Source organism: Camelina sativa, chromosome 10 (assembly GCF_030686135.1).
Source record: "Camelina sativa cultivar CO46 ecotype springtype chromosome 10, ASM3068613v1".
Lineage (NCBI taxonomy): Eukaryota > Viridiplantae > Streptophyta > Magnoliopsida > Brassicales > Brassicaceae > Camelina > Camelina sativa.
In genome coordinates, this window is record NC_141889.1 from 12,469,205 (window position 1) to 12,608,364 (window position 139,160).

General features: G+C 33.7%; 19 protein-coding genes, 2 long non-coding RNA genes, 2 other non-coding genes and 4 pseudogenes across 32 annotated transcripts; 14 read left to right on the forward strand and 13 right to left on the reverse strand.

Annotated features, from left to right (window-relative positions):
- Window positions 1–7,469: 7,469 nt before the first annotated feature.
- On the reverse strand, window positions 7,470–10,474 carry LOC104718806 (DEAD-box ATP-dependent RNA helicase 1). Its single transcript, XM_010436610.2, has 9 exons — window positions 10,220–10,474; window positions 9,829–10,063; window positions 9,463–9,717; window positions 9,231–9,379; window positions 8,924–9,101; window positions 8,629–8,816; window positions 8,334–8,538; window positions 8,011–8,116; window positions 7,470–7,760 (listed from the first exon to the last, which is right to left on the reverse strand). Exons 1-9 carry the CDS (start codon window positions 10,345–10,347, stop codon window positions 7,636–7,638), a joined length of 1,569 nt encoding a protein of 522 aa, XP_010434912.1. The 5' UTR covers window positions 10,348–10,474; the 3' UTR covers window positions 7,470–7,635.
- A 320-nt stretch (window positions 10,475–10,794) lies between these two features.
- LOC104718807 (uncharacterized) lies at window positions 10,795–15,037 on the reverse strand. The gene is made up of 12 exons (XR_015568362.1): window positions 14,593–15,037; window positions 14,288–14,471; window positions 14,132–14,200; window positions 13,944–14,042; window positions 13,580–13,659; window positions 12,750–13,479; window positions 11,941–12,578; window positions 11,732–11,816; window positions 11,582–11,633; window positions 11,436–11,485; window positions 11,293–11,340; window positions 10,795–11,150 (listed from the first exon to the last, which is right to left on the reverse strand). It is a non-coding gene; the product is annotated as an uncharacterized LOC104718807 (transcript).
- Window positions 15,038–15,149: 112 nt separating this feature from the next.
- On the forward strand, window positions 15,150–16,753 carry LOC147936049 (uncharacterized). Its single transcript, XM_087468438.1, has 5 exons — window positions 15,150–15,586; window positions 15,699–15,805; window positions 15,903–16,050; window positions 16,150–16,344; window positions 16,442–16,753. Exons 1-5 carry the CDS (start codon window positions 15,395–15,397, stop codon window positions 16,688–16,690), a joined length of 891 nt encoding a protein of 296 aa, XP_087324564.1. The 5' UTR covers window positions 15,150–15,394; the 3' UTR covers window positions 16,691–16,753.
- On the reverse strand, window positions 16,625–19,342 carry LOC104718808 (uncharacterized). The gene is made up of 4 exons (XM_087468437.1): window positions 18,073–19,342; window positions 17,607–17,842; window positions 17,229–17,438; window positions 16,625–17,071 (listed from the first exon to the last, which is right to left on the reverse strand). The coding sequence occupies exons 1-4, from the start codon at window positions 19,031–19,033 to the stop codon at window positions 16,937–16,939; spliced, it is 1,542 nt and encodes a 513-aa protein (XP_087324563.1). The 5' UTR covers window positions 19,034–19,342; the 3' UTR covers window positions 16,625–16,936.
- Window positions 19,215–22,970, forward strand: LOC147936050 (uncharacterized). Its single transcript, XM_087468436.1, has one exon. It carries the CDS (start codon window positions 19,401–19,403, stop codon window positions 22,848–22,850), a length of 3,450 nt encoding a protein of 1,149 aa, XP_087324562.1. The 5' UTR covers window positions 19,215–19,400; the 3' UTR covers window positions 22,851–22,970.
- Window positions 22,971–26,257: 3,287 nt separating this feature from the next.
- On the forward strand, window positions 26,258–28,439 carry LOC104718810 (heat shock factor-binding protein). Its single transcript, XM_010436614.2, has 5 exons — window positions 26,258–26,459; window positions 27,336–27,389; window positions 27,503–27,526; window positions 27,624–27,666; window positions 28,083–28,439. Exons 1-5 carry the CDS (start codon window positions 26,457–26,459, stop codon window positions 28,211–28,213), a joined length of 255 nt encoding a protein of 84 aa, XP_010434916.1. The 5' UTR covers window positions 26,258–26,456; the 3' UTR covers window positions 28,214–28,439.
- Window positions 28,440–31,370: 2,931 nt separating this feature from the next.
- Window positions 31,371–31,948, reverse strand: LOC104718811 (protein RALF-like 33). Its single transcript, XM_010436615.3, is given in 1 exon segment — window positions 31,371–31,948. A coding segment is annotated over 1 exon segment (360 nt). The 5' UTR covers window positions 31,866–31,948; the 3' UTR covers window positions 31,371–31,505.
- A 594-nt stretch (window positions 31,949–32,542) lies between these two features.
- LOC104718812 (uncharacterized) lies at window positions 32,543–34,854 on the reverse strand. The gene is made up of 8 exons (XM_010436616.3): window positions 34,526–34,854; window positions 34,354–34,428; window positions 33,657–33,695; window positions 33,531–33,584; window positions 33,351–33,404; window positions 33,128–33,181; window positions 32,943–33,014; window positions 32,543–32,815 (listed from the first exon to the last, which is right to left on the reverse strand). The coding sequence occupies exons 2-8, from the start codon at window positions 34,423–34,425 to the stop codon at window positions 32,702–32,704; spliced, it is 459 nt and encodes a 152-aa protein (XP_010434918.1). The 5' UTR covers window positions 34,426–34,428; window positions 34,526–34,854; the 3' UTR covers window positions 32,543–32,701.
- LOC104720338 (uncharacterized) lies at window positions 34,742–36,041 on the reverse strand (annotated as a pseudogene).
- A 3,421-nt stretch (window positions 36,042–39,462) lies between these two features.
- LOC104718813 (vesicle-associated membrane protein 724) lies at window positions 39,463–41,919 on the forward strand. The gene is made up of 5 exons (XM_010436617.3): window positions 39,463–39,833; window positions 40,768–40,909; window positions 41,018–41,138; window positions 41,360–41,422; window positions 41,507–41,919. The coding sequence occupies exons 1-5, from the start codon at window positions 39,641–39,643 to the stop codon at window positions 41,654–41,656; spliced, it is 669 nt and encodes a 222-aa protein (XP_010434919.1). The 5' UTR covers window positions 39,463–39,640; the 3' UTR covers window positions 41,657–41,919.
- Window positions 41,920–41,998: 79 nt separating this feature from the next.
- On the reverse strand, window positions 41,999–42,071 carry TRNAK-CUU (transfer RNA lysine (anticodon CUU)). Its single transcript has one exon. It is a non-coding gene; the product is annotated as a tRNA-Lys (tRNA).
- A 742-nt stretch (window positions 42,072–42,813) lies between these two features.
- Window positions 42,814–43,665, reverse strand: LOC104718814 (uncharacterized; annotated as a pseudogene). Its single transcript, XR_015568671.1, has one exon. The product of XR_015568671.1 is annotated as an uncharacterized LOC104718814 (transcript).
- A 1,413-nt stretch (window positions 43,666–45,078) lies between these two features.
- Window positions 45,079–46,307, reverse strand: LOC147936051 (uncharacterized). Its single transcript, XR_015568883.1, has 2 exons — window positions 45,660–46,307; window positions 45,079–45,376 (listed from the first exon to the last, which is right to left on the reverse strand). It is a non-coding gene; the product is annotated as an uncharacterized LOC147936051 (long non-coding RNA).
- A 412-nt stretch (window positions 46,308–46,719) lies between these two features.
- LOC104750575 (DEAD-box ATP-dependent RNA helicase 20) lies at window positions 46,720–48,779 on the reverse strand. Of its 5 annotated transcripts, none has more exons than XR_015568880.1 (6): window positions 48,322–48,779; window positions 47,843–48,107; window positions 47,518–47,700; window positions 47,345–47,428; window positions 47,188–47,231; window positions 46,720–47,099 (listed from the first exon to the last, which is right to left on the reverse strand). It is a non-coding gene; the product is annotated as a DEAD-box ATP-dependent RNA helicase 20 (long non-coding RNA). The 5 variants fall into 5 exon arrangements; XR_015568879.1 differs by having other exon boundaries at window positions 46,720–47,067; window positions 48,322–48,708; XR_015568882.1 differs by having other exon boundaries at window positions 46,720–47,067; window positions 47,843–48,099; window positions 48,322–48,638.
- Window positions 48,780–49,844: 1,065 nt separating this feature from the next.
- On the forward strand, window positions 49,845–52,125 carry LOC104718815 (monooxygenase 1). Of its 2 annotated transcripts, XM_010436619.3 has the most exons (5): window positions 49,845–50,067; window positions 50,188–50,334; window positions 50,425–50,653; window positions 50,936–51,164; window positions 51,432–52,125. In XM_010436619.3, exons 1-5 carry the CDS (start codon window positions 49,997–49,999, stop codon window positions 51,962–51,964), a joined length of 1,209 nt encoding a protein of 402 aa, XP_010434921.1. In that variant the 5' UTR covers window positions 49,845–49,996; the 3' UTR covers window positions 51,965–52,125. The 2 variants fall into 2 exon arrangements, with proteins under 2 accessions (XP_010434921.1, XP_087326007.1); XM_087469881.1 differs by lacking the exons at window positions 49,845–50,067; window positions 50,188–50,334 and having other exon boundaries at window positions 50,513–50,653; window positions 50,970–51,164.
- Window positions 52,126–52,804: 679 nt separating this feature from the next.
- LOC104718816 (monooxygenase 1) lies at window positions 52,805–54,920 on the forward strand. The gene is made up of 5 exons (XM_010436621.2): window positions 52,805–53,050; window positions 53,155–53,301; window positions 53,398–53,454; window positions 53,553–53,718; window positions 54,078–54,920. Exons 1-5 carry the CDS (start codon window positions 52,980–52,982, stop codon window positions 54,828–54,830), a joined length of 1,194 nt encoding a protein of 397 aa, XP_010434923.1. The 5' UTR covers window positions 52,805–52,979; the 3' UTR covers window positions 54,831–54,920.
- Window positions 54,921–57,207: 2,287 nt separating this feature from the next.
- Window positions 57,208–58,215, forward strand: LOC104720342 (uncharacterized). Its single transcript, XM_010438260.2, has one exon. The coding sequence runs from the start codon at window positions 57,324–57,326 to the stop codon at window positions 58,167–58,169; it is 846 nt and encodes a 281-aa protein (XP_010436562.1). The 5' UTR covers window positions 57,208–57,323; the 3' UTR covers window positions 58,170–58,215.
- A 1,507-nt stretch (window positions 58,216–59,722) lies between these two features.
- Window positions 59,723–60,511, forward strand: LOC147936052 (protein SRC2-like). The gene has a single exon (XM_087468265.1). It carries the CDS (start codon window positions 59,799–59,801, stop codon window positions 60,429–60,431), a length of 633 nt encoding a protein of 210 aa, XP_087324391.1. The 5' UTR covers window positions 59,723–59,798; the 3' UTR covers window positions 60,432–60,511.
- A 3,776-nt stretch (window positions 60,512–64,287) lies between these two features.
- Window positions 64,288–65,894, forward strand: LOC104718817 (uncharacterized). Its single transcript, XM_087470634.1, has one exon. It carries the CDS (start codon window positions 64,323–64,325, stop codon window positions 65,658–65,660), a length of 1,338 nt encoding a protein of 445 aa, XP_087326760.1. The 5' UTR covers window positions 64,288–64,322; the 3' UTR covers window positions 65,661–65,894.
- Window positions 65,895–70,099: 4,205 nt separating this feature from the next.
- Window positions 70,100–70,732, reverse strand: LOC109126848 (S-protein homolog 14 pseudogene; annotated as a pseudogene).
- A 6,906-nt stretch (window positions 70,733–77,638) lies between these two features.
- On the reverse strand, window positions 77,639–78,051 carry LOC109127003 (putative defensin-like protein 244). The gene is made up of 2 exons (XM_019231050.2): window positions 77,982–78,051; window positions 77,639–77,879 (listed from the first exon to the last, which is right to left on the reverse strand). The coding sequence occupies exons 1-2, from the start codon at window positions 78,049–78,051 to the stop codon at window positions 77,692–77,694; spliced, it is 258 nt and encodes an 85-aa protein (XP_019086595.2). The 3' UTR covers window positions 77,639–77,691.
- A 3,899-nt stretch (window positions 78,052–81,950) lies between these two features.
- On the forward strand, window positions 81,951–88,598 carry LOC104718819 (cysteine-tryptophan domain-containing zinc finger protein 3-like). Of its 3 annotated transcripts, XM_087467942.1 has the most exons (12): window positions 81,987–82,525; window positions 82,929–82,998; window positions 83,078–83,205; window positions 83,381–83,722; window positions 83,812–84,548; window positions 84,882–84,949; window positions 85,052–85,273; window positions 85,358–86,367; window positions 86,539–86,696; window positions 86,843–87,003; window positions 87,271–87,428; window positions 87,888–88,598. In XM_087467942.1, exons 1-12 carry the CDS (start codon window positions 82,436–82,438, stop codon window positions 88,104–88,106), a joined length of 3,363 nt encoding a protein of 1,120 aa, XP_087324068.1. In that variant the 5' UTR covers window positions 81,987–82,435; the 3' UTR covers window positions 88,107–88,598. The 3 variants fall into 3 exon arrangements, with proteins under 3 accessions (XP_010434925.2, XP_087324068.1, XP_019086122.2); XM_010436623.3 differs by having other exon boundaries at window positions 81,951–82,525; window positions 84,882–85,273; XM_019230577.2 differs by having other exon boundaries at window positions 82,032–82,525; window positions 82,929–83,002; window positions 84,882–85,273.
- Window positions 88,599–90,361: 1,763 nt separating this feature from the next.
- LOC104718820 (uncharacterized) lies at window positions 90,362–91,384 on the forward strand. Its single transcript, XM_010436625.3, has 3 exons — window positions 90,362–90,619; window positions 90,716–90,862; window positions 90,935–91,384. Exons 1-3 carry the CDS (start codon window positions 90,419–90,421, stop codon window positions 91,136–91,138), a joined length of 552 nt encoding a protein of 183 aa, XP_010434927.1. The 5' UTR covers window positions 90,362–90,418; the 3' UTR covers window positions 91,139–91,384.
- Window positions 91,385–94,022: 2,638 nt separating this feature from the next.
- On the reverse strand, window positions 94,023–95,954 carry LOC104718821 (pentatricopeptide repeat-containing protein At4g15720 pseudogene; annotated as a pseudogene). Its single transcript, XR_015568225.1, has one exon. The product of XR_015568225.1 is annotated as a pentatricopeptide repeat-containing protein At4g15720 pseudogene (transcript).
- A 3,194-nt stretch (window positions 95,955–99,148) lies between these two features.
- LOC147936053 (uncharacterized) lies at window positions 99,149–100,249 on the forward strand. The gene is made up of 3 exons (XM_087468569.1): window positions 99,149–99,557; window positions 99,611–99,712; window positions 99,801–100,249. The coding sequence occupies exons 1-3, from the start codon at window positions 99,149–99,151 to the stop codon at window positions 100,247–100,249; spliced, it is 960 nt and encodes a 319-aa protein (XP_087324695.1).
- Window positions 100,250–121,820: 21,571 nt separating this feature from the next.
- LOC104720344 (uncharacterized) lies at window positions 121,821–122,756 on the forward strand. The gene is made up of 3 exons (XM_087468570.1): window positions 121,821–122,015; window positions 122,058–122,153; window positions 122,340–122,756. The coding sequence occupies exons 1-3, from the start codon at window positions 121,821–121,823 to the stop codon at window positions 122,754–122,756; spliced, it is 708 nt and encodes a 235-aa protein (XP_087324696.1).
- A 7,556-nt stretch (window positions 122,757–130,312) lies between these two features.
- On the forward strand, window positions 130,313–133,253 carry LOC104720345 (uncharacterized). Its single transcript, XM_087468182.1, has 6 exons — window positions 130,313–130,605; window positions 130,703–130,765; window positions 130,866–130,956; window positions 131,530–132,362; window positions 132,482–132,775; window positions 132,858–133,253. The coding sequence occupies exons 4-5, from the start codon at window positions 131,532–131,534 to the stop codon at window positions 132,515–132,517; spliced, it is 867 nt and encodes a 288-aa protein (XP_087324308.1). The 5' UTR covers window positions 130,313–130,605; window positions 130,703–130,765; window positions 130,866–130,956; window positions 131,530–131,531; the 3' UTR covers window positions 132,518–132,775; window positions 132,858–133,253.
- Window positions 133,254–139,160: the final 5,907 nt, after the last annotated feature.

Below are 139,160 nucleotides of genomic sequence, written 5' to 3' on the forward strand. Positions count from 1 at the left end.
TCAAATTAATAAGAAAGTAAATAATACTTTATCTTGGTGATAATGAGCGATCATCGGTTATAGATTGGCGTACATCTCTCCTTGCATTCATCGCATTTTCCAACGAACATTTCTCCCCTTAATATATGACAATTAATCCAACAAATCGATTAATTAAAACATTATTCCATAAACACAATAAAGCACATAGAAATCAAAGTCCATACATCGGTTGTATTACCAAAGCGGTTGTATAAACATGGTGGTTTTAGACATATGGCTTAATTGACTAAACAATAAAATAATGCTTTCACTTCGTGAGAATAAAGTAAACCAAACCAAACCAAAGCATGATAACTAATATCTCTTCTATTCGAACTATTGGCAGCCACGTCGTCAAAGCTATATATACGTATCTCATTGATCATGTTTCTGTTGTAGATGTTAGTTTTATTTTTAAAAGTTGAAGCTAAGCTCATTTAGATTAAAAGTTGAGGCTAAACTCATTTAGGAGTAAGGCATGCTTAAGAGAACAACATATAATAACGTACGCCTTATATCCACGATAAATTCCAAAGTTTTGTTATTTACGCGAACAATCTCCGATGAGTTCATCATATAAGACATATAGCCTCTGGTATGTTAAGTATCTTTCATTTTATTCATTGCTTTTAGATGATTATATTATTATTTTTTTCTGTCTTATATGTATGTTTAATACTGTATACTTTTGTGTTTTAGACCACACAGCTAAAAAAAAACAAACTTGATGAGTAGAAGAGGAGACGCAAACAAAGATGAAGACTTGCGAGCATCACCCGTGGCAAAGTGTTAAGAGGCTGAAGACAAAGTAGAGCATCAGAGATTTGTGGCTATGACCTTAAATTTTAATCTAATAATTTTAAGTTTGTATTGATCGTCTTTGAATATTAAACGTAATTTTGTCTTTTATAGATTTACTAAGTTTGAACCCGCGGTATAACGGAGGATTATGTTTTTCTTTTTTCAAATGATAAATTCTGATTTATTACATATTTTTATAACTTCAATAATACATTTCCATTTTTAAAATTTTCTTGTTTATTAACATATTTGTAAATTGTAAATATCTTAAGTTGGTTGTTGCGTTTATAATAAAACTATCAAAGTAGCGGTGTTGCATGTCCACAATTTTAATGCGTCATGTGATGGGTCGAGAATATTTTGACTTCCTCTAATAGGGGCTTCGATCGATCCGAGAGTAGCATATATGAAACACAAAAGAGTCCCATCAATGTAAGCCACCAGATTTTTAAATACTTTTAATTTCAAAGAGAATATAATCTTTTTATATATCATTATCTTATAAATATTATAATTTTAATTTATTAAAAATCTTGAAATTACCACATATTTAATTATTCAACCCGCCCCATTATAACTCATAACTTTTTTTACGTATTTTCTCTTTTGAATTGATTTAATGTATTAATCTAGTCTTAAGTTAAAGTTTTTAAAATTGTAAAAAATGGGTGTACTGTAGAATGTACATACACGTTTTCTTTATTTTATAACGCATGAACACGTTTTTAATTTGCAGTGGATATTTTATCAAATGTATACAAACTACCGTATGGAAATACTGTATTAGTACTACAGAAAATTAAAATAAACTTATTTATTAAAACCGGTTTACGAAACCAAGCTCAATTATTTAAAAATATAATAAGAAAATTACATGTGTGTTAGTAGGATCGAAGGCCCAATATGAAGTCTCAAATACTTTTTTCACGGGTCGGATTCTTTAAAAACACGCGGATCCTCTTGTTATCGCATGTTAATTTTTAATTAAGTTTTCTAATTCAGATTTTAACCTTTTCAATTTCAATTAAACATCTCCTTTGTAAATAATTCAGTGGCAATGACTATAAATAAAACCATAATTTTGGACATTCTTAATTTTGTACTCCTCTTTTAATAGTATTAAAATGTATAGATACTATTAATTGGGGAGTACATTTAGAATTTAAAAAAAAAACAAAAAAATCAATATGCCATGTAATGCCCCCACGCCCAAGAAATAGAAGAAGAAAAAAAAGACAAATTAACGGCAAATTGGTAATCTAAATGTGTAAAAACTCGCAGATCTTACATGACCTGGGCTAAACATATTCGAATCGTGGATGAATTAAGAGAGTTTCTAAACAATGACTTCTTAGAAATCAGTAAGCAAAAATAACAATAATAATAATAACAATATATATATATATATATCAACATTTTAAGGAAATAAATACAAAGATCATTACCCGTAATCACTACCATAGCTACTATTACAGAGCATTACTAACAAATCCTATCTAACATACGAGTCAATATAAAAAACTATACATATTTAAATTCATCCTTTCCTCCTCTTGTTTGGTTCTTATCTATTCCTCCCTTTTAATTAACTCTACAACAGAGTCAAAGGATGTCTCTCGGGGAAGTAAGGTTATTGGAATTGGTTCTAGTATCTCATGGTTAGAGGCAACTAAACCAGAACCTTTCTTGTAGCCCATTTGGGACATCAACTTGGACCATATTCCTCTCGTATGATCCTCCCACCTAATTGCTTTGTTAAATAACTTTTTTTTTATTAAAGCAAAAAATATTAATTCAAACATAGAAATTAAATAAATATAATTAAAAATAAAATTAAAATATATTTTCATCTTATTAATTCAGTTCATCTCCTATTTTGAGATTGAACAATTTTCAGCCAAAAAGTGTTACTTTCCAGCTCTATGGTGGGACCCAATAAATTTGGGTTTAAAGCATATTCACCCAAAAGTGTTATTTTTCAGTTGTACGATACTTACTCCGATTTCAAATTAGTTATCTTTTAAGGTTATTTCATACAAATTCGAAAAAAATTATTTTTTTCTATTTTACCCTTCATTAGTATATTTTCTAATTATTTTAATTGGTAAAGACATTAAAATAGTTGACAAAATTGAAATATCTATAAAACATCTACACTGAAAATTCAAAACGACAACTATTATAAAACAAAATTTTCACTTTAGAAAGACAACTAAAACAAAACAAAAAAGAGTAAATTACTAGAATTGCTTTTAATCATATGTGATTAAGTATTTCACCCATTTGGCCTTGTTTTGTGTTAGTTTGCAAAAGAAAATGATTTTGTAGAATAAATCATATGTTTTTAGTCGTTTTTAATTATTTCTCAAATTAAATTTTGTTTATTAATGAGTTTTCCTAGATTTTTGTCTTGAAGAAACATCTATAGCATGAAAGAAAAAGAAGTCTAAATATAATATAAATTTGAAGTGAATTATACTACAATTCTATTGATTTATCACAACTACTAAAAAAATGAAGGAAGAAAAAAAAACATGAGCCAAATATAAGCAAAACCTAAGCAGGAGATCACCATTCTTCCTTTCTAACTGTAATGATAAGATCCAAAATTAAGCGAGAAGGAAAACAAATGTTGAGTGATATCTTAGATTATTTTGTCAACTTAAAGGTGACTTTTATACAATACTAGGTTTTGAACTCACGCAACGCGTTGATTTATTTGATATATTTTGATATATTTTGATAAAAATTGTATATGATTGATTACGATAATAAAATATTATCTCATAAAAAAATTAAAATTAGAACTAAGGAAAAAAAATTAAATTTCAAATACTCAATTTTTTAAAATATAAAAATCAGTTGTGTTATAAAATCAAATCTGATAAAAAAAATCATAAATTTAACTTGACGTCGAGGCGAGACAAATCAAACTGATGCCCTCACATATCCTAAACCATTTTCTTTGACCACGAGAAAAACGAAACAATTTTATAATCATGAATTTAACTCGTTTTCATATTTAATTGATCGCTACCACCTATGTTTTCGTATTTTTTATTCAATGTTTTCTTATTCTTCATATTCTTTCCTGTCATTTTCATTGTCAAATTTTGTATTAATTTTCATCGTAACTTTTACCGTTTGATTCTTCGTTATACTCTTTTTCTTCTTCTTCCTCGTCAACTTCTTCACATTCTTCCACTGAAAAACCTTTTTTTAGACTACCACACAACTTGTTAACCCATCAAACTCCAAGAACAAAATCATTTCTTTTCTCATAAAATTTGTGAAATTCATAATTCATGATTACAAGCATAGTCAACACATGCACCCAATTATTGACAATTTTATCCATATACTTATTTGGTTTTAGATCCACGCGTTTAGAAACTTCTCAAACCAAAATCCTTACTTGGTTTATAATATTTAAAAACATAATAAAATATACTAATAATTATTTATTTAATATGAATCATATGATATATAGAAATATGAGTACACTATAAGAACATATTAATTATAAATAAATAATATCTATTATATTATATCATCAAATAATATCAACCGTATATATTATCAAATAACTGTAACCGTATATAACAGTAACCGCTTGAACCGTAACCGTATTTAAACGTAACCGTTTAACCGTTTGTTTAACGGTTCTCGTTAAGGTTACAAAAATTTCTAACCATAACCGATTGTTAATAAACCTTAACCGTGACAACCGTAACCCTGGCCATGCCTATGTATATCTAATAAAACATGTGTGTTTATCGTCTATCTTTCTACTTTAAACCTCAAAATTTGACTCAAACATCAAATTAAGGTCTTGCGATGTCAATCCTTCTTCCTTAGACCCAAAAATAAAAAATTAATGAAAGAATATCAACTCATCTATAAAAACATACACAAAAGTATGTTATACAGCTCATAAGAAATAAAAAGCACAAATGTAGATAAATAAGATAATTTCTGTTTTGCATCAATATTTATAATATGTTAAACTTTTAAAAGGTTTCGAAATATAAAATTCGAACCTTTTAATTTTTTTTTTAATATTTGTAATATTTTAAACTTTTAAAATTTAAAACTTATAATATTTAAAAACTTTTTGAAAGTTAAGAACTTTTAAAAGTTTCAATATTTATAATATTTAAACTTGTAAATCTTTTAAATATTATAACATTTTTTTGAAACTGTTTAAAGTTTTAATTTGATCAAATAAAAAACCATATCAAACCAAATAAAACTTTAAAACTTGGACGAATGATAAATCAAGCTTTCCTGCTCATTCGTTGTTGGAAGCAAATTAATCTTATTTATACTGGTTCTGAACATTGTCTAAAAAATTTCTAGCCGATGTGGGATATTGTGCTTAGTTCTTTGATTTCCATAAATTTAAAATTTTCCTTTCTCTAAAAAATTCTGTAAATTTAAAATATGTTAATGAATGACATGTCAAATAATGATAGGTTGTTTAAAATAATTATTAATATAGAAAATTCTGGAAATTGTATAAAATGTTAATAAGTGATATGTCAAATTTCTATTGGTTGTTTAAAATCCTAGGTTTTGAACCCACGCGCAGCATGGGTATATTTGATATATTTTGATGAAAACTATATATGATTGATGATGGTAGTAAAATATTATCTTATAAAAAATTTAAATTAGTGTTAAAGAAAAAGTTAAATTTCAAATACACAATTTTTTGAAATATAAAAATCAGTTGTGTTATAAAATCAAATCTGATAAAAAAATCATGAATTTAACTCGACATCCAGGCGAGGCGAATTAAACTGATGACCTCACATATCCTAAACCATTTTTTTGACCATCAGAAAAACAAAACAATTTTATCATCATGAATTTAACTCGTTTTCATATTTAATTAATCGCTACCACCTAAGTTTTCGTGTTTTTTATTCAATGTTTTCTTATTCTTCATATTCTTTCTTGCCATTTCTATGTCAAATTTTGTGGTAATCGTCATCATTACTTTTACCGTCTGGTTCTTCGCTATACTCTTTTTCTTCTTCATCCTCGTCAACTTCTTCACTTTCTTCCACTAAAAAACCTTTTTTTGAGACTACCACACAACTTGTTAACCCATCAAACTCCAAGAAAAAATCATTTCTTTTCTCACAAAAATAAAAAATAAGATAAAAAATTAATGAAAGAATATCAACTCATCTATAAAATCATACACAACAATATGTTTTACAGCTCATAAGAATAAAAAGCACAAACGCAGATAAATAAAATAATTTCTGTTTTACATCAATATTTAGAATATTTTAAACTTTTAAGAGGTTTCGAAATATAAAATTTGAACCTTTTAAAAAGTTTCAATATTTATAATAGTTTAAACTTTTAAAATTTAAAAATTATAAGATTTGAAAACTTTTTAAAAGCTAAGAACTTTTAAAAGTTTCAATATTTATAATATTTAAACTTTTAAAAATTTTAAAAATTATAATATATTTTTTGAAACTTTTTAAAGTTTTAATTTGATCAAATAAAAAACTGGATCAAACCAAATATAAAACTTTTAAACTTAGACGCCTGATAAATCAAGCTTTCCTGCTCATTCGTGATTGGTAGCCTATTAATCTTATTTATACTGGTTCTGAATCATTGTCTAAAAAATTTCTAGCCGATGTGGGATATTGTACATAGTTCTTTTATTTCCATAAATTTAAAATTTCATTTCCTAAAAAATTCTGGAAATTTTAAAAATGTTAATGAATAACATGTCAAATCCTGATTGGTTGTTTAAAATAATTCTTAATATATAAAATTCTGAAGATTTTAAAAAATGTTAATTAGTGACATGTCTAATCACAATTGGATGTTTAAAATCCTAGGTGAACGCCTTAAGGAGCTTATAGCTCCTACTTTTTATTAGTATAGATTTAAAGATCATGCATGATATAAACAATGAGTTATTAAGTAAAACAGCAATCGATTTTCATTATTTCAATGCAGTTTTGCATGGTTTAAGATGTTACAAATTCAATTGTTCAGTTGTATGATACTTCCTCCGATTCAGATTGGTTGTCTTTTAAGGTTTTTTCATACAAATTAAGAAAATAATTAAAGTTTATATTTTACCCTTCATTAATATATTTTCTAATTTTTTTAATTGGTGAAAACATTAAAGTAGTTGACAAAATTGAAATATCTATAAATCTTCTACACTGAAAATTCAAAAAGACAACTATTATAAAAATTAAAAATCAAAATTTTCACTCTAGAACAACAATTAAAACAAAACAGAAAGAGTATATTACTAGTGAATTGCTTTTAATTATATGTGATTAAGTATTTCACTCTTTTGGCCTTGTTTTGTGTTAGTTTGCGAGATAAACTGATTTTGTAGAATATATCATATGTTTTTAGCCGTTTTTAATTATTTCTCAAATTAAATTTTGTTATTTAACGAGTTTTCTAAGATTTTTGTCGTCAAGAAAAATCTATATGACATGTATCTTGCTTTACATTCAAAGCTAATAAACTTGACTTACTCTTCCTGACCAATGGTAAAAAGTTCTTATAACGACTGTTATGTAGCTAATGGACCAGTGAGAATTTTATATACAAGTGATCATAATTTCGGTTAGCTTATTAAATAATCGGGCATCTGAGAAATAATAGTATATGAAGCACAATAAATTGAGGTTTCATTAATACAATGGATGATAGTTCGCTTATGAAAACTTAACTTTTATGCCAAGAAATATCTCAAACTAATAATAATATGACCGGATCGGACCCGATTGAGTACTGGATCCGACAGACCCAAAAGAACTATGTGTCTGATGTCGTTTTGTTGAATTTGGTTTGGGAGTTTACGATTCTTGAATTTTGCCTAAAAGCTTGTCTTCCTTTCTTGGGTGCTTCAGACTCAACCAACTCCTTGAGCTTCTCTAGAGCTGAAACGAGAAATGACTTCATCATTTGCCAAAATACAACAATTTCAATGGCCTTATATGTTTCCTAGGAAACTCTAACTCTACATCAATAATGTTAGGAAGTAATGCTCTATATCAAAATTCACATTGTCATCAGGAGGTTTAACAATTATGCCACAGTGCAAAATTCTCAATTACACATAAGTCCCTTTCTTTCATGTCTATTTGTAGAGTGTTTCCTAGAAATATGTACACAAGGCTAAGAAATTACCGGGTGTGTAAGTGGCACGAATGGAATCTAATGACGTGGGCGAGATCGGATAGATAGGACATGAATCACTCCCAACTTTCTTCAGGAGCTTTGAGAAACGCCTTACCTGAAATTTTTTAAAATTTCCAAATGAACAAGTGGAGCTAGAGTCAAGAGCTTAAGCATGGTAAAAGTAACAAAGATTCAGATAAGAGGGTTCCAAACAATTGTCCTATACAATTACCTTAAGTGATAAGTGAATGATTAAGTGAGATGAGTACAAGATACAAGATTCTGATATTGTATTTTCTTCCCCTGTTTGAGACACACAAGTTTCAGTTTACCTCATGATTACTCAGCAATGTGAAGCACCGCCCAGCCTGGCCTGCTCTAGCTGTCCGCCCAGCACGATGGATGAAGGTCTTTGCAAAAGGAGGCATATCATAGTTTATGACATTTGTTACCCCTTTAACATCCATTCCACGTGTTAGAGCATCCGACGCAACAAGAACTTGGATATCGCCTTTTCTAAAGGCTTTTAATTCTTTGCTGCAGCCAAAAATTTTCAATAAATGACCAGATTTCTTTATGTATGAGTGCCACAGGGTGCTACTAAGTGATGCAAGATTCAAATATTACCTTCGAACGGATTGGTTCAGACCACCTGAATACTCTTTTGCTTTTATTTTTGCGTCACCGAAAAAGTTGAGTAACTTGCATAGACGACGAGTAGTCTCTACGGAGGATGTAAAAATGATACACTTTTCACCTTCCCATGATTTTAGGAGAGCAACTAAATATACAGGCTTCATCCCGGTTTCACAAATCTGTTAAAAGACATGTGAAGTAACAAATTCAGGAAATAAGATCTTTGCAGATAAATGTTGCGCCAAAACATTTGAAGAAAAACAACACATTAAACACATATACATACCAGTCTAAGGCATTCCAACTTCTCGGGTAGTCTGTATCGGCTTCCACCAGTTGTCATGAATAACGGATGATGCAGGTCAAGCTGAATAAGCTTGCTTGGATCCTGCGTCAATGTAGCTGATACTACCATCTTCACCAACCTTGGATATGGTTTACCCTTGAATCCTCTTTCCACACTTCTGTGGATTTGAAGTAAGCATCACATTGGTTACTTTTAATCAGCTTTGACTACAGCCTTTAACCAGCTGAGGTTATTATGTGACTAATGTAGTATAAGAAAGGAAAATTGCTTGAGAGATGGAACTCACTGTCTACGAACAGTCTGCAGAGCACCAAAAGCGGAAGGAACAAACGCAGTAGGAAATAGGCCATCGTCAGATGCCTGAGTAAGTTGCAGAACAGTTGGTAGCCAGGATTGATAAGCCTCCCTTAGCAATCTGTCGGTTTCGTCAACAACCTGAAACAATTCGATTTATCAAACATACTGGAAACTAAGACAGAGGTGAACTAAGAAGCGAAATCTGGATTTTTTTTTCATACAAGGTAACGCAAATGCTCAAGAGTAAAGCCCTTGGTGTTGTTGATATGATCCATCAGCCTTCCTGGTGTTGCTATCAATATGTCCACAGCACTCTCAACGTTTTGGGAAAGATCGTCAGGATCAAAGCATATCCCCGCATCGAGTTTAGGTGTCTTGATGAGCTGTGAGATTTCACCGGCTATAGAAGATTGACCCACAGCTGAACCAACAGTTAATCCCACAGCTGGAGCTATAGCATCAAACACATCCTTAACCTAAACTTAGAAATGACAAAACGGAAGACTTCAGTAAACCATAGAAGTTGTTGTTGCATTTCACACACAAAAAAAAAAAAAACAAACAGAGAGCCAGAAGTGGGAACCTACCTGCAAGGCTAAATCACGAGTGGGCAAAACGACTAAAGCACGGAGGCATCTCACAGGACGAGAAGCAAGGATTTGCAAAATTGGTAAAGCATAAGAGAGAGTCTTGCCACTTCCTGTTGGAGAGTTAACACAGATGTCTCTTTCGAAACCACCTGGCCCTATTGTCTCATGCCAAACTGAAACTTGCACTGGAAAAAGTGAAGAGATACCCATCTCCTCCAATGCCTTCTTCAACCTTATCACATATTAACGATTCAACATCATCATAAGGAAAAGAGACATAGTTTCAGAAGCTTAAAAAGTCATCATACAACTAAGAAAATTTCAGCTGGAATCAAAAGCTGTAACAGAGATACTTCAATCAAAGGTTATATACATAAATCGATGTTACCTGGGATTAAGGCAAGGGAGGGTTTCGAGAGCACAGGTTTCGACATTGCTGACGTCAATCGGAGCTCTCATCCATGGAACAACAGAATCAATCTCTCTCTCCGCCGCATCCTCTTTATCTCTTCCCATACTCAGCTTAATCGTTTTCTGTGGCGATGATTTTCCGAGGACGAGAAGGAAGAAGCCGTGACGGTGGGTGGTGAGACAAAAGCTTCTCTCCGGCAACCAAAACCCTCCTTCGATTTCGATGATTATTAAAAGTAAAACCAAGGGTTTTACACATTTTACCTGTTAACCCATGAACCGATCGGTCGAACCGGAAGGTCCGGTATGTATATTTTTTAGTCAACCGGTTCATGATGTACAGTACCGCAAAAACAGGGGGTGGATTTCAACTTAAAGAAAACTAAACTATATAACCGACAAATACAAGTCCACCACACTTGACAAAGCCAAAATATACCAAACAAAAATCTCAAAAACAAGAAATACAATTTAAATCTTTAAAATTATAGAAAAGGTAGACTAGTTCATTGATTTAACTCAAACCAATAAACTATACAGAAGAAATCGATATCGTGAAAACTTTATATTTCCCTTTAACAAATTCTGACTCATTTATACAAACATACCCACAGTCTAAGGAGGTAGAATATACTGTGTAGTATTTATTAAGAGGGTTACCGAATGTGGACTTTCTCTCGAGTTTTTAGTTTTTTACATACAATTGTCGAGTTTAAAGAGACCTTATAACTCTAAACGAGCTGAACCACGGCAGCGACTCTCAGAGCACCGTTCTGGAGAAGTTCAGAGAGCTCATCGAAGAGCAGTGCGGTACGCCAACCCCACCCTTTGGGAGCTTTAGGCAGAAGAGTTCCTCTCTGTTTAAAGCTCCCAAACAACATCACTTCTCTTTTTGACGGGCATATCAGCTACAAGAACATTTTAAAATAATATTAGCTTATTATGACTAAGATGCATCAAAACAAGACCAAAGATTTTTTCATTCCGCTAAGACAATGGAATCGTACATGAATATCAACAAGAACTTGAGCATATATATTTGTAAGATACCTGGTAACGTGCAGTCACTTTGTCACGAGGATCTATGTAAACATGAACCTGAAACGAGGTAGAAGAGATTGTTATTTCACGAGAAATGACAGCTGAAGTAGCTTTTATAGCTCTATTACAACAATGTACCGTAGAAAACTAACCTTCCTTACTGAATCCAGTATCTCTGCTTTGCGACGGTGAAGAAACAATCCTGTAGAAATTCATTATCAAGTTATGTATTATGACACACCAAACTAACTAATGTGAGGAAAACATGTGATCTTTTCATTGTGTTGACTCGTGTTACCAATAGTTCGACGTCCTTGAGGGTCTTCATCATTGAACGCCTGAATGCTAATCTGGATATGGTATCAAAACGCAACCCAAATTTCATAGTTAGAAACGCCAGACCAGCTTCAATAGAAAGTTTGATGATCAAGTTGTGAGTTTGTGATACCTTCCACAGAGAACCAGCATAGAAGAATTCCGGAGAATGCTCAACATGACCATTAGCGAGTCTATGGACATCTTCAAATTCAACCCTGCAGACAATGAAAATATGCATATGAGAGGAATCATTTACCAAACAGGACAAAGTAAGGAGTCACAGCAAATTTGATTAAATCAAGAGAGTTAGTTACAAGTAAACAAAACTGGAAACATTACCCAAAACGAAAAGGAGGAAAGTGACACAAAGGTGTCCTTCTATCAAGTGATATGGTACAACTTGCGTTCTCCCACTCAGTCCCTACTGAAGGTTCCTTTGGTTCTGACATTCCAACAGTACTTCCACTGCCACACCCTCCCTCCGTTTGACCACCACGATGATTATTACCAATACCGCTTGTCCCTTGGCTCAGCCCAACAAGAGCTGTCAAACCATCTTTAGAAATTTCCCCACTCTGATCAATCCTACCTTCAGAACCATCACTAGCAATAGGTTGCTGACCATTTCTGCTAATGGGGACACGAGAATACACAAAAGGTGTAGGAGGCCATGCAGGTGGTGGCACAAATGTAGCTTCGCAGCCAATGCCTGCAAGTCCATCGATGTGTTGTCCTCTGACACTGATCCTGACAGGCTTGAAGATACCTATTCCTTCGCCTTGAGAAGATTCCGTCACATACACGTTTTCCATGTCTCCCATCATATTGTTCTGCACATTGTCTTGGCAAAAATAATTGTTAAAGGCTGCACCATGTGAAACCCCAAATCCCTGTTTACACGCGCATGCAACACTGATAAGGCAACACCTTTTGCATGTGTTGGCAGCAACTTCCTGCACCCTTTGACTGAGAAGCATCTGGATAGTAGTCAAACATAAAAACATTAATGCATTTATGTACGCAAACATTTACAACCAGAGTAGAGTTGCTACTATTAAGACAAATGTATCAATGCTAAGCGGATCAACCACCCCTAAATTTCTAAGACTGGCTGAGTGAGAAAGGAAGCAAGTTTAAGGACAACGAACCTGCAACCAGAGGCCATCATTCACGGCTTTACAAGGGAAACCCAGCTCTTCAAGTTCTTTTCTTGCGTTCAGTAGTATTTCAAAAGACATATTGCAATACAAAAGCGAACCACCTTCAAAAGTGTTAACAAAGGCACCGTATTCTTCCTCAGTAAATCCACATTTTCCTTTAACAGAACCTGTACCTTGCCTAGTCCCCACAACCCGTCCACCCCATGTTAGAGCAGAAACACCACAGTTTCCCCAGTCATTGACCACAAAACCATCAGAAGAAGAACCTAAAGTAGGAGAATTTCTAGAGTCTGCTCCTGATAACCAACTATCATTACCCAAATGGTATGCTTCTTCAGAAGGTCCTTCAATTGCCACCCCACTGCCTTCTGTCTTATCAACAACACTGGTGCTAGTACGACCAAAGCTTGTTTGTGAGCTAGCAGATTGCTGAAAGACGAGGTTTGAACCAGAAACACCTCTTTGGAAATCAACAACACCTTCTGCGACTGGAACAATTACGTCATCACTAGCATCTCTTAGACCGTCTTCTATATCTAAATGACCAATCTTACTTTCCAAACTCCCGAAGGAGAAATCATCCATCAATTTTTTCCCCTTCGATATAGCAGAATCAATAGGGAAGCTTGTCCCTCTCTCAAATCTGGAATCTTGATTGGAATGTTCTGTGTTGGAAAGAGCACCATTTGCAATGAAGGCATACAGTGCCAGTTCAAACCTTTTTGACATGGAAAGAAACACGGTTTAAGGAGCTTAATAAATGTAACATACAGTATAAACTATAAACTGTAATCCAATTATTCTATGCAATTCTGTACCGTTTTTCTTCACTAGGGACCCATAATTCATCAGATGTCAGCAATGCGCATAGAGTCTGTGCAGAGATTTTTGGCAGCATCTGACAATAAAATGCGACTAAATAATTAGCAAGAAAGAAAAACTAGAAGTAGTTCTAAGTGAACTAAGAACTAGGAGATGCTTTCTAGATAGAATGACATCAAGGATAGAAGAAGGTGAAGCCAGATACATCATTTCAATAGTTAGGAGTTAGGACAAACAATTTAGCAACCAGATGAGTAGACCAAGATATTTTTGCTTCTGACGGATACCCAAAAAGAAACAAGACAATCACTAACGACACAAAAATCATAAAGTCAGTCTAAAGCATAGACATAAAATTACCTCTCTCAGTTCCACAGCACCACTTTGACAGAGATAACCCCAGCAAGCGTTCCTTACACGTTCTCCATGTATGCCATAGTCTTGGCTCTCAGCAAACACCTGAGTCACAAGTGGAAGAAGCTCTGTGTACTCAAGAATCACGTAGAACACGGAGGCTGAAAAATACACATGACTGAGATTTCTCAAACCTGATATGCCAGGAAGTTTGAAGTCCTCAGCTCAGAAATAATAAAATCAGTGCATATTGCACACAAATCCTGAATGACAAAAACCTCTAGGTTTTTAGATAAACTGATCCAAAAGAACCTAGTCATATTGAAGTAAGTCATAAGTATTAAGAATACCTGGAGATCAAGAAAAGAAGCTGCAGCTAAAACGCGAAAGGCGTTATCATCATCAAGCTTAGGATGATACCCATATAGATAAGCCAAAGCAACAGAAATTGCATCTCCATTAACATTTTTATCATCCACAAGTAAGTTTACAACCGGAGAGCTTGCTTCTTTCCATGGACCTTGGAGCATAGTCCTTAAATCACAAAAATTGCATACATTTCTAATCAAAACCTGAATATCAAAAACAAAACCTATCCCCACATAACACCGGCCGCTGAACAATTTTTTGATAACTAAACAATGGAATCATATACCTGAAGTAAGAGCTGCGAGATAGAATAAGCCGATGGAGATGGTAGCTGGATCCCATAGCTTTTACAATAACATCGGAAAACGCACCGGAGCCGAAACCTTCAGATTGAATATGATCGCATAAGGAAGTAAGATTACAATCGAGAGAACGAAGCTCCGATGTAGTCTGATCACTTTCAGAAAGAACCGGTGGCGAAGGTTGAGGAGACGGTGGTGGTGGAACCGTCATCCTCATATGATGATGATGATGCGACACCGACGTTCTAGAGTTTCGATAGTCTTGGTCCATAAAAAACAACGATGTCGAATTCTCAAATTAATTGTTGTTCTAGGGATTCAATTTCAATTGAGGAGGAAAGCCATTGAAGACGGAGAAAGAAGCTCTCTCTCTCTCTCTCTACCTTGGACTTCAACAGTCGCACACACCAAACTCGCGTGTTAAGTGATAACCTAAAACGCAGTCGTTTTGTAGACTTTAAGAGAAATTACTAAATTGGAAAATACCAGTTACGATAACCGAATCTAATTTAACTAAACCGAACCGATGCTTATGACCGTTAGAGCCAAAAACATTCCCAACGGCTAACTTTATCTTAAGCTTTTTTTCTTCCTTTTGAATTTTCGAATAGAAAATGCGAAAAAGGGAACAAAAATTTCGTCTTTATAATTAACTAAACCCTACCTTCCATTGATTGATTTATCCCACAGAACAATTTTCAAAACTCAAAGGCTTTGAATGGTTGCTCCATACACTCCATACTAAGAATCTCTCTCTGTCTCTTTGAATTCTCAAAACTTTCATCAATGGCGTTAAGGAACATTGAAAACGCTCTTCCGATCTCACAGGAACGACCTAAGAAGCAGGCTAAACTCTCAAAGCAACCAGAGATTGCTCTGAAAGATGAAAACAACCCAGTCGCTGTGCCTGAATCGACTGTTGAATACGTTGCTTCAGAGAATCTCAAACCAATTCAAGATCCTGAATCCTCTGTCAAGGTAAAAGATTCTCCTCTGATTTCTACAACTACTGTGGATTGAGTGATTTGCTTGGACGATGATCATAGTTTCAATCTATTTTTCTTGGTTTTTTTTTGTTAATATATTGAAGAGGTTAGTAGAAGAATTAGCATCAAAGGATTGGATTAAAGTATGCGAGTCATTGAACAACACAAGGAAATTTGCAATTCATCACTCTTCTCTGTTGCTACCAATACTGTGAGTTTCTTTAATTTATTCTATTTTACCAGAGCCTGAAGCGCTTATAGAGTCTGGTGATGATTTTGTTTTTCTTTTGGTCAATTTGAATGTGTAGGGAAAAGCTTATTGTTGTGATGGTGAAGGCAATGAAGAACCCTAGAAGTGCTTTGTGCAAGACTTCGATTATGACTTGTTCTGATATCTTCATTGCTTATGGAGAAAAGTTGCTCCAAGGACCTCATTTGAAATCAATGGACGATCTGGTAAAATTTTGATTTCTTGTCTCATATTTTAGCTTTTTGATTGGTATGGATTGTTAATTTAACATTTTGGTATCTTGATGGTGAAATATAAAAAAACAGCTGTTGCAGTTGCTGATGAAAGCTTCACAAGACAAGAAGTTTGTATGTGAAGAAGCAGACAAAGCGCTGAACACAATGGTTAACTCTGTGGCTCGTTTGCCTCTTTTGCGTAAGCTCCAGACTTATGTCCGTCACAGTAACCCTCGTGTCAGGGCCAAAGCTGCTGTGTCTACTTCCAACTGCGTTTCTAAAATGGTATTTTTACATTTCTTTTAAATGTTCAGAGATAAAAAGGTATCTATATTCTTGTATTGTGATTGATTTTTTTCTCTGTATGTTTGTTATCTATCAGGAGCTAAGTGAAATGGAAGAATTTGGGATGGTTGTGGTTGCGCAAATGGCTGCGGATTTGTTGAGTGACAAGTTACCAGAGGCAAGGGAAGCCGCGAGGGGTATGGTGAACTCGGTTTTCCAGAAATTTACATGGGTTGCAGAAGAAGGCGAAGAAGGAAACAAACAAGAAGCTTGGCAGAAGTTTTGTGAAAAGAATGTAACAGGGCTCAATGCACAAGCCATGATCAAGATTGTCTCATCTCAATAAATGTTGTTGTTCTCTCTGATTCATGTAAAATACGTTTTTACATGATATAACACTCTTTCTATATCTCCTACCCCTATTGGATCTGTCCTCTAAATTCCAATGTTAAAGCCATCGTACACCGAAGGCTCATTAAGCTTCATGAAAAATTGTTGTTGTGTCCCCGTTGTTCTTACTGCCTCTGGCATCCACATCGATCATATCTGGGGTGTCTATTTTTTCCATTCCGAAGTAAATCTTGTTGCTTTTTCATCTTTGTTCTTGAATCAGAGTTCGCAAAGCTCTCTCCACGTCTTCGAATGGTTGCCCAGCATACAATGTAAGCTGCCTCTTCCTCACAACTATCACATTCTTACCACCAGAACTCACTTCGTCAAAAAGATCCTACAGTGAAGTAAAAAAATACAATCTCAATGCTCTTAGAATCTAGTATACTTTATATTCTTTGATCATGAAAAGAAATTCAGGGTTCTGAGGAACACAACGCTACTAAGTAAATTTCACAGATAAAGACATTAGAAAAGGAGAATGAGCTATCTACCTTGGTTGATACAGGCGCTATATCGGCAATGAACTCATCCAAGTCTTCAAAAACTGATTCAAGCAGATAAGAGAAGTTTCTAGCATCACTTTGATCCTCAAATGCAATCATGTGTGAAATCTGGCCCTCATTCTGTTCCATAGATTCGGTCCTCAAAGTAAAATATCCCTCGGATATGTCTTGATCTATTCTACTCCGCATGAGAATTCTCTGAAATAAAGAGAAACAGTAAGTGCTGGCTCATAATATGTTGTGATAGTTTTTTATTGGTTGTGAATTAGTTTATTGGATCTAGCAACCAGAGCTTTTAAACCAAAAATCCAATATTATTCATAAAACCGGCAAGAACATACTCTCATAACCTAATATATCACCTACCAGCACATAGGGAAGCTTCAGCCACCACATATTATTATCTTTCTCAGATTGTTTCTCCTCCCTTGCTCTTCTCAGCGCTTTTCCTTTCCTGACGTCTCCATGTTTTCCTGACAACGAAGTGCTACCAAATCCAGAACCCGCTTCCATATTCGGTGTTCCGCCCACTCGGTTTCCAGATTTCTTGGACTTCTTAGTTTCGTTTGATAGTCGTCTTTGCTCAGATTCCTGAGCAGCACCTAAATTTTAAAGATCAGTAGAGGACTGACTTAGCATATTCCATATGTGTTGCAACGATTATGTCAGAACACCTAGTTCAAGTCAAAAATCAACAACTACCTGTTTGTTCCAATAACTATTCAGTACATCCCTAACAGCACCATTTGTTAATTACAAATTAACACAACTCATCAATGCACTACTTAACAAGATGTTGTTGCGGCATTAAGCACTTTATTCTAAAACATACCAGAAACCATCTTGGAATCTGAATCCCCTGCCTTTTTTTGTTGTTCTTCAGGATTCTTCTCACCGTCTCGTGACTCACTAACACTCCCATTTTGCCCTGCCTTCTCAGTCTCAGACATTAGCTCATTGTTTCCCTTACTTCCACCAAATCCTTTCACATTACCCGTTGGTGGCTTCTCAGCCTTAAACTTATACTTCTTCTCAAACATCAAACTTCTATCATCCTTCAAATCATCATTTCTAGATTCATCCAACGGTTCTACACGCAATCCCGCCAAACCTTTTCTCTGAGAATTCAACCGTTTCTCCATGTTAGACAATCTTGCTCCTATCTCTTTCTCAATGTCAACCCCAGTTTCATCCTCCTCTTCTTGTTTACCCTCACTTTTACGTGCTTCACGTGCCATCATCCTGATCTCTGCAATCTTCACATTCATCTCAAGATCCTCTAGCAAAAGCACACTGCTCTCTCTTTCCCCGTTTTGACCACCACCACTACCACTTGAAGTTTCCGGCGTGTTATCGGATTTTGTTGAGCCTCCAAGAAACAAAACAGCACAAACAGTTTGAAATGCGAAGATTCCGATCAACCACCATCCATACTTAGCTACTAACTTCGGAGAGAGCTTACTCAATTCGCCATTCACCTCTTTTGGCACAACAGAGCTACTTAAGACCTGAAGCTCCTCCTCCTCTACATCACCACTCTCGTTAGACACCACATCGCTCGGAGGAACATTTTCCGGCGTTTTGATTCCGATTACGACGGTTTCTTGAGGCTTCGGATTTAGGGTTCTGAGAATTTTGGGTCGGAGGTAATTTTTCCTTCTTGATGACTTCGACGAGAACGGAACCGAAAACGAGGAACACCGTGTAACTTTTAAAGAAACTCTCCTTCCGGTGGAGTACGACGGAAGCAAAGGGGAAGGAGATGAGAAGACGGTGTATCGGAGAACCGCCATGGCTACGGCGGAAATGGTTTTAGCCAGAGAGAGTTTCTTTTTACATTTGATATTAAAAAAATATAATAACAAATAAACCCCACAACTTTTGAAATATTCCGTATATTCCTTTTTAAAATTTTAAATTTTCAAAATTGACCCCAAAAGTGGATAATTAGGCAAAATCATTAATTTTGTCTTCAGCCGCCTGTTTCGTTTTGCATCGCTCTCACTCTCTGTGTGGCTCTTTCGTCTTCCACACTATCACTTCCATATCCACAAAAAAAGCTTCACATAAATCTTAAATTTAAACCCTAACAAACTCGTCACAGACAAACACAAAACTACAAAATACACCTTTTGTATTATTTGGATGTTTTGAGTAAAAATGGAATCCGAGAAGCCTGGAATTGTTTCAATTCTCGCGGCAGCAACGGTCGATTCGGAGAAGCCTCGCGTTTCGATTTCCGCGGTGAGAGCGGTTGCGGCGGCAAGAGCTGAATCGTTTCTTCTCACCCGTACTCTCTCTGGCTCGTTTTCATCTGCTGGTTCTGTTCCAATTCGTGCACCTCTTACAGTTGATGAGGATGATGATGATGGTTCTGTAATCGAGGAACATAGCTTAGCGAGTAGTGAAGCTAGTAGGGGAATCGATTCTGGGACAGATGATGGTTTTGAGTCTGTTTCGGGGGACGCAGACGATGAGAATGAGTTAGAGGATGTGATTACAGGTGGGGTTAGGGTTCATAGGCTACTAGGGGAAGAGCTAGGTGGAGATGTTGGAGATGGAAGTGATGATTTTTCAGGTGGGAGTGTGATTTATAGACCATTTGCTGGTGATGTTGATGAGGAAGCGTCCGTGAATTACTCTTCTTTTGAGGAAGGGAGTGAGATTAGTGATGAGGTTGAGGGAGTTAGTGAGAGTGATGATAGTGAAGCTGATAGAGTTAGCATGAAAGCAAAAGTAGTCATTCCCAGGGCTATTTTGTCTTTGGATGATGAGGAATTTGACGAAATTTTGGGTAGTGGTGATGAAGAGGCTGTGGTGTTGCGTGTTACAAAGGCTCCTAGTGATGAAGAATCCGAAATTGGAGATAGGGTATTGCAATTTGGAGATAATGGAGTGGTTGATGAGCCAGAGAGTTCGTATGTTGTCTCTACAGAGGAAGAAGTGGTGAGAATGAAGTATTCAGAAGAGTTAGATGATGATTTGATGTCCTTTGGGAATATTGAGGAATCAAGTCTCGGTGTTCTACCAGGAGGTTCTAATGATTTTATGGCAGAGAATGAAGGGAACTATACTGAGGCGAGTATGGTATTGGGTCAAAGTTTTAAGCAATTCATCGAGAAAGGTGATGTTCAAAGTGCCATCAACAAGGACAATGGTGGTGGTAACATTCATGAATTTGATGCATTGATGAAGGAAAGTGATGCAGAAAGAGTAGAAGATAATGCAGTTGAATTAGCAAAAATGGGAATGAATGATAAACCAGAATACTCAGGCTCTAATGTAGGTGAACTTGTTTCCACAGAGGAAGATATGGTGCAAGAGAAATCTTCTGACGATGGGTTGGTGTCATCTGAGAGTACTTTTGGTGTTGTGCCACGTGATTGCAATGAGTTTCTACTGGAAAGTGAAGGAAACGCTGTTCATGAGGATATAGGATCAGATGAAACTATCAGCAGCCTTGTCGAACAAGGGGTGGGTCAAGGAAGTATCAGCAATAGCAGAACTTATGTTGGTAGTGCCTGTGAAGCAGATGTATTGATTATTCCAGGTGAGGGATCTATTGGATCAGAAAGCAGAGACTCAGGGGATGAAGCCGCTGTAAATATGATGGGCGAGGCAAAAGAACACTTGGAAAATGAGTCTGGTGCTGTTAGTGAATTAGACAAACCTGAAATTGATCTGAGTTCTGAAAGTTTTCAGGTAACTCCAACTCTGGATTCTGTAACGACGAGAAACCTTGAGGTTGCTGGAGGAATAGATGTCGTTGTAAGTGGGTGTGGTTCTTCCGATCAAAAAGCTGAACACGAGTCTGAAAATGAAGAAAATCAAGAATCAGATGATAATGATAGGAAGTTATCACTTCCTGGTGAAGATAGCGCATCAAATTTAAGAAGTTTCTGTGAGACAGCCAATGAGACTGTGGAAAGGGGGGAGCAGATTTCGGAGCACATTAATAAGCTGGTCAGTTTTCAGTCTGATAACGAACCAAATCAAATCTCAGTGGGCGTTGAAGAATCCATTTTGCCTACGGTTAAAGATGTTGAGAGAACGATGCCTGAATTTTCTTCTGTAGTTGCTTATGATATGATGGAAAATGAGACGAAGATGGCACAGTTGATTCACAATCAAACTTTTATGGAGCTTGAAAATTACGAAGGAACAGGTGATACAAGGGAGAAGCTCTCTGAGTCTGAGTCCACTTTCGAGAATTATTCAGAAGTATTACCCTCTGATCATTCTTTGCAGCTGATAAGTGAGAAAGTCAAGGAAAGAGTTGAGAAGACCAAGCTCTTGAAAGAGAAGCTCCAGAGGATTATAAGAAGCACAGGTCATTGCAGTGAAAATTCAGCTATTACTGAAGCTGCGTCGAAGCTGAACCTAGCTGGTGGAGAACATCAAACATTCTTCGGGACTGATTACGTGTCTGACAGAACAAAGATAATGCTGCCTGAACAAGAGGTCCGAGATGATCTAAACTTCTCCATTAACGTCCTTGTTGTTGGAAAAACCGGGGTGGGAAAAAGTGCAACGGTTAATTCAATATTTGGGGAGAGTAAGTCTCCTGTTGTTGCATTTGGAGTTACCACAAAGTCTGCAAATTACATAGTTGGGAATGTAGGAGGAATCCTGATAAGAATACTTGATACTCCAGGTCTCATGTCTTCTGCAACTGAGGAACAGTTTAATCAGGAAGTCCTTATGTCGATAAAGAAGAGCATGAGAAAGTTCCCAATTGATGTCTTCCTTTATATTGACCGTCTAGATGACACTCCAGACATCCGTTTACTTAGAATCATCACTAGTTCTCTAGGCTCATCAATTTGGCAAAATGCTATCGTGGTTCTAACTCATGCAGCTTCCGATGTGCCAGATACTATAAGCTACAAAGACTTTATTACACAGAGATCTTCTCTTATGCACCACTCAATCAGACAAGCAGTACCTAAGTTAAGCTGTGTAGGCCAGAGCAAGATGCCTAGAATTGTTCTGGCAGAGAACAACATGAGCTCTTTCTCGACAAACAAAAGCAGTGAATCTACTTGTCCAGACTGGAGATTGAACCTATTGATCTTATGTTGCTCGGTGAAGATAAAGTCTAAAGCCGGTTCTTTGCAAAAGCAGAATCACAGCGATGTGGAAAAGGCTGGTGTCGTTGGCTCCCAGCCTAGCTCTTTCACTCTTTTTTGTTCATTGTGGAATGTTTTGCTTAACTCAGGGCATACTTCTTATTCACATGATGATTTGGAGGAGAAGAAAAGGAAATTACTGGATTCTTACCCTAAAATTATCTGGGACGAACAGAGTCAAGAATGTCTGGAGCAAGAAACACTTCTCATTGAGAATCAAGAACCAGAAGACGAGAAGACTTGGGTTCCTGGTCGTGTGAGAACCAGAAGAGGAAGACTTGGGTTCCAAGCAACAAAAAGGTTGGGTATCTATCTCGATACATCCGATTTGCACACCGGGTTTTCCATTGGAAGCCGTGGCTGTAGAAACAACGACGAACAGGACTTGGTGAGGATGAGAGGGTCAATGTCTGTTATAGGTTTGGTTCCTATGCTGATGTCCGTATTCACTTCGGTCTATGGTGGAAAAGAAGATATTTAAAATTGCTCTTGTTGTAGAATTTGTTACATATCACATGTTTTCGTCATCACTTTTGGATTCTGTGTTTAGGCCATTAACAATACACGAAACTAAATATATTAAATACAAATGTTGTGAGGATAAGGACTCTTCAGTTTTGTTACTTCTTCTCCTATTTGGTCGTTTTAATATATTAAATACAAATGTTGTGAGGATAACGACCCTTCAGTTTTGTTACTTCTTCTCCTATTTGGTCGTTTTGGTTTGTGGGGTTAGAAACAATCTAACCAAATGGTGTGGACTTGTGATCTAGTAATTCATGCTATAATGTTCAAGAACCTCCTTAATTTGTCTACAAACTTCAGTCATCAATGTGTATTAATCGGATTGTAGGATTGACCCATCAATGGATTCAGGGTTTATGCCACATTGGTCTTATACAAGTCAAATTGGTCTGCCTTTAATCATCAAGAGAAACAAAAATAAGCCAATTTTTAAATTGAGATAATTACAAATTAAGATACTTTAAAATTGTATTATAAATTATTTTCATTGTGTGAACTTAAAAAAATACTCTTAGGTTGTATGCTAACTTAATTTGATGTGTAACAAAACAATGTTTATGATTTTGTAAACAACTAGGATTTACTCCGTAGTACACTACGGGACAATTTTTACGTTTTTTATTTGATTATTATATCTAATTTTTATAAATTTGTAAATATAAGTAGATGGAGTTTTTTTTTAGTTTTAATATAAATATTACAGTTTTATTATATATATACTAGGATCAAACTTGCTCTACAACGCAGAGGAATATTTACAAAGATATATATGATCGTAACATAATGAAATCATATTATGTAATAAGTTTAGATAAAATAGTATATTAAAAAATGAGTATATATTCATTAAAAAAACCTTTTTTAATGTTGTAAAGATTGCATTCGTAAAAATTACACACTCACAATGTATGTTACGGACTAACCTAAAATAACCCAGAGTAAGTAGATTATATTAAAAGTCTATTCTTAAATAAGTAATATTACAAAGTATGATACTGTTGAGCTAATTTTTTTTTACATGTTTTGTCCCGTCGAAAATTACATATAAACCTTCAAAAATGAATTTAAATTAATTACTCCAATGATTTTAAGATGTTGTGACACATTGAAAAACTACATATATATCTATAAAATGAATTTTATTAACCACTCCAACAATATATCAATGATGGAGAAATCGAACTATGATTTTCATAAAATAATAGACTTAAAAAATACTCTATCTCAGAAGAATTAATGTAAATATATTCATAAAAAAGTTATTTGTGAACAAAAATATAATTATCGCTGACTATGTGACGGCTAGTTTGAATACAATTTTTTTTGAATAAATTACTCTACAATTAGAAATAGGATTTATATATTCAATTAAATATTATGAACATTCCAAATTGAGTTTAATATACTTTGATAACTAGGGAAATGATGATGGTTTTATTTGGTGTTTTTGTAATAATTAACAGTATATTTTATTAAATGTATGTGAGTCTTACTTATAAAAAGAGTAATATATCACCAGACGAAATTATTTACATGTGTTGTAGTACCAAATTAAACTATTTAAAATTATATGAGTGTTGATCCAAATCTGTCTCATCATATAACCTTGTCCGATAATATTTTACATTTTTTATAAGTTTGAATGTTTATAATATTTTAAGTTTTCTAAAATTATAAAAATTATTATATCCAGTATAAAAAGAGATAACAGTATTTTAATGAATTATTAATTATATATTTTTAGTTGTAGTATATAATTTTGTTTGTGTTTGGCAGATAAATATGAATTTTTCATAATTATGAAGTAATTGTAGTAATTTGAAAACTAATAGTATGTGAAAGACTATATTTTAATGTTATATAGTGTTTTAATTTGAAGAGATTGTTTTATAACACGTTTAATAAAATTAAGATAAATATATAGAAGCTGAAACTTGAAGAGTAATTTTATAACATAAAGTAAATCATGTTATTAGTTTTTGGGTTAGTTTTTGTAAAATGTTCAATAATCAAACTTTATTTTTAACATAAAATAGATGAAAGAGATAAATAAGAAGAAGTTTGGTTGACAAAGACAAAGTTAAATCTTACATTCTCTTACTTATATTTTCTGTACAAACTCAACCTACAAAGAGAAAAATAAGTTTGAAGTAGAAAATTGTATACGATCTGGATAATAGATAAATAGAAATATTTTATTCAACATCTTTGTTCTCCAAATTCTGAAAGACATGTTTAAACACCACATTAGTTTTTGGTGTTTCAATCTTGCCTCTTTGTTGAGAATAAATAATTATAAAAACCCTAAGTTGTAAAGAAAGCAAGAAGTGCTATTAGAAGTTAATAAATACATAACAGATAATGATATATGTATACATGAGAAAACATAATAAAGTGTTGATTAAGACCTGTTTTTCATCAGCTAACACCAATCACTTGCGCTAACACCAATCTCTTAGGTAAGCAAATGAGGCGGCCATTGAAATCATAAAGTTTATTATGGATTACTATAAGTAAATTGTGTATGTTGAGATGATTTTTCTACCTTCTATTGACAAGTTTTTATAGAGATCTTTGATGAAGCCAAGGTTAGGTATGATTGCGATGCGAGAGCAAATTGGTGAGCAAACATAACATATTTAAATAAAGAATGTTAGTGTAGCAAATTTTATGTTTCATATATTTTCTCGATTTTTAGCTAAAAAATGGGGTAAATTTTTACTGACTTACGACTTCATGATTAATGTTTAGTACTAAAACCGCTTAATTATTTTCTTTATCTAAAAGTATCTTTCCAAAACCGAATTTTGTGATTGAAATTGTTATGAATGAGTATTTGTGTGTATATCCATGTTAACAAATATGCTCGTATCTTGATAATTAATATGGATTTTGTTGGGTTTTTTTAAATCCCGAATATTATACCATATCTTCAATATGGTTTCTCGTTTCAACTAATGTAGGGATTAATGAGGATCTGAATTTAATTTCGGGTTGTGCATTTCAATTTTGAATCGATCCATTAGTAAATGTTTACCGAAATAACTTTAATTACCTTTGATTAATCGTTTAAGCATAAAGACATTTGTGTAAATTAAAAAGTGGCACAAAAATGTACTTACAAAATATTAAGATAGATCAACCAAAGTTTTTGAAAAATGGCCAGAGATTTAAAAAATGTATATCAACTTTTAGTTTTTTTCTCTTTTGTCAACGAAACTTTTTTTTCTTTCTTTTTTTATTGACACCCACATTTTTGATTTGTAATCCGGTTAAAATTAAACCAAACTGGATCATCCTAAGATCTTGATCTCACTACCCAAACGTCCATATAAAATTGAAATTTGAAATTTGAATAACATTAGCACACACACACAAGATCCCACCCAATGAAATCATAACGACGGATACTAAAGTAAATAGGGGTATTTTAGACATTTCATATCTATAAGTCTGGGTTATATTATACACACATCGCTTCTCTCAATCGTCTCATCGCTTTTCGCTGAATCAAAAATTTTTCTCCAAATCGTCCGATCAGACTGAAGAAAAAACCCTAAAAATGGTATGTCTCCTTCTTCAGATCAGTGCGCGTTTCTTGAATTTTATTGTATTCATTCACGAATCCTAGGCTCGTTATTTGGATTTTTTCGATTTAATCTTAAGACTATATTTTTCCCTATGATATATCTTCGGATTAGGTTTTTAAAACGGTTCATTGGAATGTCGCATGATTTTTTTTTCGAATTTTGTTCTGTTATTGTAGATCGATTACCCAAATTGTGAGTGTATATAGCGAAATCTGGACGATTTGGGGATTTTTTTTTTTTGTTTGTTCGATTTCATACTTTGAGAATATGGTTCTTTGCAAGAACTCCAGTATCGCGAAACTTGAACGAAGTTTAGGATCTGTTTTCTTTCTTGTATAGCCGTGCTTAGAAATGTTCATGTATCGGAGTTTTTTTTTTTTTTTTTGGTGTTTGATATTGGTACTAAGAAATTTCAGATTGAGGTTTCCTCTATGAGTTAAATAAGCTTATATGTACTTGATTGTCCTTAAAACGAGGTTTTACATTGTTATAAAGCTTCAGCAATAGAGTTCAGATTGTATATCTTCGGATTAGGTTTACATGTAGATTAAATATTAGCTTCAGCAATAGAGTCCAGTGCTGTGATCATAAAAGTTCAGGATCTGATTGGCGAACCGTATAAGTTTTCATTGGGATGTCAATGTATTGAGTTTGCTGTGTTTGATGTTGGTACTAAGATTATTCAGATAGAAATTATACTTCATGAGCAATAGTTTATGCTTGTGTTTTATCCTCAAAATGATTTTATTCATTATTATAAAGCTTCATCTTCCTGTCTTGATGCATGCAATAGATCCGATTGAGTTGTGTTTTTGCTTCCTCTTACACAGTATTTTCCTTTATGCGTACAGGATGGACATGATTCTGAGGATACTAAGCAGAGCACCGCTGATATGACAGCTTTTGTGAGTTTCCGTTTCTTATAGAATTATTCCTTCTCTTTGTTTGGTATGTTTCTCATTTTCAGACAATACCATCACTTGGTTTTATCACTGATACCTTGAATTTTTATACGCAGGTCCAAAATCTTCTCCATCAGATGGTAAGTTTTTCAGCTTTCTTTTATGTCTTCTTAGGCCTTGGAATTATAACTTCAATAGGTAGATTCTGATTAAATTTGGTCTCATTGTGTGTTTCAGCAAACCAGGTTCCAGACAATGTCGGACTCCATCATCACAAAGAATATCCTTATACCAATCTATGGTTTTACTTGAATGTTGCTTGCATTAGAATATTTTATATGTCTCCCTCCTAGAGCAGTAATGATGATCCGTGATAAGTGATTCTTTGTGTCTTTAAGAAAAGAAATTTAGTACTAGGAATAAGCAATGATCAATAGAATCTGTTTCTGATTTAAGTATGTCTTGAGAGGAGTCTAAATGAGTCTGTTCTATGGATAGTCATAGAACCTCATTGTTCCATGGTGTGTTCTCTTGTTAAGTTGATATTATATACATACTTGTTCTTCTGCTCGCTAACAAAATCCAACTTTGTCACCATGAAATTGTACAAATTTTGGAATCTGTGGGAACTCTTTTGATCAGCAATTTTGTGTTCATGACATTTGTGTTTTGATCTCCTTAACTTTAATGGTTCACTTGATGAGATGGGAGGTAGAATCAATGAGCTGGAGCAAAGCATCAATGATCTAAGAGCCGAGATGGGAGTAGAAGGCACTCCTCCTCCAGCCATCAAAGATGAACCCAAAACACCGGCTAGTTCCAGTTGAAAGGGAGGGTGGTGCTCACCAACTATCAAATGCTTGACAGGTCATGATCTTTTTGCTGATAACAGCATTTGCAGAAGAAAAGAAAAAAAACTATGGAAATTTGTTAAGAGCAGTATTTACATTTAAATTCCTGTTTTAAGAAATGGGTTTATTACTGTTAAGTTAGATTGATGATGTGGTGCGTTACATTATTCTGCACTTATGAACTATTGAACTACCTTTTCTATTTTGGTTTTGAGAGTAGTAAGAAGTCATTACAACCTCAAGTTATCAGGGAAAAAAAATAGCTAACCAAGTTTCCAACTTAGGAGCCATAGGAAATTATGGTAATTACAAGTTTTACGCAGTATATAGCAATTACAAGTTTTACCCATGAACAATACAGTATCGTAGATATGGTATAGGTTTTATTTGAATCGAGTCTCATAGCTGTATTAGGCTTTCATTGTTTGAAACGCAATTTCAATGTTCGCATGTGTTTTTTACTTATAACAAAATAAGTGCTACTTCTATAGTAAAAATATATATTCCAGTTTACTTTTACGCCCAGTGTGAATTCAAACAAAAGAATGTATTCCAGTTTACTTTTTGTGTCCTATTTGTTGAAAAGTAAGAGGTTGGTTCAAAAAACAAAAATATAAACGTAAGCACAAGCAACGAAACAAACTTATCATTATCAATTTGTCAATAACAATCGGCTGGTAATGAGTTGGTATATGCGCATCGTCCATAACGTATGAGTTTGCGGTCGAAAACACCTTTCTCCACACTTTGGCTATGTAGAGTAAAATCTATATAAATTAATACTCTATAAATTAATAAACACTATAAATTAATAAAATTTTTCAGTCCTAAGTCGGGCCAATATAAAAAATAACAAAATATAAATTAATAAGATAATATTTTTTCTGAAATCTCCATTTAAAATATGGTCCCAGTAATATTATAAATTAATAATCATGTAAATTTACATATATATATATATAATGTATGTAAAGAAAAAAAAATATAATGTATGTTTTTCCTAAAGCTCATATCTACAAAACAACTGTTAGGTTGTATTTTCAAACTATAATAATATAAAATATTTTATAACATGTCATAAATATAGCTACATTTTTTTTTAAGTTTTCAATTTTTAGATATCCATCATTTACATTTTGATAGTTTGATTGACTATTAAAATACAACAATCTATATTATTATTCATAAATTTAATTTTATGTATGTCATGTGTATAAGTGAATTTGTCTATTGTATTTGTAATTTATTGTTAATAATGTTTTCTAAATATTAAAAATTCAATTCCAATACCATAAATTTTTGAATATCCGAAATTATTGTTAAAATTGTCTAAATTCATAATTTTTAAAGGTTAAACTATTAAAATATATCTATAAATTAATAATTACTATAAATTAATAATTATTAATTTATAGATAAATTAATATCACTATAGATTAATAAAATGTTTTGGTCCCAACATTATTAATTTTTAGAGGTTTTACTGTATTATTTACTCTGTAATTTACAATTTTACAGTATTATTTTTGTAGGGTATTATAGATGTACACTATATACAGTAAAACCTCTATAAATTAATAAGGACCACAAAATTTTATTAATTTATAGAGGTTTAATTTATCGATAAATTAATAATTATTAATTTATCGATAAAATAATAAAATATTAATGTATGAAGAGATTTTTTTCATTTTCATAGTTTGAAACATTTTTTATTAAAAATAAGATATTTTGTTATATTCACACTTTTATAAAATTTTCTTAATTTACAATTTTAGCTATCCTAATATGATGGATGTTAACAGTTTAATAGATTATCTAGGTGAAAATGATAAATGTTTAGAAGTTTCAGAGTTTAGAATAAATTGTTGTTACTATCTTTCATGATGAAGTCCAAGAAGATATTGCGGTATCTTTAGAACCATTATATGTAAAGAAGCAACTATCGCGTTTAGGATGCTCCAAAATTTTTTGATGCAATTTGAGAAAATAATACAAAAAGTTTTTGATGCAATTGAGAAAGATTATAGATGAGCTTAAACAAAAATGCAAATTCAAAAATATACAAACAACAATAAAGTTATATTGCACTAAATTTCTTAAATATATATATATATATATATTTAGTTTATATCATTATTAATTTAGGATATTTATAAAACCATATTTTTATATAGAATTTTTAAAAAAGTATTATTTTATTGAATTGTGTTATTTTCCGGCCTAATTCGAGACCGGAAAAATTTATTAATTTATAGTGAGTATTAATTTAAAAAGTATTGATTTATAGAAAGTTTTACTGTATAATTATACGTAAATGTGACAAACCCCTCGAGGGACCAAGGAGCAAATTAAGGGCCGTTTGGATGAAGTGCATTAAAAATTAAAGTGTCTGCTCTATATTTAATGCTTTGTTATTTGTTTTTTTTGACCTTTCTCCCCAAAATCATCCTCCCCTCCAATTATGGGAGTAAATTAGTGTTTCTCTTGTTCTCACTTCTCTCATTGTAACGTTTTCTTCTCTTTTGACATTTTTTTTTCTCCTCCTTTCAGCCCCCAAGTGGCTCCTCCAACAAGACAACTCAGCTGTTGTACTCACAATTGTTGACATATTTTTCCTTTTGTTTCATTGTTTTTTACACAAATTGTAGGAATATTTAATTTAATATAAAATTATTGTTAGTTCTATACCAGAAAAAAAAAAAACGTAATAAATAAGCGACGTGTGGCTCTGCCGAAAGCATTTGCATGTGAAGCTGCCTGTTTAGTTTTTTTGGCACCAACCAATTCCAATTATTGCCTCTCTATTTTTCCAACTTCTCCACAATTTAAATATTATTCAACGATAAAGTAAACAAAAAAAAAATTGATTTTACATTTTTTTTTTTATTTTGGTGGGAACAAAATTGACTAATTGCCATCATATTTTCTCCATTTGAATTATAAACAACAGCTATAATTTTAAAATCAATTTTTTTTGAAAAATCACATTTATTCCATACGATATGAACGAACACCTGGATTTCTCTTCTGCACATGCAAAAAGCACCCATACACATAAATATCATTTTTTTTTCACACTACTATTATATGTTCACGAAATTGACTGTATGAAAATGATACTGCAATGAAATTTTAAACATAAGTAAATATAATACTCTTAGGAAAAAAATTGTATAAATATAAAAACAAAAGAATGGAGGATTAAATATTTTAAAAAAAAGTACATAAAAAGAGAAGAGAAAGTAGTAATAAAATTGGTAAATCATCATCGTCTGCAACGAGTAATGGCACTACAACCACGAGAGTAAGGATTAGCCTGAGCTCCACGTCTGCAATTGTAGTAAGATGCGCCGCGTCGTGAGCATGGTACCGTGTTCCTCTTCAGCGCACCGTAGCTTATGTACCTCGTCGTAGCTAATATGCGCCTGTTGATCTCAGAGTCCATCTCGAACTCCTCGGATTATAAGGAGCACTCGGCGATGGAACCGGTGCATCTCGACTCGATGATCGGCATGAAAACACCGACGGAGGATTGGGAGGTTGTTGTTGCGGCGGTGGTGAGTAAGAAGTTGACGGTGAGAATTGCGGTGATTATCGCACCGGATTTTGTGGAGAGTCCTCTCATTGTTTCTTTTTCTCTGAGCTTTTTTTCTGGAGTGTTTGAAAAGTTTTATTGAAGACAGAGAGAGAGAGAGAGAAATGGTTTAAAAGAGAAAGTGTTATTGAAATTGCCACTACCGTCTGGAATATTTACGGGTTTATGCCACTTGACACTAGTATAAAAAAAGTGTTTTAACGCGTTTTTAGGTGCTTTGTGTCCTTCAATAAACTTCGTTTTTTTTATTTTATTGAATATGGTACCAACTTATGAAAGAAAAGAAAATATTATATAGTTAGGCTCAAATTGGTTGACAAATCAAAAGTTAAATTGCAAAATTTGAACAAATGAAGAAGAAGAATATCAGAAGAAACGAAAAAAAAAAAAGAGTAACTTTTATTTCAAAAATTAAACACACAAGTGAAATTATTGGTATCATGTAGTAGTACTTGGTTGGTTGGTTGGTTCATTGATTGATCCATTTTGAAATTTTAAAAGATTCTATGTATATGTATATCTTAAAATTAGGGGAATGCACGACACTATATGTATCTCCAATCTTAAGATTTTGCATATTAACTTTGGATCAATAATGGGATTGACATGCATAAATATGTAAAAATCTCGTTTGATGTCAAGAACGGAGGAGAAGCTTGATTTTTGAGATATGTACTAAAGTTGGTTCTGTATTTGGAATCAAGTTATTGGCATAGCAACCCGCTGCAAACCATTGAGTCATGGTGCATCATCATTAGAATCAACTAAACCGCAGAACTACACGTTTTAAGCGTACTAGTACAATCTCAATGTAGTGGTAATTACTAGTAGTAGTAGTAGTAGTGACAAGATCATAAGACAAACATCTAATGATCTGATTCTTTCGCATTGTCATCAGTCGATGGAGCTTCGAGTTTCTCTTCTGTTACCTCACTGCTCTTATCCATTTGCTCTTTTGAATCTTTGGGGTTATCTTGTAGCTGCAAGTCACACAAAAACAGAGAATCGTGGAGGAAACATAGATTAGTCTCTCTGAAAGCCTAAAAGCCAGTCTTTTCTCCAATCTATTGAAAACAATAAGGAGGAAGAGTGTGTCATGAGACTCACGCCTAAGTTTTTCAGGCTAGCAGAAACATCATCTTGTTGCTGATTTAAGGTGGTTTTCAGATCTTTGAATTCCTAGTTGTATGGAAATGAAACGAAAAAATCAAACATGTATCAAGATACAGAAACTGGTAATATACCAATGTGCATGCTGCTTAATATATATACCTCACGGATACATTACATACCTCACGAAGCTGCTCAACTTCAAGATTCAGAGTCTTCTTTAGCCCAGAGAGCTCCTGTAAAGCACCAAGGAAGAGTTTAAATCAGTTCAAGAGGAGAGCTTTTCTATCGCCTTAAACTGATCCTGGCTAAGGAAAGCGATTCTCTTCGGGAGCAAAGATTGTATATTTGTTTGACAGACAAAAACCACAAACTGTAGTAAAGAGGACTAGGAATGGGACTCACCTCACGGTAGACTTTAACTTGAGTGTCCAATTTACCTCTCCAACTCTGTAAGTCCTGTGACGATAACAATAGAGAGATAGATAGATACAAGATTGATTGTTATATTCCTTAAGAGAAGAACATAAATGTGTAACACAAGATGAAAAAGTCAGTGATGAGCATATGGTGTAACAAAAGTACCTGTTTCAGATTCTGGATCCTGTTAAGCAACTCAGCCCTTGACTCGTTCAATTCCTACAGAAAACAAAATCCAGAACTGAGAAAACCGCTTGATCATAAGATAGAATGCAAGACACAGCAACATACCGTGAGCTTTGAATCAACAGGACTGGTGTTATCTTTCTTCTGCATCAGGGAGAAACAACCAAAGATCAAATATCAATTTCAGTCACAAGTTTGACACTTGTATAAACAGGAAACACAACAAATGTTATAGACAATCATGCTTTAAGACCAATGAGATTATTGTTAATTTACAAAACCACAAACAAAGCCATTAATCAAAACCACCAAAAACTTCCACTGGGAGAATGATTCAAACACAATCTGAGTACCAAATCTGAAATCTATTACACAGTGAATAGCCTCAAGATCCACCAGATGTAAATAAAATCAACTCAAGATATCTTGAAATTGTTCAATCTAGTGGAACTCTATAAATTCAAACAGAACCATAAAATCCACAAGAACAAAAGTGAAGTTTCAGCCAAAGAAACATAGGAAGAAACGAGACCTTCTATATACCACTTCAATCCAAATCAAGAACACAAAACAAAAGATGTGTTGGAAGCTGCAGACAAAACAAGGATCTAAGGTTCCAAGCAATGCCACATTGAATCCCAAACCCTAGATAAATCTGAAATCAAAACCCCCAATTATAAAACAACCGCAAAAATCTCAATTTGAACAACAAAAACTCAGAAACCCAGAAGAACCCTAAGAGTACTCACGTAAAAATTAAAGTGATTAGAGAGAGCAAACGAGAGAGAGCGAGAGAGATTACAGGAGCAGTCAGAGAAGATACGGAGAGAGGAGCCGGTGGAGATGTTGAATCGGAAGTGGTTTGGTCCGCCATTATCTATAGATTTTAAAGAGACAATTACAGGCGAAGACGAAGAAGAAGAAGAGAGATTTGGTAAAGTGAGAAGAAACAAACATGAGAGAGAGAAAGAGACCTTATTCGTAGTGATGTCGTTGCTCAGACCAGACGCTCAAATTTTCAAAATACCAAAATTGACAAATAAAAAATAATAATTTTACTTTTTATCTGATATGTGATAGGTTGTTGCTGTTGTTGTTATTCCCGAGACTTGGTCTTGTTCTTGTTCATCCGAACTAATATGGCTTTTCGTTTTGTTTTGTATTTTTAATATGTCGAAGTTAGTCGGTAATTTTGGTAAGCAATGAGTTCATGTTGTTTTAAGAGGGGAAAGAAATTGTTTATAGAGAGGATTACAGAAGAGAAAGAAAAGAAAAGCGAAAAATCAGAAATACAAAGAGAAATGAACAAAACAGAGTTTGGCCCGTCAGATTAGACACAAATTCTCCCATCATTATTATGAGTCCACCAACCCAAAAAAGCCCAGCTTCCAATCCAAGTCTCTATCATCTCTCCTTTGGCTCTTGTTACATCCACCATCCATTTCCATATCCTGTTGGTGACGACGGTGGTGCCGGCGGTAGTGAGTCTTCTGGTGTCTGCAGTCTATAACCGTACGGTTCATATCCTTGGAGGCTCGGTGATTGTGGTATGTAGTTGAAACGATCAATGACTTGCTCTACTGTCACAGTTTTACAGACAGGTATTGGAAGGTGATCATCATTGTCCGGTCCAACGACAAATGCATAGTAAGGTATGGGAAGAAGATCATCGCTCGGTCCAACGGCAAAAGGATGTCTCGAATGACTTGGTAGCTCAGGCAGCCTAGGAAACTCAATCGGCACTTCTGGTGGAGCCAAAGGTAGATGCTCCATTTGTGGTGATGGAGGATGACTTGGTGGCTCAGGTAGTCTAGGAAACTCAATCGACACTTCTGGTGGATCCAAAGGTAGATGCTCCATTTGTGGTGATGGAGGATGACTTGGTGGCTCAGGTAGTCTAGGAAACTCAATCGGCACTTCTGGTGGAGCCAAAGGTAGATGCTCCATTTGCGGTGATGGAGGATCAGCTGGTGTGTCGTCTTCCAAATTCTGATTAACCATCACTGGTGAATCCGATTTAAACCTGTACTGAAAGTTCAAAAATCCGGCTTGTTTTCCAGACAGAGTTCTCACCTGACGATTCATCAGTTTCATCTCATGATTGTTACTGCCACTGCTAATTGGCTGTGTGATTGAATTCAAAAGCTCAAGTAACGGAATGTCAACTCTTCCGATTTCTTTGTTACCTAGGATTCGACGAGAAATTAAACTCATGACAAGTGTCAAACGACCATCACGGACTAACCTCTCGTTGACGAAAAATTTGAGAGCTTCATTCCAAATCGGGTTAGATCCACGAGAGCGATCGATAGTGGTTTTCGCTTTTTGTTTTTTCTAGGTGTTTTCGTCACGAATGTTGATTTTGGCACAAACGTCCATCTTTGTGATGAGATTGACATTCAAAAGGCTACTTGCGGAATTGATGTTGAGCTCTAGAGTTAGATTCGCCATAACTGTGACGCGAGTGTAACATCAACTCTACGGAGGTGATCTTATAATGTAAAAGAAAACGATATAATAAACTAAATGTAGAAAAATATATTTAAATGGAAATAAAAGATTTAGTCATTACATACTTGGAAAAAAATTTCAGAAATACATTGCATCCAAATGAAATTTTGGAACCCATTTTTTCCCATAAATATACAATTTTCTTTAGTATATGTAGCATAGATATACTAATATTGAAATTGTGACTCATTTGACATGGGAGAAGATTTATTAGTTTCAAAAAAATATTTTATTTTGCAGTATCAAAAAAAGTAATCTTATCAAATGCAAATACCATATTTAGAAAAGAATCCGATACAATTATTTAGTGAAATAAATAAAATAATAATTAGTTGTGTTTAGGTGATCTGAAATCCTAACACGTCTCTGCATTTCAAGTTTCTATCCGCTTAAATTTACTAAAACCTATGTGGGTAATTGGTTAGGATGCAAAAAGTTTTAGAGCTTTTAAGCCCAATTGTAACAATTGTCTCTCACAAACATCTAGTTTTTACATGATAAATTTTTATTATTTTTTCATATTTTTTCTTCTTCTAAAAAATATTATTTTGAGGTTTTAAAGACTGCATGTTTTCTTCTTACATAAATATTATAAACGAAAAGAATATAACTATAAATAATTTATAATTACGACCTAACTCATCATCCACTATATCATGTAAAAATATAATGTTTCCAACTAAGATGATCGTAAAATTTTTTATTATGATTTTTTTTTTTGCTATAATTTAGTTACGAGTTTTATTTGTTTTTGTTGATTGGCCACTATTTTGTTAGTCACAAATTATGGGATTGGTAAAACATTTACAACAATTCATATTAAAGGAAAATAAAACGTTAATTTCATTTCCATCGATTTTTTTTTTCGGACAAAACAAATTCAGTGATATCAAAAGTGTTACAAAATCTTCCAAAACAAATAATTACATAAGCATCATATACTAAATCTTATTATATAAAACTTGGTTCTTAACGTTAGTAATTCACCAGATCGTGACACGTGTTAGTTTTAACGATCAGAGATCAAAGTTAAATACTCACCAGATCGTGACACGTGCCAGTTTTAACGATTAAATATCTAAATTAGTAACTCATCAGATTGTGACACATGTCAATTTTAACGATTAGAAATCACATATTAAAGTTAGTAACTCATCATATCGTGACACATGTCAATTTTAACGATAAAAATCACAGTTTTCAAGCTTGGTAAAATGATGCATAAGATAATTGTAATCTTATTATATTAAAAAAACTTTGTTAATCCTAACAGGGAAAGTATTGTTAATATACCCCTCTATATAAGCAAATAGATGATGACATATTTTCCACCAAACAAAAAAATTTCGACTAGCTTTGTTTTACTTGGTAAAAAAAATTCTTTGTTTTTTATTAACCTTTTATTTGACTCATCATTGTTCTTCAACAAGTCTCTAAGGCAATTTGTTTGTTGTCTAATCGAAGCAACTATATAAAAGATTCCTAGATATTACTATGTGTTTTCATCGTCGTTTCTTTGAATTTTGTTTCGTTTCTCAATTTTATATTGCATACTACTCAATCTTAGACTTTTAAATGTTAACAAAGTTTCTTATGCATAATAACTAAGGTTTTGAGATTAACAAATTTCTCACGGTATTATTATTATTTTTATTAATTTGCAGGATAGGTAGCATAAAAATAAAGATGAATACACAAATGCAAGATAACAACAAAGATTATATAACACTAGATCAACTAAACAGAAAGCGTTCTTATCGTCGAACGATAGTACGTCTTACAAGAAAGTGGGAAGCAAAAAAAATTTAAAAAATAAGGAGCTCATTGGAATAAATTTTCTCATAAAATAGAAAAAGGATTAAGGAAAATATATAAAAAATTATTAATTTTTAAAAATATAAATACTCACTTCTATATAAACATAGACCGTCTCATATTATTCATCTCACAAAAAAATTTATGTTCTATTGGTCAAACTTTTTTAATAGGAAGACAATTTTTTTTATTTTTTTAAACCAGAATATACTCTTATTTTCTACCTTTTTAGTTTGGAGTAGGTAACAATAATATGTTGACCCAAAAAAAAAGGAAGATTAATATATGCATCTTTTTTTTCTAATATTGTATTTTAAAATTTACTGTAGTAGTTTTAGATTGTTTTATTTAATTTATATTTTCATCTTTGAATTATTTGAGATTCATATATTATCGTGCTTATAATTTTCTATTATTTCATTAATTATGTCAAATTAATTTTCTTCTAATTTCTCAACTTTGATTGGTTGGTCATAGACCTTTTTTTGTGCAAACATAATTGTTACCATTCGTTCAATCTCAAAAGTAGTTAAAGAGGAGAAGGCCATCAACCTAATAGTTCGATAAAATAGGCTAATCAAACACAACCCCACAACAAATATAGATAGATTAGAAAAACATAAATCATTGTTGATAGATCCATAAGAGCTTGGAGATAGAGGCTACATCATGGTGTGTCAAAAAAAATTCTATGAATACATTAGGAAATTTAACATTAGTTACTAACAAAAGATTTTGTAACGTTGGAAAAGTGTCTTTAGTTTCATTGGTTGTTGGAGCAAGCCACTTTGAGATAGCTAGACGTGAACATGTTCTCTCCACACATGAGGAGGGCATAGTCGAGGTTATCTCTATGGTGGAGGAGGTTGGATGCATGGTTATCTGTCCAAGGGAGGAAGATGGGAGAGGTTGGAAGCAAGATTATCTCCCCAAGGGAGGAAGGCGGAGCAAAGGTTCTCTTCATGGTTTAGGAGATTTGACGCAAGGTTCTCTCCATAAGGGAGGAGGGCAGAATCGAGGTTCTCTCCATAAGTGTATTGTGATGTAATTTATTTTTTATTCAAAATGTTTTTTAAGCAAACAATTTTAATGATTAAAGAAACTATGCAAAAATGAACATAAAAAGACATATAATAGTTGGCTTAATTTGTCCATATAGACATTTTCTAGGTAGTGGTAAATAATATATTTGTAACATATAGTATATATAGATGTAAAAAATACATTCGTAATGATAACATACATAAAATATTTATATATGTATATAAATCAGTGTATTATAACAAAAATATATATAAATAATATACAATAAATTTTGATATAATTTTATTAAATTTAATTTTATTTACAAAACCTTAAACCCGCACATCGGACGGGTCCTTATCTAGTATAATATAAAACTAAAATATGAATTTGACAAAATAAATTTCTCAAACTCTTACTGGGTAAGAGATTATATAAAAGTATTATTTTCCTCATGTATAAAATAATTAATAAATCTTTTTAAAACAAAAAGTTATTCTTGACTATCTTCTCTTTATAGAAACTCCAATTTGCACACTTATATTTCGAGAATTTTGAAGATGTTGGAATATATCAATTCATGAAATGAGTAAAAAAGTGTAAAGAAAAAATAAAATAAAAGTGAAGTAAAAGAGTACACGGGAAAATACTTGTTCCTTTGCTCCAAAGGTAAAGAATCAAAACTCTCTCTCTCTCTTTCTCTTTCTCCCTGCCTGAGCCAACTCGGTGGCGCGACTCAAATGGGTCAGGAATCGTTTATCTACAGCTTCGTCGCCAGAGGCACTATGATCCTCGCCGAGTATACAGAGTTCACCGGTAATTTCCCGTCTATTGCTTCTCAGTGTCTCCAGAAGCTTCCTTCCTCCAGCAGCAGCAAGTTCACTTACAACTGCGATCACCATACCTTCAATTTCCTCGTCGAAGATGGCTATGGTTTGTGATTCATTATCTCTTCTCTCGTGGAATGAACAATAACATTGTCTTGTTTTTTAAAAAATTGCTCTCTTTTGGTTGAACCCAGTATGGATCTATAGCTAAAGCTTTTATGGATCAATATGAATCTTAGGGGGCGTTTATGGATCTTTTATATATTGAGTTCGTCTACTTGTTGATTCAGCACTGTTATTTGTATTGGTTTCATTAAGATTTGTAAAAAAAAATGAATCCTTTTTGCTGATTTGGTTTGGTTTCCACTTGGAAAATACTACTAAGCACACATATGTAAGTTGTATATCTAAGCTTGATAGATCTCTTTGGACTTTATTGTCTTTAAAGATTCACTTAGTAGCGAAAAGAAAATCTCAAAAGTCTTTTGAGTGTTTTGTAGGGGTTTGTATGTACTATCTATTAGTGTTTCTATTTTTGGTGTGTTGTATGGTGGTGAGCGCTTTTGCATTATGATTCCTATATTTGGAGATGCCTAAATGTGATGCCGATTTGAGATGTTTGTATCAGTCTTTCTATAGGTATCAGTTAATGGTTTTGGAGATGAAAAGATTCCATCTTTGGCATGCATGAGGCAGGATCTGACTGTATATTGTTGCTCCCTGAACTGGAATCTTCTTGTTTAGCACTTATCTATAGGTTTAAAAGTTCTTAGACAGTGGTTGTTTAGCATTACTATTCAAGTACATTCAACTTGTGGTTACTCTTGTTGTGTTAAACCGTGATAAATCATATTGGGTTCTCTATTTGCGGGGTGTCCTTTGAGTTTAACAGGACATAGAAACTGATTAATGTTTTGCGTTGTTAGCAATGTTATGAGGAGAACTAGTTCTTCTATATCTTGCGGAAACTTAAGTATATGTGTATTTCACTTGTACAATGTTCCTTGACATTGACATATGTCTTTGTTATGCGCTTTCAGCATATTGTGTTGTGGCGAAAGATTCTCTTAGCAAGCAAATCTCGATTGCGTTTCTGGAACGTGTGAAAGCTGATTTCAAGAAGAGATATGGAGGTGGAAAAGCAAGCACAGCTATCGCCAAAAGTCTGAATAAGGATTTCGGGTACTTAATTTCTTATAAACTTTGTGGAAAGATGTTCGATAATATATTGAATACAAGTGATAGATTCTTTTATACCATTGACGAAATTGGTCACAAAAACAACTGCAGGCCGGTGATGAAAGAACACATGAAGTATATTGTTGACCATGCAGAGGAGATTGAAAAACTAATAAAAGTCAAGGCTCAAGTTTCAGAAGTTAAAAGTATAATGTTGGAGAACATTGACAAGGTATTTGCTAATGATGACTCTCATAGTTTTTTTATCTCATTCTTCTCTTATGTCTTTCTGCACACTTAGACTATCAATCATTTCTCCTTTGCTTTTACCTTTTACAATGATGTCTCTGTGAAAGAGCCATTACACGATGTTGGAATGTTGCCTTTAAGCAGAGACAATTCACTGTTCATTTACGCTTAGTACTTATCCAATATACTTTTTTTAATCTATAGGCAATTGACAGAGGGGAAAATCTAACTGTTCTTACTGACAAGACCGAGAATCTACGTTCTCAGGTAGTTAGCATACTTGACCTTTAAATAGCTAATCTTCTCTGACATAGCATAACTTTTAACATAAGTGTATTTGAACCTTTATAGGCGCAGGAGTACAAGAAACAAGGAACACAGGTGAGGAGGAAATTGTGGTACCAGAACATGAAGATAAAACTTGTGGTTCTCGGGATCTTGCTACTACTTGTTCTCATTATCTGGATATCAGTTTGTCACGGGTTCAATTGCACCGATTGAAGACACAACAAAATACTCAGTATGTGATGGTTAGAGCCTTCCGCGGAAACGGCCACAGAGACAAAAAGTCTCCGGTAGAGAGATAGGAGAGAGAGAGGGGGAACAAAACAGTACCATATTTTATATTGCAAGGTTTTGACTTTGAATGTTGTATTATATGTAAGTGTGTGTGTGTTCTTTCGTTGGATTAACAAAAATATGGTGTAGGTTAACAAATACAATATGTACCGTTTAGAGCTTCTATGTTGCATAACTAAAAAACAGTGAGGATGTCTTAAAGTAAGAAAAAGAACATATGGACGTATGGTCGATGTAGTAAACTTAAAACGCAAAAAGGAAATGCGCCCACCGTGGGGCTCGAACCCACGACCACAAGGTTAAGAGCCTTGCGCTCTACCAACTGAGCTAGACGGGCTTTGTGACTGAACCACCGTATTAAGGATATAACCCCTAGAAAAATTGTTTCTAGACAACTCATCTTCGCATCCAAGAACGGAAGAAAACTGTAAAATTGCAGGAATAAGTGAAAATATCAATCCGTATACTTAGCATATAAATATTCTTCTTTGGTCCTGTATTTGAGCTTTGCAGATGAAAAACCGTAATGTTTGAATTTTTTATTGTCTAGAACATCATCAAGATTTTTCAGGAAGAGTTATGCAATGTGTGTCTCAGTAAGATCTCAGGTCGTAATTATTGGCTCAAGGGCTCACCACATTATTTGGCGATAGTACACAAACGTATAGATACTTCAACAGACACAGTAGTAACTTAAAATGAAAATTTCCAAGCTTGTGGACATTGCAGCTTTTAGGCTATAGAACCAAGTCTGTTTCCAAACACAAACCTTAATCATCAGCTTACATATTCGATTCTTCACATATATTTGTAAAACTTTAGCCTTTAGATACTCGGTTTCAGGAAGATCGAGACTTTCATTGATCCAGCACCATGTTGCGCAAAATTTGTAATGATTTCATATAGTTATGTGCCTAGTTAAGTTCAAGATTCAAGCTTGTGAACAATTTCAAGCTTTACGGACCAATAAAATCAAAGCAAAATCAAGCAGTTTCCAACACAAATCTAAATCATCAGCTTACCGAATTGATAATTAGCGTATGTATGTGAGCGTTTACACACCCAAAAACACTCACAAAAACAGCAACAACACCTCAAAACAGATTCATAAAAATCGAGACTTTCCATAGTTTCAACAAAACTTGTAACAACCGCTACATACCTTATAACTTAGAACAAGCAGAATCAAGCTACTGAGTTCAAGACCCGACTTACATAAAACTTAAAAGAAACATTTCCAACAAAGACAAAAACCTTTAAAACCCATCAAAGCTCATCTTCATCCCTCAAATACTCTCCAATATCAGCCTGATGAAGCACAACAATACCGTTGGGATCCAATTTCCTACAATCCTGCGTACTCTTAGCCGCAATACCAAACCCTAGCGGAACATCAGACATAGAGAACACAACAACACCATCTCCAGGAACAATACTATCAGTAATCCTCCCTAACCCTCCTTTCAACACATGGTTCCCGTAAAGGAAAGACATCTCCGAAGTGGGTTTGAGCCATACCTTGTGTTTAGCATTCGCCGCCAAGATATTGAGCGACATAATCGTCAGATGGAAGCTACCGGCGTGGGTGTACTTGCCGATGCAGGTTCCGAGAGAGACTAGGTTTTTCCTGGAGATGTTCGTGGCTCGCTTCACGAGCGCGTCGCTGACGTAGTAGACTCTGTTCTTCTGGAGGCGGAAGCAGTAGCTGCCGGCTGTTGATTCGGGTCCTTCGTCTGATGGGTTCTCCACGATCTTCTTGAGGTTGTTGCCCACGAATTTGAAGAGCTTCTCGAAGACGACGGTCGTCTCGGTCTCGTCTAAAGGTCGCATCTTTGGGGGAAGAGTGAGTAAATTGAATTTGGAGAAGAAGAAGCTCTCTGTTTCTAAGAGGGATTGTATTTTCTAGGGTTTTAGGGTACCAAAACCTAGTGCGGCCGATGAGTTTTATGTAATTTACAATTTGGTCCTTCTGTTTTAGAAATATATATTATCATTCCAGCCCTTGGAATTTTTTTATCTTTAACTTTTATCCCCTATTTTAAAATTTTCTTCTAATACTGATTACACTCCATAAAATCGTTAGGTAGATCCTCTCCATTTCCATTAATGACAAATCATTATTTAGGATCAATTATCTAATATTTTTTGTTATTTAGATATTTAAATTAAAAGTTTATGATGTTCTACAATAACTAATGTACAAACTTTTAATGAAAATCATAAAATTATGTTTGTGTTTACCATAATTTTAAAGATGATACAATAGTTTTCTATTTTATTGATGTTTTTTTTCTTTCAATATAAATAGAAATAGAAATATATATATATATATACTATATATTTTATTTAATAAAATAACGTTAAAAATAGACTCCGATTAATCCCCACTTATTCTCCAATTTTCTCTTTAGGCACTAGACCACCCGACCACCCGACTAGCGCCTAACAATCATATATATAAAAGTAATGTTTCACTCTGTCCTTATTGGTCCACTTGGCAATGCAATTTTAACAAAAAAAAATATATATTAAAACACAATTTTAAAAACAATTAATTTTCACATTTAACTCACATAATATAAAACGGAAATCATATAAATTTCCCCTATAAATTATACATTATCTTTATTTCTCCACTAAGTTGTATTAATCAATTGTATTAAAACAAAACAATAAATTAGAATTGTAACTCTCATTTTTCTAAATGTAATTTTTCATCATTTCTCTTCTTATAAATACTCATTATCTTATTCTCTTAGTCTATCACTTTTTCATTTTCTCATATTCTTTCACTACTCTCAAATCTTTTTTTTTTTTGTTTTGTATTTTTTTTCTGTTATTGTTGTTGTATTGGTTATAAAAAATCAAATATCATTGTAAAAGCTTAGTTTTAGAGTTTGTATGATATGCATATCTTATATATATTTTTTAATCTTTTAAAAGGTTTATCTCCGTTTTCTATTTTATATTAACATCTTATAAGTCATTATTTTCATACTTTCTTACAATACTCACCACACAATAAGATCATGAAGTTGAAATGATCCATATCTAATTATCTATTATGTCTCTGGTTATCTCACATATTCATGTATCATTTTTAATAATTTATAAATATCTATATAATATTTAAAGATCAATATAATTATCCATTTATCCATTTATAAAGACTATTTTGTTTTGTGATCCAATTGATAAATCTGCAAAAATCAATATAATATATATATATATATATATATATATTTTAATGATTTGAGGTTTTTGAAAACAAAAAGAACATAATTAAACAATTGGTTTTTGTGTCTTATATGCTAATCAATCCTAATCAATGGCTCCCAAATGATGCCCCTAAAATATTTATCACCATATCTATTCATATTATGTGCAGACCTAATCAAAACAAGGGACATAATGAAACAGAAACAGATTGAAAACGAAACAGTTATAGATAGAGTAGTAATAGAAACCATTGAAATGGAAAAGTTGAAAGGGAAACAGTTGAATTAACAATAGAGATAGAGAGTAGATAAGGTAGATTTCCTTGATGACTGTGGCGATCATCAAACATGAGTAAACAAGATCACCAAAAATCATTGAACATGAGTAGTGATCGGCATGGTGGTGGTGTCTCCACATGCTCATCTGCAAAACAATACAACAAGATAATTTTAATTAGCCAAACATCTCCAACATTTAATAGCTATAACTGTTACAGTACCATCTCAACTGTTCCCTAATGTAATCATAACATCTCCTTATTTACACAATACCATCTCAATCTCAACCGACTCTTAGAGATATCTACTGTTCCCTAAGGTAATCATAACATCTCCTTCATCTCAACCGACTATTGTTCCCTAAGGTAATCATAACATTCCCATCCCTACCTACCATACCTATCATCTCATATTCTACCTACGCTTACCTAAGGTTGCTTCCTTGCTTGATTTTTTAGACTTCTTCTTATCAATTTCCTCGGATCTCCGCTCCTTCTCCTCATCAAAAGCTGCTCCTGAAGAATGAACACTAGAAGTGGAACGATTACTTGAGCTGGATGTATCATCCTGATCTCGCATTAAAAAATGATCCAAAAAGAAATCATATTCAACTGAGACTTAAATATAAAAATATAATATAATTTTAAAAATACCATTTAACTAAATTGTCTAAAGATGAAACCATTAATATGAAATCTAGCACTATAAAATAAAAACCAAAAAAATATAAGTTATCCTTGGGGTTTTAAAAATTATTGAGATTGAAGAATTCATATAATTTTATAAGAAAACTAATTTAGTTTGTCACTTCAAAAGTAAGATTTTTTTATTTTGAAATATTATGTGTAAGTGTTGAGTTTATATCAACAAATAACCAAATCATCCGTTGAGTTTTGCTATGAATGATGTGTACATATAACGAAAAATACAACAGGCCAAGGGGCACAACCACGAAATTTCTCATTAAAAACCGTTATTTGAAAATCTTACAGAATTTTCTTTCTGGATATAGAAAACGGCAAATACTATTAATATTTATTTTATATTCTGAAATTATTATTTTATATCTGAAAACACTACAAGAAAACAAGCAAATAGCGACTGCACTATTAGTCACTATTTAGTCACTAAACAGTGTGTTACGACTAAATAGCGACTAAAACCAGTAGTCGTAAATCGAGAGTCGCTAAAATAAATAGTCGTAAAATTAGTCGCCAAATAGCGACTACATTACGACTATTTTGCGTAGTCGTAAATGTAATCGTAATATAGTCACTAAATTTAACGACTACACTACGACTATTTTACGACTATTCTAAATAGTCATAATGTAGTCACCAAATTTAGTGACTAATTGAGGACTAATTTATGATTATGTATTTAAACAATATTGTATTTATACAGCATTATATATATATACTATTTTGATAATATATATATTTTATTAATTATTTTTAAATATATATAAGTTATTGGAATGAATTGATATTAAAAATAAAAAATACTATATTTATTATTATGAGACCATAATATCAAAAAAAAACTGTATTACAAAATAAAACTAAAAACATAGTTAAAAATAAGAATACAAAGAATACATCATACTACTAAAAAAAGAAAGTAAATATTGGAAATGCACAAACATCAAGGGTTAATGTTTGAAGCGACGGAGAAGGAGGTTGCTTTGCTTTCCCAAGAAGTCTTTTGCTTTTGAGATGAATGTTGAAGATTTTGACCTGAAGCAAACTGCAAAGACCGAGACAAGGAGAAAGGAAGCTGAGCTGATGGAAGCATTTCTTAAGGAACTTAAGGCGAGGGAGAATGAGCTCAGATTGCCTAATGACACCATCAGAGAGAAATTAGCTGAGCTGGAGAAGAAATAAGTTTGCTTAAATATACATAAACTGGATTTAACAAACACAAACGAGGGAGAATGAGCTCAGGCTGCTTACATACCTTGAAGCGAGGGAGAATGAGCTCAGGTTGCTCACATATACCTCCTAAACTCGATTTAATAAACCCAAACAACTTTGGTTAACAACTGTGAGTCTATATGGTCACATGAATTCTCTTATGAACTGGATTCCCTTGGACTTAGCTCAAGCAAATATACCTTAGCCCTGGAGCGCCCAACATGAGAAGGACGAAATAGATATTGCCTATTCAGGTTACTGACTTCAATAGTGTCCATTTTAATCTGTAACATCGAACAAGAACCAGGAAAAAGAACTTAACAGCGAACAAGAACCAGGAACAAGAACTTCACGAGCAGAACTCAAGCGTTACCTATAATTGGTTGGGCATTGACATGGACGATTGAAGGTAATAAGTAGGAAAGAGTCTTTCCAGAGCCAGTTTCAGCAATGCTAATAAGATCACGTCCCTTCATTGCCATTGGCTAGCCCTGAGATTGTATAGGCGTAGTAGGTTCAGTTAAACCAGCCTTCTTAATCTCTTCCAAAACATAATCTAGGCCAATCAAAAAACTCTTATCAGTAGATATATACAAAAGAACTTACATAGACATGTAAGTGAAACTGATCACAGTCTAAATCAAATGAAACAGAAGTCAAATCCAGTAGTAGTTCTTTTGGATATGAAATCAGCTTACCAGGAAAGCCAACATCACGAAAACTCTTGACAGGTTTGGTAATATCTCAACAACAGTAATTTCCCTCAGCTTACGATACTCTTCAACTTCTGCCTCAGTCATAGCCGCCACAGCCTGCGATTCGACATAGAAATTCTTCTCGAAAGGAGTCAAACCATCCAAATCTAGCTTCCTTGGAGAGTCATTGCCATCACTATCCTTTTTCATGCTTGATGTATGACTACATGAGCTTCCGTATGATGAAGCCCCACCAAACCCTGAGTCACTAAGAACACACAAATTTGAAAATGAAACAAACTCTTCTTCTCCAAAAGTAAACACCACAGAGAATCGAAAACGCTTAAAGCACACGAATTCGATCAAAATTAAGCCGGACTGGCTTCATACTCGGTACAAAGGAAGTGTATAGAGCAACTAAGTGGAAAAAAAATTCTGAGTTTTATCAATTTCAATACGAAAGCAAACACACACACACTTACCTTCGACGGTGTGTTGTATTCAGAGCGGTCAGCATCAAGTAATTTGGTTCGCTCTCGGAAGTAGTCTTTACGGGTAGGTTCCTCATGTTCAGGGATTCGACAGTGAATGAAGGCTACTCCAGAGCGTGAGTAATTACGAGATCTGAGATCCGCAAAAATGCTCTGGTACCAGATCTAAAAACTTGAGAGGATGAAAACAACGACAAGATGAAGATCGAATAGAATGAAACAGCGGGCGGAGGAGAGAAAGTTAATCGGCTAAAGAAGAGAAGGGGAGAAAGTTAATCAATCCCTCGTGAAGGAGACGAAAGAGAAACAAGAGCTGGAAAAAACCTTGTCCGTTGGATTAAATTAATCAACGGTTGATAGTGTAATCCATGTGTTTACATATCATCCAATAAAAAGCTTTCATTATTTAAAGAGTAATTTGTTGGATCAAAACATATATACTTTGCAATTCTGGGTTCATAATTCAGGAAATGACATTTGAAATTTATGATTTGGGACTTGGGGTTTTGAAATTTAGAAGAATATTAGACTTGATTTAGATTTAAAAATAATTTTTTTTAGGTTTTAAAATGACTAAGTTTAATAAATTTTGTAAGTATATAGTTTTTGGAAAGACTGATTTATATGTAAATACTAAATAGTTTTACATCTTGGTTTTATAGATATTCAATGGCTATATTTTGGGTGAATGATCTATGATTTAATTTCTATACATGAATTATAAAGGTTTTAAATTTAAGGTTAAGGGTTTTTGAGCATAAGTTTTGGGTTTGGGGTTAAGTGTGTTGATAAAAATATAGGATTTGGAAAACTATAGTTTTTTGGGGTTAAGTTTCGAAAAATTAGTTATATACATATATATAATGGTTATGGTTTGGTTTTATGGTTTTTGAATTAATTTATAAGATTAAGAATTTAAACTTCAAAATTTAGATTTGATGATCTAGGTTTTGAAGTTTGGTTAAGGGTTTGGGGGTATAGGGTTTAGGGTTAAGATTTAAGATTTGGGGTTAAGTTTTGAAAAATTAGATTTTCTTTTAAGCATTAAAGCTTGGTTTTATGTATATATAAGAATGGCTATGTTTTAGTTTTATGGTTTAAGAAATAATTTCTAATATTAAGAATTAAATATTCAGGATTTAAACTTTAAGTTTATAATTTAGGTTTTGGAGTTTGGTTAAGGTTTTGGAGTTAAATTTTGAAAATTTATATTTTCTTAAATAGTGACTGATATACGACTTATTGGCGACCTTTACCATGAGTTGCATCTTAGTCGTTAATTTAGCGACTATTTAACAACTATATGTTCTGTTATACAATATAGTCATAAAATAGTTATTAAATTACGACTAAATTACCGACTACGGTAAGTAGTAGCAAAATAGTGACTATTATACGACTAAATTTTTGTAGTCGTAAAATTGTCGCCAAATAGTCGCTAAATAGTGGCTAAAAATGGCGACTACATATGTCGTCGCCATTTGTAGTCGGAAAAAGCATGTTTTCTTGTAGTGAAATACCACCGGCCATTGTACACTAAATATATATAGGCAATCATGGCCATGCCCCCATGTGGCTTCAACCAACACCACAACGCAGATATAATATAATAGAGAGCAATTAAGAGAGAGAAAGATCATAACATTTAAAAGAGATATAAAGAAGAATGGAAGAATTGGACATAGTGATTGTTGGAGGTGGTATTGCTGGTCTTGCAACTTCACTTGCTCTTCACAGGTTCGCTATTTTCTCATCGTCTCTTCCTCGATTATATATCTCTGTTATGGTAAACTTGTATAAAACATATGCATATACATATTATAGTCTAATTTATTAGTGCATCATATAATTATAAAGGAAGGGTATAAAGAGCGTTGTGTTGGAGAGATCAGAGTCCGTAAGATCAGAAGGAGCAGCGTTTGGTATTCAGACTAATGGCTGGCTTGCTCTTGAACAACTTGGTGTTGCTGATAAGCTTCGTCTTAATTCTCTTCCACTTCCTCAGTACGTATATATAAAGATTTAGAGATGGTTTAAGTAGTTCTAAGTATATGGTTCATTGCTTATGATTTTTCTTGTGCGGAACTAAAACAGGATAAGAGATGTTTTGATCGAAAAAGGGATCAAGCGAAGAGAATCGGTCGGACCAGCGTCGTATGGAGAAGTAAGAGGTGTAATAAGGAATGATTTGGTCCGAGCTTTGGCTCATGCTCTTCCTCTTGGAACTCTACGGCTTGGTTGCCAAATTGTGTCGGTCAAGCTTGACGAAACAACGTCGTTTCCGATTGTACACGTTCAAAACGGAGAACCTATTAAAGCAAAGGTACGTCAAGAAACAATAGATATATTTTTTCAACATAAAAAAAACAATAGATATTTTATTTTTTGGGCCATTAGTCTTGTATTTTAATCAATTATTGAGACTAGGTAGTGGATTTGATTTGTCGACAGTGACGTTTTTGAAAGTCGGAACCGGATCTATAAAACTTGTTTTGGTCCATTCACTACTGCGTGTGTGTGTTTTAAATAGTGTTATTGACAGCAACATGTTTAGCATGAAATGGTTTTTTTATATCTGGTACTATTGTACTTTCTTTTAACTTAGGTTTTGATTGGCTGTGACGGATCAAATTCTACAGTCTCTAGATTTCTAGGACTGAACCCAACTAAAGCCCTTGGTGCTCGGGCGGTCAGGGGGTTCACAAATTACCCGGAAGGTCATGGGTTTCGGCAAGAGTTTATAAGAATCAAGATGGACAACGTCGTAAGCGGCCGACTTCCTATAACTCACAAACTCGTCTTCTGGTTTGTTGTTCTGCTAAACTGTCCACAAGGTAACTAATATAGAGAGCTCATCAGCTCATGGTACAACTCATATTATATTCCTCTATCGTTTTTTTTTTCCAAAAATTATACGAATTTGAACATAAATAATTACACAAGAATCACATACAGTACATATATAATTTATATAGAAAATATTATATAATCAACATTTGTTTTAGTTGAACTGAATATTAGGTCACTAGACACTAGGTGGCTAGGCCTTTTTAATAGATGATGTCCATGATCATTGACATATATATTTGTTATAAAATTAGACTCCAACTTCTTAAAAGATCAAGAAGCCATTGCAAGATTGGCACTAGCATCTGTAGGCGAATTCTCGGAAGATTGGAAAGAGATGGTGAAGAACTGCGATATGGCCTCTTTATATATCAGCCGTTTAAGGTATCGTGCTCCGTGGGACGTTATGTCGGGTAAATTCCGACGTGGTACTGTGACAGTTGCCGGAGATAGTATGCACCTGATGGGTCCATTCTTAGGGCAAGGAACTTCAGCTGCGCTAGAGGACGGTGTCGTCTTGGCTAGATGCTTGTGGAGGAAGTTAGGTCAAAACAGTGTGAATAATAATGTCTCCTCGTCCTCTTTAAGGATGCAACTCGAAGAAGCGATTGATGAGTATGTTAAAGAAAGAAGAGGGAGACTTGTGGGACTCTCGACACAGACATATCTTACCGGTTGTTTGATTGAAGCCTCGTCTCCGGTAAGAAAGATCTTGCTAATAGTTTTATTAATGATTCTGTTTCGTGATCAAATTGGTCACACTCGATATGATTGTGGCCGTTTATAAATTTATCATACTTTATGTACGGTTTAAATACGAGAGATTGTCGGCTTTGTGAAATATTTGTATCAGGAGGTTGGTTGCAAATGTGTTATGTTTTCGTTTCTTTCTCTTTTTGTGTACCAATGTTATTGGAGCTAAATCACTAATGATATTAATCTTTCTCACTTGTGAAACTGTAATAGACAGAAGAAAGTCCAATAAAAACTATTTTAGTAAAGAATTATTGTTTATAAAAATAACATTCTTAGAGGCTCGGCATCTGCAAAATATTATTCTCAAAACAAACACGTTTCAGCCAATAATTCTTGTTTTTTTTAGTTACTTTTAACAAATCTTTTTTTTCTTATGCTTCAAGAAAAGGCCCAATATACAGTATTATGGAAAGAAAAAAGTTAATTTTCTTATTTTCTCAGCTTTTTAAGCTACAAATAATCGAAAAAGTGAATTTCAGTATTTATTTTTATTTATAGAAAGGTAAAAATGAAGCTCAAATTGTCCAAAAAACCTACTAAGAATGTGAAGATGAATCAGCTAAAGCAATAGAGCTAAGAGTAGTCCTGCTCTCTTTTATGTTCTGATTAATTAAAGATATGTTCGGTTTCTGGTAATAATCGTTTTTAATAAACAAAAAAGTTTATCGTGGAAGATTGATTTCGATTTCGATACATAGTATTTTAAAAGATAAGTATTGACTATTGTGAGTCATATTAATAACGACAAGTACATATATTGAATACAACTTGTCTAGTTGTTTATCCAAAAGATGATTTAATGTAAGTAGCGTCATGGCTTGCGTCAACGGTCAAGTGGTTACTACATAAACGTAGCACATGTTTGACTCGCGGTGACCCACCACCACACTCACGTAAATTGATTGCCTCCCAAGTAATTAGTTGTCTTAGCTAAAAGTCTTCGCTCCTTCTCTTCTCTATATAAAAATAAAAAAAAGACTATACTATATGCACATTCACACAACATAAAACAAAAACTTTAGATCTGAAACTTTATCAGCTCTCAAATGGAAGAAGTCGGAATTGTTATCATCGGCGGTGGAATCGCTGGTCTTGCCACTTCCCTTGCTCTTCATAGGTTTGTTATTGTTATTGTCCTTATTTTTTGTTTTCTATTGAAAACCAAATTTATTATCTAGATATATGTAATTTAAATATTTGGGTATATTTTTCGAAATGTAGGAAAGGAATAAAGAGTGTGGTGTTGGAGAGAGCAGAGAAAGTGAGATCAGAAGGAGCTGGAATCGGAACACTCACCAATGGTTGGAGAGCTCTTGATCAACTTGGTGTCGGTCAACGTCTTCGTGTCACTTCTCTTCTTATTCACAAGTAATTGTTTAATCTTTTTAAAAATCTTGATCACAAGTTCACAAATTTGGTTAAAAAATTCATATTTACTTAAATCTTTCTTGGATGTGTGAACAGGGCACGGACCATGTTGATTGAAAATGGGAAAAAACAAGAATTTGTTTTAACCATCAAGTACGTCCTAATTATCCTCCTCAACTCTTATCATTTATATAAATATTTGTTGTAAGTTTCATTACTGATTCGAATATTTAATATTTGGAATTAAACAGAGATGAAGCTCGTTGTATTAAAAGGAACGATCTTGTTGAGGCCTTAGCCGATGCTCTACCTGAAGGAACCATCCGGTTTGGTTCCCAAATTGTTTCTATAAAAGAGGACCAAACTACGTCGTTTCCCATCGTTCAGTTATTCAATGGAACGATGATCAAAGCCAAGGTAAGAAATACTTTTTTTTTTTTTGGTCATAACAATTAGCAATGATTAGCCTTCAATTGTTTGAAACGAAGTTTTTTACATTTGCGTTTTGCATTTTTTTTTTTCATGTGATTTTTAGAAGATGTTGATATGCTTATTAGTTATAATTATTAAGGTTTCAATTTTTTGTTCACGTTCACGTTCACGTTTGCAATCTATGTTACATTTTTGTTTCTAATTAATTAACCCACTCGTTAACTATTTAGAACAAAAAAAATTATGTTCATTTGTAAAAGTAAATATCAAACACAAACGTAAGGTTCTTCATTTGTGTCCGTTTGTATTTTTATATAGTCTAATGTTTTGCTTCTCTCTCGTAGGTCTTGATTGGATGCGACGGTGCAAATTCGGTCGTTAGTGACTACCTGAACTTAGGCCCAAAAAAGGCGTTTTCTTGTCGTGCGGTGAGAGGGTTTACTAATTACCCAAATGGCCATGGGTTTCCACAAGAGCTACTAAGGATGAAGAAAGGAAATATCTTAATCGGAAGGCTTCCTTTAACCGAGAATCAAGTCTTTTGGTTTCTGGTGCATATGCAAGACAATGATCACAAAGTCAAAGATCAAGAATCAATCGCGAAACTGTGCCTAAAATGGGTGGATGAATTGTTTGAAGACTGGAAAGAAATGGTGAAAACATGCGATGTAGAGTCATTATCATTGACACACTTAAGGTACCGAGCGCCGTCAGAAATCATGTTCGGGAAATTTCGACGTGGGACCGTGACAGTAGCCGGCGATGCGATGCACGTGATGGGTCCGTTCTTGGGACAAGGCGGCTCTGCGGCGCTAGAGGATGCGGTCGTTCTAGCTAGATGTCTAGCTAGGAAAGTTGGTCCGGACCATGGAGACTTGTTAGAGGATTGTTCGATGAGAAGTATTGAAGAAGCTATTGATGAGTATGTGAAGGAACGTCGGATGAGATTACTCGGGCTTTCCATGCAAACTTATTTGACCGGACGTTCGCTACAAACGCCATCAAAGGTTGTGAGACTATTTTTTATAGTCTTGTTGGTACTATTGTTTGGCCGTGATCAGATTCGTCATACTCAATATGATTGCGGCCGTCTCTAGAGATTTGACAGTCACTTTGTAATCTTTTAGTGTGAGGTTGTATGCTTTAATTTTTGCGTGTTTCTTTATTACAAAATATTTCTTTCTCAATTTAACAATGACCATACATGATAATGATAACAAATAAAGGAAAAAACAGAAAAAATGAAATACACAATGCTTTCTCTGGGTAAGCTTTTTCACTAACATTTTGTTAATACATTATGTTTCCCTTTTTGTATATTATTTAAATCTGCTATGATCTACATATTTTCTATCATTCACCCAAAACAAAAACTCCACATTTTCTGTGGTAGAATATTTTTTTGTGCTTGTGTCGATGACTTGAAAATCTGTTTGGTAAGAGCTTGATCTTTGTATGGAATAGCAGTTTCCAAATGATCTTCACCCTAAAAAAAACCACATACATTGTTGCTGACACATTAACAGTTAACACCAATAGCCGACGATATTAACCATCATTTTTAGCGATCAAGAGTACTTATCCACTCAATAAATCTACATTAAATCATCCAAAAATAGTGAAGATTACTTTTGGTTTTGTTTGGCCCAAAACCTCTTAGTAAAAAGTCTCTAAAACCCCAAAAAAAATTAATTGCTTTAAAAATGAAAACAAATCATCAACAAAAATAGCTAAATTAGGGACCTAAAAGTTTTAGGTTTTAATATGACAACTGTCCTAATAGGCTTTAAAAACTGTCAAAGGTTTTACAGCCCAACCAATCACCTTCATTGAGTTTAGCCTATTTAACCAATATCAAGATATATAGAGATGTGTTAAAATTTAAGACTCCCCTACACTTAACCAATTTTCATTATTCTAGCTGTATCTGATTTTTAAATTTACTCATTAATTTATCTATTAAATTTTCTTTTTTGACATAATAATTTTTTCCTGATGAGTCATATTTTAATACTTCCAATACAGGTATCTACTACATGTAGTAATGAAAATTATATACATATGGTATTAAATGGGTTATCAACTCTTAATAGTTCATTGTGATGTATTTCTTATTTATTTGGCTTTTTGAAGACTAATTTTTATCTTCCATTTACATAATTTTTAAGATTAGATTATTTAATTTCCTATATGTAGTTTATCTTATCGTTTTGGTTTTACATTATGACTTTGAATGGTTGTACAGTATGCTCCAGAGCAGACTAAAATTAGACTAGTCTGCACTTAATTTACCATTCACCATTGCATACCAGTATGCATTGTTGCATACTAAAAATCTCCATACTAGTATGCATTTAAGCGTACAACTCCATACCATTGTAAATTCACTATTGGTCTGCATTTTTCATTCTACTCTTCAAAAGCTCCATACTAATATAAACTCCATACTAATCTGCTCCATACCACAGTTCAATGTTTTGCATACCAAAATATTGGTATGGATTATCCGGTTTACTCCATACCTTACAACCATTCAAAGCCTATATATAAGTTGAACTTACAAAGTTAAAAGTTAAGTTCTCATTATAGTCATGGCAAATCTAACTCTAGAACCTTAGTAAAAAGTCTAAAGAACCCCAAAATAATTGCTTTTAAAATGAAAACAAATCATGAACAAAAATAGCTAAATTAGGCCGTAAAGGTTTTAGGTTTTTAACATGACAACTGTCCTAATAGGCTTTAAAAGCTGTGAAAGGTTTTACAGCTCAACCAATCACCTTCATTGAGTTTAGCAAATTTAACCAATATCAAAATATATAGAGATGTGTTAGAATTTAAGAATCCCCTAAACTTAACCATTTTTCATTATTGACTGTGTCTAGCTGTATCTGATTTTTACATTTAATTAATTAAAAAAGCCTCTAAACCCCACCCCCCAAACCCCCCCCCCCCCCCCCCCCCCACAATAATTGCTTTAAAAATGAAAACAAATCATGAACAAAAATAGCTAAATTAAGGTAGTAAAAGTTTTAGGTTTTTACCACGACAGCTGTCCTATTAGGCTTTAAAAACTGTGAAAGGTTTTACAGCCCAACCAAATCACCTTCATTGAGTTTAACCAATATCAAGATATATAGAGATGTGTCAGAATTTAAGACTCCCCTAAACTTAACCAATTTTCATTATTGATTGTCTAGCTGTATCTGATTTTTAAATTTACTCATTTAATTATATATTAAATTTTCTTTTTTGACATAATAAAATGTAAAGTTTCATTGAAACTAATAAATTTTTCCTGATGAGTCATATTTTAATACTTCCAATACAGGTAGTTATATCTACTACAAGTAGTAATGAAAATTATATACATATGGTATTAAATGGGTTATCAACTTTTAATAGTTCATTGTGATGTCACTGTATTTCTTAAATTTTTGGCTTTTTGAAGACTAATTTTTATCTCCCATTTACATAATTTTTAAAATTAGATTATTTAATTTCCTATATGTAGTCTATCTTATCATTTTGGTTTTACATTATATATAAGTTGAACTTACAAAGTTAACAAAAGTTAAGTTCTCATTATAGTCATGGCAAATCTAACTCTAGAACTCAACATTAGATCTGCAAGCAACCTTGTAAATGTCAATCTCATCACAAAGATGAATGTTTACGTCAACATCACCATTCATGACGAAAATTCCCGAAAGAAACAAAAGGCAAAAACCAATGTCGATCGCTCCCGTGGATCTAACCCGGTTTGGTATCACCCAGTCAAATTTTCTGTCAGTGAGAGATTGGTGTATGATGATCGTTTGACACTCGTCATGAGACTGATATCTCGTGGATACCTAGGCAACAAAGATATCGGAAGAGTTAGCATCCCATTACTTGAACTTTTGAATTCAGTTAACCCGCCAACTAACGAAGCTGGTAATAGCCAAGAGATGAAACTGATGATTTATCAGGTGAGAACCCCGTCAGGTAAACGGTCAGGGACTTTAACTTTCTCATACCGGTTTAAACCAGATTTACCGGCGATCATTAACCAGAGTTCTGTTCCACCACCGTATCAAATCGCACATCCACCACAATCGCCAATTGAGTTTCCTAAGTTGTCTCAGCCGCGGGATTTTCTAAAACATCCTTTTGCTTCCGGATCAAGCAAGGGTCATCTTCCAGTATCCTACGGTGCTGTGGAGACGGAGGAAGCTGATCAATCTAAGAGCCACGCGCCACCACCAGCTAGCCACCAAGGATATGGACGGTATGGTTATGCGTCGCCGTCACCGGTGGGATATGGATACGCAAGTCCGTCGTATCAGCACCCGAAGGAGACTGGGCTTGGAATTGGAATTGGATTGGGAGCTGGGCTTTTGGGTGGGCTGGTGATGGGTGATATAGTGTCTGATGTCGCAAACTGCTTTGATGATTAATTTGTTTTCTCTAAACAATTTTTTTTAAAAATTATTGTGTCTAGTATATATATATATATATATATATATATATATATTTGTCTTCTATATTTTGTTTTATTTACATTTTTCTTGGCATGGATTAATAAAAAATAATTGTGAGACTCTACCAAAAAAATAAAAAATAATTGTGAGAGACTTTAGGGAAAACTTGATAAATGACAAAAACAAAAAACAAACAAAATTTTTTTACCTGCTACATGTCAATTGTTGCCAAAGAGATTTTACTAAAGTCCATTTAGTAATTTGAATAATAGAAAATACGCATCCTCCTATTATGTTGAAACCACAAAAATAAATTAGCCGAAAAATATTGCAAACTGTCATATTGCTTCGTATGAAAATATACCATTATCAACACTTTCGTATGTCTTCAACATCTTCAAAATGTACCCTACATGTAGTTGCGCCACATTTTTGCCCTTATGATAATTTTTATACTCAACTATTAATTTACTAGCCTCATATTTTTCTAAAAATTTAAATACATTGAAAACATCAAATGTCCTCAATCCTACCATAGAATATATGGTGTCAAGTAAAAACGTATAGGCCTCCATATTACTAACAAAGTGATCTAACATTTTATTTTGTGTGAAAAAACCCTTGTGTATATCAATATAATTTTATTTATTGAATTTCCCTTGAAACTAAATCTGTATATATTTCTTTGTTTTCTTTCTTTTGAATTTATATGATGTAGAAAGTACATTTATTACATGTATTTTTGTACATTCATCCAAATCTTTATTTTCATAACTATTGAAATCAATGCATCGAATTTTATGCTTTTTCAATTCATAAATGACAAAAAATAATTTAAACTTGCTACTCACTTATTATTTCCTTCCATCAATAATCACTCAATTCCTACAAAACAACAAACCATAAGCACAAAACATAACATATTTTTGTAAAAAATCACATGTCCATGTCATTGGTCTCAAGCTATTAATATTATAATCATATGCTTAAAATGTAAAAACGTCATTCAATCTTCACTGTAAACAGATAAAAACACGGATCTACATTGCCCGAGTCAGAGCTCGCTGATAAATTCTGACCGTCTATGAAACAAAATCATGACCATTAATTTTAATCATTTGGATGTTATTGGAAAATGCGATTTTTGTATCTATGAAGCGCGATCATAGCTGGTCCATTAGCGTATCATACTACTAGAAATTGGATTTTTTTTAATCTACTAAAATGATTGATTTATATATAACTTAATCCGAGATTAGGGGAAACAATTATAGTTGATATTCTATTTTTTTTAATAAATCAGTTAATTATATGTTCCATTACGCAAAAATGTTTCATTCTTATGCTTTTCACATAATCACATCCCCAAAAAAGTTGGAAGTAGAATTGACCAAGTCCTTTTAACGTGTTTATTTTCCTTTTTCTATTTCATTTTTTTATTAGGTCTTTCTACGTTTGTTACGTTAGTTGTTAATTCTGCAACCCATAGATATAGGAACCGCATCCCTGAAGGGGAAGTAATCAAATTTACAAAAAAACAGTGGAACTTCTTTATAAACTAAAGTCTGATAAACTAATATCATCTTTGCGTGGAAGCTCGAAGTCATGGCAAATCTCACCCTAGAGCTTAACATCAACTCCGCAAGTGATCTTAAGCATGTCGACTACATCACAAAGATGAACGTTTACACCGTCATAACCCTTGAAGGCGACAAACACCAAAAGAAACAGAAGGTGAAAACTGCTGTTGATCGCTCTGGTGAATCCAACCCTAATTGGAATCACGCTATCAAAATTTTTGTCAACGAGAGATTACCCCTTGAAGGTCGTTTGACACTCGTCGTGAGATTGTTCTCCAAACGAATCCTCGGTGATAAAGATATTGGTAGTATTGAAGTCTCGCTACTTGATCTCTTGCGCTTACATACGCAGTCAACTAGTGGTAACAACCATGGCATGAGGTTTGTGACGTATCAGGTGAAAACTAGGTCGAAGAAACTGAAAGGTCATTTGACTTTCTCGTACCGGTTCAATGGGGCACTTGTTCAGTCTGGTAACGGTTACCACCAGGTGCCAACGTGGGCTATTCCGAGTCAGCATGTGTATGGACCTTATGGTTGCATACCGCCTCCACCGCCACCGGATTATGGATACGTAGGTCTGCCGACGAATTATGAAGCAAGGCTACAAAATATTGTTGATTTTGTTAATATAATTAATATTGCTAATGGCAATTAAATAATATTGTTCATCAATAATGGACAATTTAAGATTTGTGTCTTCAAATGTTGGTTGAAAATGAAAATTTTTATTAGTAAGTTAAGTTTTACTAAGCTTTGCTTTTGCTTAATCAATATATACAATAAAAGAAATAAAAGAAAGACTTTAACTTTAAAAATTTTGCTGTAGAGAATTTGACTGTACATGTTTTGACTGTAGAAACTTTAACTGTTAAAATTTAATTGGTAACAAACATTTTTAAAACTGTAGTTGTTACTTTTATTATTAAAATATATTGAAATGATGATTTAATGATGATAATGAAAAAAATTATTATTGAAATGAGTCTTAAAAGAAAGAGAAAAAAATAAGAATAATTCATTTATAAAAATAAAAGATATAAAATCTATATATAAACTTGTGTAGAGCTTTTAAATATAATGGAAGGGAAAAAAATAAAGATTTTCTATTTATTTAATTTTAAAGCCTGCTTTAAAAAATCTGAGAAAACAAAGAAGAAAAAAAAAAGTGGTTTACAAAACTTTTAAAAAAATAAAAGTAAAAAAAGTCTGATTGGCAAATTAATGACTGTCACGGCTTTATTTTTTTTTTAAGTCTTAAAAGTCTTGTGCCAATCGGGGCCTATGTGTTAAAAAAAGAAAAAGAAGGGGAGATTTTTTTCTGGGAATGACATATCATAGTTTTTAAGAGGTGCCATATCAATTAAAATGTGTAATCAATAACATTATAATGATTAATACACATCAGATTTTATTTAGCACTTAAAAATCAGTATTTATCCAGCTGTAATTTAATACAGTAAATAAATAAAAATAAAACCCAAGATGGTGCAGTATTAAAGTTTACGGTTTCACAGGTTTAACCGCAACAATTGTAGTTGAAGAGTTTATGGAAAGATGCCCTGCTTAAGGTTTCAAGCCATATTAGAACAGTTGAAAATGTGCCATTTGCACAAGATTTGAAACTGAATGACTAGCGGATACGACGAAGTTTAAACAAAAAAGAAAATAAAATAAATGTAATATATATATTTATATAAATATAAAAACACAAAAATATATTTATGAAAATATGATTATAGTGGAAAATATAAATTAAATTTCAAATAATCATTAAATAGTTATTTAAAATTAAACAAATAAATTATGAATTTAAACACAAATAATTATTCATATTGGGAGATTAAAGCTAAGGAATTATTACTGTTTGAGAATTATCACATATATATATATATATATATATACAGATAGGGTTTGATATAATCTACAACAATATATATTTCAGTAGAATCTGCAAATATATATCATAAGGAATTATTAGTAAAAAATATTTATATAGCTTTATTTATTTGTATGTGATTTTCCTTTATTTTTTGTATGTACCACCCGTTTATCTACAACCGCAGATGCTTACGGAAATAAGTTTATGAAATTTAACGATTTGGAGAGGTTTGGAGAGGTATAACCAAATGAGATGATACTTTTTTTGGTGTTTTCTTGTTCAATAATATTTTTAATTTTATTGTCTATTTTAAAAATCTTAAACATACATATTTTATTTCATGTTGTATTGTGTTGTGATAGTTTCTTGAGACAAATACTATCAAGAAATTTCAAGACTATGTTAAAATGCTTGATATTTAGTTTTTAAGAATGATGATGATGGAGTGAAAGGCACATAATTCTGTGAGAATAATAATCTTAGTTACTCTTCAAACTTTTATAAACGTGTCTGTTGTTCTAATGATAAGTTTTAAATTGAATTTCTCTATAATAATTTATAATAAAAAAATTAAATTTAAATAAATTAAAATCTATAGAATTATTCCCACAGTGCAATCCATGTATTTATCTTGTAATAATAACACATTAACACTTGGTCCAAACCTTTATTTTGTATGCAATTTTTTTTTAGTTTATTTTTTAAAGAGGTGATTAAAGGCAAAATAGTCCTAAAATAATCATCAGTTGTAAAAAGTAGAAGAAAAATACACATATAGCAAAAAAAGTATGTCTATATGCAATACTTCCCAGCCAAAGTGGGTGTGTATGCAATTTACTCTATTATAGATGTCACGATTTATCTGTCATGACTATAATATCCTCATATATATATATATATATATTTATATATTATTTATGTATGTCACAATTTACATTTCATTATAGACTATAAATTAATTTTGTATTTCTTTCAACGTCCAGAGTCTATCATCAGGGAAAGAAGAGATTGAAGAATTCAAGAAAGTTATAGAAGATTTCAAGAAAGGTTTATCAGTTGCAAATTTACAGCTTCGCGAAGCCGAGTCCCAAGTGGTAACCGATAATTACGATGAAGCCATCATTCGGATGAAATATGCAGTTATAAATCCTCTGGCTCGTAGAGACAATCTAGACCTTTTCGTGTTCAAAGAGCCACCTTATAAAGTTTACGAACAGTTTATTCTTTCTAGCCAACTCGCATCTGCTGTCATGACGATGATCCAGCGTCTTGAGAATTTTATATAGCTTAAGAAACTACCTATATATGTATGATTCAGTTGCTTGATATATACCGAGAATTTAAATGAGGATAAAAAGTCTATCATATGCATATTCTTAATTTCATGCGTGATTGAATTTACGTCGTCTCCTCCATGTATCGTATCTACTATAAGCATAATTAACGTATATACATCCGTTGAAGCTACAGCAAAAAAAAACTATATGTAACGAAAATTAAGTTGTCGAATGACAGCTAATATTAGAATGCCAAACCTTACATATGTGCATGTATTTTAATATTAATCTTTCTTTTTGTTTCTATGGAACTTAATTGTCTTATAACTGATGTTGTGTTTGATAGTGGGAAACCACTCGCAAGAGACTACTATATATGTTTCTTTTCCTCACGTCTTGGATTGGATATGATAGACAACAGGTATCCATGTACCAATGTCCATTCCACATATCTAGCATTGGAACTTCACAGTTGATTTTGAACTTCATACTTTTTTTTTTTACATATAAGAAAATATATATGTTGTCTATTTGGAGCGTCACTTTTTCAGTTAAAAATTGTTGTCTCTGATTTGCCTGCTTGAAGATTTTGAATGTTGTTCCATTTATTTTTGTCGATCTGCCCTTTCACTCTAGCCATTTGATACATAGTTATATTAAATTGTGCAAGCTATTCTCGATTTATAAAATGGATCAACTGTTTATTACGTGAGCAGCATGAACCATAAGTGTTATTGCATCAAATTTTGGTAAATAGTAACACTAAATCGTTTTGACCAACATGAGTTACAAAATAAACAATGTCACTATACGTGTAAGCATTGACTAGCGAATTATCAAAAAAAGCATTGACTTCGCTAAATCGGATATTACTTTGTCCGTACATAATCCTGTTTGCCCAAGTTGATTTAGCTATTTTATTGTTTTTTTTTTTCTTTTAGCCGTGAGTCTTCCATGTTATCTTAAAACATTATCAAATATGTAACTTGAAATAGTATATAGATAGTTTTGACGTGAGAAGCAAAGTTGTTAGGTGAATGAGAAAAGGATTAAAATCAGTCTATATTCTAAAATTTGATATAGAATTATAAAGTGCCAATTATAAATGATGTCGAATTACAAGAATTTGAACTAAATAAACTATAATTCTTCTATTTGGATAATTAAAAGAATTTGATAAGATTTTTTCTTGCGTGTTATAATATAATATATACTTTACGACATGGTCAGTATGATGTATATAAACTAAAAGGTGATGACTCACGAAATGACATCCATGTTATTTTCAATAATTTTGTAATTTAAGAAAATGTCCACACATAGATTGTATATAAATATATTCGTCTAGTTGACATTTGCCAAGATAGAACAAAACGATACTCTCTTGAAAATGTCTTCATCCCCACAGTTGCAAACAGCCATGGAGAACCCAACTCTTGAGCTCAAAATCGTATCAGCTAGTGACATCAACCATATAGATGCCCCAGACAAAATGGACGTATACGCCGTCATTACAATCAACGGCGACACAACTCATCAAAAACGAGCGGCCAAAACTCCCATTGATTACGACGGTGGCTCCAACCCGACGTGGAATCACACCGTTAAGTTCTCGGTCAACGAGAGAGAAGCCACCGAAGGCCTATTGACTATAACGGTCAAGCTATTTAGCTATTGGCTACAAGGTGACAATGACCTTTATTTGGGAGAAGTCAACCTCTCGGTTCAGGAGCTTCTTGCCTCAAATCCGATCCCACCGTTTACTAACGGTAACATCAACAAGATGAAGTCAATGGCTCGCCCTATCAAAGCCACAGAAGAAAGTATCAAAGCAACACTAAGCCTTTTATACCGGTTTAAACCTGTGCCGGTCGAGGAATGTGATCCCCCATCACCGGTTTATTCGCCATCCATCGGTAAACCCGTTTACCGGAACCTGGATCCAGGAACATTAGGTCAGCCTCTTGTATTTTCCCCTCGGTTTCAATCCACCACGACTAAAATGATCCTAGAGCTCGTAATAAAATACGCCAAGAACATCGAAGATGTCAACGCCTTCTCGTCCATGGACGTATACGCTTCGGTTGCTATCCTTAAGGACAGAAAAGTTAAGGATAGGATCAATACCCCTGTCGCTTTCTCCGCTTATACAAACCCAAAGTGGAATCAAATGATTAAGTTTTCTGTCGATGAGAAGTTAGCTCAAGAAGGGCGTTTGACGCTCCTCGTGGAATTGATGAGTCACCGGCCTTTCCTTGGTGATAAGGAAATCGGATTTCTGAGACTTCCCATGCAACAGTTATTGGGCTCAAATCCACCTTATCCGTTGACCAACATTGGTGATGCTAACGGTATGAAGTTGGAGACGCACGCTTTGACGGGTCCTTATGGCAAAAAAGGTGTCTTGAGCTTCACGTATAGGTTTCTTGCGGAGCAAGTTAATATCCCACCACCATCCACACCACGCCAACCATACATTATGTATGTACCGGTTTCGCCTCAGTCATACCCGTCATCGGATCAGATTCAGGTGACCTCGAGTTATGTGTCTGTTCAACCGGGTGCTAATTCTGGGCCAAGCAACGGTCTAGTACCAATATATATGCCGCCAACATATCAGTCACATGGATACCAACAATATTCACCAAGGAAGTCGAAATCACAGCTTCAACAGTCACCACGACAGTCGCAGCTTCAACCGTTGCCTATGCAGCCGCTTCCTCAGTAACTACCGGATACAAAATCATATGGATACCAACAGGCAACAATCCTTGGGGGCTTCCCTTTATAAGCATAATGTGTCGCACCCGTGTTACATTTAGTGCATGCAAAATTAAATCTTCTTGATTGTTATTCAGATTGTTAAGTGCATTTGAACAATTAACATTTCCCTTAAAAATAAAAAAGTGTGTGTGTAAAATCATTAGTTAATTTAAGGATTGCACAAGAGCATCTCCAACCCACTTCTATTTTTGCTTCAATACTCTATTTTAGAGTAAAATTTTTCATCTATAAACATTGAGAATTTGTTAAAATAACCCTTTTGAGATATCCTTTTTCAAAAATACCCTATTTTTTGGTCATTTTTATTTTTGCCCTCTTTTAATTTTTAATGATCATTTTACCTTTATATGAAAAATATTTTATTCAACAAAAAGAAAAACAAAATTTTTCCCACCAAAAGAATTTCCGACATATTTTCCCGCCAAAATTTTTTTGATAAAAACTTTTGACAAAAAAAATTTCCGCCAAAAATTTTCCCGCCAAAATTTTGTTACAAAGTATTTAAAAGGTTTTGTAAAGTAGAAACCTCATAAAAACCTTATAAACACTTTGTAAACGCTTTTTAAAGAGTTTTAAAATGTTTTAGAAGGTTTTTTAAATACCTTTTAAATGCTTTTACAAGGTTTTTATAAGGTTTTTAAAAGGTTTTTAAACACCTTGTAAACGCTTTTACAAAGTTTTTAAAAGCGTTTACAAGGTTTTGAAAAGGTTTTTAAACACCTTGTAAACGGATTTACAAGGTTTTTGAAAGCGTTTGCAATGTTTTTAAAAGGTATAAATTTCAAAAATTTGGCAGGAAAAAATATTTTTTGACGGGAAAAATTTTCGATTTTTGGCGGGAATTTTTATTTATTTTAGTGACTGTACATTCTTGTTGTCATTAAAAGAAAGAGTAATTTGGTCATTTTATACATAAAGATTAGTAGTTTTAAAAATGGTCAACATGAAGGGGTATTTTTAAAAAGGACATGGAAAATGGGGTATTTTTGAAAATTCCCCTATTTTTCATTATATAATAGAGTTAAACTTTTTTTTAATTACAAACTAGTCCTTTAAATTAAGGAAATATATAGTTTTAATAGCTAATAATATAACATAATTTTTAAATTAATTAATAAATACTTTTGTTTTGGAATTTTATAATTAGATAAAAAAAGAAAATTTTAATTTTTCATTTATCTGCAAACATTATTATTTACATAAGTGTTCTGTAAGTAAATGGGTTAATTTCAAGTTTTATAAGTAAAAAGTATTAATACTAGAATAAAATAAATATATCTATTAGGAACATTTATTTTTAGTGAAAAAATAGAAGAATATATTGTAGTAGAAAACACTTCTATTGTAGAGTTACTCTATGTTAGAGAAAAAATAAGAAAATACATTGATCTAGGTGGACTTTTTGTTTCCAGCTGTGCTTATCAATATTGTAAGTAGAGTAGTGGATATTTTGTTTATAGTATATTTCATTTCATTAGAATATACCCCATAAAATAAATTCCGAATATCTTAGAGATTGTTTCGTTTCTTCTCTTTAGGTGTCGATTGGTTCGCCCGCTACCTCCCGCAAACGCTGCGTTTGCGTGTGGTAGCGGTTTTTAGTGATTGGTATCAATCACACAAATTGCTTCCAATCGCTTCCAACTGCTTAAAATCACTGAATTCCAAAAGCTACTTTCCGCAAGCGTTTGCTTTTGCGGTTGCAATAATGAAATATTGTTTTATATATCTTCCACCTAACCTTTTTATCCATTAAAGATGGGAGAAAATGAAATACGGATACAATTGAGGAGATTAGAAAATAAACAATTATACAAGAAAATAAAATTCCAATTAACAATAACTCGGAAAACAATAATCCGAAAAATTTGATGTAAATTTAATGACACATCGGACATAAGTTCAAAAAAATCTAAATAAAGAAAACATTTCATCCGAAATTTAAGAAAATAAGATTATTTGTGAAAAATAATAAAACAACTCACCAATGACTCTTCTCAACTCAAAATCAATTGGCAATGATGGGGAGGTCCTACCCTTTATATATTATTCAATTCCATTTATATATGTGGGATCTTTTTACCACAGTTGCAAAGCCTTTGCTTCAACGTGGGATAACACCGGACTGGAATCGCACTCTCCGATCTCTGTTCCCTCGCAGGCTCAGTCTCACCGAGTCCACTCTCCTCCGAATCAGCTTCCAATCAGTCATTTACCATATTTGGAGAGAACGTAATGGTCGTAAACACCAACAAGGGAGCATCTCACCCCAAGTCTTGGCTCAACGTGTCATTAAGATCATCTCGCGCCGCCACACGTCCCTCAATTATGACTCCGATTTAAAATACGGTGGTTTAGCTCAAGGCTGGTCTCAAATAAACCACCTATAAATTTTGAGCGACACCATGTTTTTGTTTAGGTCCTAGGCCTCATGTCTCTGGTGTGAGAGATTTCCGATTATGGTCTTACCTATGCTCTGCTTCTTAAACTGCATGTACATATGAGTTCATCCTTCTTAATTGAAGAAAATAAAGAACCCATTAATGTGGCAAAAGTAGATTTTTCTTGTATGGATTTGGTTTATGGGCAAATGTTTGATACAAAGGAACACCTAGAAACACGGTTGAAGATACAAACCATGGTACAAAGATTTGATTATTTTGTTTATAAATTATTAAATCCATACCAAAAACTATTAATTGTCAAGCGTGTTATTTTTAAAACAAACAAATAAAGTTTAAAAACAAATAAAAAATAAAGTTTTTTTTTGGACTGTAAAAAAAGTTTAGTCCAGCAAGAGAAATAAAGTTTTAAAACAAATAAAAAACAAATTCTTTTTTGGACTGTAAAAAAGGTTTAGGAGAGACTTTTGTTTTTGCTTTTTTATTTTTATTTTCTATTTCAATTTTTTGTTTTTATTTTGATCATCTATTTCAATTTTTTTTTATTAAATAACAAGATTGGACTTTTAGTAATTGAAACATAATATTGTGTAATTCTAGTTATGACTTATGAGAGAGAGTCAATCCAGCATTTTTTTCCAAATTTGAGTCAATTTAATCTATTTTCATTATTAAATAACGTAAATAATATCAAACGAACTCGTATTTAGCTTAAAAAACCCCCTATTATGGCAAAGTAACCTTTTTTTTTGTAAGATTTACATAATTAAATTCTTGCCATTTAAATAAATATTAAAATTAAAATTTATTATTTGTAATATCCAAAAACAAACATAAAATAATTCTAAAAGATATTAGTATCTATAATTTAAATAATTAAGAAAACTTTAACTTGCTAAAAATGTAAATTCTCTAAAATACACAAAATATTTTAGTTTGATATCAAATGAGTTCACGAGAGGTGCTACACCAATTCTAACCGGTACCAAACACAAAAATACAATCCATCTAATATTATAAGATGTAAATATTACTAAAAACATATTAAAACATGTATAAAAGATACATTGATACAACATATATTTTCTAATAATTATTGAAAAATTGTTTCACGATATACTATAGGTTAAAATCTAGTTAATTGAGTAGAATGTTGATGTATAGTCATAGACAGAGCCGTCGCTGAATATTTATGCGCCGCAAGCCCAAATAGAACAAATGTTGTCTAAATTCCATCACGTCTGGCAATCCAATGACGCCATTCATCACATCGATCAACGTTAGCAGCTCTGTATGCTATAAATTATTGACTATATCGCATGTACAATCCATGGTTCAAACCACAACTCCATCTTGTCCTTTTGCCTAACTTGTCCCCGAATACTATTCTTTTCATCTCATTGAATTGTAAATTTGCGATAGCTAGATTGTCATCTGGAATGACAAAATGGTATTGGAGAACCAAACCGGGACCAAGATCGTTCCCAATTAGAATTTTTGTTGTTTCGACATGAGAACAATGATACATTTAACCCAAAACACATTGCAATAACAAACATACAAATTATAAGACGATTCATTTTTTTTTTATCTAGGATATTTTTGGAGAAATTTTGAAGAGTTAGATGCATGAATCTAATGACATCAAAGTGTAGTATTTATATTGATTTCTGCTGTTAATAATTATGTTTATTTTTATGTGTGGGCTTAAATTATTAATAAAAATATATTAAAACATATATAAAAGATACAACATACATTTTCTATTAATTATTAAAAAAATGTTCCGCGATATACGCAAGTTAAAATCTAGTTAATTAAGTAGAATGTTAAAATCTAGTTAATTTCATGCTGTTATATAACAATGTTGAACATTTATGGGCCCCAAGCCCAAATAGAACAAATGTTATCTAATATTTTATAACTACTTTCGAAAAAAAGAATTCTTGACTAACAAGAAAATACTGGTGTTGGCATTTTAACCCTGGTACATGCATTAAAAAACAACTACTTTCACCATTAGAATAAGGAAACTTCTCATAAAAAAGGCCGATTATTGATTACATATTAGCTATGTGTAGTCCTCGCTGGCTCTGGCCATAGATTATATAATTAAGATTTAAAAAAAGGAAAGTACCATTGTCATGCACTATAAACATTATTTATTTTTTAATCCATGCATGTCTAAACACTGCTGGCAGCTTTTTATCTTTTATAAGGTAAATTCCATCACGTTTGGTAATCCAGTGACGCCATTTATCACATCCATCAACGTTACCGGCTCTATATGCTATAAATTCTTGACTATATCGCATGTACAATCCATGTTTCAAACTACAAATTCATCTTGTCTTTCTGCCTAACTTCTCTCCGAAAGTAATTCTTTTCATCTCTTTGAATTGTAAATTTGCGACATCTAGATTGTTATCTCTGGAATGACAATGGTACTGGAGAACCAAATCGGGACCAAAATCATTCTCAATTAGAAGTTTGTTGTCCGGACATTTGAACCATGGTGTTTTGAACCATGATGATACATTTAACCCAAAACACATTGCAAGAACAAACATAGAAATCATAAGACGATTCATTTTCTTCTTTTGTATCTAGAATATTTTTGGAAAAATTTCGGAGAGTAAGATACATGAATCTAATGACATCAAAGTTTAGTATTTATATTTTCTGTGGTTACTTATTTTATGTGTGGGCTTAAATAATTAGTTGAATTGAAACACAAACACATATGAGCTAAAAATAGATAGTGTAGAAAAGTATGGTTGAACTTTAAAAAAAAAAGATCAACCTTACAAATTTTGTTGTAAAATTTATTGGATTTTGTATTATTCTTGGAATAGAGATGTAACATCCCGGATGTTAGTTCCGTAATTTATGAATTATTTATTATAAGAAAACTTGTGCTGAAGAATTTTTCAGCATATAAAAATAGGATATCTAGTCGTACAACATGGTACGTACGGTGTTCATTGATACTAGCCATGTTCTTTCTGTCGCAGTGCAACTCTCACGCGCGATTCATATAAAAGTAACTGTGTATTGTATACTTGTGACTTATTCAAAGGGTATGACCTTAAAATAATTGTTTCGTTTCATTTCATTAATGAGACTATTAAAAGAAGCTCATCACTAGACTTTCTTTCCAACATAAAACGAAGAAATTATGAGATATACCCTAATAAAATAGTTTGTGTGTGCCAGCGTTGTATATTTTTGTAACACATCAAAACATGTTCATGCATTTCTAGAAAAATATCTTTACCAATCATTCAACATTATCCAAATAATTTGCTAAAACAAGACTTTGAACCCAAAAAAAAAGAGACTCGCCTCTTCTATACGAAATGTCTCCCACGGAGTTACACAGATCCAGAGAGAATAATCCAAACCTCGAGCTCATAATCATAGACGTCGGCTTATCAATGGCTCGGATAAGATTGACGTATGCACCGTTGTTTCAATCACCAACGACATCATTAAAAAGACACAAGCGCAAAACGTCCATTGACTTCTATGGTGTTTCCAATCCGACTTGGAACCACACCATGAAGTTTTACGTCAATGAAGAAGCAGCCCGGCCCTATTGAACCTCAAGGTCAAGTTATTTAGCTATTGGCTTGAAAGAGAGAATGGCCTTTGTATGGGAAACGTCAACGTTTTGGTTTCTTGCTTCTACCAACTACCATTAATGAACGGTAATAAATACAAACTCAAGATGGTGACTTACACTGTGAAAATCATGCAGAGAACCAACGGAATGCTAACTATCTCATATCAGCTTAAAACCGACAGTATCCGTTGACGATTATTATCCTTCGGCCCGAGGTTACTCGTTATCGTATGGTCAACTCATTAATCCAAAATCCGGATCCAATGATGTTCAGGTCACCTCTAATGTGTTCCCCTCAACTTCAAACCGCAGTGCCGAAACTGACCCTAGAGCACATGATCATATCCGCTAAAGACATAAATAAGGTCAACATCGGCAACGAGATGAGCGAATCGGTTATGATCCGCGAAGGTAAGAAAACGACTACATCCAATACTCCTATCGCCTATTGTGTCTATAGAAACCCGAGATGGGACCACGAAGTTATGTTTTCTCTTGATGAGAAGTTAGTTGAAAAGGGTCGTTTGACTCTTATTGTGAAATTGATTGGAGTTCGGACCATTCTTGGAGATAAGGAGGACGTTGGTGAAGTCAAAAGTCCCGATTAAGGAGCTCTTTGGATTACATCCGCCGTCTCTTCTGTCAACTAGCTAGCAACGGTGATGATAGTAACGGTATGAGTTTGGTGACGCGGGGTGTGAGTGTGACGGGTTCAAACAAAGAAAAAGGAACATTGAGCTTCACTTATAGGTTTCTTGCGTAGCAAGCTCCTCAACCATTTATTATGAATCCGTTTCATGCAACCTTAGGTTACCCGATTGTTCAACCAGGAGTAAATTTTGGGTCGAGCAACACTCAACTGCCAATTTATATGCAGCCGCAGCAGTACCAGTCACATGAACACCAAGATCATTCACCACCGCAGTTGCAATCACAACCACAAAAATGGCCATCTCAACTCCAACCGCTCCACCCGCCACTACAGCATACACAATCACAACCGCAACTACAACAACAACCACAATGAAGTAAACATACACAACAACAATTATAAAATTAATTACATTGACTTTTGCTACTTCTAATTCACGATTTGTTTAGTATTTCAGTTTGCTCATGGATTTTTTAATTATTTTTCCCTTCATTTGTTAATTTCATTAGAAAATTTTCATATATAAAATGCTCAATGAGCGTATCTGTGTATGTAGTTCATTGATTTCAAGTCATCTAACATTTCTTATCCCTAGATATCAGTCTCGTGGACGCACTACATCTATCTTGCAAATCCCAATACCATACAATCTAATTCATAAATCATTTAAACTAACAAACTTGCAATTTCTGTAACTTTGCGACACTAAATTTAAAAAAATTTATTGATCAAGAGAAAGGTATTTTTATCCTTGCTACTAGGTTTAAAACATTCTAGCCATTTCATGTTTTATCTCTAGAATCGTTGTTAAGTTTGTATAGCCAAATCTCATATATTGAATCTCTAATGTAAAATGGAATGTTTGTGAGAAATTACTTCAGAAGAAAGATGTGAAAACTCTCTTAGGTACATAAAATAGAATAACTGAAGGAGTGATTTTAGAAAAAAATAGAAATATGGCCACGAAAATAATTCAACAGATGTATATTATATATATATATATACTAGAAGTAGACTCGCGCCCATAACTTTATAATAATTTTAATTTATCTTAAGTTTATTAAAATATTTAAAATTTTATATTTTGCGTTTCGATAAATTATCTTATGTTTGTTACTTGTTTTGCTTTTAAATAAGTATTCTCAGTCACTTCAAATGAATGACTATTAATTATTTAAGCATTAAACTGAAAATTTTATTTAAAATGAAAGGCGACTTTAAAATATTTAGTCTGTATCCCATAATATATAGTGCTCTTCATGTAATGATGCACAATCAAGACGTACAAACATTTTTTACGTTGGAAACAGAACATTGATTACATATAAAATAAAATGTGGCTGAGCATGGACATTATGTGTTAGTTTATCCGCTTTTAACATAATCTATAAAACATCAATATCTTCTAAAACAAGACACCTCCAATAAGGGCGAGACAATAGCTTAAATTTCTCGAATAACCTCTTCTTGAGCCGAAACTCATGCTCTTCTTTCATTCTATGTGTAATTAATTTCATTAATTAGATAACTAAAGGTAGCATACATAATTTTGATATTTATCTATTATCAGCATGCTTCACTCACGCTTAAAACGTTTATTATTATAATTTGAATGCTTTAGCAATAAAATATTTTAACCTTAATGAATTATACAAATGACTTCAAACGCATTTGTGTTTTAGAAAACATTTTACCAACATTTACAAGTGAGAATGTGTTATGTGCCTAACACCTTTTTCATCTAACTCTTTCTAATAAATAACCACATTTTACATGTTCACTTCTATATATTCTCCAAAATTTCGACTCAACTTATTTATTTCAAAACCTATAAATGTCACATAAAGGAAAAAGTTAAATATTACAAATATTACAAAATTATGTTTGATGAAGACTTTGTCTAGATATTTATAGATAAATTTGTAGTAGTATGAGAGGTTTTTCAGTTTTTTTTGTTTTTTTGTCAAACATCATGGAAGTTATGGTTACATTTCAAAGAATAAATATACCATAGGTTTTGTCTGTATTTGTTTTTTTTTTGTAAAACACTAATTGTATTGATAAAATATATAAAATATTATGGTATTTATATAAAATATTGATAAATGATACCTATGAGAAATTAGAATCGTATGTTAATTATATAAAATATTGATAAATGATTTCTATATAGAATTATTAAAAGGACATTGCATAAATGTCAATATATTTTTAGTACAGAAATATCATATAAATTTAGTGAATATGAAAAATAATGTATGTACTTTTGAGAAAAATAAATTAAAAAAATTTAATAATTGAGAAGTGAGGACAGGTGGCGAAAATATACGCTGCCAAATGTCGTCGTGTTATGAAAAGCTAGGAGAAAACCTTCTCCTATTATATAAGATGCTAAAAAGACAATTGAATAAATGTTAATATATTTTTTAGTTCAGGAATATCATATAAATTAGTGAATATGAAAAATAATATATGTATTTTTGAAAAAAACAAATTAAAATTTTTTAATAATTGAAAAGTGATGATAGGTGTCGAAAATATACGGTGCCAAATATCATATTGTTATGCAAAGTTAGGAGAAAACCTTTTCATATATTATATAAGATATAAGATATATATTTTTTTTTTGGTAATTACTACCACCGTTGAACAACTTCACATTCACAAAGACGTTTATTTTTAGGCAGAGGAGTGCAAGTGCAGTTTTTAGGCATTTCACTTGCGCTTCGTGCACCCAAGAAGTCAAGGAAACAAGTGATTCGTGGACTGCCTCTGTCTGTGCATGATCCATTGAAGACTTGTTTAGAACGTCGATACACTGGTTCCTTCATTGGTGGAAAAATTGATACATCTGTTTTTTTTTTTTTACATGTCACAAAAACACATAGACATTATAGTAAATACATATGAGTCAGTTTTTTTTTTAATCTAGACTGTTTTCTCTTGTCTTTCTTTTTTTTTTAGTGAGGAAGAAATATGCATCTAATTATGATACAATATATTAATGTTACCTTGTGACGAGTGGTTGGGGAGAAGAGAGAAAAGGACACAAGGAACCAAAAATATTGCAGCAACCTTCATCTCTATTGACTATGCTTTTTTCGTTAAAAATTGTATGTAATGGTTTCAGCAGTTGTACATTGATATATAGCTATTTTGCAACTTCTTTGCCTCTTATGTTTTTTAGAAATAGAATGAAAACTGTTTGACCAAAATTATATATATATATATATATATATTGTCATTTTACTGAATATTGAAAAAGTCATGGGAGTTACTTCGTTTTATGGTATATAACATTTATTCCTAAGAAACGTATTGCTTAAAATTAGGAAGGCATTTTATAAATATCAGGAAAATTCATCTTTGTTTAGTTCACATAATTATAAAACCATACATCTTTTTTTTTTTTTTTTTTTTTTCCAGTTTTATAAAATAAATCTACGTTAGAAATATATTAACTATATATATAAAGATAACTTTGCTCACTTCTCCTTCCTCCACATCAGCATCCACCTAATCAATTTTTTTCATAAAAAAACATTTTTAATATTCATTCATTGCATAATTATTAATTATAATTAATAATATTAAAAAATAAATAAAAACGAATTAACTAAAATTAATTAAATTTTAAAGTAGTATAAAACAATAATATAATTTTTTTAGTAAATAAAAAAAAATAACTATCTAAAAATGAATTAAGTAAATTAAATGAAAATTTTAAAATAATAAAAATAATACTATAGATTTGTTATTATTAAAATTATAACCAAAAAATGATTATATTCCAAAATTTAGAATGGGTTAGTGAGTTTTAGAATGAAGTAAGATTTTAATGCATGGTGAAGTAAAAGAACAAGTTATGTAATTGTATTTATAAAAATCTAAACATGAAAATAAAATTGAAGTGAAACATTAGTTTCTAAGAAACATATACCATAAAGATTTATTATTAAATTTTACTTATAAGAAAGAAAATATTAATTATTTAACTCAATTTAACTTAAAAGTTTTAATCTAAAATAAATACATTGTAAGGGGCACATTTTTTTTGGGAAAAACTATGAAAAAGAATTTTGAAAGAATAATCTATCTAAAAAAACAAAATCAATGGTCAGGAAATATAGAAAAAATGATATGCAAGCTGTTACAAAAAGTGGCATGTGATTTGTGTATCATATCTCATAAGATATATTATCAATTGGAGCTACAATTTTATAACATGATATAAAACATATATAACAATTATAACATATATATATATATATATTATCAAATGCTTTTAACCCAAAACATTGACAAAAACAATATATTTAAAATATACTATGTTTTTTTTTGAGAAGATGAAGCTGGGGTTGCATCACAAAATTAACATCTGCAAATAACATATGAGATTTTAGAAAAATATGTAGCTTGGATTAGTGAATAGATATTCATTGTGGGGGTTAAATGTTTCATCATTTAAGCATTTTTTACTTAGTCTAAAATTCTATTATGGTAGATGATGCATTTGGACAATCTCATTGTAGCGACATACCGATAAAACTGTTCATGAAATTTTGTATATTCGCATTTAATGTAGGATATCGATATATTTAAATGGTCTCTATAATTAGGTCAATGATCAACATTGACATTAGAACTTTTAAAATTATTTTATCATGGATATGAATATGGAATAAACTATTTTAAAGATAAAAAGTCAGAAGATTGTCGACAATATTATTGCGACACTAGACAATATATGTTATATATAGACTAGTAAAATAAGTACGAGTATTTATATAGATTTATCTTTTAATTTTCAAATTATATTTATATTCAATGATTCTTATTGATAAAAATTTTAACTAAAATCCTACGTAAAATCGCAAATTGATATAACAAAAAATATTATCTTAAAAAATATATATATTTTATATCACTGAGTAAAGTAAATTATATATTCATACTCAAAAGTTAGAATGATTATATTTGAGTTCAACAATTTCTATTGATAAGAAATATTTTAAATTAAAATCCCGTGTGTGCACGGGTACAAATTCTAGTTAGTTTATAAAACTAAAGATTCAGCCAAAACACTTTATGTATGTACATGTAAATTAAATAGAACATGGATTGGACTATCATTGATAAAAAAAAAAAAAAAAAAAAAAAAAAAAACCATTTTTACTGATATAATAATAGTCAAAGTAATTTGGTTTCTCAACTGAGGCTCTTATCACTTATTAGACGTGGATTACAAAGAGAAACCATAATGAAATGAATTATTGCATATGGAAAATCAAATAACTTAATTGTTGCAAACGACAAAACAGTCGCATTGACGATGGTTGTGAGGAAGAGGAGTGCATTTGCAATTCTTAGGCATAGCACTTGCACTCTTCGATCCCAAAAGATCTAGAAAACATGTGTAGCTTGGACTTCCTCTGTCTGTGCAAGGGCCTTTGAACACGTCCTTTGATGGGCACCATTCTAACCCTGATAGAGTACATTTTTGAAATAACATGTGTAGCTTAATTAGATTGCATTGAGTGTGTTGTTTACATTTGAAAAAAATATATGAGCTGAGCATTATCATACCTTCGGCAAGGTTGGCTGAGAGAAGGGAGAAAAGGAGACATGAAACCAATAAAATCGCAACGCAATTCATTTTTGGTCTCTCTTCTTCTTCTTTTTCTTGTTCTCCTTTTTTTTTTGTGCGTGTGTGTGTATGTTGTGATATATATATATAAACCAACCAATGCATGTTTCGTAGGCTTGATTTTTTATTTATACGAAGTAATATTTAATGAATAAATTAAATTTTGGTATATTTTGTTAATTTGTAATTTCCTGGAAATCTGTTATGTTTTGTTTTATTTTATGGTAAAAACAAATTGGTATTCAATCAAATAATGTACTTACTCTTTTTTCTTTTCGGATCAAATATTATAGATATTCTTTTCCATTCTGAGATTTTCTAACATAAATTTATTCAGTTTTGGAGATATAAAATATTCTAACCTTATAGTTAAGACAATGAGATATAAAATATACAGTTTCTGTAAATATCGTTTTTTCATCTACTATATTTAAGGTACAATAAATGAGTAAATATTTAAATGATTCACTAATTGTGTTCGAAAGGGCATATATTTTCTGTCAATCATTTAACATCGTTCTTTGATTTCTCTAAAATTTGAGTCATCATGATCAAATGATCTCACCTATGTTTGTACTTGGCAATATTAAGTTTAGAAAGGTTAATAAGGTTTTTCGAATATGAATATATATATATTTTTTTTCGTTTTTTCGAAAAACCTTATTAACCTTTCTAAAATAAATATGAACTAGTTAAGATCCGCGGTACACTGCGGGACAAATTATTTATAACTAAAACATTTAAATTATAAGTTGTATTTGTTGGTTAAATATGTTTTAATTATATAATAATTAATAATTTTATGGTTTAAAGTTTAAACCATATAATACTGCAATATATTTTTTTTACATAATATTTATTAATATAATTTATTTTTTACATAATATTTATTAATCAATTTAATTAGATATATCTATTTTCGGATACCGAAAGTGTTAACAAAATAATGAATGATGTTTTACCCATTTAACACCAAATTAATGATATTTTTAAATTTATCTAAATATCGACAAACCCTTCCCGCTATATAACCCCGTCCCGAGATATTTTAACTCTCACTATATAATCTTAATTTTTAATATTTATTGTTTTTATTATAAATATTAGATTGAGTTAATATGTTATTTATTAAGGTTGTAATTATTTACATTTTATAAGATTGACGCTTCTTATAAAGTTTAAATATTTATAATACTTGGAATTCTTAAAACGGTTGAGTATTTCTCATATTTGAAGTTTCGTAAAAGTTTAAATATAAAAAAGTTGAAGTATTTATAATATTTAAACTATATTTCTAATATTTGAAACTTCATAAACGTTTAAATATTATTAATATTTTTAACATTTTATAAAGTTTAACTTTCAAAAAAATATATAAATATTTATAATATAACTTCTTTAAAGTTTTAAATATTTATAATATTTAACTTTTAAAAAATCTTTAAAAGAAAGAACTTGAGTAAACGAAATAAAAGTGTTTTAAGTTTGAATGCCTGATAAATTAAGCTTTCTACTCATTTGTATTATGAATCATTTTTGTCTCTTTTATAGTATGACTCTGAACTATTGCTCAATTTTCTAGACGATGTGGGATATTGTACCCGTATTTTTAAATTCATCTATTGAGTAATCTATGTCTGTTTTAAAAAATTTGTATTACATCATGTGCAGGAAAAAATCACAATTTTTATTAACTAAATGTATTATAGAATAATTCAAGATAATTTAAATATAAATTCAAATAAAAATGAAAGGGAATCATATATTTATGTTTGAATGAGGTACAAATATTTCCTTAATCTTTTAAATCTTACCTATAATTAATTTTTTTTTTGGTAACTAATATTAAATTAACTGCATTAAATGTAAAAACTTTCCAAAAAGTATTTTTGAGCAAAAAACTGTTGCAAAAATACTAGTATAGATATATGATTAAACGAACTTGATTAGAATATTGCAAATTTACTAAATTGAACTAATTGAACAACTCAACTGTATAGAAATTAGGAAGATTTTCAAAAATACCCATTTTCTTATGTCACTTTTTAAAAATACCCTTTCATGTTGGCTATTTTCAAAAATACACATTTTCGAGAATAACATCACTAAATTTTAAACCCTAAACTCCACAACTAAACATCAAAACTATTTTCTAAATGTAATATAGAGAACCCAATCCTAAAAAAATAATTTCTGAAAATTAATTTAACATATTGGAACTGTGTAAAAGAAGATAAAAAATGAAAATGTTTAAAAAGGGAATTTTTGACAAAATTCTCTAGAAATTAACCAATCGTTGAATTTTATGCTTCTAGCTAAACTTGTCACATGCAGCCTTGCCTATCGCGAGAGACGTAATGATTGTTGGGGTAGTGAAATTTGGGAGCAAATCTTAAAGTATAAACAAAAAAAATGCAAGATTTAACTCTTTAGTTTTCCAAAGTTTATGTATTCCATGATTTTCATTCTATTAATGATATGGGAAAGTAACAAAATATATTGTGAGAGGCTGATAAGGATAGCTAAGCAAGCATTACCAACAATATATGAAAGATAAATAAATATTGTTTGATATGCATTTATGTAATATCTTACATATATTTTTAAAAATAAGTAAGTAAACTAACAAAGCATAAGTAAAATACTAGTACATATGCGTTTTTATAACAAATAAAATAGACTCTCACATGTCATACCATCTTATTTTTTAATGTCATGTTAGCATTTTGTTAGTTTATTAAAGATATTTTATGTAGAAAATTTAATACAAATTCTCAAGTTTCATGTGTTATGCCTTATTTGAATCATTAGAACCTCTTTAAATATAAAAATATGAAATATCTACAAACTAATTTTAATATAAATTCTCAAGTTTCATGTGCTATGCCTTGTTTGAATTATTGGAACCTCTTATTTTAATATTTATTTATTTAGTTAAATTACATATTAGTATATTTAGACAAGTGTATTAGTTTATTACTATAAGGTTTTAATTAACTTTGGAAAAGTGTCAAGCTTTCAAGCGACATTTGTCCGTCTCTAGTTGAAAGTTTTTGAAAGACTCTCTACTTTATTATATAAGACGAGCTTCACCTACTATTTACCTTCTGAATTTTGTATTACTTCAAATTTTAATATGTTATCAAAATTTAGAGTTAATTTTAATACATTTTAAAATTTGAACTAATTAAATCTAGATTTGATTTTTTTATCAAAAAAAGTAAAATAGAAAATTCAGAGTTGATAAGTTTTACGATACAAAAATATATTTTATAGCCGAAGCAGTAAGTGACAATACTGCATGATTCGTCTAGTTTTACAAATCACAATTATAGTCATATATTTTTAAAAAATATTATTGATGCATCCGATTATAAATCCCCAAAATAATTTCATTAAATGTGTTAATGAGGTTCATAAATTAAATCATCATATTTAAAAAAATTATATACATTCACAATTTAAAAAAGATTAGTTGCAGTTTGATGTTATACTTTTTTTTTTTTTTGAACTCTCAAGTCAGTATTTTGACAGTGCATTCCTTCTCACAAATAAGATTTGTTATAATACTCATTATAACCGTTTCGTTTCTTTTTATACTATGTTTTAGCTTATTCATCTAATGAATTTACAGACGTAACTTTAAACCGTTACTTCGAAACTAATGATTATATGGGTCCAAATCCTACTAACAGAAACATTCAACCATAGACATTTCAAATGTCACATTTGAATCCAATTACGAACCACTAAATAAGAACTCTGATCCAAATTCTTTCTAAATAGGGGGGTCCGATTTCAATTCTGAATGCTAAGCAAAATCCGATAAATGCTCAGAAAAAGAAGGGGCAAAGTGTAAAAATATTTCTCAAGCTTTAAATGAAAAGAGACGAAATCATTGAAAATTTACAAAATCAAAGTTTTTTAATTAATAATTAATTAATGATTAAACCAAATAATAACCCTCCAAAAAAATAAACACTCTTTCTAACTCGGAGACGCGCAAAGCTACTTGCCGCCGAACATTCCGTAAACCTCGTAGCCGCACTTGGTTGCCTTTTGACTCGATCACGACCTCGTCTCAGTGATCGAATCATCCTTTCCAACTTCACGCTCTTTGATCGAACGAGTTTGATCGTTGTTTCGAGTTTTTATTTTAACAAACTGGATTAAGTGACTAATTTCGCGTTTTGAAACAACCAAACTTGGTCCGTTTGGGTTTTTGGTGATTGAACAAAATTGAGGGATTTTGCGGGATACTCTGACTGATTTGTGTGTGTGTTCTCGCGTTCTTTGGTTTGAAATTTCTGGGCAATGTTGGATTTTCGGGACGGTTTTGGTGGCGGCTGAGTTAGTGTGTGTTGGGTGTGTGGGGGTTTTGTAGTGTTAGAAGATGGGAGAGGATTATGAACTTGAAGAAGGAGAGATGAATTGTTCTTCTGATGAAGCCGTTGTTGATCTTGACGTTGATCTCTCCTACATTGTGAGCATCTTTTTTGTGATTTTTTTTTTTTTTTTCAGTTACGTTTGCTTCTTTGTGTGGTGTTATGTGTATAGAATTGAAAAGCTTAATTACAATGTTGGGTGTTTTTGTTTACTTGAAAAGTTGAAGGTCTTTTGGTAAATGATGTTTTGTTTATAAGGCCAATGCTGATTAAGTTTACTGCATCTTAGTTCAGTTAGATATAGCTTTTGTGAGATATCGCAAATGCTATGCATCTTGCTTGTTCTAGAGTTTTGAGTTCCAGCTTGAAGAACTATGTTCTCGCTTGTATGCATTAAGTATGGGGAACATAGTATTTTTTTATAAGTGTGGATATGCATTTCTTCTCTGTTTTTGTATATTTTTTCTGCTAAAGTCTTCTTCTATGGGTGGTGTATTGAAGGACAAGAAGCTACAGAATGTACTTGGCCACTTCCAAAAAGATTTTGAAGTTGGAGCCCTTAACCTGTTTGGTAAGTAATATTAACTATGGTTTAAGTGCGAAAGTATATTGGGATGAAATGTCATTGAAAGAATGATGTGGTTGGTCAGGTCCAAATATCTGTGACTATGGATCATTTTTGCCCACTTACAAACGTTCGCTTGCTGAACCATCATGTCAAAGGAGTTCCCCAGAGAATCATGCCGTCCAAAGATTTTCTGATAATTTTCACGGAAAGGTATGAGAACAACAATTCTCACTTCGTTTTGAAGATAAAAATATTGAAAATACTTTGTTGTTTCAGTATTCTTCATTATGGATTCTTTTAAGGTTTCAAGGAATCTAAACCTTTCAGTGATTGCTTTCTTGGTATTAGTTTAATCATGAGTACTAATTAATTATTGTTTGCTCAGAATGTGGTTCAGAAGTTAACGTCACTGCCTCCTACATCTTGTAAACTAGTAAGTAATCAGGACCCTCAGAACTATCAAACTTCAGGATCTCTTATGGCCCAAGCTCCTGGGAAGAAAGGAAATTCAGGAATACTGGGCAATGATTTGCCTGATCATAAGCCAGTTAGGATTCGGATCAAAATGGGCTCTGAAATCTTGTCCCAAAAGGTTATACTTTCCAAGGATCTTCGTCTCAATGGTCCTCCAAATTCACCACCCCGAAACAGCCATGATGATAGTAGCAGACTGCTACCACATACATCTATGGAGAAGACAAGTGAATCTCCTTCCCGCATTCTACAGGTAGATCATATATCACATTCTGTCGGGTTTTTTGTGTGGATTAAATGGTTCGGGATTGATACCAACTTACTTTTAACTTCATGAAACAGGAAATGACTGCCATTCCTTTCCCAGAGGATCTACTGATGTCGCCCCTTCCTGATAGTCTGCTTCTTGTGAAAGAGAAGGAGAAGCAATATACTTTATCAGACAACCAACCTGTGCTTAAGACAGGAAAGGAACCTTCTATTCAGACAAAGAACAAGTTTTCGGATGTTTTACTTTGTGAGGAAACTCCAAGTGGAAGGAGAAGGAAAGCTGACTGCGTTACTGCTACCACTGGGAATGAGACTTCATCAACTGGTGAGATGAAAAAGCAAAAAGTTTTTTCCACTGGTCAGCTGGCCAGGGAGAAGTCAACTTCTGGTTTAGGTGCGGCAAGTTCTAATATTGATGGGCCTACAACAAAAAGTAACTTGCAGGAAGATATTAAAAAAGATGGTGAAAGTGATCCCAAACTTGCATTTGCTAGATCAAACAAAATAAAGGTTGTTGGGATGCATGCTGTGAAGGAGAAAAAGACATGTTTTACAAAGTTGCGACAGAAAAATACTAAAAATAGTTCTGGTGATAAATTTATATCAAAGATGCCTTTCAAAGATGCTGCATATATAGGTCACAATAGTATGGACGTTGGGTTTGATTTCGCGGTTGCACCTGCTTCCACCAGTCTTCAACTTGACAATTGGGCGCAATGTGATAGTTGTAAGACATGGCGACTACTTCCCCTTGGCCTGAATACTGAGAAGCTGCCTGATAAGTGGCTGTGTAGCATGCAAACGTGGCTGTAAGTATCTAGTTATTCCATTTAACCTCGCTTTTTAATGTATCTCCTATTCAAGGTTTGTATCCTGTGCTCTTTTCTTGATTCAAGCACTAATCCTTTTTAGTCGCTATCATGGTTAGATTGAAATAAGTTTCATAGTTGTTTATAGTTGAAGTTTTTTTAATCGTGTTAGGTCTTGTTCCTTAAAACAGCTGGGTCAAGCAGTAAAGATGTAAAATTGTTTTGACAACGCTTCTATTTACTTTCTGGATTTGGTCATTCAACCTTGTGCAGAACCTTCAGGTTCTCATATTATCACATCTTCTTACCATCCTTCCTAAACTTCTCTTGTAGGCCTGGAATGAACCACTGTGGTGTCAGCGAGGAAGAGACAACAAAGGTTATCAGACACTTTCATGCTGGTGAGGCTCATGGTCCTGAAACTGGTGTCAAACTCCTCTCTGGTGCTAGTAATGCTGATAAAAGCTACCAACCATTAACTTCTGGTTCATTGCCAAATCCAGTTGAAAAGAAGTCTAACATGAAAGACTTTTCTCAAGGACTTCCAAGCAATATCTTGGTTGATGCTGCAACGCCTATGAAAAGTAGCGCATATGTTCTTAAAATAAAAAACTTGAAGCTGTCAGGAGAAACGCCTAATGCTACTCAGATATCCACTGACTTTGGTGTGTCGCACGATTTTGTTCAGGATAAGGTTGACCAGAAAGCAAAGTGGCGATCAGCAGGTCGGTTTTGCTAACAGCTAAGAGTACATTTTCACTTCACTTGGGCTTCTCTTTTTTCTTCAAAATAACTTGTTCTTATTGTAGGTACTGATTGTCAGATAAAGACTAAGAAGAAAACGGAGGGTGACAAACAAGAAAGTGATGGTTCCAAGCATATCACGACTGGTGTTGGAAACAAACTCGCCAGAGATATGAAAGTAGAAGAAATACATTGGAATCAAGATCCGGAATGGACTCCAGCAGAGAGAAAAACAAAGCGTCCTGACAATGATTTTCACACTTTGGATGTAGAGCGAGACACAAAGAAAAGATTACTCGCATCTAAAAGCAAACCTGATCACAAACGTCAACTACCAACTGCTAGTGGTTCCTTGTGTACAAAAGCTCATGGCAGAATCAATCCAGTGAGGAAAGTAAGGTTGGTGGGTTCCAAGCAGGTTGCAGATAGTGATGAAAAAGAGCCATCAATGGTCAAGGCGACAATAAATAAGATTTCAGTCCAGGAATCTAAAGCATGCCAAAGAAATGAATTGTTTCAGGCTGATGGCTCTCAAGAACACCGGAATGCTGATGCCTCATGTAAATATTTCTCTGGTGGAAGTGGGCAGATTTCTGGGGTAGAAACATCCAGCTCTTCGAAGGTTGTAGGATCACATAAAAGTGGAAGAATGTATGTGGAAGAAGTAAAAGCATCTCCTGTGGGATCAGTTTCTTCTTCCCCAGCAAGGTCTTCATGCCCGACGAATCGTGCATCAGCTGCAGAGAGCTTACCTCGGAAAAAACAAAACATGAAATATGGCGATGCTGGGAGTAGATTTTTTCATGATAGAAGACCCCTATCCCAAGAAGCTAATTGTGAATTTTTGTCGACAACTCATCCTACAAACAGGAAACAGCCAAAACCAGAAGTATGTAAACAGAACCCAAAGTTTGGTGATTTACCGTGCACAAGTATGAAATCGGTCCTTAAAAATAGAGCTGGGATAAACAAAATCGGTGACATTGCTCATGAGACTATAGATAGATCCTGCCATGCTGCGAATGATATACTTCAAGAGGCTGAAAAGCTGAAAAAGCTTGCTCACTGTTTGGAGGTCAGTTTTTTATGCTACGTCTAATGTAGTATGAAGCTTCAAATTTCATCTGCTATAATTATAAAAATGAAACAAATGATGGAACGGTAGTATGAATCATAGTGCTGTCTTTCTTCTGTTAGTTTTGTGTTGGCTTTTAATTTGGTTTTCTTTCTATCTCTATGAATTCAGAGCTCTGGATTTGATTATGAATACAAGGAGACCAAATTTAAAGCGGCGCTGAGGTTTCTCTTTGGAGCTTCACTTTTGGAAATGTGCAGTACTGATAATGTGGAAGGGGTAACGATGAGCCATGTTGAAGCTTACCATACTGCTGCAAAATTTTCAGAGTAAGTGAATGATTTTGCTTGCTCATTTTTTTTTCTGTTTCCTTATAACTGTGGAAACTTCTCAGGAATCAGTGTATTAAGAAACAGAATGCTGTTGATTCTATTATGATTTTTTGGTCATTGAACACTCTGCTTGTTTGTCACAGAAGCTGTGCCCATCAATATGAAACTAGCCAAGAAATGGCTGCAGCTGTTTTGGCCTATAAATGCTCAGAAGTGGCTTGCATGAGGCTAGTGTACGGCAGAAGTTTAGGTCTTAGTGGAGAATGGAATGAATTGCAAAAGATGGTACAGATGACTCCTCAAGGTAATATTGGATTTTGCATCTATGATCATATCAGTGAGTGAACTTTTTCTGGAGATATTTTTTCAATGTTGTCAAGTCAGAAGAATAATGGTTTTCATTGTCTAAAATAGTCCTAGGTGGTTTTTTCTGTTTCGGTCACGTAGTAAAGATATTTATCTCAGCAGTACTGAACGTATTCATACTATTTGGCTTAGTATGTCCACCTTTCATAGTTTACAAATTTTTTATGGCTTTAATATCTGGAAGTTCATAAAATCGTTTCTACAGGTGAATCACCGTCGTCATCTGCATCTGATGTTGATAGTTTTAATCATCAAAGGGTGATTGATAAGTCTGCTAAAACTAAAAGAGGTCTCTCCCATGTTGCTGGAAACCTTCTCACCGTTGCTAAAAGCCAGCTAAATTTTCTTCCGTTATTGGACTTTGTAAGTTATCCCACGTTCATCAATTATTGGCATGATACATTTCAAAAAGCAAGCTGGGTTGTCTCTTACCTCTGCTGTTTGAGTTTTGAAACATTAACTTTCCAGGCCTTTAAGTTGGTTAAGAGATATAGAATAGTCAGAGATCAATTTCTTTATATATGCATTCCCTATACATCTTTGATGCAACACGTGATGCAAGCATTTACAGTACTTCAATTGAACAAATTTATAGAGTTCCATATATGAATCACTGAAAGAGACGGACTGACGTGTGCGCAGTTGGAACATATCAGTCTCATTTCATTACATCCCGGTATAAATATATGTTTGCTTAATTGAAACATGGAGTTGTGTCGATTCGGGACAACTAAGATTCTTCTGTTGCCTGAGCTGCGCATGTCTTTCTCATCTATCTTCCTGTGACAAACAAAGCTGATATCTTATAATTATCTAATGCAGACAGAGAGCATGAATCTGGCAATGGAAGCCTCAGCAAAAACTCAAAATGCTTTTAAAGCAGTCACTGTCACTTTAGAAGAAACAAAGCATGGAGATTGTATCGCTGCTATCAAGAAAGTTGTCGATTTCAGTTTCCATGATGTGGAAGCGCTTATAAAGATGATTGAGGTTGCACTGGATGCTCTAAATTCATCAAGATTCGGTGGCCCAAAGTGTTGAATCTATTTTGTACATAGGCTCTGGTCCTATAAAGAATAGAATAGTGTTTAAGCAAGAAGAGTAAGCCATAAGAATGGATCTAGATTACCTCTGGTTTTCATGAACTTCCATAGAAAAGTCTTATAATTAGGATAGTGTTCAAGGATGATTACCCTTCAATAGATTAGGAAAGGAAGACTTGGAAGGAGGACACTAGATAAGGATGGATATATAAGGTCTACGTTTGCACTTTGCAATAATTCTCAGGGTCCTGTTTCATGTCTTTCTTCTTTTTGGTGTCCGGGTATCCAAGACTAACTAAAGAATATTTATAGAAGAGTAGCAGGATTCTTAGATATAGTCATTTCAAAGATTGGGTAGTAATAAGAGTTGTGACAACTGACAAGACACTGCTCTATTTCCCTCTAATCATGTTTCAGTTCTGTTCAAAGTATAATTGGAATTGAAACATACATTTTTTTGCGGTGATATAACAAGATCATGTGCTTATCAGCTTCTGTCAGGTATGTATTCCTCTATTTTGTCATCTTATTCTGCTGAGTAGCTTTCACCAAGCAAATGATCAGGATAGTGGTTCTTTTTGAACACTTATAATAGATTATTATGTTACACAACTTCTTTGGTTTCTAAATTTAACAACGGAAACTTTCAAAATTTAGCTCATTTTGGTTTTTTGGTGCACCACGCTTAAGTTTCATACCAACATGTTAGTTGTTGCGAATTTCACCATGTTAGTTGTTGCGAAGTTCACCATGTTAGTTGTTACTCTGTTCGTCTTGAACCCAACAAAGTACTAAGTAGCAACCTCAAGCTACTTCTGCGATTTCTGTTTGTATCTGTATTCGGTTTCATATGGACCCATACAAGATGCTCTTCTGTTTTGATATTCCTTTTGGGGATGGGTGGATGCCCTTACTTCGCCATTCGTAAACGCCCCAGTTCGGTAGACTGTAGAAACACTTCTTCTGACCTTCTGTGTAAACAGGCTTAGCTTCAGTTTTGGCCATGTTGTTTTTTTTGTTCTCTTCTGGCTTAGTTCATGCCAAGTCACAATGGCTAACTTGTATTGCTGCATAAAGCTTTTTGCATTGTAAATAGTTGTTAACCACAGTCAAGTCTTTTCCCAAGTAATTTGTTTTTTTTGGTTATATAGTTAAGTTGTATCTAAACCATAATTAACTCAATTCCTTTGTTAAATCGTATTTGTTTCATTTCATTTGACCAATTAAGCTAATTTCATTATAAGTGATCTCCTTTGAACCGCTTCTACAACAATGTTTTCACTATGAATGATTCGGAATATGTCGGACCAAAAAATTGACGTATAAGCATTGGATAATGCGATACACGCATTTGTCACTTGCTGATCCGACTGATTTAACCAACCGCTTGCTCGCTTCACCAACAATCTCTACTCTTCCATGTAACCTACCTAGCTCTGCTCATACTTGTATTGTTTTTGCCAAGTGATAAACATAATCAGCACGGCCAGATCTTCCAAGGATTTCAACAACACAAGTTAATGCCTAGGAGGCCAAGATCAGAAATCACACCATGCTTTGATTTCAAGAATTATAGGCCTTGTGTAACCAGACAATGGCTGCAAGCGTGTAACATGCATATTTTAAATCAAACCAAAGTAACATTTTAATTCTAGGCCTTCACTCTGTTGTATCGAAGTTTTCTATAGAAAATCTAAAACTGGTATTAAATTTTACATTTTACCGAAATATATATATATACAGTATTAGTAAACTCACTCTGTTTTTTAGGCTGGAAGTACTTAACTCACTTATTTCCCCATGGTGAAATCAATGAATTGTATAAAGGGCTGTTATCGGAGATGTGATTTCTAAATCTATATAGAATTGTAAATAATAGAAATCAAAACATATGAATTTTGAAATAACATGTTTCATCCTTGGATTTGAATCCTTCTATTTTACATTTTCAAATCCATTCAAAACTATTTAAAACATAATATGGATTTTGAAATCCAGAAACAAATCACTAAATGAGTAACATTGTATTTTAACAAGTATTTTTAAATCATATAACCAATAAAACATAATTTTGATAAGTATTTTAAAATCAATAATTGAATAACACATGATTTTTGTTTGGATTTCCAAATTCATTAAAATCATAAAACCAATAACCCCTCTATTTATTTAACTTGACCTGATGGTTGAACCAAAAAGAAAAACGGGTAAAATTGATTTATGGGTATTTAAGAGTCACATATATTCATTTTAATTTTGTATCTCCTCAGTCAATACGTACAGAGCAAGTAAAAAAAATAAAAAAGATATATGTCTAGGGTTCCGAACGAGGCTGGAGATGCGACGACGGAGTTGGTTTCTCCGCCGCTGAAGAAGCCGAAGATAGATACGGAGGCGAAGGCGGATGCAGAGGTCAAAACAGAAATACGAATTCTCCTCCAAGGAGAATGGAACGATCCTGAATTCATCAGACAGCGAGATCTGTATTGGGAGCAATTTGAAAAGAGCGAGGTATCCCGATCTATGTTTTTCTGATTCGATATTTTTATCTTTTTTTTTTGTGTTTGGATGAACCGTTTCAATTCGATGCTTTTTTTTTTAATTTAGGGTTACGATATTGATTGGGATAATTTGGACTACAACTTCCCAGCCGTCAAATTCGAATGGGCATCAGATCTCTCACGTAAACGTACCAATCAGGAGTTGCTCGATCTGTGTATTAAGACGGCCATCGACGAAGAAAACGAAGAATATGTTAGAACTCCATCGAATCAGCTTTCTCTCTAAATCGTTCGTTTCTTCTTTAATCCTATTTTGTTTTGGCAGGGAACAAATCTCGAGTTGGTCAAGTATGTGAGTGCAAATATACTGGGAGTTCAAGGATTCTTTTTTTGCATAACATTCTGGGCACAAGATGTTTCATCACCGAATCCTGAGCCAAAACTTTACCAAGCAAAGGTGAGGAAGTTTATGGATGACATCATTGTCCATGACTTCAGGCTAAGGCCAACTCAAGAACAATGGGGTTGAGCAGGTTTACCTACTTTTCATATGATTTTATTTTGATTTTGCTTCTTGAGTTGTATAATTACGGCCATGACTTGTCAGTTGTGTCTCTCATTATTGTGATAACGACTCCAACTCCGGTGTGCTACAAGACGCTTTGTCATCTTTGAACAGTTTACTTGCCAAGCAGCTTAATGTGCCCTTATTTTCTAGTGAATGTATCTACACTCGTCTTAATGTAATTGGTCTTTATAAAGATTTAAACGCTTCTTTTGGGTTGCTGAGTGAAATCTGAAAAGACAAGTTGCATAAAATTTACAATCCTGATAAAATGATAGGCTTACATGATGATTGATAATACAGGCCACAAACAAAAACATTCAAACTATGAAAGTATAAGATTAGCTCCTATTTGATCCCTGAGGTAACAGAAAGTTGGATGAAAGTTCAATGCCACTTTCACAAGGTGGTGATTTGGTGCTTGTCAAGGAACATTTTCGTTCGAGTCTTTTCCAATGTTGAATAGTGTTTCGATCGCTCGTATAAATGCGATTGCCCAACAAATCAATCCAATAATAATAATATTCTGTTTATAAAAACAATATATATACTCCTATAGTCCTATTTAACATAATGAATTTACAACATACATTCGTCTCTTTGCTCCAGGACGTTACTAAGAGCAAATCCGGAGTTGCTCAACAAAATTTTCATTAAAAGTCGGATTTGCTCAACAAATTTTTCATTAAATATATATATCCATATATATATATATATATATATATTTTAAAAAGTAAGAGAGGGAATGTAGGACTGTTCTCAAAATACTTATTTGAGAACCGATTCTTTAAATGTCTGTACATGTGTCTCTTTAGTAGTGGTCTAATTTTAATAAAAAAAATATTGTTATATGATTAAAATATCTTATTATATAAACTTTAGTTTTCAAGTATGTCGATAATATTTTGACATGTGTGAAAAGAAATTTTATTCAATAATTATAGGAAACTTAAAAAATCTGAAAAATAACAGGATTCTAATTAATATTTTTGAAAAGTATATAAAACCAAAAGTAATCTATTATATCACTAATTCTTATATGAAAATTCTCTGTTAAATTACAAATTTCAATAGGAAAATATGTGCAATTAATAAGGAAAATATTTAAAATTTAATTACAATTATTATTTATTATAATCATATAGTAAAAATAAATTTATACAGATAAATGATTAAAGTACAAAAAGGTTTAATGTGTTAAAATTAGTGATTAACATAATATAAGAAAAATAAGATAATCAAAATAAGAAATTAAAGTATTTTATTAAGTTTTTTAATCGGTAAATGATTTGATAGCGTATTCAATATTATGTTATTATATAAATTTTGATTTTCAAAATTAGTAATTCATATGATCGCGACAGGTGTTAATTTTAACAATTAAAATTTTTGTCATACATAAAACAAATAGCATATATCTCTAAGAGTTATTTGCGTCAAAGGTCGCTGCTGCATAGGGAAGGGGCAATAGTTGTCTAGATGATATGTTACGTTTAATTCCAGTATGCATGGTTGTTATAATAAATTTGGTTATGAGTTTAGTTTTATTAAATAATTATGATTATTTGTTCATTTGTTCATTTGCACCGTTGGTGATGGTTTAACGATGCATGCGTAGCCTCTCCAAGCCCAACGAATGTGATCCTAAAATCTATAATAAACCTAATTTATTTTTAAAATAAACCAGCAAATAACATATAAAAATATAACACTTTATAAAGCACACTGATTGTACTTACGATATTGAACATGTCTTACTGCTCCATCGTCTCGCACATTTATCAGCTTTCCTTTTTTTTTCATCCTCCTCATAACATTAACATAGGACATGTGGTAAACTTATATTAACAATATTCACATAATTACACGACTCATAAATTACCTTTTATTTCTATGCATTTCCTTTTCTCTTTACCTTTCCCCTCATTACAAAATAAAAATAAACATCATTTATCCAAATTATTTTCAAATACTGAAATAAATATATACAGTGTTAATTAGGAAAAAATATTACAAAGCTTCATTCCTATTTTCTTTATCATCTTTTATCCTTTACTCCTCCAATTTCCATGTTGTTTGAAAGGTCTATTAAAAAAATTGAAAAATAAAACAAAAACAAAAAATTATGAATGAACAAGGACAATGTATATTTAACCTTTTTTAATAAAATACCCAAATGCTTTTTGAACTCTGGAAAACATTGAGACTTAAACTTTTGAAAAACATAAAAATGGTTGTTTGGAGTTGGAGAAAACCAACAATGAGAATAGACTTAGTATATACTAGACTCAAATTCAAGACATTTTTATTTGAGAAAGAAACTATGGTTTCAAATGTATATAGCTGAACATAATTGGCACACATAACTAATATATATATATATATACACATGAATATCACATTGACACATTACATGATTCTATATTTTTATGTGCATTTTGATTTAGCGTTAATGAAAAAGATAGAATTTTTTTAATGCTTTCCTGTATCTAAAATCTCCTTTATGTACCATGGTATCTTTTATTTTCATAATTTATGAAAATGAAATTGTCACAATTAATCACCAAATTTACTTATACAAATGAAAAACCCACAATTAAATAAATATCATATAAGTAAATGATATTTTTTTTGTATATCAAAAGTCATCGCCAATTAAATATTTTATACAAAATATCTATGAACTTACTTTTAAGAAAACTCAACATATTTTTGCTCTAAAAAAACAAAAAAGAACTCGGCAAACAAATCAATCGATCATGGATCAGGAATCTTTTTATCACTTTGTCCACAACTACCACAATTCCTTTAATTTAAATCGTATTCGGTTCCATTTTTCTTTGAATAATTTACTTAAAGGTAGGTTTAATTTATAAATGATCTCCTTTGAACTGCTTCTATATGTACATCAATGTTTTTACTTTTTACTATGAATGATAAAAAGTCACCAAAAATCACGACAAGTGCAAGATCCATTCTTGAAACAATGAAACCTGTTTACATCCCTAACAACAATTTCTCTCTGCACAATCTCACTGATCAGCTTGAAAGCCTCATGGCAATCTCTACACATCCTCAAATTGTTCATAATCCGAACAGTTGATCCCGCAGGCAAATAAATCAATCCGTAGGCTAAAGCCAATCTCTCACAATGCAAATTCACCATTGCCTCTTTAGCTTCCTCGTCAACATCAACAAAAACCGATGAACTTGTGATCATACTACTTCCCCTGTGTCCTCTTTCCTTCATTCGCTTCTCCAGATCTTTCAAAAACCTCTCAATCTCACCGCTTTCATCACAAGACAAATCCCCAGCATGAAAGACATAAACTGACCCCTTACTCTCAATCCAGCTACAAGCTCGTTCTTTCACGTTTCCACTACGCTTCATCTCTAGTCGAAGAGACTCTGAATCTTCCCATCCTCCAGCCACAGCATAAGCATTGGATAATGCGATATACGCACTTGTCACTTGCTGATCCGACTGAATTAACCGCTTGCTTGCTTCACAAACAATCTCTACTCTTCCATGTAACCTACCAGCTGAAAGAAGAGCTCCCCACAAGAGCGCCCCTTGCTCTGCTCCAACTTGTATTGTTTTCGCCAAGTCATAAGCTTCGTCAACACGGCCACATCTTCCAAGCATATCAACAACACAAGTGTAATGCCTCGGGTCAGGGATCACACCATGCTTCTCAGCCATTGAATTCAAGAATTCTAAGCCTTCGTTAACAAGACCCGAATGGCCACAAGCGTGTAACACGCCGAGTAACGTTACATAGTTAGGCTTTATTCTCTTTCCAACCATTTCATCGAATAGTTTGATCGCTGCTTCTCCAAGTCCATGCTTTGCCTTTGCCATGATCATAGACGTGTACGTTATAACAGAATGACAACGAATGCTCAAGAAGACTTTCTGAGCACAGCTTAGAGACCCGCACTTCGCGTACATATCAAGAAGCGAGGTAGCAACCACATTGTTCGATTCATAACCACCTCGAGTGACTAACCCGTGAGCAACTTCTCCCCATTTCAGCCTACCTAAACTAGAGCAAGCGCTAATAACACTAGCCAGCATGAACTGATTCGGCCTATCTAACGTTGTAGAAGCATTGAATGATCTAAACAACTCAATAGCTTCATGGCCACGACCGCTCTGCGCATAAGCAGTGATCATAGAAGTCCAAGAAACAACATTTCTACCATAACCAATCATGGAGTCAAAAACCCTTCTAGCCGTTTCCACATCGTTGCATTTCCCATACATGTCAACAAGAGAGGAACTCACCACGGTATTGCTTCTGAGCCGGGAAATCTCAAAACGGGCGTGTATGCATTTCCCGATTCTTGATTCAGCCAAAGACGAGCATGCTTTAAAGACACTAGCAAACGTGTACTCATTGGGAGGCACAGATCTATCTTCATGCATCTTCTGAAACATAGACAGTGCAGTTTGAGGCTGACCCATGTCGTTAAACCCAGAGATAACCGAAGTCCACGAAACGACGTTTGGTTGACACATTTCACCAAACACCTTGCGTGCAGTGTTGACTTCTCTGAGCTTGACATAACTATTTATGAGGAGATTCACAGTGAAAGTGTCACTCACGAGCCCAAGTTTCACAGTCAGGGTATGTAATAAATTTGTAAGAATAGGGTTGGTGGATTCTGAAAGCTTATGTACCAAGAAAGCTTTCGTTTTTAGGTGAAGAAGAAGAAACGGAGAAGTTATGGCATTTGCAGGGGCTAATCGGACATTTTGGATCAACCGTTTCTTCATTGGGTCAAATTTGTGGGATTATATTATGACTTTCATATACTTTATATTCTCTATTCATATAATGCGGTGTCGTTTGATATTTTCACACTACTCATTACTCGAATTAAAAACATAAAATATAATTAAGATTTATGTTTGGTTTTGTCCAGGACCACAATATTTTAATCTTCGTAAACATTGAGGTTTTGTCCTTTCTTTGTGTGTCGATAAATGAGGGCATAGCCTTTATCACTCCATTTCTCTCCCCAGTTGTTTTTTTGCAATCCAGTATGCATGCGTTCCCGAAATCATTAATATCATAACCGACGATAAGAACAATATATGCGATGGTATATATATTTGCTAAACTTATTCCAGACATGGACTATACAACAAGTTTAAAAACTGTAACTTAACAGATAGTTAACTAAAAGTTCATGGAAATAATTTGAATACATACCCTAAACTTAGTAGAAAATTTGAAATCTATACTAATTTATTTAAGTCTTTGAAAAATACATTTTTTTTTTCATCGAAAAAAATTATATTGATGATTTTTGAAGATCCAAATACAATTGTTTTTCCAGCCAAATTGGAGGATATAAACATTCATAATACAAATTACAATGAATACACCCATGTCTTTGAAAAATACCTTATGTATTACATAAAATGACTATTTTGCCTTTAATCAAGAATTAATTTAAAAGTTAAAAAATTAATACAATATACTTAAATTAATTCATTTTACAAAATTATTAAAAAAACACTGTTTTTTAAATTAGATATTCAGAATTTTGCAAAAAAAAATTTAGATAATGATGAATTAATTTATTATTTATAATATTAATCAATAACTAAAATATTAAAATTCAGATATATAATATTAATTAGTTTAAATATATCAAAGTGGTTTTAAGATAGTTACATATTTAAATTATAACTAGGTACGGATCCGCACGTACGTGCGTGATTGATTTTAAAAAATATGTTTACTATAAGATTTGTAATATGTTATGTACACATAGAGATACATTTATAGATATAATTATTCGTTAAATCATTTACAGTTCAAACTTATATTATTTTGGTTTTATTCAGTTTGTGATTTTTGAAATAATTAAGGTTTTAGCATAAAATTAAGATTCACAAAACGACATACCCAGATCTAACGTTTACCGAATTAGTGATTAATTATAATTGTATAAAGCTTGTAAATTATGAAACGGATAAAAACCATCAAAAAGATTAAAACTTCTCGAAACAAATAACCTAAATTCTTAAGCGGGTCAAACCCGTCCCGGTAGCCATACTCAATAAGGGGTATAATATTTTTTTATCTATAAAAATCCGTCTCTCAAAATCGTTAAGAAATAATATTAAAATATATATCATATTTTATATTTTTAATATGTTAATTTTGAAATTAAGGAATCTTTAATATACGTTTGTCTTATATATCAGAAATTTTCTATAGGAAAAACTGAAAATTAGGATTTGCCTGTTTAAATATTTTATAGTTTAAAATAAATTTAAGATGCCGTCAAATTGTTTTTTAAAGATTTTCCAGTATCTATTATTCAAAATTAATTTCAATTTTTGGTCAAAATTTTTTAAAAAATAAGAAATAATATTATTTACATTTTTGAAAATATGATTTAAACAAATATTTTTTACATCTCCTGTTATAATTTTTATATTATATTATAATACATAGATTTTGAAAATAATTTCGAAAACACGTAAGGGATAATATTTATTAATATTTGAATAATATTTACTTATTTTAGAATTTATAAAAACAAAATATTGTGTATATAAATAAATTGAATAGCAATAACAGTTCTATGTAATATTATAAAATATTAAAGGTAATTAATAAATTGGGCACAAAGCTCTCTGGGACGACACGTCAGTTTTTCTTCAAGAATGCTTCTCTTTTAATATACAGAGGATTACAAACAAATGAACGAAGCACACAATGAATGCAACCAAAGAAGGTTAGGATAGGAAGAAGCTGAACTGACGAGGAGCAGAAGGAGATATCCGCGGAGAAAGAACCGACGAGTCTCGGGAAGAGATTGAAGACTGAAAGTATAAGTACGAAAGTAAGGATCTTGGAAAAGATCATCGAGTACTTTAGACAAAAAAATAAAACCCCTATTAATATAAAAACACCTCGAAGTACGAAAGTAAGGATCTAAGAACACCTCGAAGTCATTTGTATTCTTTTTGCTGTTAATATAAAAAATCTAGTCCTAACATTCTCCGTTATTAAAAGCCCTAAAATCATACATAAATGTAATCATCTACTTCGTTGTTGCCAAGTGTAGTACAATCACTTGACTTCTGAAATTTCTTTACTCTTTTTGTGTGTTCTTCTCACAAATCTGACGTTTTCTTTTTGTTTCTTAATTAGCATTTTCTCTGACATTTTTTCGTAGTAAGTAACTTTGATTTTCTTTTTTATTTTTTGCCACAAAAAGAATATTTTCCTAAATTAATAGAAAGTGCACATTGTATTGTAACTAACTTAAGTGCAAATGCATTTTAAAAGAAATTTTGTTTTTTAAAAGTTTACAAATTACAATGTGTTGCTTTATTAAGCTACAAGTAACCATGATTGGTTGAGATCAAAATATTCAAAATATGGATGATAAAATCTCAGAGAAAATTAGAAAAAAAGACGGGTCCTAATGGAGCAAGAGTTTCGGGGCATTCCAAAATTTAACATGTTGTTTCTAATGGAGAAAGGGTGTTGTTACCTCTGGGTCGTCATTCTATTAACTCTAACAAGTTGTACTCTTCTTTTCATTCCCATTATATATTCATTTTGTAAACTCAAAATAGTATCATTGTAAAAATGGACAAAGAAGATGAATGCAAAGTAGATTTTAAGGAAAGAAAAAAATAAGACATGAATTATTGAAGACAATTAAAAATGAAGATATAATATACTACTATCTAAACAGGAACACATTGTGATATTTGAAACAGTTAATTTAGACATTGTGATTATCATGTGGTATGTTGCCATTTGAACAATTCATCATTAAATCATCCTCTAACATCAAAATTCTAGTAAGAGTTCGTTTGCTTAAAAACTAGTTAATGTTTTGGTGCTACAACAATTCTCTGAAGTCTCAGGCCTATCAATGAACAGGAATAAGACCGATCTCTTTTTAGCGGGTGTGAGCCATATTGAAACCGTACAAATGAGTTCTCTTGGCTTCAACATTGGATCACTTCCCATCAGGTATCTTGGCCTCCCACTTATGCACCGTAAGCTCAAGATTGCAGAATACAGACCACTGGTTGAGAAGCTCTCTAAGCGTTTTTCCTCCTGGTCCGTCAGAGCTCTGTCGTACGCTGGTAGACTACAACTTATCTCGTCAGTGATATATGGGACAATAAATTTTTGGATGCCTGCCTTCATCTTGCCTAAAGGGTGCATTAAAAAGATTGAAAGCTTGTGTAAAAAATTCCTCTGGAGTGGGGATGCAAACAGAAAAGGAACAGCAAAAGTTGCATGGACCAAGATAAGTCTACCTAAAGAAGAAGGTGGTCTAGGGCTCAGATCTCTAAGCCAGTGGAACAAAACCCTATGTCTGAAACTGATCTGGCGTTTGTTTGCAGCAACGGATTCATTATGGGCTATTTGATTGCAAAATACTAAGATCCGGGACGTGAGTTTCTGGTCCATAGACGCAAAAAAGCAGACATCTTGGACTTGGAAAGCTCTCTAAAATCTAAGGCACATTGCGAGAAGTTTCCTGAAGGTAAGATTGGGCAGTAGTCAGTAAATTAGCTTCTGGCATGATACCTGGACCTCGTTTGGTCCTTTAAGTGAATTTTTTGGTCCCTCAGGTCCTGCTCAAACCGGTATCCCAATTCATGCGAAATTTGCGCAGGCTCTGTCGTCGTCGGGTGGGAACCTCCGAACAGCTAGGTCGCCCCAAACGGAAGAACTTTATACTTTCCTCACAACATTAGATACTCCTCTCCCCTTCGGTGTTTCTGATGAGTATTACTGGATGTGTGGTTCTGAGAAACTCTGCAACTTTTCCACATCAAAGACTTGGGAGATCCTAAGGCCGAGGCAAGACCCTCCTCCGTGGACAGCTCAAGTATTGTTCAAAGGAGGAATCCCGAGGCATGCTTTTATGATGTGGTTAGCGCAACAAGATCAACTACCAACACGAGCAAGATTGGTGAGGTGGGGTCTTCCTATTGAGCCAAATTGTTGTCTCTGTGGTTTGTTTCTGGAAACAAGAGAGCATCTATTTCTTCGTTGCGAAATAAGTGGGGAGATATAGTCTGAAGTTACAAGGCGTCTAGGCTACATGCCTTTCTCCTTTCACACTTGGGAAGCTTTCTCTGCTTGGCTCGATGTTAATGTTCAACCAGCTGTAGAGAATTAGGAAAAGATAGTTTATATTATTCACATGACCAATATATTTATACAAGAGGTTGTGCTTATCACAATCTTAAGATAAGGCTACAACTTTATATGATAAGGACTACATAGATTGAAGCATATCATATCTATACTAATATGCCCCCGCAAGATGGACGACGCTTGCAGAGACCAATCTTGTAACAAAGAGTGTCGAAACGCTGACGAGGCAGAGGTTTAGTGAGTGCATCCGCCAGCTGGTCTTCTGAACAGATGTGAGCGACACGAAGTTGTTTGGCCTGAACCTGCTCTCGAACGAAATGATAGTCAAGGGCTAAATGCTTCATGCGAGAGTGAAATACTGGATTTGCAGAGAGGTAAGTTGCACCAATGTTATCGCAGAACAGAACCGGTGTAGCAGTGGATTGAATACCAAGCTCAGACATGAGTGAAGCAACCCATTTCACCTCAGAAGCTGCCGCAGTAAGAGCTCGATACTCCGCCTCAGTTGAAGAGCGAGCAACACCACTCTGTTTCTTGGACGACCAAAACACCGGCTGGCGACCAATATACACCAAGTAACCACCGGTAGACAAGTAATCATCACGACAGCCAGCCCAGTCAGCATCGGAATACGCATGAAGAGTAGTATGTGTCGAAGCAGAGAAGAAAATGCCCTTATCCGGAGTTCCAACCAAGTAATGTAATAACCGCTTAACAGCCTCCCAATGCACAGTCGTAGGTTTGTGCATAAACTGAGAAAGACGATTGACTGCAAATGCAATGTCAGGGTGAGTCAAAAGAAGATACTACAGGCTCCCAACCGTGGCACGGTACTGAGTCCCATCAGACAACGGAACACCAGACGACAGAGAAAGGACCTGCGAAGACACCATTGGTGTAGGAACAGGTTTTTTTTCCGCCATGTGAGTCTTGCGGAGCAAGTCAGTGATGTACTTGGTCTGTGTGAGGTGAAGACCAGAAGCAGTGCGATAAGCTTCCATACCAAGGAAGTAGGACAGCTGACCAAGGTCTTTGAGAGAGAACTTAACACCAAGAAAATCATTGACCCGCTATAGTTCTGTCAAGGAAGAGCCAGTGATGACTATGTCATCAACATCGACAAGAATATAGATGTAAGAGCTGCCAGTGCGAAGAACAAAGAGCGAAGCATCGGCATGTGAGTTTTTAAACCCAAGACTAATCAAAAAATCTTTAAGGGCATTATACCACGCACGCGGCGCCTGCTTCAGGCCATAAACCGCCTTTTTGAGTCGACAGACATGATGAGGTTTGTCTTTATCAACAAGACCTGGAGGCTGGAGCATGTACACTTCTTCGTTTAGAGGACCTTGAAGGAAGGCATTGTTGACATTTAACTGGAGCAGGGGCCAATTGCGACCAACAGCAGTACAAGGGACGGCACGGATGGTAGCATGCATAACAACCGGACTAAATGTGTCATGGTAGTTGAGACCAGGGCGTTGGTGAAAGCCTTTGGCAACTAGGCGGGCCTTGTACTTTTTAATGGAGCCATCGGGGTTGCGCTTAATACGAAAAACCCATTTAGAGCCAACAATGTTCTTTGCTTGTGAGCGATCAACAAGATCAAAAGTATCATTTTGCTTAAAAGTATCAGCTTCAGTATGAATTGCATTTGTCCACTTCTCATCCTTAAGAGCTTGCACATGACTAACCGGTTCAATCTCTTTGAGCACAGCAGTGAGACCATAGTGAGGATTTGGCTTCCGAATGTTGTCCTTGGCTCGAGTCTGCATGATGTGTGTGTTTTGAGGAGGAGGCGGTGCCAGTGGAGGACCAGAGGAAGCCGAAACAGAGTGCTCTGCAACCGAAGATGCAGAGAAGGTAGCAGGGGATGACTCCAGCGATGGTGTGTCAATACTCGGAGGTGAAGAATCAGACAACGGGGTGGCAAGGAGCGTGAGTGACCGATTGAAGGTAGGGACAATAGAGGCAGAAAAAGAGTCGGAGGTAGATGGTTCAAGAGAGGAAGAGAGAGGAGAGATTGTTGGTGAGGAAAAAGGGAAGACTGACTCGACGAACTGAACATGGCGTGAGACATAAACACGAGAGGTTGAAACATCTAAGCAGAGATAGGCACTTTGGGTGAGGGAGTAGCCTAGAAAAACACAGGGAGTGGATCGTGGACTGAACTTGTTGTGACCATACAGTCGAATCCACGGATAACACAGACAGCCAAAGGTACGAAGTTTGGTGTAATTGGGTTCGATTCCGAAAAGTAAGTGATAAGGAGAAGAATGAGAGAGATTTGGGGTTGTAAGTCGGTTTATGAGGTAGACAGCAGTGGCGAAAGAGTAAGTCCAATAGATGTTTGGTACAAATGCATGGGTGAGAAGTGAGAGACCGGTTTCAACAATATGGCGATGTTTTCTTTCAGCTATGCCATTGTGCTCAGGAGTGTGAGGGGGAGAAGTGAAATGTGAAATTCCATTTGTTGCCAAGAACTCTTTAAGAGCAAGGAACTCCCCCCCATTGTCCGAGAAGAGCATTGTGATTTTAGTGTCGAACCGGTTCTCAACAAGAGCCTTGAAGATTGGAAATATTTGAGCAACCTGAGATTTTTGTTTAAGAGGGTACAACCAGGTGTATCTTGTGCAATGATCCACAAAGATAACATAGTATTTGTACCCATCTACAGAGACAACAGGTGATGTCCAAACATCAGAATAAAGTATGTCTAGAGGAGCTTTTGAGTGTAAAGAGGAAGTAGAGAAAGGTAACTTATGGCTTTTATTGCTAGAATAAGAGTTGCAAAATAAATGAGATGACAAAGAAGCAGAAATAGGTAAAGAAAACTTAGAAACTATATGATGAAAAGTCTGAGAATTTGGGTGTCCTAATCTAGAGTGCCAAGAGGAGGGTGTTGTTTTGGAGCAACTGAATGCAGAAACAGAGGTTGGAACAGTGTTTGGGACAATGATCGGCAACTCATATACACCTTCATTGGCCTTGCCTCTGAGAAGTGTTGTCCCCGTGCGTAGATCCTTCACCTGAAAAGTAAAAAGACACAATTGAATCATTACATTGTTAGTTTGACAAAGTTTGTTGGCAGAGATCACCTGTTGGCATAAAACATTGGTAAGCTTTAGGTTCCGTGAATAAGAGGGAAGGGAGATGAAACCAGAGTGAGTTATGGGGAGATTCGATCCATTCCCAACCATAACGCTTTCTCCATCAGTGTACGGAGCATGGAGAGAGAGATTGGAGAGGTCACTCGCGATGTGGTGTGACACAGCACTATCAAGAAGCCACAGAGAGAGGTCGGGGTGAGGAGAGCTTGTTGTATGATGAACCTGAGGTTGTTGTTGCCATTGAGGGGTGGGAAGCGGTAAGTGAGGTGCAGACCAAGGAGCAGGACCACGATATGGAGCAGAATAGTGTGGTGAGTAAGAAGGAGTCGGTGATGGCGCTCTGTATTGTGGACATCTACGAGCACCATGTCCTTGAACGCCACAGATTTGACACTTCCCGAGATAAGGTCGAGATGGACGGAAACCACCACGTGAAGGGTTGTAGCCACCACACGAAGATGGATTAGACGGTCGAGAGGAGAACTGAGTGGCATTCGCAGTCACCGGAGTAGAGAAATCTGTTTTTCCAGAGGCCTTGAGTGCATTCTCTCGGTTGATAAGTTTTTCATGGAGTTCAGGGATTGAGATGGGCGTGTCACGACCTTGAACCATCTCGATAACAGCTCTGTATTCTTCTCCAAGACTAGATGTGATGTAGTTAAGGAGATCTTCATGAGGGAGAGCATCAAGTAGAGCAAGTTTGTCAGACTTGTCGATGATGTCTCGCAGTCATGAATTGATTTGTTTCCTTTAGAAACATCCTTGAGCTGGTCCCTGATTTGACGGATGTGACCACGAGAGGATTTCCCATAAGTGCTAGAGAGAGTTTGCCAGAGATCCCGTGTTGTTGTAGTACGAGCAACTATCGGTTGAACAGAGAGGGAAAGAGAGCCTAGTACAGCGCTGAAGAGAAGCTTGTCTTGACGTTTCCAGGCTGCAAGATTTGGATTTGGTTGATTTTCAGCAGTAGCAGTTGTGATTGTTGCAGCAGGCGTGTTGTCTTCATCGGTGATCGAGACATGAAGATCATGAGCCTCAAGAAGAGATTGAACTTGCAGACGCCAAGTGATGAAGTTGTTTGGCGTGAGTTTGGTGATGTTGGCCATGTTGAGAGAGATCAAGGTTTTTGCAGGTTCGGAGATGTTGAAGACATGGGAGGATTAAGCAGAGGTGGAGGAGGCGTCAAATGCCATTGCAGAAGAAGAAGAAGAAAGATTGCAGAGAAAAAAAGTAATAGAAATAAGATCGATAGAGAGGTTTTAGGTTTTCAGATCAGAGCTCTGATACCATGTAGAGAATTGGGAAAAGATAGTTTATATTATTCACATGACCAACATATTTATACAAGAGGTTGTGCTTATCACAATCTTAAGATAAGGCTACAACTTTATATGATAAGGACTACGTAGATTGAAGCATATCATATCTATACTAATACCAGCGCCGAGATGCTTGCGCCGACTAGCAGCCCAAGCCACTATATATGCTATATGGAGGGAACAGAATAACAGACTGCACAACAGCATTGCTACTGAGATCCAAATCCTGATCAAGGGGCTGGATAGACCAATTAGAGACGCCATTCTGGTAAAGAAGCGGCGCAAACAGTTTAAGGACCTGCTAATGATTTGGCTTAAATTTGACTAGGACAGCCTACTCAAAGTTGACGTTCTAAACTCTTTCCTTGTTTTTATTTTTTTGGGCTAGGGACGAGTTTCTGCAATTAAGGCTATTGTAAATTTTCTGAAAACTTGAAGTTTAATGAATATTCACATATTTATCAAAAACAAAAAAAAAACTAGTTAATGTTTGTGCCTTCCAACTCTCGACTCTCGCGGTTGTCCAAAAATCATATGATAGTACCATATATATGATATATGTGAACCGAATCTGAACTCTCTTAGACGACTACCACCTTTCCTAATTCATGTTGTTGATACTGGCACTTTGCTTAGGCTTTTCCCTGACCATCTTGACGGAGATATTATCGCAAAACTTGCGCACCTTGGCTTGGTAAAGTCGTTGCTCTGGATTTGTCCTCATTAATATAATCACTCTCTTAGTCCTCAAATAACTTGGTGATTCCATAAAGTTTATGAGGATTAAGAAGCAACAAAAAACAATTTGGATATATTCTCCATTTGATATCCATATTGTTTAGAATGGTTTGCTTCAAGATAAAAATTATATAGTTTACTCTAAAATTTTAATCAAACTCTAAGTCATAAGCTGCATTTTTTGTAAAAATTTTAGGACGACACAGGTTTCTGTCCATCATCATCCCAAGAACATATATAATGTAACTAAAACACTCATCTGTCACATTTCTAGATAGAATTACAATTTTCAAGCATCGAGATACGTTTAGTCTTAAAGACCAACTACATACAAGTCAAGAAGATACGTTATTTAATTAGAACATAACATGACATTAAATTGTTCCAGATAAACAGTATTCTCATTGGAAAACCCACAAAGTTTTGGAAGTGATCATCACCTGTATGGATCCGCTGACAACCCACAAGTCATGGAAACTTAATTCGGCATTTGCTTCAATCTCAATGAAACACGTAAAGCAAAGAAGTAGAATCTAATACTCCAAAGGTACTATTATCTCAATAAAAAGATGGTGAGATAATAGATGATAGATCCACTGAAATTAGATTCCACTTTCTTTAACCGTTAAAGCAAACAGTTGTGCCTAGATAAACTTGCAAAGGAAAGCACTGGACAATGATACTAACACTTTCATATGTCGAAATGTATACCTCTTTCATAATATTATTTTGAATGCAAGTTGCAAGATAATGACGTCATTCGTGTCATAAGAAGTGTACCTACCTCACCATTGATCAAATTATTGCGTTGGCCTCAGCCTGAATTCACGAACATCGACCTCATCCATAAACCTGAGCATCTTTGCATGGTAACATTGTGGCCCTGGATTTGGTGCGGATAGATCCTTTTCCCAAAATGTTATACAAAACAGAAACCCTTTGGCGCCCACTACATTTGCAGTCACATACTTGACAAGCTTGAGTTTTGTTCCATTAAAAAACTTCTCATTTTCTCTCAATAAACTTTTTATAGTTATTGTTTTTTGATACATAAATATTTCTCATATTATTTAAAAATATCAAGTTAAAATATTCAAATTAAAATACACTATTAGTGTATTTTATTATATAAAATTATGTAGTTTAACAAAATAAATGTTTGAAACTGAATAGAAATATTCAAAACTGGTCCGCTACCTAGTCAAAAGTTTTGAATATATCGTACTTAGATGGATTTTTTTGACTCATTACAACTTTTTTTTATAAATTAAACAATTTCTAAATGCCTAAAAAAATTCAAATCATAGCATATGCAGAAACATACTTTTTCATAAAAATAAAATACTAGGCAATAAATGTTGTACTCTATCATATTAACAAAATAAAGCAGTAATTATGTACAAGCTGATGAATTCTTCAACTAAGCACTACAAAACTAACAACGCATGTGGAACAACTGTTCTCTGATTTTTTTCTTTCAACCGAGAGGACAGTCATAGGAAGGAGGCGAGGATCCATATCTCTAATCTCATGTGACAACAAACACAGCGAGCTAGAGAGAAAAATGCTAACGTGAAAAATATAATATGCACGCAAAAATAGTAAATGATGCAGCACATAATTAGGATAATTATTATTTATTAAGATTTAATTATTATATTCATTGTAATATTTATAACTCTAAAATATTCCAAAGGTTTTATAGGGTTTTTATGTTTTATTATAAATAAGCCATTTAGGCCTCCTTTTGTTTTCATTTGAATAGATTTATAAAATAAGAAGCTTTGTGCTTTTGAGAGAAGAGTATTCTCCAACTCTTGTTTTGGGCAAAGAATCCAAGAAGGCATTAATTTTAGGTATTCTCAGATTAAATAAGATCTTTGTGTTCTCTTAGCTTATTCTACTCAAATTTGGAATTAATGTGTCATTAGTGAGAGTGTATGTTTTTTCAAAGTTTTTTCATAAGTCATCTGGATCTGGGTGTGATTCTTTTAGAAAGAGGATTTGGTCGCATGCATTCACCGCAAATTTAGAAGACGAAGGCGTTCACTCCATAATAGGCTTGAACAAAAAGTGAACGTCTCCCTTGATTCCCGGTTAATGCATGCGACTAAATCCTGTTTCACCCCAACCTCTTCCCCAACTGTTTGGACTATCCAATAAAATCTATGCTCATCCACTCCAAAACCAAACCCAAGATGAGAATGGCATGGAATTCGAGTACATTAAAGTTTAATGACTTGGGATGTTAGATTCCCTGCTTGTCAAACAATCATATGCTGTTAATATTATATCATCATTTTATATATTTATTTTTTTAACACATTGGTAGTACTCAACTATACTTATGTAACTATGTCGACTAAAGTCATTTCACAGTGGCTACACTCCAACAACTGGATGTCACATCACTTATCTCGCAAGATCCACATTATCAACATGGTCGATAATGACGAAACGGTCAATCGTCTCAGTCGTGAGCTAAACAAAAAGACAATAGTTTATATTATTATATTATTATGTATTGCATCTGGTATTAGAAAAGATGATAATTTAGATTTTTCACCAAAATTAAAAAATAAAAAATAATATATTATTAATTACTTTTGTTTTTTACTCCTTTTAGTAATTAGTTAGTTGTGCTTTTCTAAAGCTGGTCGTTTAATTGCATGCATACATTTAATTGTTACTGTAAAAATAAAAACATTAATTAGTTATTTGACTTTGAAAATAAAAATGTATTAAATATACTAGAAAAATAATCTGTTGTGATACAAAAAATATCCTAAAAGCATCATCATTCATGATATAGAGAGAGTATTATCTAATAATATCCGTAAGAAACTCATCATTAAAAATAAATGAAACCCATAAACAAAGAAAAAGAGAAAGCTTATATTATATGTAACAATAATAACATTTTCCTTAATTTTAGTTCATAGGATAATGTGATTCATAAGGTAAAACTTACATTGACATGAGTGCACTCTTGTTTTGAACTTTTGTAAGAACATTCACCTTCCTCAAGGATGTCATGCCTTGAACGGTCACTTTTTGTTCAAGTCTACTATGGACAGATCAATGGATATCCACAAAAGCAACAGAAGAAAATGGAGACTGAATTATTAGTTTACTAGGATCCAGACCCTCGAGATAGGGGGAAAAGTATTTCAAAAAGAAATTAAATTAAATTAAATTTAAAATTATTTATAATAAAATTGTTGGAAAGTATATAATAGTTTAAGAGTATGTGATTCTAATAAAATAAAAAATATTTTAAAAAGAGATAATAATAAGTAGTACTAAAACTACATAAATATTAAACATAAAATGTTTGTAAAAATACAACCATCAAAATGAAAACCAAAAATATTGTTTATGAGAAAAAAATATTATGGCAATGAGACATAACTCTAAAAAAAATTATAGAATGAAAAGTCAAACTGAATCAAGGCAATCTTGCCAAAACTATTGTTTAATATACAACCATCAAAAATGAAAACCAAAAATATTTTTTATGATTAAAATAAAATATTTTATTATAGAATCCCTAGTTTTCAAAGTTAGTAATTCATATAATCGTGACACGTGTCAATTATATCGATAATATTTTGACATGTGTGAAAATAAAATTTATTTAATAATTATAGAAAAATTACAATCTTAAAAATAAAAATATTACAATTAATATTTTTGAAAGTATATAAAACCAAAAGTATTCTATTATATCACTAATTCTAATAGGAAAGTTATCTATTAAATTACTAATTTCAATAGGAAAATTTGTGCAATTAATAAGGAAAATATTTGAAATTTAATTGTAATTATTATTTATTATAATCATATAGTAAAAAGAAATTTATATAGAGAAGTGATTAAAGTATGTAATTTGTTAAAATTAGTGATTAACATAATGTAATAATAAGATAATAAAAAGAAGAAATTAATGTAATTTTCTTTAGTTTTTCAATCGGTGATTGATTTGATAGCGTATTCAATATTATGTTATTATATAAAATTTGGTTTTCAAAGTTAGTAACTCACGTTATCGCGACATGTGTCAATTTAACAATTAAATCTTTTGTGATGTGTTATACAAAAACTTTGTTTTAACATATTTGTAAATTATAAGAAATTAAAAAGTTAAACAATTAATAAATATAAAAAGATAGTTCATATATGTATGTAAAAAATAATACTAATTCTAATTTTAAATTACTCACTCTTTAAAAAAAAGAATTAAGAAAATTATACAATTACTTACTATAATACCATCGTTAAAATAAATTATACTGTCAATTATTAATCCTAAAAGAAAAAGGATAGTTAAATACTCACCTTTACATAAATAAATAATTTTCTCAGAATAACGTCTTTGAATTTTTGATTAATTTATGATAATGTTTGATAAGTAATAAAACTATTACTTATGAGATTACAAAATATGAATAGTTGGTTTTAAGTTAGAAACCCACAATCTAATATGATATCAGTTTTTGGGAGTTAAGCCACTGCCGCGGTTTTAAGGATTGGTATAAAGTAAACCAACCACTTTTTGGGAGTCTAATTGAGACTCACGTCAGCCATTTAAAGCAGCAAAAGTTTATAAACTCCATTCTGCCGGGTTGGCTTTTTGAGGATAACTATGGCTTCTCTGAGTTAGGAAAGATTTGGGTAATGTGGCATCCTAGTGTTAAGGTGTCAATCATTTTCAAGTCTCTCCAAATGATCACTTGTATAGCGGTTCTTCTAGATAATCAATCAGAGTTAGTTGTCTCTTTTGTCTATGCTTCGAATGAGGAATCAGTTAGGTGACATCTTTGGGCTGAGGTACTGACTGTGGCTGCGGACCCACGCGTCTCTGGGAAACCTTTGTCAGCGCTTGGTGACTTTAACCAAATGCTTGACCATTATGATTCCTCAATCTCCCTGAATCCAAATGCTGATCTCCCGACCAGGCTATTCCGGGATTGTCTGCTACATGCTGAACTTGCAGATCTTACCTACTGAGACTGTTCATTCACTTGGTAGAATAAAAGAAGCACAAATCCAATAGCTAAGAAGCTTGATTGAATATTGGTAAATGAAGATTGGTATCTCAAGTTCACATCCTCCTTTGGCATGTTTGATCAGCCAAGCTTTTCTGATCACTCTCCCTGCTGTATCACGCTAAACCTAACAGTGCAGAGACACAGGAAAGCACTCAAATTTCAGAACTTCCTCCTCTCAGATCTTAACTTTGTCCCTCTGATTGCAGACCAATGGTATCAACCTAAGTTATGTCGGCTCTGCTATGTTTCAGCTAGCAAAAAAAAACTAAAAGCTCTCAAAAAGTGCATCCATATGTTTAGTAGGGACAACTACTCTGAACTGGAGAAAAGAGTCAAAGAGACTCACACTGAGGTTCAGCTACTACAACAGCAGATCCTAACTGACCCTACTCCTTCTCTTGCAGCTATGGAGAGAACAGCAAATGAGAAATGACAAACTCTCCTCCATGCTAAGGAGTTGTTCTTCTGCCAGAGGTCTAGAGTCAAATGGTTAAAGGAAGGCGATCTCAACACCGCCTACTTTCATCGCATGACTTATGCTCGACAGGCAATCAACCATATTCAGTTCATGGTGGACACCAATGGGAACAGAATCGAAGGACAAAAGGACATTCAGGCGCATTGTGTTAACTATTTATCTTCATTACTTGGAGGTTATGAAGAACCACCCCAATTTGACCCTGCTGATATCTCAAATCTACTGAGTTTCAGATGCTCCTACACTCACCAAGACATACTCGCAAGTGACTTCTCTACTGAAGAAATCAAGGCCGCGGCTTTCTCTCTTCCAAGAAACAAAGCCTTTGGCCCTGACGGTTACACTGCTGAGTTCTTCAAGTCTTGCTGGCATATTATTGGACCGGAAGTTGTTGAAGTAGTCAGAGAATTCTTCCGATCAGGTCAGCTGTTGCAACAATGGAATGCTACTACTATAGTCCTCATCCCAAAAGTCCCAAATGCAGCCTCTACTGCAGATTTCAGACCCATATCCTTGTGCAACACAATGTACAAAGTGATCTCAATGCTTCTGGCCGGAAGACTCCAGGCTATCCTACCCTTGGCAATTTCCAATGCACAATCAGCTTTTCTACCTGACAGACTTCTTACAGAGAATGTGCTTCTAGCCACTGAGTTAGTAAATGGTTATAGTAGGAAAAATATTGGTCCTAGGGGAATGCTCAAAGTTGATCTCCGCAAAGCCTTTGACTCCTTGAAGTGGGATTTTATCATCGCTGCAATGCAAGCCCTCCACTTCCCTGGCAGGTTCATTAACTGGATTCGACAATGCATCTCAACTCCAAGTTTCTCTGTTTCTGTCAGTGGTAGTACATCCGGTCTATTCAAAAGCTCAAAAGGATTGCGTCAAAGAGATCCCATATCTCCATACCTCTTTGCCATCGCCATGGAGGTCTTCAGCGGATTAATGCGGACAAGTTTTGTGGCAGGCTTTATCCAACACCATCCCAAAACCAAGGAGCGTGATATCACTCATCTCATGTTCACTGATGATGTAATGGTTTTCTTTGACGGCTCCTCCTCCTCTCTGCAAGGGATTAGTGATGTTATGGATCTTTTTGCTTCCTGGTCGGGGTTCCGCATGAACTATGAGAAAACTCAAATATTCACGGCGGGTCTGGAGCCTAGTGAATCCTTGGCCATCTCAAACTCGGGATTCACTACAGGCTCCTTGCCCATTAGATATTTGGGTCTTCCTTTGATGAGTAGTAAATTGAGGATTTCTGAGTACTCGCCTCTCCTTGATAAGCTAATGAAACGGTTCCACGCCTGGGCATCTCTTTCTCTTTCGTATGCTGGCAGACTCCAATTACTCAAATCTGTCATCTATGGTCAGATAAATTTTTGGATTCAAACCTTTGTCTTGCCAAAGGCGTGCATCAAGAAGATGGAGTCACTTTGTAGCAGATTTCTCTGATCTGGCTCTGTGGACCGTAGCAAGGGAGCTTAGGTTGCATGGTTTTATATTTGCTATCCAAAACAGGAGGGAGGCCTTGGACTGCGGCGGTTAAGCACCTGGAACAGAACTCTCTGTCTCAAGTTTGTATGGCTTCTATTTTCAGGAATTGGTTCCATGTGGGTTGCTTGGCATCACTTCCACCACATCAAAGGCAGAAGCTTCTGGTCCATCAAAACCTCTGCAACTGATTCTTGGAACTGGAAATCTCTTTTGGCAGTTCGCCCTTTGGCTGAGCCGTTTGTCAAATGCGTGCTGGGCAATGGTCAAAATGCCAGTTTCTGGTATGATGTTTGGAGCCCCTTTGGAATGTTAATCAAAACCGTTGGTGCTGACGGTCCGGCTCGATTTGGGATTCCTCCTCAAGCCACTGTAGCTGAAGCTTATGCATGTTTCATTTGGCAACTTCCCTCTCCGTGATCGGACCAGGAACACCAACTACACTCTTACCTTGACTCACTTCCCCCGCCTAGATCTGACGTCGGTAAGGACTGTTTCAAGTGGAACATTCAAAGACAACAGTTCACCACCTTTCCTACCGCGAAAACCTGGGATTGCATCAGAGAGAGGACCACCACCAAAGACTGGGCCTCATCGATCTGGTTCAAAGGAGCCACGCCCAAACACGCTTTCACAATGTGGGTTGCGCAACTTCAAAGACTGCCAACTCGTGACAGGCTACACTCTTGGGGCATTTCCACTCCTACCACGTGTTGTCTCTGTTCGAGCTATGTTGAGTCTCATACTCACCTAATTCTTCACTGCCTGTTTAGTGACCAGGTATGGATGCGGGTTCATTCTCACCTCATGCTTCGCCCAATTGGTTTCCATACTTGGCCATCTTTTCTCGCTTGGACAAGATTGCGAACAGATTCTGCCCCTCCTATCCTTCGGAAGCTTGCATGTCAGGCTGTGGTGTATCACCTCTGGAAGCTTAGGAACAACATTATACACAACCAGGTTCAACTCTCTCCAGCTGCTGTCTTCAAGGAGATAGATGTAAATTTTCGAAACACCATCACGGCCAGAGAATCCCAGAAGCAATTCAAGAGTCTCATGGGTCTTTGGATCAAATAATTATACTCTGTTGATTGACACTCAACTCTCTTTGTTACCTTTGTTTTTTATTTCTTTTTTGGCAAGGGTACAAACCTCTAGGTGGCAATTTTTGTAAACCTCAAACTCTTTCATTAATATGAATATTCACATTCCTATCAAAAAAAAAAATATGGTATCATAGTCCGGTCCGCACATACTCAACCCAATCCACAATCAGCTTGGTCCAATAGTTGACCTGTCAATTCATGTCCGAACATACCGAGATTGATGCCTAGAAGAACCATCATTTTGGGGGTGTATTAAGGATAAAAATATTCCACATTGGAAGTTGAGTAGAATCTTAATTGGTATAAGATATGGATTTCTCCTCTTATTACCAATTGATTTTAAGTTGAAAGTCCACAATCCAATAGTTTCATGAGCTTCATTGATCTTTCGCAAGTTTTGATGTTGGAATATATCGGTTGAATTTCAGAACAGCAGGAGGTTGTAGAGCTTTGTGGCTTCGACAAAAGAATGGATTATGTCCACCAGATGAAAGGCTAATCTTTGGGCTCACTCTCTCCGGTATGTGTCAGCCCAAAGGTACTCGATCTGAGGTTGATCCTCTATTTGGCTATAAGCAGGAGTCAAAGCGTTAGTGCCTCAGAGAACATTATATTAGAGTGCCTCCAGTTACTTTCTTTTCCTAGCGTTTTTTGCTCTTCCTTTGGTTATATATCTTTCCATCTCCTAGAGAGCTGAAGCCACCTGTTTTGCAGCATGGAGAAATAGGTACAAAATGGTACATTGGTTCTTCAGAAATTTCTATTCGTACTATTGTTCTTAATACGTTTTACTTGCATTTGTGTCCTTTGTAATGTTTCACTTTATGTAGAAAGCTAATAATAGCTCGTCTCTTTTAGCAAATCATGTAAAGAACAAACAATCAAAGTAATTTTGACGAAGCTGAGAGAGTTCTTTATTCTCTCATCATATTTTTGAACACCTTCATGTATGGTGTTAAAAAAAAACAAGAATACCTTCATGGATATATATAGTTCTAATCCTTATTTTTTTGCATTATTCTTACTTTGGTCATTCCGACAATTTCCTCAGTAGACCGAAAGCCACTTGTTTAGCAAGAAATATTGTTTTTAAATGCCAATCTAATTCTAGTAATCGTATTGTTCGTATTGCAACTTGAGACGCCTCGATCGGAATGACCTGTATGAACTAAAGGTTATAATTTGAATTCAGGTAATCTTGTAGGAAACCAAGTCCATTTTAATAAGAAGCCAGAATGAACCATTTGGTAATGATGTTACGACAAGAAAACGAGAAGGATAAAGTGAACAGTATACGGGCCTCGTAAACTTGATGATTGTGTAGGCTTAACCCTGACCATATCAACAGAGATCTCTTCACGAAAATTGTACACCTTTGCTTGGTAAGATTTTGGCTCTTGAATTGACGATTTAAAATTGTACAAAATATTAAAGTTTTTTTTAAAAAACTGTTAATTGGCCTAAAAAATAACAAAATATCTTGAGACTTCGTTAATGGGTTTGACACTTTACTATAGTTTGTTTTTTAACAAGACTAAAATATTTTGATGACTATCATACATGTTTTTTAAAAATATATAAAATACTACTAAATCTAAAAACTATATATAGTTAATTTTGACAAAATAAAAATCAACTTTTAAAATTATTTTTTATAATCATTATTTGCCCACACAGGAGTGTGGGTAACTCTCCTAGTTAATCAGAAGTCATCTTCCAAACCTGCTCTTGCATTAACTTGAGTTGAAGTTTATAATAAAGTGACAATCGTGGCTCTCTATTTGTAATCCTTAGTTTTCCTTATCTGTCTAAACTATGCAGGGCCAATAATTTATATTAGTTTCATTACTGATCAAGCTTTTGTATCTAATAAAATGTCCTGAGAGCTATAAATCCATCTCTTTTGGGAGATCATAAAAATAACTGAAACAGAAAACAAGACAGTGATGATTAATGAAAATAACTGAAGCCACCTGTTTTGCAGAATGGAAAAATAGGTACAAAATGGTACATTGGTTCTTCAGAATTTCTACTTGCATATTTGTGTCCTTCGTAATGTTTCACTTTATTTTTAGGTTTTCAGAAAGAGATACGTACAGAATGAAATCACTTCTAGTTTGTCTACAAGATCTTAGGAGGTTGTTAGATCAACCAGTATACTGTGATCAGAGGCTTAAATTATATTGCGACTCAACTACAGCTACTTGAGGGGATATATAGTGGTGGGGAGAGCTGTGAGGGTGTATCTCTGTTTCTCTTCTAAAGTGTCGTAAGTGTCAACTATTTACATTTTTCTTGGGATAGAACTTGTTGTAAACCCATCATTGCACAAAACTTGCCAAGGTTGAACTATCATCATCCCAATAATATATTGTAATAAACCATTTTCATCAATCACAAGTGTATCAGGATTGCCATTTTCACACATCTAGATAAGTTAAAGGTTTTAAAGACCAACTACAAATAAGAAAAGATACATAATTAAGTAAAATGTTCCAGATAAAGAGTCTTCTCAGTGGAAGGGAAGACCACAGAGTTGGAAGTGACCCAAGATTCATCCATCACCATCACCATCACCATCACCAAGATTCAAATAGTCAACAAGGCGCGACCCAGCTGACAACTCACAAGGAAGGATTTCTCTAAGGAATGCAGTCACCTTATTAATTTGGGAAATGCAATCTATATGCTTCAATCTCAAAGAAAAATTCAAAGCAAAGATAATACTCCAAAACTACATCTCTACAACAAGAAGGTGATAGCCGATTTACTAAAATTAGATTCCAGTTACGTCACCGTGAAAGCACAAGCAACAGTTGGTTCTATTATTAGTTTCATAGGGTTGAAATGTGTTCTACTTTCGTAATTTTTCTCATTTTGTAATGCAAAAAAAGCAAAAGAAAAAGCTACTGGTTAATAGAAGAAGAGGAAGCCATATATATATATAAGAAGTGTACCTACCTACCTCACCCATTGATCAAATTATTTCGTTGGCCTGAGCCTAAATTCACAAACATCGACATCACCCATAAACCAGAGCGCCTTCGCTTGGTAACATTGTGGCTCTGGATTTGGTGCGGACAGATCCTTTGCCCAAAATGTTATAAAAAACAGAAACCCTTTGGCGGCCACTATATTTGCAGTCACATACTTGACAAGCTTGAGTTTTGTTCCATTTTCTTCGTTAGCTTCGTCAATGGCTGTATTTATGAGCAGTTTCATTAACTCCTTATTGCTAAGTTGATCATCATAATCTCTTCTCGAATCGACTATGCTGCCCGGGAAGTTGTAGTCCATACTATCCCAATCAACATCGTAACATCGTAACCCTAAATAAACCATGTTTCAGAAATCTAGTGGTAGCTTAATTAATTTAAATCTCAGCTTAAGAACCCCATTGAAGAATGGGTGACCGAGCGCACCATGAATCTTCCCAGGAGTTAGTGCATAATAGTGAGAAAAATTGAGCGATTCTCATTAGATTTCATAAGCATAGGTTTGCAAATATTTAAATAACAACAAAAACAAAAACAAGAAAAATTCCCAAATTTACTTTTAACACAAATCACACAATAAGAACAATTCCCATATTTCATAATCCTAATCTCCAAATCGATTAACCCTAGAGAATACGACATTGCCTCTTCAAAGCGTAGACCTCATCTATGGCAGTCATTGTCTTCCTCTTGGCGTGCTCCCTTGTGACATTCTCCGGAAATGTTTGGTGATACATTGAATATTATCTCTAAGAATTTTCTGATGCCTCTTGGCTGCTTCCTTTCCTGAGATCTTTTAAGAACAGAAAACCTAGATTTCCAAATCGATCAATCTAATTTGCAATAGAATAATTGAAATTGCATAATTTATGGGTGTTAAGGCTTAAGAAGAAAAAGGATTAAGGTGAGAGGGATTTGACCAGAAAAAAAGGGTGAGAGGGCTTACGAAGGTTTGCACAAAAAAAAAAAGAGGGCTTACGAAGAAGACGAAGATTAGTCTAGTTGTGTCATGAATGTTTGTAATCGAGATTTCTGTCTTTTGCTGTTTCTGACACATGGTTTAGGTTTTAATTGGGTTTAAGTTAGAATTGGATCAAAATCTGGTTTTCTGTGGTTTATGTTCTTTAATAGTCGGTATAACAAACAAGAAACCATCATAAATCAGGTTTGTGGGTTAATAGGTCTCGAACTATTAATTCGGGGAAATACAGGTTTTGAACTTTTGATTCGGGGAGAATTAACTTTCGAACTTATTTTAAAAAAATTTCCTAGAGTAGAGAGAACCGAAGACACTTGTTTAGCAAGAAATATTGTTTTTAAAGGCCAATCTAATTCTAGTAATCTCATTGTTCTTATTGCAACTTGAAGCGCCTCAGAATGACCTGTAATGCATCAAAGGTTGCAAATTAGATTCAGGTAATCTTGTAGGAAACCAGGTCCACAATTTAACAAGAAGCCAGAATGAATCATATGGTGACGATGTTACAACAGAAGGTTAAAGTGAGCAGTATACCTTGTAAACTTGATGATTATGTAGGCTTAACCCTGACCATATCAACAGAGATCTCTTTACGAAAGTTGTACACCTTTGCTTGGTAAGATTTTGGCTCTTGAATTGACGATTTTAGATCAGTGGCCAAAAATGTAATATAAAGATTTTGGCTCTTGAATCAGAATCGTCGTCGTCCATTGGCTCCTGTATAACTGGAGATTAATTATGTTAACAATGCATATGGATATCATAGAAAAAATCACAAGAATGTAGAAAGAGCAAACTGGTAGTAGTTTTATATGAGTCTGCATGTTCAATTGTTTCTAAGAGACTAAGACATAAATTAAACTCTAGCCATTGCACTCCAAAATCACGAAAACAAGTCTACTGTATGCAAAGTCATTATCTAGCAAAGTAAAAATTCCAGGGATTGGTAAGAGAGTAGACACACCTTTTGGTTTAGGAGTTGGCCTGCAGAAGATGGCGTGAACATGTGTGTTGCCAGTACCTTTTGTCAGCTTTAGCTTGATACTCAACAAGATGTCCATCTGGGGTCTCTCTGGCCATGAAGGTGATACTCAACAAGATGTCCACATAACATTCAGAAGAGATATGATGTTTGATGTAGAAGAGGTAAATGGAGGAAGGATTCTGATGGGAAACGACACATATTGTAAAATCACAGCAATCGGTCAAGTCAAAATTGTGAACTACAATGGGACTGAAGTAGTGTTGTCTCAAGTCAGAAACTCACCTACAGCAAGAAGAAATCTAATCTCTTTGGGACAGTTGGAATCAAACGGGTGTTGGTTCAAATCTAAACAATTTAGACTACAAGTGTTCAAAAGAAACAAAGAAGCTCTCGCAGGAAACTAAAGAGACACACTATATTTTCTAAAAGGAAAGGCGGAGCTTGAGCAGGTAAATGCAGCTGAAAGAACAATGAACACAACCGCTTTATGGCATAGCAGACTAGGCCATACAAGTGAAAATGTGTTAAAGTTGTTAGTCAAAAAGGAACTACTCAAAGGGAGTGAGATAGCAGAATTGGGGCTGTGTGAAGACTGCATTTTGGGAAAATCTCACAGACTATCGTTCAAAACTGGCAAGCATACGTCGAGTGAAACACTTGAGTATGTGCGCTCTGATCTTTGGGGGTCTCCAAATGTGACACCAAGTTTGGCAAAGTGCCAATACTACATATCGTTTGTAGACGACTTCTCAAGAAAGGCATGGATTTATTTTCTCAAGACAAAAGATGAAGCTTTCTCCAGATTTGTTAAATGGCTTGCTCTAGTTGAAAATCAAAGTGAAAAGAAACTGAAAGCTCTAAGGACAGACAATGGTCTGGAGTACTGCAATAAAGTCTTTGATGACTATTGTAAGGAAAATGGGATACTAAGGCACAAAACATGTCTTTATACTCCACAACAAAATGGGGTAGCAGAGAGATTAAACCGGACAGTGCTTAAGAAGGTGAGAAGCTTACTGAGTGAAACTGGTTTAGGAGAATCATTCTGGGCAGAAGTTTCGTCTACAGTCGTGTATGTGATTAACAAAACTCCAACTACTCCATTAAATTTTCAGATTCCTGAAGAGGTTTGGACAGGAAGGAAACCGGAGTATGACCACTTAAGAAGATTTGGATGCTTGGTTTACTATCATGTTGATCAAGGAAAGTTGAAACCAAGAGCCAAGAAGGGGGTATTCATGGCGTATCCACAGGGAGTTAAGGGTTACAGAATTTGGAGCAGTGAGGACAGAAAGTGCATTGTCAGTAGAGACGTAACATTTTGTGAAGATATTCTTTACAAGGATATCAGTAAATTGCCTGAAACTGAAGAGGCAATATCTGAGAAACATGGGAAGAAAGTAACATTCATTTTACCTAGTGTAAAAGAAAGAGGAGAGACATCTGGATCCACAAACGAGTCAATAGAAGAAGGTGGAGCTCCAATAGAAGAAGGTGGAGCTACTTTAGAGAGTGGATCAATAGAAGAGTCAGAAGAAGATTCTGACATTGGTGATGATTCGCTCAGAAGTTACCAACTTGCAAGAGACAGAGAACGGAGAGTTAACATCAGACCACCAAGTATGTTTGATGATGGTGACGTTGCTGCATTTGCATTCACCATGTCTCAACTTGTAAATGCTGGAGAACCAAGAACCTACGAGGAAGCTATAAGTTGTAAAGAAAAACTGAAATGGATTGCTGCAATAGAGGAGGAGATGAACTCACATCGGAAAAGTCAGACATGGAAAGATGTAGACAAGAAAGAAGGTATGAGAACCATTGGGTGTAAGTGGATTTTCAAACTTAAACCGGGAATACCATGAGTGGAAGAACCAAGATACAAGGCTCGGTTAGTAGCAAAAGGATTTTCTCAGATTGAAGGGGTAGACTATCATGAAGTGTTTGCGCCAGTGGTTAAACAGATCACAATTAGGCTGGTGTTGTCCATGGTCGTCTACAGAGACCTTGAACTAGAACAAATGGATGTAAAAACAGCGTTTTTACACGGAAAACTGGAAGAGAAAACTTTTATGGAGCCGCCACAAGGGTATGAAAATGGTGATCAGGTGTGTTCACTAGAGAAGTCTCTATACGGATTAAAGCAATCTCTACGACAGTGGAATCTAAGGTTTGATCAGTTTATGAAATCTCAGAAGTATACAAGGAGTCAGTATGATCCGTGTGTCTACTTTAAGTGTCTAGAAGGCGATGAATATGTCTATTTACTACTCTATGTAGATGACATGTTACTTGTTGCTACAGACATGGCAGAGATTTCAAGATTGAAGGAAGTGTTAAGCAAAGAGTTTGAGATGAAGGATCTCGGAAATGCAAAGAGGATACTGGGCATAGACATCACCAGGGACAGAGAAAAGGGTATGTTATTGCTGTCACAAGAAAGCTATCTAGAGAAGGTTTTAGCAAATTTCGGTATGAAAGATGCAAGACCAGTTCAAACACCTATGGGAGGAGAATTTAAGTTATCTGGTACTAAACCAGAAGTTAAAAAAGAAGCTGAGGCAGAGATGAGAAGCGTACCTTATGCAAGTGCCGTAGGGAGTCTCATGTACTCCATGGTTGGTACACGTCCGGATATAGCATATGCAGTGGGCCTGGTGAGTCAATTCATGAGCTCTCCTTGCAGACAACATTGGGAAGCAGTTAAATGGGTGTTACGGTACATAAAACACACAACAAATTTCAAGCTCACATTCACGAAGTCGAAGGATTTTATGGTTACAGGCTACTGTGATAGTGACTATGCAGCAGACCTAGATAAAAGAAGATCAATTACCGGTTATGTGTTTCAGGTTGGTGGAAATACGGTAAGCTGGAGATCTGGCCTTCAACAAGTGGTAGCCCAATCGACGACGGAAGCAGAGTATATGGCACTCTCTGAAGCTGCCAAAGAAGCTCTGTGGCTGATGAGAATTGTGAGTGAGCTGGGTATTCCGCAAAAGAAGGTTGAAATCTTCAGTGATTCCCAAAGCGCCATTTGCTTGGCCAAGAACAGCGTGCATCATGAACGCACAAAGCACATCCAGGTGTGATACCACTTCATACGAGGTGAAATTGAGGAGGGTACGCTGAAAGTTTCGAAGATCAACACAAAAGAGAATCCGACCGATTTGTTAACAAATTTGATACCGGTGATGAAATTTGAGGAATGTTTAAGTAACCTGAAGGTGCTATGACACTAAGTCTAGCTCTGATAAGAGCTAGGGTTCCGACGGTCAAGGCGGAACGGACACCTCCGTCGGTGAAGGCGGATCAGTGGTTTCTGGTGGTGAAAACAGAGAAAGGACTGAAGGGGGTCGACTCTTCGGTTGGTCTGTCTGAGCAAATCAAGGTGGAGATTGTCGTTTTGGTGATTTGGATCAGACAGGTGGGCTTACGCTAAAGGGTTGGGCCGGTAAATGTTGTTTAGGCAAAGCTTGGTCTGCTAAGGATAAGCCCTGGAATTCAAACGACAAGGACACTGTCGTATTGGTCGGGGAACACGCGTGATGAGCGAACCGTACAGGTTTGTCTTGTATCACCCTGCAAGACAACGACATAGAGCTATTAAAGGAGTGAGGAGCAGAGGGAACAAAGAAGAGAAGCATTTCCTTTTACTTTCCTGCACAACAAACTTCAAACCTGCAAAAACGTAAAACAGAGCAAAAGGAAACACACAAACCTGTTAGTCTAAACGGTTGAACACTCAAAGAAAATCCTAACAGTTTTCTTAGAAACCAATGACCGGGTCCGTGCCGAGGTTATCCCATCGACACTCTTTATTCCAAACTCTTCCTCCGACGGGAGCGTTGATAGAGAGAAGGTGGCTGCATACCACATTGTGCCTGAGAGGCTTGAGTTTGCGGATCTTGTCTCGAAGGCAAGTCGATCGAGACTACCCACTCTTCTCAACGGCTCCTCCATTCTGATCACCAACAATTCTTACTCTTCTTTTACGGTCGACGGCGTTCTCGTCATCGAATCTGACATCTTCGTGGATTCCTTTATGGCTATCCACCGCATTGCAAGTCCACTTGATTACACAACTTACGGCAGCGTATCTAAGCTTAAATCGAAATGGCCACTCTTTACCTTTATGCTTGTTACGGTTGTGGTTCATTTCATCTAGTGATGTTAAAATATTGGGGTCACTTTCATCAAGTGATATAAAAAAATCGCAAGTCCCTAATCTACTATATGAAAGTATCTTATCAATTAATGAACACTTGAACTTTTGATTTCACACTTATATAAGTATCTTATCTGCTTACAATGAGATACATACTTCAAAACTCAAAAGCACAATCAAGTTAATGGTTTAAATTTCACAAACTCCTACACTTATAATATTTTTTTTGGACCGCCCAAACTTCTAAATTTTAAACTTAAAGTTACGAGTTTACATCTATTTTTTTTTTAAATCAGGTGCAAAAAACCACTTACGGTAAAGCCACTTTAACCCAAATATTTTATCTGTAAATTAAACAATTTATAATTTCATATGGTGCACATCCACCACCCTAGGTCGAGGTGGATCTGCCCCTGATTGTTCGTACGGAACAATTGAAGTAACAGTAAGTCCTTGTGACTATATATTTTTCACTTTATTCAACTTGTGTTTACTGAAATCTCATGGAAGATGTTTACCAACGGAAGAGAAATTTCATAAGGGGGAGGTGAAAGTAGCAACGCATGTTGTCTATCATATCACATAATTGGTGATGGGTCATAGATATCTCAACAGCCCATATGTACTAAGAAGCCGAATTCACGTTTACTTAGTTAAGCCGATTGTTGTAACAACTAAAATCCCCAATTTTATAATTGGGAGTTGGGCCAATTTTGTTAGTTCAGCCTATTACTGACCCAAGTGGCAAAATACAACTCGACAAGGGTTTATGTGCGTCGAAGTATGTGCCTATAATAAATGGATGTATCTCCTTCTTCATGAGCCGTCAAAGGGAACGTCCATCAAAAATCCTAAGAGCCTATGACGTGAGAAAGAGTATGGGAGAGCAAGAAAGATCGTAAGAAAATAAAGAAAAAGGAAGAAGAAAAGATAGTGCCGAGAGATGGAGGTGAGAAGCGGCGAACCGGATGATTATCAACACAGAAGATGACGTTGCAGAGGTGGTGGATCAGGTAGTCATTACTGTGACTGTGGCAGCCCACGGTGGTGGTGGAAGAGAAAAGTCGGAATAGATCGAAAGTGGAGAAGAGAAGAACGAGAAAGAGGTATAAGAAAATAAAGCAGTTTGGAGAGGCGTCTTTGAAGGCTCATCGACGCCGGATGTGACTTTGGTTTACAAAGATAAAAACACCGACGTGATCACCATTAAGCCATGAATTTGTAGCAACTGATGGATGTCTGATCGGAGTTATATTCAAGAAGTTATGTGGGTTACTTCCTGCGCGAGAAATTACCAGAGGTGCCCAAACCAGAAACCCTAGAAATAAGGTTCGAGTTTTCTCCTTCGAACTGTGTTTGGTAGTCCAAAACTTACATGCTTGGGCTGAGATTTGGTGGGGAGCGTCACGGTACTATAACATAAATATTCAACGGTGGGATCGTTATTTTAACGGTTATTTGTGGTTTTACCAGTGGGTTTATGAGTCTCGTTTGTATAGAATAAATGGTGACATTGTAATGTTTGGTTGGCAAACGAGGTTGGATGGAGCTGCAGTTTGCATGAGCGTTCTTGAATCTTGGATCTAACATTAAAAGGAAAGAGGAAACTCAGTTTCTTCATTTATATGGAAACTGTGAGGGTGATAATCGCGGAAACACAATGATTACTTTTAAGCATATTTTCCTGAATACTTGTATAAGCTTGGAAACTATGTGATTGGTTATGTCTATTGTTTGATATTGTGTGCTATGTTGTGATGATTAGATGTATGATAATAATGTATAATGATATGGTATGATGATATGATGCATAAGAGAATGAGTAGATTATCTGTGGTGATATGAAATGAGATTTTGTGATGGGGACACGAACATGGGATTTGTTTCGTGTCTCTTGATGGGCGGACCTGAGATTGGTTCGTACTTGGTAATTGGACGGACATGAGATGTTTCGTACCTGGCAATTGGACAAATATGGGATTTTTTTCGTGCCATGTTAAGCCGATGGGATTTCGGTTTAGCGATATTGATGAATGTGTGTAATGGTGAGTATGTGGTGTTAATATGGTTTAAATGGTATTATGATTATGCATTACATTGAATATTATGTAAAACTATTATGCTTGTTGGATGTATGTCAAGAATGTGGAGTCTGATTCTATGTTATGCACTCATTGTTGAACGTGATTAGAATGTCGCCAATGTGTTCATCCTTTTATCTTTTTCCTCAGGCTAAAAAGCTTTATGAGAAGTGGAACAAGTTTTATTATTGAAGAGTTTTGTTTTATTTTTAAGAAAGAAGCATTTTGGTGGGACTATTTGAATAACACCTTGTCTTGACTGATAAGGCAGAACGGGTGTTACAATTGTGTTTGTTGGTTTTTGATTAGAGTATATTAGGTTAAATCTTTAATTCATGTATATCTATTATTTTCTACGATTTAGACCCGACATGTATAAATACTTATAATCTTATGATGAAAACTATGAAGAAAAATATTTAAAGTCCTGTTCTTATAAACTCTGATTGGGACCTTATCAGTTGATATTAGAGCCATCATGCTTTTGATCCATACCACATCGTCGTATCAAAAGCAAACTTCATCTAACTTTAGTTTTGATCCGAACCACTTTTGTGGCATCAAAACCTATTTTTATCGTTTTTCTCTGTTTTTGGCTTATATTTTTTTTGGTTAATTACTATTAATTCTGGAAGGGTTATACAAAAAACATATAAGATTTTCATGAACTAGTTATTCTTACTGAATAGTATTCCGAGTTTGCCGTACCCAAATAATTCAAGATATAAAAACAGAAAAGTGATTCTATTGTTTTGTTTAGATTATTTTTTTTATAAAATAGATATATTTTATTATATAAAGTTGGGTTTTGAAAGTTAGCCATTAATAAGATTTTGACATATGTCAAGTTATTAATCTGAGATTTTGACATGTGTAAAAGTTAATATTTAATAGAAGAAATTTGAGATAATGACAAAAACAAAAAAAAAAAACTGTTTAAACAATATTAACAATATTAAAAGATAATTATAAAAAATTACAATTTTTAAACAGTCTTTTAAAAAATAATTTGAAGGAGATTATATATTTCATAAAATTCGAAATTATAACATCATTTACTTATTTTTAATTTTAAGTTATTAATTTAACAAAAAAAATCTTATTATATAGAGTTAGGTTTTGAAAGTTAGCCATTAATAAGATTTTGACATATGTCAAATTATTAATTTGATATTTTGACATGTGTAAAATTTAATATTTAATAGAAGAGATTTGAGATAATGACAAAAACAAAAAAAACTGTTTAAACAATATTGACAATATTAAAAGATAATTATAAAAAATTACAAATTTTAAACAGTCTTTTAAAAAAAAATTGAAGGAGATTATATATTTCATAAAATTTGAAATTATAACATTATTTACTTATTTTTAATTGTAAGTTATTAATTTAACAAAAAAAAAATAAAAAAGGGAATAAGAAGAATGTACAGTTAATTATTAATTCTAAAAAATGCAAATACTCACTTCTATATAAAAATGCAAATACTCACTTCTAAAAAATGCAAATACTCATTTTTCTTCTTACAAAATAAGTTATTCAAAAACACTGCCTTTAAACTTTGTTCTATTGGTAAAAAAAAGTTTTAATGGAAATGTAAATTTTCTTTTTGTTTTTTAAACCAAAACTTAAACTTTATCCTACTTTCTCATTTTTTCAGTTTGGAATAGATAAGATTAATATATGCGTCTTCTTTTTCTAATATTGTATTTTAAATATTACTGTAGTATTTTTAGATTATTTTATTTAATTTATATTTTCATCTTTGATTTGAGATTCATATATTACTGTGCTTATAATTTTCTATTATTTCTTTAATTATGTCAAATTTATGTTTCTTTTAATTTCTCAACCTTGATTGGTGGGTCATAGACATTTTTTTTAATGCAAACATAATTATTACCATTCATTCAATCCCGAAGGAATATAAAGATTAGAACATTATCAACTTAATGGTTAGATAAAATAGGCTAATCAAACACAAGATTACAACAAACATAGATAAATAGATAGATTGGAAAAACATAAACCATTTTTGATAGATCTATAGGATCCAGAGACAGAGGCTACATCATGATGTTATAAAGACACTTTGATGAATACATTGAGAAATTTATTCATGGTGGAGGAGGTTGGACGCAAGGTTCTCTCCATGAGGGAGGAGGAAGAAGCCGAGGTTCTCTCCATTTTTGATTATATGATGATACATCATTGATTACTATACTATCTAATATATTTGTTATTCGAGAAGTTTCTTGAACCAACAATTTTAGTGAGTAAAGAAATTATGCAAAAGTGAAAATAAATAGACATATAATAGCTGGCTTAATGTGTTCATATAGATATTTTCCTAGGTGGTAAAGAATATATTTGTAACATACAATGTACTTAGGTGTAAAAAAATACACCTAATGGTTGGATAAAATAGGCTAATAAAACATAAGTTTACAACAAACATAGATAGATAGATTGGAAAACCATAAACCATTTTTGATAGATCCATAGGAGCTCGGAGACAGAGGCTACATCATGATGTGTCAAAGACACTACTTTCACAAATACATTATGAAATTTAACATTAGTTACTATCAAGATTTGGTGTTGCCAGAGCATGCTATTTTGAGATAGATAAATGACGTGAACATGTTCTCTCCACACATGAGGAGAGCAGAGCCAAGGTTCTCTCCATGGTGGCGGAGGTTGAACGCATGCAAGGTTATCTCCCAAGTGAGGAAGGCGGAGTCAAGGTTCTCTTCATGGTGGAAGAGGTTGGACATAAGGTTCTCTCAATAAGGGAGGAGAGCGGAGGAGATGTTCTCTCCATGGTTGGTCATACATTATTTTGATGATACATCATTGATTAGTATACTATATATATTTTCTTCGAAAAGTTTCTTGAACCAACAATTTTAGAAATTAAATAAACTATGCAAAAATGAAAATAAATAGACATATTATAAAGAATATATTTGTAACATATAATATATATAGGTGTAAAAAAATATACTTTTAATGGTAACATACATCAACTTTTTTAAATAGATATAAATTAATGTATTATAGCCAAAAAAATTAAAATAACGTACAACAAATTTTAATATATTTTTATTAATTTAATTTAATTTACAAAATTTTAAAACTCGTACATCGGACGGGTCCTTATCTAGTATATAATAAGATAGGGATTGAAGAAGTTAATAGGGTGTATAGGTTTTGAAGAAGTTAATAGGGTGTATAGCGTTTATAAGAAGTAACCATGAAACTTTAAATTTATATGTTACTGAAGGGCTAGGCATTTGGGTTATCCGTTCGGGTTCGGGTAATATCCATTTGGGTTCAGATCGAGTTTACAAAAATAGAATCTATTGGGTATTTTTAGATATATGGGTTTGGTTCGGTTTGGGTACTATCGGATTCGGGTCGGTTTTGGTTACAAATTTTAGAACCCGATTAGCATCTGAACGACCGGGTACCCGAATTTTTTTTTAAATTATTTAAATTTAAATAAATTTAGCTAAATTTTGACTTATATGAGATTATTTTTGATATTTAGGTATAAAAGCAAATGAAATATTCTAAATTATAATCATAATTTTGGATAACTGCATTATATTAATGCTAAATATTAGAAATATGTTTATATGTTCGGGTTTGAAGGGTATTGGAAAATAGAATCCAATAGATTTTTATAGGCAAATTTATATCCAATCCGAATCCAATTTTTTGGGTCGGATTCTGGGTTAGGTATTCAGATACGGTTTTTATGTCTATACCTATGTTTTCTATAAATTTAATTAATTTTATGTTCAGTTGAGTTGAGTGAAACAAATTGTGTCATCTTTTTTTTTTTTTAATTGTGTCATCTTGTTCTACGGCCTTTCACTTTTATTGAGCTGTCAACTCATTATAATATCACATTACTTATATGCCTATATATATATATGTTATATACATCACTAAATATAGAGTGATAAATACGTAAGCTAATCTTGACCTGCAAAAATTACTAATTTGTTACAAATTATTTATCACAAGTTATTCAATATTTCTACAATATATAATTTAGAGTTTGATAAAAGATGCTTATTGATATGACTATATGTTGTGATAAAAAAAAAAAAAAAAGAGAATTCTTGTTTAATATTATAGTTTTTATGTATGTCCGGATTTTTAATTTACAGTTGTGCTTATTTGAAATCGGAAAAACATTGAAAGAACTTTCTTAAATATCTAGTATGAATCCAAAATTTTAATATCAATTTTTGATGCATTCTCTTGAAAATCCGATCAAAAATAAGTTGAATGCGAGTCACATCCCCTTTGGCATAGTTTAAGATTATGCCATACCAAGTTTTTAGCTCTTTGGCTTTTTTAATATTTGCGAAAACTCGAGATCGCATGATATCATCTCAAGAATGAGAATATTCTTGTATGACCGCTTGGGAGTTAAAAGGCAAACTAGTGTTAGCCTTATCGTCATGCATGAAATCGAATCTTACGATGTCAAGTATCAAGAAGAATAAAGGCTGAGCTTTATCCCTAATTCGATGAATAAGAAGATTTTCAGAAACTCAAGCTTGTGGCCAAGAAGTAGGATTTGATAGTGAAGCAACCACGTCGTCTCCCCAAAGAAAAAAACCAACTAAAATGTAAAATAATAGTGTTTTTTTCTTCCTTCGACATAGAATTAATGGTGGCCCAGTTTTGATCTCAAGAGACGTTATTCTTATATCAGAATACAAGGTTATCATTATTTTCAGTGTGCTTTATCCACGTACCGACACATATTATGTGTAATATGCCAATTCCGCAACTAGCCCGTACTATCCTAACATGGAATATATGTAACAATGCAATGGTGTTCATTATAAGGTAGAATCCAATTCTTTACACATTTCGTCTTTCATTGTCTGAAACGTTGATTCTATCATGAGTTTGAACAATCAGTGTCACAATTTTTGTATACAAAAACAAAAATGTAGATGGATTGTGAATTAAATATTCCTAAACAAAATTTTCTTTTAATTGACGATTTAGTTGTTCTACGATCGATCCATGCACAAATTTATACAATTTGCAGCAATTTTTTTTTTTTTCAATTGCAGTTAACAAATTAACGACCGCACGAAGTTTGTGCTCCGTGATTACATCCACGTTACAAGCAAAGAGACTTTTTATTCATGAACATGAAGATTAATGTTAAAAAGATTAATTAATGAGAGTAAAAATAAAAAGTGAAAATAGACCACGTTGACACAATTTTGCAAAAATATTGCTAGATTGACACTCTTCTTTTGGGAAAAATTAGAATGACACAATTTAGTGTTTAAATTAACATAAGCCCAATTAAAACTGTAAAAGGAAATAAAAATTAAGTAATAAAACAAAAAAAAATCGATTAAATCAAAACACCCTAAACCCGACATTTTTTTTTTAAACACTAGAAAACTTTGTGTCGTCCGCCGGCGAAGAACGAAGAAGAGGTTTTATAGTCCCCAAAAAAAACCCGATTTGCTGTCATCTTCCACTGGCGATTAAGAGCTGTAATCACGGTGTTCACTGCTCCATCCAAATACAGACGCCGGCGTAGTTGGGTTAAAGAATTCCAACGGCGAGATAAGAACTTAGCGGCTTCGGTGGTTGGTGATTTGTAATCACCGGTGTTCACTGCTCCATCCAGTTACAGACGCCAGCGTAGTTGGGTTAAAGAATTCCGGCGGCGAAATAAGAATTTAGTGTCTTCGGTGGTTGGTGATTTTCTCCGGCGGTGAGTTTTTAATTGGATTATTATAAGAATGAACAGAATTGTTAATTGCAATTGTAGATTAACCTTATTTTTGTTTTGGGTCTTGCTCTTGTGACAGATTCGGTGGGAAGGATTAGGCTTCTTGTTTTGGGTCTTGATCCTCAATAGCTTCATAATTCCGGTTAGGCTTTATGATATGATTTTTTTCTCCAATTATCCCTGTCTACATTATGCAAGTTCTTTGATTTCCATTGAATTGTATGATGTTTGTATGATTTTAGAGTCCTAAGGAGGATTTGATATACAAGTGGCATTGGAGTTAACAGAAGATTAAATCAACCATTTGCAGATAATTGTGGAAACTAAAAGCAGGTATATCTTTTATCCTTCTTCACGGATGGGATTTTTGTTTTTCTGTTAGTAAATTTACAGGATTCGATCAACTATGGCAATGTTTATAATTTGCAGATTAAGATTATTGCTTTCGAGAGTTGAATGTTTGTTTTTTACATTGGTTCTTGATGTCTATACTGAAGCTAATAGTCTGAACAAACCTTTTTTCTTCTTTTCTTGGTGACTCTTGTTTGGTTTTAGTTATACTACATCTGAGTGTTGGTAGTGTGTGTCAGAATTCTAGAATATATAGTAACCAAATGGCCATGAATTGTTACATAAGTAGTTCTCTTTTGAGATCATTGGATATCTAACATTTTTAAGTAATAGAGAAATGATTATATTGTGTCACTAGTTTCAATTCCAACTGTTTTCCGATAAGCTCAATTGATGGTCATGAGCTTCACTTTTTATATATTTTGGGTCTTTAGTTATTGAAGAATTTGGTCTTGATTTTATATATTTTTCTGTGTCGATTTGTTGTTTTTTGATATAATTGTTTATCGGATTCTCTTTGACTTGTATTAATGAGAGATTTGATATATTATTTAGGAATGGCATCATCAAGCAATATCATCAAATATCCTCCTCTACTTTATGAAGAAGGGAAATCGCCTCTCCAGCATAGGATCATGAACCATAATTGTTTTGTGTCCAAAATTGGAATCTTGAGAGAAGGATTAGGGGTGGACGTGTGGGATAAACTCAAGGACTCATCTCTTGGAGTGTTTATAAATTTTGCTGAATTGGAATACATCTGGGCTGCGCAGAGAGTTCACTTTCTACTCACACATCAGCTGAGAATCAACAACATTCACGAGGTTTGGTCTTTAAATGAGTTTGCAGAGATAACAAGGTTAAATTGTGATGCATTTGACCTTTTAGAGAACTTTGATGTTGATCACCATGATTTCTGGAAAGAAATGAAAATACCAACAACCCTTGATGGTCCTATGTGGAGTGAGTTGGTAAAAGTTATTGATTCTAGCAAAACATGGCATCTTGATAAGAGGATGATGGTTGGTAGGTTATGTTTGTTGTCAGTATGCGTACATGGAATTCATCATACATCTAGAATCCCGTTGGCCACCGCTAAGAGAGTTTTAGATCCAGTTGCTTTTGAAAAACATCCATGGGGTCGGGTTGCTTTTAGTAGTCTAGTGAATTCTGTGAAGATGGTTGACTATGACAGAGATTCATACACCATACACGGGTGTGTTCATGCTTTGTTAATTTGGTTGTATGAGAGTGTTACTGGAATAGGAGAAAGTTATGGGTTTAGAAGGATAGAAACCACTGGTGTTCCACTTCTTGATTGGCGATCATCTCGAAAACGTATCAACTTCACAAACTTCATCCAAAACGAGAAGAAGTTGCATGGACAGGTTAGTAGTGGTGCTAGTTTGTTATTATCTTTTAAAAAAAAATACTTTTAAAATCAACAAATAATTTGTGTGAATTTAAAGTTATTACCAGTGTTAATCACTTTATTTATGGCTTGTAGGTTCGTGTTAGGCATATGGTTCATGTTTCAGAGTAAAACATGTATCCTCTATGGTCTGACACAGATGAACATACGGATCTACACCTAGACGAGCTACTTAAAGATCTCATTCATAACCGTTTGTCTCTAGATGCTTGGAGTTGTGTCAAAACAGTTGGTATAAGTTCAAAAAAGAAGAAAAGAAGTGCTGAAGCTGATAAGGTGAATGACAACAGAGGGTGCAATCCTAAGAAAAAAAGATTGACAGATAGTGATCCTAAATGTGAACAAGGAGAAAATGTAACCAACATGGAGGTAAGGTTTCGTTTTCCTTTACCGTAATTGATTAACATTTTTTGTCTTCTCTATTATGATATTAATGAACATGTTATTGTAGGATGGGAAGGATGACAAGTCAATTTCTTTGGATATTTGGAGGGCGATTGAGAAAATGAATGAGACTATTTCTGACTTGGGCAAAACACTCAACAGTCGAATAGATGCTTTGGAGAGTAAATTTGAAACATTCGTTGAAAAAAAAATGACGGTGTTCAAAGAGGAGATGGGTGAGAGGATTAAAGCATTGGAGAAAGAAAGAAAAGAGCCAAAAGACGCTGATGTACGGAATGATGCCACTTCGCACACCATTATCGATATCTTGGACAGTAAGTAACTTAGCATAGTCCACACGACCCTATAAAATAATAACGACATTATATTAGAAACTTAGTTGTATAACATACACACTTGCTAAGAAAGGATGAAAACGAACAGACCTGGAGATTTTTCTCTACACCACGAGTCAAGTCTGTTGTCATCTTCAATGCATCAGTCCTTCTATCTGAAAACCACCTAGTCATCATGGACCTTATTTCTTCCAATAGTTGTACAATAGGAAAGCTCCTAGCATGTGACATGACCTTATTCATTAATTCTGCAATGTTGCTTGTAAGCAAGTTGTACCTATCACCTGAGAAATGTACACGAGTCCACATACGCACATCAGCCCTTACGAGGTACTCATGTAGTGCTGGATTCATGGCTTCTATCTGATCAAATGTGGTTTGAAAGTCGATAAGTCTAAAAGCATTTGCCGCCTTTTTAACCAAAGCAAATTCTGCTCGACCTTTAAACCGAACCAAAATATTCTTGTACATATGGTATGTGCATATTCCCCTACTAGACTTCGGATAAACCTTTTTAATAGCTTTCCCAATTGATTTGTGCCTATCAGAAATAATGGAAAGACTTTCATCATCAGGTATCACACAGCTGAGTTGCTTGAAAAACCATTCCCATGATTCATCATTCTCTGTATCAACCACGGCGAAAGCAATTAGAAAAATCTGAAAATTGCCATCTTGAGCTGTTGCTGTCAGTAGTGTCCCTAAGTATTTTCCCTGTAAAAAAGTACCATCCACAACAACCACTTTCCTCAAAAACGGAAATCCTTGTATGCTTGCACCAAATGCTAGAAAACAGTACTTAAATCTTTGAGCTGTGTAAAAGTTCCAGGATTTGCCCTTTTTATCATATACAAATATGTAGGAAGCTGCTCATAACCACTCTCTGGACTACCCCTGACCAACTCGCGAGCATGCCTTAACGTTCGATATGCTTTCCAATAATCCATCTATCATCAACAAATACTTTTTTTTTCATTGTTGTGAAAAAAAAACGGAATAATGCGAAAGCTAAACAAAATAATCAAAATAATGCTAAATAAATGGAAAAATTATACCTTGATTTGAAAGCGTTTATTTAACGCTTCAGCAACATGCATTGGCAGTACCTTGGGACCAACTCCACCAACAAAATCTTTGTACAACTCTCCTAGAATATGATGATCTGCTTGTCGGGCACGTGTAGAGCGCTCTGTTACAGAACATGTATGTGCTGAAATAAACACACGGACCTCAAAATTTGGAAAGTGATTTATTGTTGCAGCTCTTACCCTCCACTTGCATCCTTTAACCCAACACTTGACAATCAATAGTGTTGGTCTCGATTTGTAAACAAAATAATCAAACCTTTGTACCAAGGTTAGTATCTTCAACCGTGTTTCTAGGTGCTCCTTTGTATCATACATTTGCCCAACAGCCAAATTCACAGAAGACAAGTCTACCTTTGAGACATCAACAGATTCCTTATTTTCTTCAATAGAAAAAGATGAACTCCTGTTCTTCATTGGCAATTTATGATCCTCTTCTTCTGGTGGAATTCCATACATGGTAAAATTCTCATCATCAGAATCTGTTCCGTCAGAATCATCACAATAATCAAATCTACTATCACCTTCATCGATCTCTTCTTCATTTGTGTCGATGGCCATATCAAGATACTCTTCTCCAACCTGATCATTTTCATCTCTTCCTCGTTTCTTACCTTTGTGATTCAAATCAGTCTGTATTTTCTTCTTCACTTCAACACAAAGTCGACCTGTAACCCTTTCCAATTGTCCCAGAAAAGTGTGCAACTGACGAGAATTATCGATAATAACTGGTGGTGTATCACTGGGTAAATCCTGCAATAACCTCTTCGAGATCTTGTAACTCAAGACAACATCAAATACCTTGTTATCCAGCCTGTAATCCTCATATACCATTTCAATGCAATCATCAAATCTGCTTTGATCGTTACATTGTAGAATTCGTGAACCCCTTTCGTTATCAACAACAAACAACCATTTGTTGTTGTCAAAGATCCAATTACCACAAACGAGAATCACATGCTTCATATTCTCTTGGTTGTGTAACAATCACTCTAAAACGTGAAGGAAGGGATGGAAAAAAAAACCACCTTCAAAGGAAAATAATAGAGAAGTCGATTATGAACCCCAAAAGGAAAGAAAGCAAGATTAAATCCACATTGGAGAGGAGGAAGAAAGAATTTATGGAAAAAATAAGATGAACCCAAAAGAGAAAAAAAATTGCAGTCAATATAGGGGGAGGGGAGGCACGATACAAAAGAGAAAAAATAAGGTAAACCCTATATTCTCGCCATATATGGCAACTGCTACAAAAGTCTGTCGCTTAACTTTAAAAAAAATCTGTCACAAAATGCACTAATAAATCTGTCATTATCCCTGAAAAAAATCTGCTGTCACTATATCAACATAAAACAAATCTGTTATCATTGTATTCATATATAATAAATCTGTTATCAAGCAGCAGATTTTTTAGTAGGAAAAAACAACTGTCATAACATAAGAAAATCTGCCATTACGTATATTGTGCATGTGGGTCAATATAGCAATTTTAAAAAGACTTTCGAAAATCTGTTATCAAACAACAGATTTTTCCTTCAATCCAAAAATCAGGCATAACTTACAAAAAATCTGTCACCACTATATGTCAAACTAGCAATTAATTTTACGTTTATAAATCTGTCGCAATGTGACAGATTTTTTAAGTGAAAAATAAAACTGTTACAACAATCATAAAAAATCTGCCACAAAATTCCTAGAAAATTGACTAAAACAATGAAAATCTGTCATGACTTTATAAATAAGTTTGTAGCGTTAAGAAAATATGTTGTTCACAAAAAAACTGTCGTTACACACTTCAAATAAATCTGCCATAGAAAACAAATCTGCCGTCAAACTCGCAAATTAATCTGCCATCTAAAATAAGTCTGCCAAAGAAAAACTGCCATCGACAATAAATCTGCCACTTACAAATTAATCTGTCATTACTTGTATGGCAGATTTTTATATAAAAAAAAAAAAACGAAATTGCAGGAATTTTTAACCAAGGGTAATATTGACTTTTTTGTTTTTCCTAACAAAGCAAGAAAAGGTATTTTCGGTATGAAATTAACCCAACTGACTCTCAAATTTTAGGAGCTAATCTAGCAATTAACTGCTCAATTTGGGTCAAACTAGTGATTTTCCCAAATAAAAAATGTTACAGAATAACATGAGATACATATTAAATATGTTTAATTATCCTTTCCATAGAAGCCATTACCAAATACTGGGACTTGAGTTTAAATAACTTTTTAATGTAAATGTACATCAAATTTTTATCACGTCTACTCTGGCTAGTCGCTTAGTCCAAGATTTGTTAAGAGATAACTTTTTGATATGATAAATGCAAATTTGCAATAAAATTTTGAACTTTGCTTCATAAGTAAATAATTTAAGGCTTTGTCGGAAAAAAATCGATCCACAGCAAATAATTTTAAGAAAACAAAGTTTCGATAACGAAGGCAACCACCATATTATCTCCTTTTCCGGTTATTCTCTAGACACTTGATTAACATTTTCGTCATCATTTGTGAATTAAACTAATGTACAATATATATTCTTCACCTATAAAATATGAGAAATACTCTAAGATATAGCACTATTTTATGTTTTTCTTCCAAAAGTAACATAAAACCTTAATTTTTCCAAATGTAGCATTAAGTGATATTTGATATTTGATATTTAATTTAAATACAAAATTTATTATTTTAAAAATTAAACTTACGATTTTGGATTTTTTTGGTGAAGCTTGTCGTGAATCACCACATCTGAAATCTAGCTCATCTTCAGCCATTTCCAGGAGAAACGTTGTCGTCTCGTCTGGTTATGGGCTCTGGCGTTGACCGGTCATCTATCTGTGTCGGCACACGACCGAGAAAATACGTAAATAATCCCGATCTGAGAAAGAGAGTATGGGATATATCTCGATCTAGTGGAAGACTCTTGTCATCGGAACAAAGAGAGAGAGATCGTCGAAGAGGAAGATCAGCTACTTGGGTTCAGTTAATGGATTATGGGAATCTTATGCTACACGATGATAGAAATAATGGTGAGATTATGTGGGAGAGTTTTAAGTATTCTTATGAATTATGATTCTTTTGAGAAGAAGTGTAAGCTGTTTAGGAGTAGTTGAATTTGGTAAAGTATCTAGCTTGCTATGAGTTTTTGAATTGTTTTGCTAATCGCACAGATCAACGTGGTAGTGTTTCTTGGGGTTTCAAGGTTAATCAATCTGGTAGTGTTGCAGAACTAGTTTAAATGTGATACATATAAGATACCTCTTGAAGTAATGTTAAAACAAAAATTGAATTCATAGACTAATCATGTTTTTGAATAAGGTTTTCAGCTCTAAATCAAGTGATTGATGATAAACATGATAGCAGATAAATCAAGAACAAAGCAGAGAGTTGATGATGAAGATGAGAAAAAGGCACTTGAATGGAAGTTTGAGTTCGTCGTTATGAAGGTATTCCTAAATTTCAAGAATGCCTTCATAAATATTAGGAATACCTTCCTAAACGGGTTTTGTGAAGTATTTTTGTGTTATGTCAGTGATGTCTTTGAATGTTTCTTTACAAGATAGAATTATCTTGTGTCTTGTGTTGGAGAAGTGTGTGATATCTTTGATGTGTTTAATTGTAATGTGAGTTTTTTTACATATTGATTTCAGCAAAGAAGAAAGAACAGTGTAAGGAATTTGAGTATGTTGTTCCAAAGAAGACTTGATGATGAACAAGATGTTCCATGGCAGAGCACACAACATGTTTACACCATCCTGAATTTATGCAAGAACACTTTAAACATGTAATTTTTTTTAACTACTATCTTATCTTTATGAAGACCATCCTGAATTTCAAAAAGTCATTCCTAAATATTATTGAACCCTTCATAAATGTAAATAGATGTGTTTCTAAATAATTTTTTTTTGTGCATTTTGGATCAATGTGTCAAATATTAGTAGATTATTCCATTAGTGATGGGTAATGATTTCATTTTTGTGCACATTCTAATGTTTGGGAATCTAAATTTTTTTATGAAAGTCATCATGAAGTTCAAGTAAATCCTTCCTAAAGTTCTTAAAATCCTTTGGAATTTCATACAATCTTTCCCGATTTCATAAAATCTTTCATGAAGCTCAGTCACAGTTAAAGCAAAGTGCTAACATAAACATGTGAGAATGTTATACATCATACAAGTACCAAAAAAAAATAAAAGGTTTCTTAAGCATCATATATGTCTAAACAACATATATAGTAAAATTGGATAAAGGAACAGTCTCATCTGTAGATATCCAAAACATACTTGCATCTTGTGTCATCTGCAACATGACATAGCTTAGAGAAATCTTCAACCCCATTCCCTGCAATAAAAATTGAAATCAAGTAATAAGTTTCAGGAAAGTCTTCATGAATTCTCAACAATACTTTCTCAATCTTCATATGTGACTGTGATGGGAGATGGGATGCGAATGGTTTCTAGTCTGAGAGCCATCATTATCAATAAGAAAACACATTGTTGGGAGATGGGATGTGAATGATTCAGACTAAGAAAATGTTTTTATTCTAACCAAACCAATCAGCTCACATTCTCTCAAGTTCAGCTATATTGTCAAATTGGGTTTGATTGTACTGAACGAACTCAGAGAATAAGAAAGCAAATGCCTTCAAGCTCACCTGCAACACAATTCCAAAACAACTAAATTTTCAGAAGATACTCGAAAATTAATGATCACACAATAAAGAAATCTAAACCCGAGAGAGAGATTTGAATAGAATTTCCATCACAACTATCACGTCCAGATCCAAATCAAAACAATGTTCTCAATTTCTAGTATGAGAGCCATCATAATGGAGCAAAAAAAACCCAAACCTTTGTCACCCGTCATGGGATTTATCGTGGTTGAAGGTCACAAATCAGAAAACTCTCCATATCCAGCACCAACTAAATCATTCA

Bases quoted from the DNA above. Each gene is read 5' to 3' on its own strand.
- LOC147936052 (XM_087468265.1), top strand. From the start codon at position 59,799: ATGGCAAATCTCACCCTAGAGCTTAACATCAACTCCGCAAGTGATCTT.
- LOC147936053 (XM_087468569.1), top strand. From the start codon at position 99,149: ATGAGTTCTCTTGGCTTCAACATTGGATCACTTCCCATCAGGTATCTT. The intron at 99,558-99,610 runs GTTTGTTTGCAG...CAAAATACTAAG, and splicing joins ATGTCTGAAACTGATCTGGC to ATCCGGGACGTGAGTTTCTG. The intron at 99,713-99,800 runs GTAAGATTGGGC...TTGGTCCCTCAG, and splicing joins TTGCGAGAAGTTTCCTGAAG to GTCCTGCTCAAACCGGTATC.
- LOC104720344 (XM_087468570.1), top strand. From the start codon at position 121,821: ATGACACTAAGTCTAGCTCTGATAAGAGCTAGGGTTCCGACGGTCAAG. The intron at 122,016-122,057 runs GTGGGCTTACGC...AATGTTGTTTAG, and splicing joins TGGTGATTTGGATCAGACAG to GCAAAGCTTGGTCTGCTAAG. The intron at 122,154-122,339 runs GTTTGTCTTGTA...GAACACTCAAAG, and splicing joins GTGATGAGCGAACCGTACAG to AAAATCCTAACAGTTTTCTT.
- LOC104718813 (XM_010436617.3), top strand. From the start codon at position 39,641: ATGGGTCAGGAATCGTTTATCTACAGCTTCGTCGCCAGAGGCACTATG. The intron at 40,910-41,017 runs GTACTTAATTTC...AAACAACTGCAG, and splicing joins AGTCTGAATAAGGATTTCGG to GCCGGTGATGAAAGAACACA. The intron at 41,423-41,506 runs GTAGTTAGCATA...GAACCTTTATAG, and splicing joins CCGAGAATCTACGTTCTCAG to GCGCAGGAGTACAAGAAACA.
- LOC104718812 (XM_010436616.3), bottom strand. From the start codon at position 34,425: ATGGCGGACCAAACCACTTCCGATTCAACATCTCCACCGGCTCCTCTC. The intron at 33,696-34,353 runs GTAATCTCTCTC...TCCCTGATGCAG, and splicing joins TATCTTCTCTGACTGCTCCT to AAGAAAGATAACACCAGTCC. The intron at 33,405-33,530 runs GTACTTTTGTTA...TTATCGTCACAG, and splicing joins GGATCCAGAATCTGAAACAG to GACTTACAGAGTTGGAGAGG.
- LOC104718820 (XM_010436625.3), top strand. From the start codon at position 90,419: ATGTCTAGGGTTCCGAACGAGGCTGGAGATGCGACGACGGAGTTGGTT. The intron at 90,620-90,715 runs GTATCCCGATCT...TTTTTAATTTAG, and splicing joins AGCAATTTGAAAAGAGCGAG to GGTTACGATATTGATTGGGA. The intron at 90,863-90,934 runs GTTAGAACTCCA...TTGTTTTGGCAG, and splicing joins ACGAAGAAAACGAAGAATAT to GGAACAAATCTCGAGTTGGT.
- LOC104718815 (XM_010436619.3), top strand. From the start codon at position 49,997: ATGGAAGAATTGGACATAGTGATTGTTGGAGGTGGTATTGCTGGTCTT. The intron at 50,335-50,424 runs GTACGTATATAT...GAACTAAAACAG, and splicing joins AATTCTCTTCCACTTCCTCA to GATAAGAGATGTTTTGATCG. The intron at 51,165-51,431 runs GTAACTAATATA...TTATAAAATTAG, and splicing joins TCTGCTAAACTGTCCACAAG to ACTCCAACTTCTTAAAAGAT.
- LOC104718819 (XM_010436623.3), top strand. From the start codon at position 82,436: ATGGGAGAGGATTATGAACTTGAAGAAGGAGAGATGAATTGTTCTTCT. The intron at 84,549-84,881 runs GTAAGTATCTAG...CTTCTCTTGTAG, and splicing joins TGTAGCATGCAAACGTGGCT to GCCTGGAATGAACCACTGTG. The intron at 86,368-86,538 runs GTCAGTTTTTTA...CTATGAATTCAG, and splicing joins AGCTTGCTCACTGTTTGGAG to AGCTCTGGATTTGATTATGA.
- LOC147936049 (XM_087468438.1), top strand. From the start codon at position 15,395: ATGGCGTTAAGGAACATTGAAAACGCTCTTCCGATCTCACAGGAACGA. The intron at 15,806-15,902 runs GTGAGTTTCTTT...TTGAATGTGTAG, and splicing joins TCTCTGTTGCTACCAATACT to GGAAAAGCTTATTGTTGTGA. The intron at 16,345-16,441 runs GTATTTTTACAT...GTTATCTATCAG, and splicing joins CCAACTGCGTTTCTAAAATG to GAGCTAAGTGAAATGGAAGA.
- LOC109127003 (XM_019231050.2), bottom strand. From the start codon at position 78,051: ATGAATTGCGTTGCGATTTTATTGGTTTCATGTCTCCTTTTCTCCCTT. The intron at 77,880-77,981 runs GTATGATAATGC...GTACTCTATCAG, and splicing joins CTCAGCCAACCTTGCCGAAG to GGTTAGAATGGTGCCCATCA.
- LOC104718806 (XM_010436610.2), bottom strand. From the start codon at position 10,347: ATGGGAAGAGATAAAGAGGATGCGGCGGAGAGAGAGATTGATTCTGTT. The intron at 9,102-9,230 runs GTGAGTTCCATC...TCAAATCCACAG, and splicing joins CTGCAGACTGTTCGTAGACA to AAGTGTGGAAAGAGGATTCA. The intron at 8,817-8,923 runs GTATGTATATGT...GTCTTTTAACAG, and splicing joins AGTTGGAATGCCTTAGACTG to ATTTGTGAAACCGGGATGAA.
- LOC104718810 (XM_010436614.2), top strand. The intron at 27,390-27,502 runs GTGAGTTTCCGT...TTTTATACGCAG, and splicing joins CCGCTGATATGACAGCTTTT to GTCCAAAATCTTCTCCATCA. The intron at 27,527-27,623 runs GTAAGTTTTTCA...TGTGTGTTTCAG, and splicing joins AAAATCTTCTCCATCAGATG to CAAACCAGGTTCCAGACAAT.
- LOC104718808 (XM_087468437.1), bottom strand. From the start codon at position 19,033: ATGGCGGTTCTCCGATACACCGTCTTCTCATCTCCTTCCCCTTTGCTT. The intron at 17,843-18,072 runs GTATGTTTTAGA...TTTAAAATTTAG, and splicing joins AGATTCCAAGATGGTTTCTG to GTGCTGCTCAGGAATCTGAG. The intron at 17,439-17,606 runs GTAGGTGATATA...TCTTTATTTCAG, and splicing joins TGAAGCTTCCCTATGTGCTG to AGAATTCTCATGCGGAGTAG.
- LOC147936050 (XM_087468436.1), top strand. From the start codon at position 19,401: ATGGAATCCGAGAAGCCTGGAATTGTTTCAATTCTCGCGGCAGCAACG.
- LOC104718816 (XM_010436621.2), top strand. From the start codon at position 52,980: ATGGAAGAAGTCGGAATTGTTATCATCGGCGGTGGAATCGCTGGTCTT. The intron at 53,302-53,397 runs GTAATTGTTTAA...ATGTGTGAACAG, and splicing joins ACTTCTCTTCTTATTCACAA to GGCACGGACCATGTTGATTG. The intron at 53,455-53,552 runs GTACGTCCTAAT...GGAATTAAACAG, and splicing joins GAATTTGTTTTAACCATCAA to AGATGAAGCTCGTTGTATTA.
- LOC104720342 (XM_010438260.2), top strand. From the start codon at position 57,324: ATGGCAAATCTAACTCTAGAACTCAACATTAGATCTGCAAGCAACCTT.
- LOC104720345 (XM_087468182.1), top strand. From the start codon at position 131,532: ATGGCATCATCAAGCAATATCATCAAATATCCTCCTCTACTTTATGAA. The intron at 132,363-132,481 runs GTTAGTAGTGGT...TATGGCTTGTAG, and splicing joins AGAAGAAGTTGCATGGACAG to GTTCGTGTTAGGCATATGGT.
- LOC104718817 (XM_087470634.1), top strand. From the start codon at position 64,323: ATGTCTTCATCCCCACAGTTGCAAACAGCCATGGAGAACCCAACTCTT.